At 44.8% G+C, this 144179-nt stretch overlaps 4 protein-coding genes across 4 annotated transcripts; 3 read left to right on the forward strand and 1 right to left on the reverse strand.

The window, feature by feature from the left end:
- Nucleotides 1-14757: 14757 nt before the first annotated feature.
- TMEM61 (transmembrane protein 61) lies at nt 14758-17851 on the forward strand. The gene is made up of 2 exons (XM_082003273.1): nt 14758-15249; nt 17535-17851. Exons 1-2 carry the CDS (start codon nt 14900-14902, stop codon nt 17818-17820), a joined length of 636 nt encoding a protein of 211 aa, XP_081859399.1. The 5' UTR covers nt 14758-14899; the 3' UTR covers nt 17821-17851.
- A 1580-nt stretch (nt 17852-19431) lies between these two features.
- BSND (barttin CLCNK type accessory subunit beta) lies at nt 19432-22442 on the forward strand (the record flags this gene model as incomplete). The annotated part of the gene is made up of 4 exons (XM_082003080.1): nt 19432-19608; nt 20684-20763; nt 21168-21413; nt 22175-22442. The coding sequence occupies 4 exons, from the start codon at nt 19432-19434 to the stop codon at nt 22440-22442; spliced, it is 771 nt and encodes a 256-aa protein (XP_081859206.1).
- Nucleotides 22443-26004: 3562 nt separating this feature from the next.
- PCSK9 (proprotein convertase subtilisin/kexin type 9) lies at nt 26005-30878 on the forward strand (the record flags this gene model as incomplete). Its single annotated transcript, XM_082002889.1, has 12 exons — nt 26005-26540; nt 26622-26810; nt 26958-27081; nt 27290-27423; nt 28060-28201; nt 28306-28502; nt 28653-28829; nt 29138-29315; nt 29561-29709; nt 29823-29979; nt 30236-30417; nt 30711-30878. Exons 1-12 carry the CDS (start codon nt 26187-26189, stop codon nt 30876-30878), a joined length of 2151 nt encoding a protein of 716 aa, XP_081859015.1. The 5' UTR covers nt 26005-26186.
- Nucleotides 30879-35937: 5059 nt separating this feature from the next.
- Nucleotides 35938-98025, reverse strand: USP24 (ubiquitin specific peptidase 24; the record flags this gene model as incomplete). Its single annotated transcript, XM_082003173.1, has 67 exons — nt 35938-36000; nt 36169-36279; nt 36616-36702; nt 37813-37888; nt 38476-38554; nt 40389-40455; nt 40732-40797; nt 41071-41184; nt 41701-41822; nt 42980-43082; nt 43427-43519; nt 44148-44264; nt 45764-45860; nt 46635-46748; nt 47163-47266; nt 47916-48011; nt 49290-49440; nt 49809-49950; nt 50603-50727; nt 51165-51385; nt 51784-51903; nt 52314-52455; nt 52662-52744; nt 52957-53055; nt 53257-53382; nt 53642-53761; nt 54215-54359; nt 55652-55769; nt 56072-56263; nt 56619-56680; nt 57534-57694; nt 58468-58538; nt 59071-59226; nt 59517-59676; nt 60618-60846; nt 61002-61097; nt 61866-61963; nt 64240-64395; nt 64679-64772; nt 64920-65005; nt 65648-65818; nt 65900-65998; nt 66411-66521; nt 66693-66759; nt 67387-67502; nt 67697-67750; nt 67905-68045; nt 68926-69002; nt 69257-69368; nt 69865-69996; nt 70738-70887; nt 71584-71691; nt 73465-73695; nt 73797-73892; nt 74350-74457; nt 75653-75756; nt 76296-76410; nt 77777-77935; nt 78682-78756; nt 79705-79770; nt 81313-81378; nt 81960-81995; nt 82871-82993; nt 83480-83623; nt 84385-84452; nt 85415-85580; nt 97717-98025. The coding sequence occupies 67 exons, from the start codon at nt 98023-98025 to the stop codon at nt 35938-35940; spliced, it is 7866 nt and encodes a 2621-aa protein (XP_081859299.1).
- Between the last annotated feature and the right edge of the window lie 46154 nt (nt 98026-144179).

Consider the following 144179-nt stretch of genomic DNA (forward strand, 5'->3'; position numbering starts at 1 on the left):
AATAATTATTCTTGATCTGACTGTGATCGAGAGCAGGGCTTATTGGATAACAGCATAATTTATTCATAAGGGGATATTTATACCTCCAGTGTAAATCCTGTTTTGAAATTATTTCTGTGAAGACCCTTTGAAAGTGTTTATAATGTTTTCCGTGTTCTGCTTGTTTTTGTAAGGCCCTAGGCAGCTAGAAAGGAATAGGTGAGCTCAGAGATTGTGATGTGAAACCGTGCTTTAAAAGAGAGGAGCGAATCACCATTAACGTTATGGTGAAATTGCAGGTGTACCTAGCGATGCCAAGCATAGAAAATACAGGAATCAGAAGGGGATGAGGGAAGGGGAGAGAGATGTTTTTAATGCTGATGTTTTTTCAATTTTAGTTATTTTAGGTGTGAGCGAAACATCATCCAACAATCAATGTAGGCTTAGGAAAGCATCGTCTTCAAATCTGGTTTGAAAAGCTAAGATTCCCTCAGTATTTTCAGTAAGACTAAAATCCATGGCCTCTTCAATTAAATTATCATTTTAAGTGTGTTTAAGCTGGTAGTGCTTCTTAAAAAAGCAGTCCTCTTCCCTTCCTCTCCTCCTTCTCCTGCCATCCCGTCCGCCCACTCACGCTGTTCTGGGCACGCTGTGCAGTACAAATGCTTCTGCTGTCACTCAGTAGAACAGGTTGAGGAACTGATCTGACTGAAGAATTGGACTGGGTTTTAGATCAATTTTTTTTCTGCTTGGATCATCTCTCTGGTGGAGGTGCAGGGAGCAGAGCAGGGGCCTCTCATTGACCGTGCCCGAGTTACCCATCGCCTTGGTGAGAGCTCATCGCAGATCGCCCTGCCGACACTGCACAGGACTCTCTTCATGACCAAGCAGGATTTAGCAATAACTGTGCAAAGACTTTTGGATGAAGAAAGAATGAAAAGATGCAGCTGTTTGTCTAAGGAGACAGCTAAATGGGACAAGATAATAATGTGCAGGGCATTTGAGCTGCAGACAAAAGTAGGTTGAAAACTTCTGTCACCATTAGAAAAGTATCAAGAGGCATTCAGAGGAACCAAAGGCAGGCATTGAAAAGCGTTAGAAAGACACTTTTTCATGCAAGCTTTCATAGCCCTGGTACTGACTGCCACTGAGCTGCTGTTGAGTGGTACCAGGGTGTCAAAAGGACGGGTGTTTTAATAGTAATAGTTATGAAAACTGATCAAGAATTTTGAGAAGGCTGCAAGCCTTCTTCGTTCAATAAACAAACCAGCCTACGGTTGCTGGGGGTTAGGAGTATGTTTCCCTAACCTCTTACCGTGGGGTTTCCTGCACCTTTGTTTGGCACAGATCTGATACTGTCAGGAATGGGAGGTGGTTTCAGAGAGTTGGAGGGAGGTAGCGTTCAAACTGCTGTGTGAGAAGCTCCCTCTACTGAGAAAACCAAAGTATATTCGGTTGCCTTGAAGGAAAAGCCCGTTCGAGGACGTAGGCTGGAGCGGGGCTTTCTGCGTGACACTGGCGGGTTGGCACAAGTTGTTCTGGGTACGGGCTGAACGAATCTCGAGAGCTTTCGCACATCCAGTCATTGAAAAAAAAAGTCAAATTTCAGCTTGAAGGAAAAAATACAGGAGAATATTATCAGCTGTTTTATAGACTGATGATATCAAAACAACTGCCCGAATATTCCAGAGGGATGACACATACTTACGTATTACCTCTGAAAGAAAAAAGTCACTTCGTGGCACAGCAAGATTTAAAGTCAGCCTGGTCTGGGGAGTGGTCTGTGCCTTTCTCGGAGGAGCAGGGCTGTACCGGGAAGGAGAAGCACATACCCCACCTAATGCCTGACAGCCACGTGCTAGGATTAGGGTAAATTTCTGAGGAATGTGAGGAAGGGTGGCCAAACACTGCTAAATCCTTTCGATAGTGTAAACTTAAATGGAAAATAGCTGCTGTTATGGTCCTACTTGTCTAAAGATCAGGGACTTAGGAACTGGAGTGGCTCCATGTGACCTTTCTCTATCTGGAGGCATATTTGCGAGGCCCAGGAGATGTCAAAAGACAGCAGAGACATTTCTACTGATGTTTGATTCATCAAGCCTGCATGCTGTACCTTAGAAAACCTTCTCTTTAGACGGTGTATGGGAAGAATGTGGTTTATCTTCTGTTGCTCAACTGCCTGTCTTCCAGATGATTTTTGAAAGGTTTTTATCACTAGAACATCCATTATCCAGGAGCCCCTTCTCAGGTTTCACAACTATTTTGTGTGAAGGAGTAGGGATGCATGATAACCTGAGGAGGAGGAGGGCAGAAGGATTAGCACAACACAGAGATTAGCTGTGGTGGCTGTTGGAAAATCGATCAAAAAGGGACAATGGGATTATAGTTACTTTAGAAACAGCCAGGTAGCATTCAGGGAAAGTGAAACACCACCTGAAGGCTTAGACAAGGATCTTCAGGATGATTAGGCTATTTTAGGTGTAGGTGGACCTAATCTAATGTGGAAGGACTTGTTTAACATCTGTGATGGGGAAGGGTCTCCAGGTGGCTGTAGCCCAGCCTGCTCAGCACTCCTAGTCCTCAGGGTGACTTTGCTCTTTCTGCCTTGCCTTACCCTTGACCTTCCAAGGCTGCACTCACCCTCTTTGCACTGGGAAGGGTTTCACCCAGAGAAGGAATAACTCTGGTGCTGCAAGGCAGGACAAGGAACCAAGGCTGTACCCTACATGCTTGCCTACTGGCCGTGTTGTGTGGCTCCACTCCTCCAGCAATGAGGAGGAGTGCAAATTAGTGCAAATGGCTGGTGGAACCCCAGTTGTCATCCTGGGAGGAAGCAGATGTAGGGTGTGAAGTGAAATCTGGAATATTAACAATGGCAAAATGGGGCCCATCCTTCGGTGGCTGTGCGCTGCGTCGGGAGGCAAGGTCAGCTGCCGGTCAGCACATTCACAGAGCTGCTGAAAAAAACCCACACCGCAGAACGTGCGAGAGCTTTCGTGTATTCCCTCTGACGTGTATTAAATCCAGCTTTACAACCGCCTGTGAAAAGACACGCTGTCTGGGATTTATAAAAAGAATCACTTGTCAAAACAGAGATCTGGGCTGGGAAAGGAATTCAGCCCTCCCTTCATTGTCACTGGGGCCGATGTCCTCGGCACCAAAAATGAAACGGCTGTGGCAATCTAGCTAGCACGATGAGCCGGTTGCTGAAGGACCTGGTGTTCCAGCACCAAAACTACAAACTGAGGGAGGCCGCATTCCTCGTGAGTGAGCAGCGGAGGAAAGCGAGCTCACGAGCAACCACCAGTTGGCTTCATGGCCCCTCCGGGCATGAAGATGGCTGAGAGTGAGGAGGGGCAGCAGTTGGAGAAGTGGTGGTGGTCCCCTGTCTCCTTCCATTGGTGCGATCCTGGAGACACCGACTGTGCTGGGCATCAGAAGGGAGCTGCAGTCACTGAAAGGCAATAAATATGTTATTTCAGGCTCACGATACAATGGACATGTGTGCCAGTGGCCTCCGAGATGCCCAGGGTGAACTTTGTCATGAAAAAGTGAAGGCAGTTGTGAACCACGGCTGGTGATGAGCGTCTCCAGGGTACCCTCTCCCATCACTTGCCTCCGGCCTCCTCTTGCCTGGAGTGGCAAATGCTGTGGGAACACGCAAAAAGCATTTGTGGCGAATGTGACGGTGAAGGCTTGCCAATGTCACCGGAGGAAAACACTGGAAGTTATTTTTCTGTGCAGGCCACATTTTTCTCCCGTTTTCAGCTCCCAGGAAATCTGCATGTGTGTTTAGCCTCCTGGTACCAGATGTACTTGTGGGCCCTTTTCCTCCAAATAAAGCTAAGACTTTTGCTGCCTTGGCCGTTGCCATTCTCCTCCTGGTGCTGTCACTCTGTCACCTGTCTGCTTTCATTTATTTCAACATTTTAAAGATTTCATGGGCCCATTCCCAGATGACGTAAACTGATAAAACTCCCAGCCATGCTCCAAAAACATCAGTGTAACTGTAGACTCTAGCCCTTTGAGATTGCTTACCTATGCCAAAGAAAAATAGAAAAGCTGTAAGCAAAGGAAAAAAGGAAAAGAATGGCTGAAAAAAAACCCCCAGTTAAAAACGTTGGTTATATAAGAACGGTATAGCTATTATAGTTACCTAGCATATCCTTTTCATAAGTGAAGCAAAAGCAGCCAGATAAGTTAATAATTAAGGGTGACAAAAATATACCATTGTTCCAATAATAAGGAACTGTATTAGTCTTGCTGAAGATAAATGGAGGCGTATTTAACATGGCTCAGCGCTGTGCTGATATCTATGCCCCTTTTTCACTAGAAAACCCAGTACAAAATCAGATCAAAAGCTGATTGCCAGTATCCGTTAAGCCATTTTTCTTCCCTCCGAGTTGCTCGCCTCATTTCGACGGCAGATGCGCCTCGGTGGCAATCCACGATGGGCAGCCACTCCCGCATGTGTGGAGCTGAGCAGAAGGAAGCTGGAGGCTTTGAGAAGAGGTTCCTGCCCCTTTCTATCAAGAGCGACATGGAGGTACAGAACAATTTCAGACTGCGGACTGAATAAATAGACCGGTCCTCACCCCTGCAAATAAGTGGTTGGGAAAGGTCTCTGCACGGGAAGGTGACAAGGGTGTGATTGCTCAGTCTCCTTTAATACAAGAGATTCCTGTAAAATTCAGTTTGGCAGTCTTGATCATAGCAATACCTCGTAAAACAACACAGCAATTCTAATACCTCCTGACATGCTCAAAACCCAATTTTTTCATACCTCTAGTGAGCGCAGAAATGCGATGGCCGTGCAACTGTGCCGATGGGGAGCAGTGGCCTTTCCATACCCACACGCAGAAATCCTGTGACTCCCAAAATAGATCTGAGAATGGATAAACACACGGATCCTGTCTCCAGCGCACGTTAACACCTAGGTGTGCTTCTCAAGCCTCACGTACTGAGCTGGAGACTCACACAGCTGCTTTCTGTCTCCTGCCCTCTCCACCCTCAGCGAGGCCTATTTTGTTTGTTTTTTTTTCACAAAATGCTTAAGAAAAAGCATTGGGAGATCAGTCAGCAATAAACCACTGTCATCCCAGAGCGGTTAATTACCATTATCTCTAGTATCTGCCAAGAGCCTGTATTAAGCTCTGAACCTTCATTGCGTGGAGGTGTCCGTTCACATCCCGGCGGATGCAGATTATAGGGCCGGGATGAGCCCTCCCTCCTGCTGGAAGTGGCACAGTGAACCACCAAGGGAGGAGAGTTTCATCCCTCTGCGAGGCAAGGAGTCACCTGCCAACAAGAGTTGACAGTTTTCTGGCACAGGAGTATTTACACCTCAGGAGAAGTGAAACTATACTCTTTCAAATACGGTGAGTAGCCAGACTAGCTCCTAGATAGAGAAAGGACCTGATGCGTTTTGGGGAGAAAGATTAACTCACCTGCTGTAACTTTTGCAGGATTTCGACATTGTCTCCAGTTACGTAGAAACTCAGGTAAGAAGATGTAAATGTTCCAGGTTAAAAGCAAGCACGGTGTGCAGGCAGAAATAACAGCTTGTACTAGGTCAGCAGACAATATTGCAGACAGGCTTTGAAGAAAGCAGACGAGCTGTTGGGCACAGCGGTATGGCCAGAGCAACATCGCTACCGCTGGAAGGAAGGGAGTGACATTTGCTGTCTGAAACGGAGACGGCATGGCGTGAAGAAAAGAGAAGGAAGCTGAAGACCACCCACCTCCTAAGCCGGTGTAAGAAGTGCGGCAGCTTTCCCACGTGCCTCACCACCTATAGCCCTCAGACACCAGGTGCTGCCCCACATACTCTGACCTGCAGAAAGGCTTTTGTGCCTGAAAGCCTCTTTGGTTTTTTTTCCAGCTAGATATCCCTTAGACCAATAAAAAGTGCTCCCTCTCCTTTCAGACATACATTGTGTAGCTCCTCAGGCCGTTGTGCCCACAGTAAAAGTTTTGCAGGGTTTGCTGGCAGCATAATATCCCTCGGCAACCTCCCAGCACAGCGCACTGATGTACCTGCTTGTACTTGCCCACAAGCGCTCATGGGCAGCCCGATGCCAGGTCAGGAGGTGAGATAATGGAGAGGGCCACTGGGAAAGGTAAACCAGTTGTGCAGCCTCTGGGACGGCTGTGTGTTGGACATCGAGGGCTTCCTTGTGGCTCCACGTGATGGGAACAAGGAGAGCTAGACGTCTGCTCTATCCTTTTTCTAAAAATCATAATTAATGCTGCTTTTAAGCTTCTCTTTTGCATTTCTGTGCTGGGGGAAAAAAAAAAAAGAAAAAGCCCATTACCCTGGAGACCACCGTAATAGCTGAGTGCAGCGAAGACATGAAGACTGCGCAGGGTCTCAGGGATGTCAGGGTAGCTGGCGTTCATCCCGTGTGTAATGCTGAGTTCACTGGAAAGCAGATTTAGCAATTATGTCTTTGATTATAAGTGCTTGCTACTTTTTTGACCACCAGGATCCGTAATCAAGGATACGCAGGAACTCGATCCTCAGATATTCAATGTGTGGGGTAAAGCTGACTGCTGCCGTGTTTCGGCAGCCGGCGCAGATCCTCGATAGCTCCCTCTGCTCAGGTGTGATGGCTGCACTCACGATCGGCATCAAGTTTGACTTAGGAGCCCACAAGGCTGAAAACTGATGTTTTTTCACTGCGAGTCAAATGGCAACTCATGCTCTAGAAGAGCTGCAACATCTGCAGCATGTAAAACACGCTGGGCGGTGGGTTACGCGCGCGTTAGCACAACGGTTGCACCTCTTCCCAGAAAAAGGAGCTCAGACTTGAAATGCGCAGAGCCTGTGGAGCCTCCCTAAGGCAAAAATCTCCAGGAGCTGAAGAAAAGTTTCGCCTGACTAAAGATCAAGCAGAGGCATCAGGATTTAACTCTTTCCTTTCCCCTCCCCTTTTTAAGCAAATTTCAAATCCTTTGCAGATTTTGGTGGAAAGCTCCTAGGAAGCTCTTCGTGTCCCCGTTTACAACACAGAAATTTCTCTTGCAGGAAGCCCACGGCTTTATCATACCCATTTTTCTACACAACATCCTCAGACAGAAGTGGCACGTCAGCCTTGGTGCTCCTGTACTTGTGGTCCCAAATGAAGAGCAGAAGGAATTTAAGATCATTGCTCATCTGTAAAGGTCTCTGTGGATGAGGGTATCAGTACTTCTCCGCTTCCAGGACTTCCCACCACAGCCACATTCCTTAGCACGGTGCAGCTTTACAAACTGCTAGTTAGGACACTGTTACGGTCAGGTTAGCACACTTCTAAGACATTTAAAACATTCAGAAGTTTTTGGCTTGCTAGATGATAGACATGGCTAGTGCAGAAACCATTTCAGAAACTGATAATTAAACAAGGACTCATGTCCGTTGCCTGGACATGGGCCGGTAATGTGCGCTCGCAGCCCAGAAGGCCAAATGTATCTTGGGCTGCACTCAAAGCCGCGTGGCCAGCAGGTCGAGGGAGGGGGTTCTGCTCCTCTACTCCACTCTGGTGAGACCCTCCCTGCAGTTCTGCGTCCAGCTCCGGAGCCCTCAGTGCAGGAAAGACACGGACCTGTTGGAGAGGGTCCAGAGGAGGCCACAGAAATGATCAGAAGGATGAAACAGCTCTGCTGTGAGGACAGGCTGAGACAGTCGGAGTTGTTCAGCCTGGAGAAGAGAAGGCTCCAGGGAGACCTCATTGCAGCCTGCCAGTACTGCAAGGGGTCTTATAAGAAAGACAGGACAGACATTTAGCAGGGCCTGTTGCGATAGGACAAGGAATAATGGTTTTAAACTAAAAGAGGGCAGATTTAGACTAGATGTAGGAAGAAATTTTTCACAATGAGGGTGGTGAAGCACTGGCACAGGTTGTCCAGAGAGGTGGTAGATGCCCCATACCTGGAAACATTCCAGGTCAGGTTGGACGGGGCTCTGAGCAACCTGGTCTGATTGAAGGTGTCCCTGCTCATAATAAGATATTTTGTGTACAAAATGGGCTTTTGCCATCAGTAAAGTCTTGGGGCAAAAAAATAGCTGTTCACAGAAAGTACATGTTGGTGAACCTGGCCACAACAAACACCACTTTGTGGTCATGGGGAACATCACCTTTCACATCCAAATGCTGGGCTTTTTCTGCTGGAGAGCAAGAATGAGTAGTTCCAAACCCTCCAGCAGAACCACGAAATGGGCAGCTGCAGGTTCAAGCCAAAATAAGCCTAAGGACACTGGTGAGAATTGCATCATTTGAAGATGTAGGACAAATATTTTCAATACCTAGCTATACTTGCTGGATTAGGTAGGAGTGCCCGAGCCGGTATATCAACTAACACAACTAATTAGGCATTTTAAGAAGATGCAAATTAAGGCAAAGATAAACAGCAGGATGTTTGTCCCATGCTTTACATGTGCCGGGTGCAGGAACTCCTTCCCACCCGCACATCCTCACGGCTGCGTGCTGTGGCAGCTTGGCAGGGTGCACCCACCTCTGCTGTGCCCAATGGCCCGTGCTAAGGGGCAACACGAGGCATGCCAGGCCCTTGGGAACGGCTTCTCTAGACAACGTGGGCACCTTCTGCCCGCAGAGACACGTCAGCACCACCCCGAGCGGTGCTTGCCGGGGGCAGCTGCGCACAGGGAGAGGGGCCTGGGTGCCAAATCATCCGTGGAGACCTGTGACCTGGCCCAGGTTGAGGGCCCTGGCAGGGAGCCTGGGCTCCTCTCTGGGCTTGGTGCCCTGGTGCACCCAAAGTCACTCTTGACCTGGTGCTCTGATATCAACCACCTTGTTGCCATGGGGCAGAAAGTGCGTGCCTGTGCGCATGCGCACACACAGGGGTATTGAAAAGGCTAACTTATTTAGCCTGATTATCCAGTGAAATGCACTATTTTACATGTGAGTTGCTGCAGCAGCAAAATATGGTGAACGGTGAATCAAAAAGCAGCACTTTTCCATGCCAGCAGCGTTGATCAGGCACAGCATCCTTACCTGGGGGAGGCAATTACTGGAACAATCTCTCTTTCTCCCTTCCTCCTTTGTTCCTGTTCTTGCAGGGGCTGTAACTGTCTTTTAATATCTTCTTGTTTTCCCCACTGCGGTTTCACCGTGCACGGGATGTTTTACATACTTTGCGCAGATATTCTATCTTTATTATGGAGAAGCCCTTTGCCCGTGCCCCGTGACGTGTTGCAGCACCTTGTCCACCAGCAGGAAAGTTCTCAGAGAAGGAAAATGAAGTTTGGCCAAGGTGCTGCTGAGCAGACAGAGGTGCTGGCACCACTCAGCACTTACAGCCTCTACTTTGTTGTGAAATACTTGCCATAGGAGTGTGGCTGCCTGTAGGCCAGCTCCCTGGGGAAGACAGAAGATCGTAGATGATTATGGGGCTGGAGGACCAAACGGCCAGAGCAACGTGTGGGCACTGAGCCACCTGACTCTCTGCAGCCCTGTGCTAGGGAGAGCACACAGAGCCATGCGCAAACGCTGCCTTTAAGTTCTTCAGAAGCCATTTGACAATCAAATTTCTGGTAAATAAAATATTCGAGCAGGTAATGAGCAGACGTAGATGTCTCATTGTCCTTTAATAAGGGAGCTGGTGATTCACAGTGCCTACATCACTCACGGGTGGTAATGTGAGTGCTCAGCACCGGTGTATCTGCGGCAGAGGAGTCCAGATGTTGACTCCTAGGACCCCTGGGGCCAAACTCTGCCCTGCCAAGGAGTGAGGATCACAGTGTTCGGAGGACACCTGGGATTTGTTGTCAGGGATTGCACCCTGGCGTTTGAGGACCTTGCTGTATCCCAGCCTGGGGGGGTGAGGCCACACCGGGGTGCTGGCCCCGGGGACCCCTGCCCCATGCTCCTCTCTGATGGAGCCCCGACCTGCTATGGGGCCGGCCCCGTGTGAACCAGCCCTCCTTGTGCCTCAGTTTGCCATCCGTGAAACTCCACAGTGTCTGCAGGCGAAAGGGGCTGCACACCCACACATTGTCAGCGAGGCTGAGTGGCTACCAAGCACGTACGAAGTGGGTAATGAATTACACGACGGGGCTTCGCATCCGTCCCTGCAGCCTGCGCAGATAAACCCTGAGCTGTTTGTGAACCGGCAAGGCGAGGAGCTGCGAGCGCAGGTGTGTCCACAGAAGTGTCTGCCCGCGATGCTCTGCCGTAGCTCAAGAGCCCCGAATGGATCCGTGGGAGGGCACAGCGGTAGCACAGCGGGGTATTCCACAAGCTGAGGCTGGGGATGGGCCGTACGCCCGGCAGCACCCGAATTCACGCACACTCCCTCGTCACACAGGTGGAGGTAGATTTTATTACCTAAACCCCGGTGTCCTCCTGAGTGCTGCAGGGTGAAAAGATCCGGCTGGGGCGGGGGAAAGGGGCAACACTGGCATTTGACAGAGAGGTGAGGACGGCTGAAGGGGGCACAAAGCTAGCTTGTGGCACAGACCCCGCTGTGCTGCGGCCGCAGGGCAGCGCTGTCCCACCCGTGGGGCTCCTCTCGTGGGCTCTCGCCAGGCCCCCGGCACGGCTTTTGCCGGGGTCCTGCTCTTCTTTCCCCCGCCCGGGTCCGGGCTGCGGCCGGGCCGCTCCGCGTCCCGACGGGACGGGACCGATGGGCGCCTCGCCCCGCCCCCGGCCCCGCCTCTGGCCCCGCCCCCGGCCCGGCGGGCCGCGCGCCCCGGGCGCCGCCGCTCCGCAGCGGGGCTGGTGGCGGCGGGTGAGTACGGCGGCGGGCCCGGGGCGGGGTGAGGGGGGCGCGGGCACCCCCCACCGCCGCTTGTGGCTTTGCCAGAGGGGAGAGGCGGCGGGGGGCACCGGGGGTGCCACCGGGCGACAGCCACCTCTCTAGAGGGGACGGTCGTGCTCGGGCACCGCCGCCGTCGGGGCGCGGCGGGGGGCACGGGGGCTGGGGGCTGCATGGGCTGCGCCCCGCGACGGCTCCCCGCCACCTGACCCTGCGCCTGGGAGGCTGTCAGCGCCAGGGCTGCTTGGATGCTCCTTCAAAAGCTTGGTTATTACTACGGTTTGGGTGGGTACCAAACCCCTAACGGGAAATAATAATACAAATACTAATACTAATACTAATACTAATACTAATACTAATACTAATAGCAGCGAATTCAGGCTGAGGCAGGAAAGAATCTCCCTAACGACAGGCGCTCGCACTCCGGCGCGCCTCCCCGGCGTCCCTCTTGGCACATCCGTGCACGGTTAAGGGTCTCCAGCCCGCACGGCGGAAGGCCAGGCTGTAAGCACCGTGGGGGGACGGGGTGTGGAGGTGGATTCCAGCTTGGTGGCGGTGGGAGAGATTCAAAACTCTTTTTGTTTCGTGTGTCGCCGGAAAAGAGTGTTTTTCTGAGTAATGCTTAGTAGACCCTGTGAATCACCATCTGCATAACTTTATATGGGGGATGCTATTCTCAGCATCTCGCTGGAACTATGTAAACTATTACCGTTCGTATCTGTTTGTCCATGCAACGTGCAAATCTGTTTCCCCAGAAAGACTATTTCAGAGCAGGTCAAAGGAGGAGATGGAGCAAAACAAAATGTCAGGGCGGCTCGGCGGGTGGAGACGGGCGTCCGGGAGCCGGCAGTTGCTGTCTTCGGAGGGGCAGCCCCTCCGTGGAAGCCTGTGCTGGAAATGCTCAGCGGGAGATCCGGTGTGCAGGATGCTGAGTGCCCCGGGAGCAGAGCCGGGAGCCGGCTCGGGGAGCAGGGCCTTGGTCCTGCCACAGCATCACACCGGGCTTCCCGCCCCTGCTCCTTCGGCCTCTTCTTCCAGCGGTTGGTGAGCTGAGAAAAATGTTGCGGGTCTTTTAAAGAGGCTCAGGAGAGCCATGCCAGCCCCAGACGGGGTTTGGCGAGGGGACGGTGCGACGGCAACGTCACCCAGCGCGGAGGAGCCGCCCCCGCACACGCGCTGCGGGAGCACGTGCTGGTAGGCTGGAGGAGCTTTTAGCGTTGCTCCCCGCGCTGCGCTGGTTTTGTCAAGAGAGAAGAGTTTATTCTCTTGAGCTGTCAATCCATCACCTCCCAGAGGCTCTCCGCCTTCCCTCCACATCCACCTCCCACTCGCTGCCAGCGCTCCCAGATGTGCGCCGCACCGGGGCTGCAAAATTCCCCGTGCCTGGACAGGGGAATCGCAGCATCTCCCAAACCTCACCAGAGGAATCGCAGCATCTCCCGAACCTCACGAGGCTGACCCCAAAATGAGGAGAGTGTTGGCTGCAGGAGCTGAACATTTCAACTCTCGGTGCTGTTTCAATCCAGGCTTTTGGGTTGGAGCGACCTGTCATTTCCACGCAGTTGAGCTTTGCTGTAGGGATTTTTGGGTTGTCGGTTGGTTTTTTTTTTCAAATAACATTGGCTGAAAATTCTCCAGGTAAACGTGATGCTCTCAAAGGGAGCTGGATTCACGGGTCAGTAGAGTCCTTGTGCTCTCCTGAGCATCTACTGCTGCCAGGTAGCGTGAGCCTGTGCTCGGTGGCGAGTTGGAGGATGCTGATCTCTAATAGCATCTAAGAGCATCTCTAACCGGTCTGTAACAGTCCTTTCTCCGTCTCAGCTCAGCCAAGCCCCTGCTATTCAGGAGGGAGCGTCTAAACACGTCCCCTTGTTACAGGAGGAAGCTCTGCCTCCTCCCAGCCCAGAAACACCACCTCCTTCCCGGCGGGTGACAGCGGCTGCTGGTGGGGACCACCAGCTACCGCTAGCCTGGGAGGCGATTCGGGCTTACGACCGCAGGACGAGAGCCGGAGCGTGTTGTCAGGGCTCCCAGTCTGGCAGCTTTCCTGCAGGTTTTCCTAAATCGCGCTTCTCATCAGATTTCTTCATTAAAGGTAGATTAGATCAGGTGGTGTTTCTTTCACTACGAAGTAATTTGGCTTTCCATTTAGTGGGCCCATCTGATAAATAATGGCTTGAAGTAACATAATTCCACCCGCCTGCCCTTGATCACACTGAGTCTGTGCTGGACTTGAGCTCCTTCCTTAGCTCTGGCTTGGCACGTCTGGCTCACGGTCTGAGCCCCTGCTGTAGGAGGAGAGCCCTGCCTGCAGGAATGGAGACCAAAGCCACCAGATTATCTTCATTTTACTGACATACAGGCAAAGTGATGAAGGCAGAGGTGGGGGCTGAGCGTGGGTCACCCAGCTCTCCATCCACCTCTGCGCTTGAGCCCCATCTCTGTCCTGGACAGCCCCCAGCGTGCAGGCTCTCCCCTGGCACTGCCACCACGAGAAGTCCTTGCGGAGGAGTCACCTAAGACTGAACCTAAGGGGGTGCTGGTGCTTAATTCCCACATGGTCCAAAGCCTTTTGTCCATCAAGAAGTGGGAGCTGAACCTGCATCTTCTTGCTGGGCAGTGAGCAAGGCCAGAGGGAACGTGGTGGGACCTCTCTGTCTCCCCAGTTGCTGGTGCTGTTTGGTTAGTTGGTGGTGGCTGGGGGTCCCCAAGCCGAAAGCAGGTGCTTCTTGTTTGCTGGAGAAAGCACGGAGGAGTGAGAGCCCCAGAGACCAGAAGGCAGCTCCCCTCCCCACATTTTCTTGGGCTGGGGAAGGATGGTTGCTCTCAGCGTGTGACATTGAGCTGAGAAGTGCCACCCAGCAGGAACATGTGGCACTGCCTCATCTCTTTGGTTGTCAAGCCAACCCCAAACGACCCTGACAGGGACGGTGAAGGTGGTGATAACACCTCTGGGATCGATCATGCCGGGGAGCTGAGAAAGTGTGCACTGCAGCTGACCCAGGGAAGCAAGATTTGATGTGCAAAAGCTCGTTTGGATGAAGATTGAACAGGCTCCTCCAGTTTCAGGGTATTTACTCACCTTCAAAATAAACTGAAGCCCCTCTGAGATTCTGGAGTGTCTTGAAATGGGACATCATGGCTGAGTCAGCAAGAGCCTCATAGATCTCTGTGGCCTGTTGCTTCAACGCCCCTGACCAGCACAGCAGAAACACCTACTTCATTGGTAGGTCATACCCTCTTGGAGGGTTTAGCTTGTATCCAGCTCATTCCTGACTTTTAATGGAGATACGGAGTGATTCCTGTGCCCATTCTTGCTCCGAGCTTGGTCGTGGTGGGGACACGGCTATCGTGGGCTCCATCAATCACGGGAGAGCTCTTGGGGCTCCCTGCTTGCTCAGCATCTCAGGAGCCATCCCTAGATGAGGTACCCTGGGTTGCCAGCATCTGAGGGTTGATTTTTCCCTGAAAGAGCATCTCTGTGACTTTCAGAGATGGTACTTGGCCCTTTTCCCTGAGAAAGCAAGAGGCAGTGCAGCCCCGAATCCTCTGGGCTGTGGGCTTTCAAGCTGTGATGCCAGGCACCTACTGTCACCGCAGGACTGATTTTACCTCCAGTTTCAGAGGAGGAAACGTGCACTGATAATTAGGAAACGATGACATCTTAAATTTATGTCCCTCTCCCTAACCTCTTCCATAAGCCTTGCTTTGATCGGGAACCTAGCTGGTGTTCCTCTGAGCTTGGGAGGAAGCCTGGAATGAAACCCAAAGACAAGAGCTGTGCAAGTCCCTAGAGCCGCCTCCGTAGCTCCCCTGGCTGGGGTTTCCATCCTGCCTCCGTGGGAGTGCTGGGTCATTTCTTGAAAATGAGGATGTTTTTGTGAGGCTGTTGGGACATTTATGGGTCCAAACTGGCGGCTGACTTTGCTCTGCACAAGGGCTTCCCATCTGAGATGGTGGAAATGCCCCTTCTGATGGTCAACAACAAGTAGCTGAAGACCGTGCAACCCCCAGAAGAGGTCCTAGCTCAGTACTTTTCTCCTCTGGTATGTCTTCTGTGACCTTGTTCCTCTCCAACCCGGTCCCTTTCTTCTCTTGCAGGACGTGGGCTCGCTCATGCCCTGTCTTGCTCTTCTCCCCTCCTAAAACCTCCTTCTGAAGGATGGCAGCCGCCTCTTTCCGCTACGGCATGACCATCACCGGGGCCGTGCTGCTGGTGACGGGGACGCTGTGCTTTGCCTGGTGGAGCGACGGGGAGGTGGGCGCCCCGGCCAGCAGCGGGGCTCGCGTCCTGCCGCCCCGGGAGGCCCAGGCGGTTCCCAGCTCCTCCTCCAGCGCCCTGCTCCGCTCCGTCAGCTTCTTCTGCTGCGGCATCGGCGGCATCCTCCTCCTCTTTGGGCTCCTCTGGTCCGTGAAAGCCAACGCCAGGGTGGTCTCCCGCCGCTACCAGTACCGTTTCCCCAGGGACCTGCAGTACTTCACCGCGGAGCCTCTGGAGAAGTGGCACTGCAGGTGGGTGCTGCGTTCCCGTGCGGCGCTTGGGTTGGAGGAAGCCGAGGGTGGGTTTGACTGTCCCGGCGTGTCCGCGTGCCCCGGCCCGCTCTCGGGCTTGCTCGCGGGTGCGCTCAGGTGAGCAGTAACGCCGCCGCGCTGCCGGACGCTGCTCGGAGCCCGTTCCGTGCTGTCCTCCTGCTCCCTGAGCAGAAGCTCTTGCTCATTAGTGTCAAGCCCAGCCCGAGCCCCCACGCCCGCCGTGCCCGTGCTGGCTGCTCCGGCTCAGCCACAGACCGCTCTCCTTGCCCCGCGGGGCCGTCGCCGGCCGAGGCAGACATCTCCTCAGCAGAGCCACCGGGCAGAAGACCACATGGGTTTTCCGGCAGAGCGCCTGGATTTGGGGGTCGTCCAGACCTCCAGCTGTTGAAACCTTCCCTGGTGCCGCAGGTCTGCAGTGCTCTGTAAGGGTGATGGGGTTTGCGCCATCTTTAATGGAAGCAAAATCTAAGGGAGTTAAGAAAAAAAAGAAGGAAAATAATCCTCGGCTTGGTATTGAGATGGGAGTGCAGGTGGAGGGTCCCTCTATGAAGCCCATTTTGGGGTGTGGGAAGACCCCTCATCCCCCCCCAAACACCGCTGCTGCTTGTGGGGTCCCCAGGCTCTTCCTATGTGAGCCTGAGATTCGTTCCCACTTCTTGATTTAGAAGTTTTTTGATCAAAAGTTGTTTTTTTTCCAGAGACGGCTGTGGAAGCCGAGCCAGCCGGCCCTTCCCAGTGCTGGTTTATGGGGTCACAGCAAAGAACTTGGCTCCAGCATAAATCGGGCTCTGGGGAAAAGCAGCACTAAAAGAAACTCTTAAGAACACAAAGCCATAAAAATTCAGTCGGGGCGGGAGGCACGTTCCTGGTTCTCTGGGGGTTTTGGTGCCCGTCTGAATATCTGGGGGTGAGATCACAAGCTGGTCTGGGCGGTCTGGGGGGGATTCCTCCTCCCGGGGAGGGCCCTGCTGCGTCCCCCATGGGGAATGTCCCCTTCCCTGAGCTCCCGGCTGCCGTGCTGGACGGGAAGGCATTGCCCCAGCGTTGCTCCTGCTGCAGCAGCTCGCGCAGCCCCAGCTGCGCTGGCAGTCGCACGGCAAAGCCCTCCAAAGCAGAAAACGCCGCGCCGCAGAGCGTTGGCAGCGTGACATCCTCTGCCGGGAGAAACCGCCCTCGCCGCGTTTCCGAGGCGGCGTCCCTTTGCAAGCTGAGGCTGTTTGGCAAAAGCCACGGCACGGGTGCGCGGGGCGGTAGGTCCGGGACAGGGGGCTGCTGAGTTTGGGATGGAGGCATCCCTGCAGAGCATTGCAGCTCTCCCTTTGGGCCGGCTGCGCCCTTCCGATGCCCGCAGACCCCCTCGTGGGGTTTTCATCTGCAAAAGCAAGCGGACGGTGAGTTGCTTTCGAAGCATCCTCGTCTTTGGGGCTGCACCGTTTCGTAGGGTGCCGAGCGGGGCCGCGCGCAGGGCGAAGGTTGGGCGGGGGTTTTGCCTGTACACAAGCCGTGTTTGCTCAGCAAAGCGCTGCTGGAAGCGGCTCCGGGCTTGGCCGGCGCGTGGAGGGCGCTGGCGGGCACGAGGGTGAGGCGCGACCGCACTCCGGGATGCCCGGCGCTCGCCCGGCTGCGTGTGCCAAACCGCTCCCTCGGCTGCCGGCAGCCTCTGTGCTTTGGGGGGTGACTTTGGGGTGAGGCAGGGGACGCGGATGCTCTCCGGCCCCCGCGAAGCAGCGCAGCGCAGAACGAAGGGGCAGGTGTCGCGAGAGCCGGCACCTCCGCTGCTTTGTGCTCAGCCACACCTGCAGTTGTAGCTGTTAACACCGGAGGCGGCAGCTCTTCGAGGCTGCCTTGCCAGGCTGCCCTTCCCCTGGGGTGAGGGGATAAACAACTCATGGGGAGGTGGGCTTTGTTGCAAGGCCTGATGGATGGTGCCCTTCGTCCCGCGTGGCTCCCCACCCTCCTGGTACCGGGAAGCAGCTGATGCCATCTTCCTGTGACCCCAGGCACGCAAAACCTGCCCGTGTGCCGTCCCCAGCACGCGCGCGTCCACCATGCTCAGGGGTGCTCCGGCCGATGGGGTTGGTGGGTGCTGGGATGCTCCAGCCAATGGGGCGCAGGGACACCGTGGTTGATGGGTGCTGGGATGCTCCAGTTGACAGGCACTGGGATGCTCCAGTCGATGGGGCACTGGGACGCTGTGGTGGTTGGGTGCTGGGATGCTCCGGCTGACGGGGTGCGCTGCTGTGTTTCTTCTTCTTCCCTCGCAGTACCTGGGACGCCAGCGCCATCCCCACCTACGAAGAAGCCCTGACCTGCAGACCTGCCTACGGTGCCCCAGCCTACATCCAGCCCCTGGGGAGGAAGGAGGAGCTCACGCCGCCCCTGTACCACTGCCTGGAGGAGGACGAGAGCTGGCAGGGCGGCCGCCGGCGCAGCTCCTCCGACAGCGCCTTGTTCCGCCCCAGCCTGTCCTGGCTGGAGACCCAGCACCCCGAGGAGCCGCAGGCAACGCCTCCCCCCAGCTACGAAAACATCAGCATCCGGGGCGTCTGAGCTGGCGGCGGTGGGGGGCCGGGACTCTGCGGGTGGCTGCCCGGTCCCTGGGCTTTAAACTGAGCCCCTGCCTTTGCCAGCCTGGGCGAGGAGGGGGAAGGCGGAGGGGTCAGTGTCTCTTTGCGAGCGATCAGTGCAGGGCTGTCAGGATTGTGGGTCCTGTGGGCGATGGGTTCGGAGCGGCGGGGGTAACTGGCATGTTTGAAAGCCTTCGTATTTTTAATAAAACCACTGCTGGTTGCAGATGCTTTGCATTCCCTGCCCTGCCCAACCCTGGGGAGCTCGTATCAGGCCAGGGGTTGCCCACTCAAAGCAAGAGCTGTATAATAAAAACTGCAGCAAAGAATGAGGGATCTGGCTGTAGAAAAACCAGCTCTGTGCCGCCCCGTTCGCTCCTCTGCCTTTCCAGTGCCCCTTCCAGCCGTATCTCCATCCCTTCCACCTTGCTTTCCCTGCATACCCGCTCCCACGCCTCACTTCATTGGGTTTAGAGAAGTTCAGTGGCTCGTGCCTGTGTTCCGGGCATCCAAGCACGCTTGGCATTTCAGGCAGTATCCTATAAAAAGACACCCTGAGCGGCTCATCCCCCTCCCTGCCCACCACGGGCGGGTTTGCAGCCTTGCCCAGAGGAAATGCCAACTTCATCGGGGGCTGCTGCTCGTTGCTCCATCCCACCGAAATAATGGGCTGCCCTGGGCTCCCTGCAGACCTGCAGGGCTGCAGAGTGGCTGCAGAGCCACAGCCAAATAGAACATATTATCTATAATATAATATATTATTTTTCATAAGCCAGGTACCCACTTTCCCACACAGGCAGACAAGCAAGGGAACAAACCGAAAGCTGATTAAAGCCACCGCTACCGTCTGGCTGTCGGATGTGCGGTAGGAAGGGGACACCTTTTAACACCCCTGCTCCACCTCCGGCAAACACAGGGCACACAGATGCGATGTCCCCACTCTCCTGGGTGGACCGACCCTGCTCCGTCCTTCCCCAGCTTTAGCTCCCCCTTCGCAGCCCGGTTGCTGCCCCACCGGTGGTTCCTCAGCACCCAGCCGGAGCGAGGCGGGGGCTATTCCCAACCTGCTGGCCTCCAAAAAGACCCCAGAGCGCTCCCTCCTCCTCTGCCGCAGATCCGCAGCCCTTGAAAACGTGCTGCGCCCCGGCGTCCCCTTTTTTTGTGGCTCTGCCAGCTCTGATTGATGGCCAGGTCCAGCTCCAGCCCCCAGGGCTGGGCAAGCCCCGTCGGGACCATCCGCTCTCGAGGTCCCCAACTCTGCCACCGTGCCCCCCTCTCCCTCCCTGTCCCTTCCCCAGACGTGGGGTCCGGCCGTGCCTGCCTGCAGGGAAGGTTACCCGGACACGTGCCGGGTGGCTTCACTGGCGCGTGAACGGCGGGTCGGTGTTTGCATTCATTACAAACCCGTTAAAAACTGGCTGGCTCAGCCCTGGGCAGGACCAGGCTCAACGTGCCGCGGATCCGCAGCCCCTGGCAGCCTCCGGAGAGAGGAGCCACTCCTTGCCTTACCCCGCAGGTGTGCTCAGTGGGCAGCAGCCGCAGGTAAACCGGCTTCCCGGCACCTCTCCTCCCCTGCCTCTCCCACCTGGTGCCCATGGCCGAGGAGAAGACCTTTCGTTACGGGTTCATCATGCTGGGTTTCTTCCTGGTGATGACGGGGATGTTCATCATGAGCGTGGAAAAGCCCCAGATCTACATCACCTTCTGTGCCCTGGGCGTCCTACTCGTGGCCGTGGGCATCACCTGGAGCATGTGCCAGTGCTACCCGAAGGTAGGGTCCGTCCCGCTGCCCTACCCTTGGGGGGCTCGAGGGTTCAGCTGGGTTTGGGGGGCTTCGGCTGCTGTGGACGTATAGCCCCCGCCCGTGCCTCAGTTTCCCCATCTGTGGGGCGGGGCAGCTGCAGGTCCCAGGGGAAAGCCGGCTGGGGCAATCTGGAAGGCAAAGTGTTGGTTTGGGGGGCTCACGCCCTGCTGCACCTCCCTGCTGATGCCTGCAGGATGCGGCCCCGCTCCCTCGTCCCCCTGTGCCTCCCCTCCTGGGAGTAAGCCCAAGGAGATCAGCTCATGTTCATCTCTCCCATGCACCCCCCCCAGACCAGCCTCTTCTCGGCACCCACAAGGGCCGGGGGCTCAGCGGGCTCCCCAGACTTCGAAGAAGGGGCTGTCGTGGCCATGGAGTGCGGAGGGGCCGCCCCCCCCCGAGCACAGCACCTCTCCTTGGCAGAGGGCACCGCCGGCGCGGCAGGGCGGCCGCGCGTCCCTGCCCCGGGAAACGGAGCTGGCAGAAAAGGCCTTTTTTCCAAGGAGAGGGTGGCTGTGGCGCTGATCTCGGTGGCGCAGGATAGCCCGTTGACAGCTTGGCTGCACCCCAAAATGTGGGGTGGTGCGTGGGACCCCAGGACCCGGGACCAGCTGGGACCCCTGAGACTGGCTGGGTCCCTTGGGACTGGGGTGAAGCTGACCCCAGCTCCCCCCAAAGCCAAGCTCAGCCCCAGTGAGGAGGGAGATGTGGCTTTGTCACTGTGCTCGCGGCTCAAGGACGGGGCACCCTCCGTGTTGTCCCTGGCCACTGACCTCCCCTGTGGGCCCTGGGACCCCCCCTGTGCTTGGGGACACGCACGACCACCCTGGGGATAAGGTGCTGAGAGTGGGGTGTGCTGGGTTCATTCAATCCCTTATTGATTTCCCCCAAAACACCCTTTTCCAAGCAAGGCATCCAAATGTGCTGGGAAAGGGCCAAAACCCCAGCTGACGGAACACCCCAGCCATTTTGGCACTAGGGAGGGCGAGGGTCCCCGCCGTGCCCAGCGCAGCCCCCCGGGCTCTGCGTTTCTTTCCCCCCTCAGATAACGTTCATCCCCGTGGACCTCGAGGCCGAGCGGTTCCTGGACCACAAACCCACCGTGCTGCCGGAGACGGACACCCGGTAGGTCCCAGCGGCCGTTTTTCCCTCCGGCGGGGGTTTTCATCCGTACCCGCGGTTATCTGCCTGCCCCGGGGACAAGGGCAGTGTCTGAGCTCCCTGGCACGGGGACAACTACACCTACTGCGGCACAAAACGACAAGCAGGGGCCGGGTGGGGGAGGCAAGGGCTGGCTGAGCCCCCCTGGGGCCGGGGCCGGAGCGATGCCGGAAGGTGCGAAGCATCGGCTGCGTTCCTGCGGGCACCCCCCTGCGAGGACCCGCTGGCTCCGCTGCGGCGTGGGCAGTGATGTGGCCTCGGCGGCCTCTGAAGCACCCGACGGAGCCCTGCGTGCACGTCCGCCAGCATCTCCCGGCTCCGTGGGGGTCCAGGACCTGCTCAGCACCCCGTTCCTCCTTCGCCCCCAGCTTGCAGGCACCCTGCCCCAGCCAAGAGGCCACCGGCACCTACGAGAAAAGCCTGCTGTCCTACGAGCAGATCCAGAGGCAGGCGGTGGGCTCGGCCCCGCTCCCACCCCCAGCACAGCCCAGAGCCCGCAGCTGCTCCCAGCCGGCCGTGCAGGCCAAGGCAGAGGTCCACCGGGAGCTGGGGGGTGCTGGAGGAGACCCCCCCCGGCAGCCGGCGCCGCGGCTGGAAGCGGCAGCGAGCTGCTGGTACGTGAGGCCCGCGGGGTCGGGGTGGCACCGGCGGGACGCGGGGTGAAACGGGGGGGTGGGTCGGACCCCCGGCGCAGGGGGCGGGCGAGGAGGCAGCGGGGTCTTTGCTGCGCGCACAGCACCAACCACCGGAGCCCCCAGCCCCGAGCACAGGCGGTGTCTCAGCCCATGGGGTGTCTCAGTACCAAATTATTTACCAGGGTGAAATCAGGAGGAAATCTGGACCGCCTTTGGCTGTGATTCGCATTTTGCTTTTATTTCATGTTATAAACACAAACGATGTCCCTCACCAGAATAAATCCCAAGTTCCTGGTCAGATTTCGGTAGAAATGAGACGCTCAGTACGTGGTCCTCAAACCAGACTCCATGTATGATGCCCACGCATTGTCCAGGAGATCCCCAAAGCGCTTTGCAGGAGAGGGGGGTCACCGTGCAGCCTCGGGGCGTAGGACTCTGCCACCCCCTTCGCCAAAATGCAGCCACGGCTGGGCCGGGGCGCTCTGCTTGCTCCCCGGGATGCGGGCACAGCGCGCGAGGGCAGCCGCTACTTTGGCCCATGGGCAGGAGAGGGAACCCGGCAGGGACTGGGGGCTGAGATCGGGCCCTCCCGGGGTGCCCCAGCCACCCAGCCAGGGGACTGGTGGTGCTGGGGTGCTGGTGGAGCAACACTGAGCCCAGCAGCCGCCGGCTGTGGGGGAAATCCCAGCTCCAGCCCAGCTGCGTTTACAGTAACCCCTCAGCCCTCTCTGTTCCCACAGCCCCCCCGGGCCAGCCCAGGGCGACGCGCCGCTGGCATCCCTCCTGGAGGACATGGAGACACCGTCGCTGGAGGGCTCCGTGCCTGGTAGCCCCGTGCCACGGGGCCGGCCCCTGCCATCCACCCCGTCCAGCTCCCCGGCGGGGGGAGAGCACCCCGGTTCGCCCCGCAAAGGCACCAGGGAGGAGGACGACCTCTATTATGGGCTCCAAGAGGGGCCAGACGGTCTCCTTGAAGACAGCGACTGCCTTTTTGAGCCTGAAGACTGATTTCCTGGAGAGGACAGCCACTTGGCATGGACCCGACTCATGGAGGGGACACGAATATCGCAGCCTGGAAGAGAGAGGCTGGGGCTGCCCCCCGAAAGCGCAGCGCCTGCAGCGTGGAGGAGCCCCCAGGCTCCTGCCCGTCCCCCGTGCCGTGCCGCGCCCCTCGCGCCCACCCAGCCGCGCAGGAGGCTGCCATCCCACAAAACCCAAAGGGAGACCATCGCCTCCCGAATTTCCGCAGCAGAGGGGACAAGGCCCATCTTGCCGGAGCCCTTTGGGTGGGCGCAGATCAGGGCGAATGCTGCGCCGGGCAGGGTCCGGGCTCGGTACCGCGCTTAGGAAGGGAAAAGAAGATTAGCTTTGCTGCTTGAAACAGGATCAGCGTTTCGGTAGGTAAGGATGTATTCACCCCAGGGAGGCTTTATGAGGCAGAGATGTCCACGAAGCTTCTTCCCCATTTATCAAAGCCCCCTTGGAATTAAAATGAGATTTTTTAATCTAATCTCCCCTGAGACTCCGGCAGCGGGCAGCCTTCATGTCTCCAGGTCAGGAGAGGGGTGATGGGGGGGACAGACCGTGCTGTCCCCCTTCTCCCGCACGAGGAGCAGCGCCGGTGGGGGCACAGGGAGGAGGACTTGGCTGAGCCGAAACACCGGTGACGGCTGTGGCTTCCCGAGGGCCGCTGGAGGCCGTGGCTTCGGGCAATGTTTTCTCTCTCTGCTGGGTCGGTGTCAACAGCCATGGCGCTGCGGGTGCCCTTGCATGCCGGCGCCTGCCGTCCCCAAACCCCCTCTGAATAACGAGCGCTGGCTGCAAGTCACGCTGGTGGAGCTCAGCCCGCTTCGTCCCCACAACGGGAGCAACACGACGGCTTTGGAGCAGCCCATTTGCAACAGGTAGCCACAACCTCCGCCTGCCCTCCGGCTGTGCGGGGCCGTGGGGATCTGCGTGGCTGAGCCTCCTCAGGGCAGCTGGGTTTGGATCAAAGCAGGTCCAACAATATGGGGATGCTGGGATTCCCTCGCCCCGTTTTGGGAAAGCCAGGCTGGATGCTGCCTGTGCCCAGCATGGCCCCAGGAGGCTTGGGAGCACGTATCTGCTGGCAGAGCAGCTCTTCAGCAAACTTATGCGGGTTGACAAGCCCAAAAGCGGGGGGAAAGCCGTCCTCTGGCAGCCTGGAAACGACGCTCCCTGCGCTCCGCAGCCGCCCAGGGAGCGCGTTGCTGGTACAGGCCAGAGTGGTGCGAGAAATGGCTCTACCGCGGGGGGCTTTGTGGCAGCCCTCCCAGCGTTGCCGTGCCCTTTGCTCGCCCCGGCGTCACCGCAAGGGCAGAAGGGCAGGCAGCGCCGCGTGCACTCGGGGCGTTTGCGGCCAGTGGCGCTGTCAGAAGGGTGGGGGACAAAGACGCCGGTGTTTGCTAAATATTGCTGGCGGGATTGCGAGCGGCCGTCCAAGAGGAAGCATTACCCAACTGTTTACCCTTGCTCGACTCCTACCCATCCTTCCTGGCCGGGGGGAGCGTGGTAGCCGCGGGGACGCCATTCGGATGGGGGCACCTCTCGCTGGGCAGGACGTGGCGCTGCGTCGCCAGCTTGTATTAAGCACAGGACTGTGGTAGAGACCCAAAAGCTTTCGCCCGTCTCACATCCCGGGTCTCACTACCACTTCTGGCCAGAGAAACTTAATTTTCAAAAGCATTTTCATGGGCAGGGACAGAGGGGAGGGCTGAGACGGGGGGCCGAAGCCTGGTCCCCCTCCCCAGGGGCCCCTTGCGCAGCCGTACTGGGGTCCCCACATCCCTGGGCGAAGCACCCTTGCCGTGCCACGGGGCACGGGGGCTGCCACAGCCGAAGGGTGCAGCTCCCCCACGCCGGCTGAGGTTAAACATTGTGAGAAACGGGACATTCCTGCATGAAATTAAGAGCTCCGCCAGGCCCGAGGCTCGGCTCTCGGGGGGACGCAGCACCCGGCTGCTGCTCCACGCGTTTCACCCCCACCCGCCGGAACCCGGCGTCTGTGGGACGCCCACGTCCCGGAGAGACGCGGCTGGGACCGTCCCCACGGCAGGGAGCGGATCGGGGAGGGAGAGCGGGGTCGCGCTGCTGCTCGCGCAGCCCACGCGGGGCGGGTCCGGCGCGTGGCCTTGTCGACACGCGGGGCGGTTGCTGCAGCAGCGCACCAGTGGTGTAGTGGTATCATGCAAGATTCCCATTCTTGCGACCCGGGTTCGATTCCCGGCTGGTGCAAACACAACGACGCAGCTGTCGGGGCTCTGCGCCTTCTAAGTAACCAAATCGCGCTATACTTGCCCTAAAAATCAAAAGTGCAAGTGCCTTTTTTCCCCCCCGCCCCGAGGTTTGCCGCTGCTGCAGCCCCAAACGGGACGCGGGGGGTCCTATCACCCTGCCCAGCACCGCTCCGCGGCTCCCCCGGGGTTGGAGGGCAGCAGGGGATTTAGGGGCCCTTTCCCCCTTGTCGGGGTCTTCTGTTGCCTTTTCTGCTCTCTTCCCTCCCCGTCCCCGCCAAAAGAGCCCCCCCCCACCTTGCACAGGCACAGCCGGAGGGCACCGCTGCTCTCAGGAGCAGCAGGGATTGCTGCTAGAGGCTCTCCAGGGAACCAGGATGGGAAACAGACCGCTTCTCTACAAGGTGCAAGTTTTTTTCGCTATTTCTGAGTATTTTTTAATGAAAAAACCCCTATCTTTCTGCAGATATCCACCCCTTCTGGAGAGCTCCAGGCTGCGCATCCCTCACGCTCCCCATACGGGCATTGGGCTTGGGTGTTCCTGCCAAGACCTCCCTCTGTTGCTCAGCACAATGGGGGTGCTTGTGGGGCTGGGGGGTTTTCGCCACCCCCTCCTCTGAAGGCTCCCCCCATCCTTCCCTTGGACAGGGCTTGTCCCCTCTGCAAAAAGGAAGTGAGTGACACTGCAGGGAGAGGGAGACTGTACCCCCTGAAAAGGGGTCCCCCAGTGCTCAGCTGCCCCAAAAGTGTCCTGAAGCACCAGCTCCATGTTGCAGGAGGCCTTAGCAGCACCTGATGAAGCTGAGCCGAAAATCAGGAGCCAGACTTGTCCCCGTGAGGAGCCTGGTGGATGCTGGACCCTGGCAATGTCAGCTCGCCGTGGCAGAGAGTGGGTGGCAAGTGGGGTCCGGCGTCCCGCCAGTTACCCAAACCAGAGTGCAGGCACTCGCTCGAGGTCTCATGAAAAGTTGAATATATAAATCCATATAAAACATATGCATCCGTGTAAAGCATACACATCATCATGAAACATACACAGCCATACAAATCATACACAGCCATATAAAATGCATACACCCCTATAAAACACAGACGCTCTGAGGAGCTTATACATAGCCAGTGAAAAGAAAAACTAAAAAAATTCCCCGTTTCCCGCAAAAGCAGGGAGCAGGGCAGGGTTTGCTGAAGGTCGCCGGAGATGGCGGGCGGGGAGAGGCGGAAGGCAGCGGTGAGAGCAGCGGGGAAGCACCAGCCGCATCCCGGAAAAACGGTATGTGCGATGTGCGACGACTGTGTAAAAAATGCCTGAACAGGATTAGAGGCTTTCACGGGAATTCGCCTCCGAAGCAAGCCGGGCAGAGGCCCCTGGAAGCCTTCCGCCCCTTCTGGAAACAGCGCTTGCCGGGGCCCCAGAGGTGCGCGGCTCCCTCGGAGGGGGCTCCCGCCCGCTGGGGAGCTTCCCGCCCCGCCGGCGCCCCTTCGCGCCGCGACCCCGTTAATGGTTAACCCGCCCGGGTGGGCCGATGGGGCCGGCACCGGTAGCGTGATCCCCGCCCCGCCGCGCCGGGTGCGCTCCGGCTCCCGGCTCTGCGGGCGCGCAGCGGCTCCGCGCTCCGGGCCGCGCCGTGCCGAGGCGGCTCCTCGGCGGCTCCGCGCCGCTCCGCGCTGCCCACCGCGGGCGCGGGCCGGCATGGCCCCGCAGGCGCTGGCGCTGCTGCTGGCGCTGCTGCTGGCGCGGGCGGCGGCGGAGCCGGCGGAGGAGCTGGTGCTGGCTCTGGGGGCGGCCGAGGAGGGGGCAGCCGCCGTCGGGGCCGCCCCATCGGGGCCCGCCGCCTTCCATCGCGCCGCCAAGGTGAGAGGAGCGGGGGGGGCCTGGTGGGGGCGGTCACGCGTGCGTGTGCGTTCCCCAGACCCAATACTGTCGTCCCCGCAGGCGTCCTGGCGGCTGCCCGGGCGCTACGTGGTCGTGCTGGGGGTGGGCGGCGGCGAGGCCGAGGTGCGAGGCGCGGCGCGGCGGCTACAGGCCCGGGCGGCTCGGCGGGGCTACCTGATCGAGCTGCTGCACGTCTTCCACCTCCTGCCCGCCTTCCTGGTGAAGATGAGCAGCGACGTCCTGGACACGGTACGGGGCGCGGAGGAAGGGTCCCCGGGCGGCAGGCCGCAGCGGGGGGCAGCAGCGGAGGCGGGCACTGGTGTGGGGCGGCAGCCCCAGCCCCGGGGGGAAGAAGAGCTTTGCTGCGATGCCAGGCGCTGTGCGTCCTCCCCGCAGGCGCTGAAGCTGCCACATGTGGAGTACGTCGAGGAGGACGCCTACGTCTTTGCTCAGAGCATCCCCTGGAACCTGGGCAGGATCGTGCCACCGCAGCCCAGCTCAGGCGCTTATAGCCCTCCCAGTAAGCTCTGGGGCGTGGGGGGAGGCCCATGGGGGTTCGGAGAAGGGTTGGTGATCCCGTCCCCTCTCCTGATCTCAGGGGAATGGGGATATCCCCCTGCCCTGTGGTGCTGTGGGGCCGGGGCTCCTGTCCCCATTTTGGGAGCATCCCAGGTGGCCTGGGCTGACCGTGGTGGTCGTTGCCTTTCCCCTGGTCGTGTCCCTGGTAGATAAAGGTGACCGGGTGGAGATTTACCTGCTGGACACCAGCGTGCAGAGCCCCCATCGGGAGATCGAGGGCAGGGTGCTTGTGACCGACTTCGAGAGCGTCCCTGAGGAGGATGGCACCCGCTTCCACAGGCAGGTGAGCCCCGAGGTGCCACATGCTGCAGCCTGGCAAGAGCGTCCCCCTGCACCCACCAAACCCTGACTGGGCTCAGGGGGCTTCCCAGGGCAGGAGAGCCACTGGGCTTGTGGCAAAATGCTGGGCAGGACGGGCAGCAGCGGGTGCTGTGGTCCTGGGGGGGATGTTGGGACCCTCAGCGTGGTCAGTTTGGGGCTGTGGCTGAGTGGGGCAGGGCTCCTTTCTGGGGAAAGCAGGTGGGGGGGGGGGCGCGTGGGTGCATGTCAAGGTGTTTTTGCGAGAGGGAATTGAGGCCCACCCCACACCCGGGGCGGGGAAGGCTGCTGGCATCCTGCGGTGGGTGCTAGCGCTGCTTTGCACGGCTTGGGTTGCTGCATGCATAGAGGAGCCCGGTGCTAGCACAGCTCCGGGGAAGGCTGGCTGCATCCCCCCTCCTTTCTGCCAGCTTTTCTCCTTCTGCATGGGATGATTCTTTTATCTTCCCCCAACCCTGAAATATTTTTAAAGATTTATTCTGTGGTGGGATTTAGCTGGCGCAGAGCACAAGGGGTGGGGTGGGATGGGTAGGACGCCGTGGGCTTGCAAACCTGCTTTGATGCAATGGGCCGGGGCGTAACACTGTGGTGCCTGCGCCAGGCCAGCAAGTGTGACAGCCATGGGACCCACGTGGCCGGGGTGCTGAGCGGGCGCGACGCCGGCGTGGCCACGAGCGCCAACATCCGCAGCCTCCGCGTGCTGAACTGCCAGGGGAAGGGCACCGTCAGCGGGACCCTCATCGGTGAGCCACCCCATGTCCCGGAGAGGAGCACGCTCCCTCCCAGAGCCCCCCGCCTCGTCCCCCTCCTGTGATAGTTGCCTATCCCATGTCTTGTCCCCATCCAGGCCTGGAGTTTATCAAGGCGGCGCTGGAGGCTCAGCCCTACGCGCCGCTGGTGGTGGTGCTGCCCTTCGCCGGCGCCTACAGCCGTGTGCTGAATGCCGGCTGTCGGCGGATGGCACAGATGGGGGTGGTGGTGGTGGTGGCTGCCGGTAACTACAAGGACGATGCCTGCCTGAACTCGCCAGCGGCCGAGCCGGAGGTATGGCCTGGGGGGGCTCCCTGAGGTGTGGGGATGTGCGGGGACACGCTGCCACCTCCCTAAGCTCATCTGCTCCAGCGCCAAGATGGCTGAGCTGGGGCTGGGGCTGCACATCCCATCCCGCGTCCCCCTCCGTCACCCTCCTGGCAGGTCATCACGGTCGGCGCCACCAACAGTGAGGACCAGCCTGCCTCCATCGGCACCCTGGGCACCAACTTTGGCCGCTGCGTGGACCTGTTCGCCCCCGGGGATGATGTCATCGGTGCCTCCAGTGACTGCAGCACGTGCTTCACAGCGCAGAGCGGGACGTCGCAGGCGGCCGCGCATGTGGCAGGCGAGTTGGGCTGCAGGCTGGCGGGCAGGGCTGGCTCTCCGCTTGCCCCAAGCGGTGCTGGCGCTGGGCACGTGTCCCTGCAGGCGCAGGGCATCGGGGCTGCCTCTGCTGGGGATGTTTTTGCATGCCGCAGTTTTGGCACATTTGGGCGCTGCAGCCTGCACTGAGCTCCCGCTTCGCGTGCATGCTGATGATGGGCTGCAGCAATTCCTTCTCACGTCTCTCTGGAGCTGCGCTGCGTGGGGAAGTCATGCGTAGGCAGCTGCGTGGCCCCCGGTTCTCACCGCAGCCTCCTGGGCTCTCGGCAGGCATCGCTGCCACGCTGCTCAGTGCCGAGCCGCAGCTGAGCCTCGCCGAGCTCCGGCAGCGCCTCCTGCACTTTGCCACCAAGAACGCCATGGACGTGGCCTGGTTCCCTGAGGAGCAGCGACTCCAGACACCCAACAGCGTGGCTGGACTGCCCCCGCGGCTGGGAGCAGGTGAAGTCCTGGCAGAGCTCTGCCCTTACCGGGGAAAGAAGTGCCTGGGTGAGAGCACGGCCTGTCAGCAGGGCACGTTCCTCCCTGAGCTGTGCCGGGGACGTCTGAGCTCGAGCGCGGCTGTTTGCACGCAGAGGGTAGCGGGGAGACCTGCCAGCCCTCGCTGGCAGCCCGGTCTGTGCCGTGGGCTCTGGGTGCCGCTGTGGGTGTCCAGCCCGCCGCTGACGCCATCCGCCCCATTGCAGACGAGCAGCTGTACTGCCGGTCGGTGTGGTCGGCGCGCTCGGGGCTCGCCCGGCACGCCACGGCCGTGGCTCGCTGCGCCAGTGCCGAGGAGATGGTCAGCTGCTCCAGCTTCTTGCGCAGCGGCAGGCGGCTGGGGGAGCACGTGGAGGTGAGCAGAGCGTGCGGAGACAGAAGCGCTGCCCCTGGGGTGCCCGCTGGCCTCGGAGGGGTGTCCCCAGGGCCCCGAGCACCCCCGGTGACACTGTGCTGCCCTGGCTGCAGGACAAAGACGGGCAGAAGCAGTGTGTGGCCCACAACGCTTTCCAGGGCCGGGGCGTCTACGCCATCGCCAGGTGCTGCACGTGGCCCAGGGCCGACTGCCGGATCAATGCCAGCTCCTTGGCGGCCGGCTGCTCCCCGCGGGACCACGTGCTGACCGGTAACGCCCGACACGGAGGGTTACAGACCCTTGAGCCAGCACCCTGATGGCCAAGGGTGTTTCTTCCAGAAAAGCTCCGGGACCTGGGGGTAAAAGGGTGGGTGTGAGTGCTGGGCTGACAGGGAAGGGGGAGTCGTGCTGTGTGTGTGGAGGCGGGGAAGGCTCGGGGCTCAGCAGGGACATCCCTTAGCGCCTGCGTGTGTGCTGGGATGCTGCCGCGGTCACCTCGCACCGACAGCCCCTCTCCCCTCGGCAGGGTGTGGTTTCCACTCCCCCACCGCAGCGCTGGGTGATGGTGGCAGACCCGTCCCGGGGCTGGGGAGCGGGCCCAGCCGCTGCGCCGGCAGGACAGAGGTGATGGCGCACGCCTTGTGCTGCCCCGCCACCGGCCTCGAGTGCTGGGTGAAGGAGCACGCGTCCCCAGGCTCTGCGGAGCAGGTAGGGATGGCGCACGCTCCTCCACCACGGTGGTGTCCTCGCCTCTGCTCATCCCTCCGCGACCCTGCTGGGGCGTCGGGTTGGCTTCGGCACCTCACTGCGACCGTAGCCCCAGCCCCAGCCTTCACTGGAGTCCCCGGTCGCCCACGTGCAATGGGACACCCCCCCTGGCCGGCGTCCAGCAACTCAGTGTGACACTGGCCACAGCACCCTGAGCCCTGGGGACTCTTGGGGACCGGCGGACCCCTGCCGCTTTGCTGCCCTGTGGAGGGTGACCTCTTCTCCCCCATTAGGTGATGGTGTCCTGTGACGACGGGTGGACGCTGACAGGTTGCAGCACCCATTCCCTGAGCCCCGGCACCATGGGAGCCTACGCCGTGGACGATACCTGCGTGGCAGCCACCGTCCCGGGCAGCAGTGCGGCCGTGGCCATCGCCATTTGCTGCCGGAGCCGACAGTAGGGATGGGCTGAGCCGGAGACGCGGCTGCCCTGGCCTGGTGTGCCCGGCGTAGCAGGGATGGGTGCCTTGCTGGACCGCCGCGTTGCCAGCTTGGTACCTTCCTGGGGCTGAGCTGCCGCTCCTGGCATTGCCCACGCTCCGACATGAAGCTGCTGCTGACCTCCACGCATGGGCTGCTGAGATGGTGGGGTACAAGCTCCTCGCCCTCTCGCACACAGCGGGGCTGAGACCCAGGGCGGCTCTGGAAGAGCCCTCCAAGCAGCCGGAGCCCTGCCTCATCACAGGAGTCATCACGGCAGCCTCGCCCCACCGCGCCTTTCTAGAAATACCCCGACTGCGTGAGCCGCCTCGAGGCTGTTGTTCATCTTGTCACCCAGCGTATGTCGCACCACCACCTTTTAAAAAAAAACCAACAAACCCAACATTGTGGTGAGGATTGCTCCTTCCTTAGTTGCTCATTTAGATGTTAGCTAATATTGCTTAGCACCTGGAAAAAACATAGTTAGCCATTTTTGGATAGTTTCATAATTGCCTACTCATGTACCTAAGAGACTTTACTTTTTAGTCAAGTGTAAGGGCTCTAGTTTAAAGAGTCTGCTTGTTTAATTAGTTTTTAATTTGCATTTGTTGTGCTTTGTTAGTGTTTTTTTTGTTGTTAAGTCAAAGTTAATGATCTGCTGGTGTTACATTTAAACGGCTTTAAACAGTTTCCCTTTCAGAGCTTCCCAAGACACATAGAACTGGCTGTAGTTCCTTTTTAAAAAAAACAAAGAAGGAAAAGCTTTCATAGGACCTTGGTTTTTACATTTGTACCTTAAATATTTATTTGAAATTTTATAAATAAATATTTTATAAATGTCTTTTTAAAATAAAATTAATAGACCAGTACTCAGTAGATACGATCCATCATCTGACTTGATGTGCATCCCCACAGGGAACCCGTCTGGAGCGGGGAGCTGGCACCCATCCAGCAGGGATGCTGCTCCCCTAAACGAGCTCTGCTTCGTTAGCGAGCCAGCCACAGGCCACCCTGCCTCCAGTATGAGGTGTCCCTGGCTGACCGCTGGCACCCTCCGCTCGCCCAGAGCTGGCCTGAGCTCTGGGGCAGAGCGCAGGGGCCGAGCCTTGTCCCATGTGCACGCAAGAACAGGAGTTTGTTTATAAAACAGTGGGGTAGGACAAGAGCTTCCAGTTGCAGAAAGAACCTGTCATCCCGCTTTGGGGAACGTGCCCTTGTGGTTTTTGTTGCTGTTGCTAGTAACGCTGGGCTTCACTCGGTAAGCGTTGACGACCCAGAAGATCCAGCATAGATCTCAGAGATGCACAGCAGCAGAGAAAGGCTGAGAAGTACCAAGAGCCACCAAAGCTGGGTCTTGGCAACCTCCTGGTATTACAATGTAAAATTTGTGTGGTGTTACCTGAGGACAGGTGAAAAAAATGAAACTTGATGCCACAAGCACCAGGTTAACCTTCCGCTGCTCTGGGTTGGGTGTTTTTCCCCATGAAAAAGCCCCTTACAGATCCATTACTCTAGCTTTAATCAGCAAGAGAAGACAGAGGCCCAGCAGGAAGCATCACTTTGAAAGGTTTAAACTATTTCTAACTTGTTAGCTGAAGACGGCAAAAGCCCAACCCTAATCTAAACATGTAATTACATAACATGTAATTGCAGCCCATAATTTTATCAGCTCTAATCTGAGTTTCCAACAAAGAGAGGAGGAAAAAAAAAAAGGATGTAAGCCTAAGAGCTCCTGCATGGCTTTGACACAGCTGGTGATTTCTCAGCAGACTTACTAGGTTGTAACCTCTCAAAACACGCATCAGATACTTCACCTCTGCTGACTCCCACACGAGAGGGGACAATCCTGCTGCCTGCTCACCTGCCGGCTGCCAGCAGAAGGTGTGAGCATGTTCCATGCACAATAAGGCAGATACAGCTTTCATGGCTTAGCTGAAGCATGGATAAGCCTGGTGGAAGGAAACAACATTAAAAGATTAGCCCTTGCTTAGGATCTTGTATGCAGGTAGGCAGAAAAGCCTCTCTTGTTCAGGAGAGAGCAGCGTTGATACCAGGTACGCTGCGGACAGTCCCGTCAGCGCAATACCCAGTCCGTGCTCCCAGGACTGGCACTGCCGGTGGAGAGCACAGGCTGGGTCATGCTTGAAATGTAAAAGCCTTTGTCCCCAGAGTGCAGGGCAAAGGCACCTGTGGGGAAGGCAGAGCTGGGGCACCAGCTCAGTGAGCAGGGCAATACCCGCGCCGTGGCACTGCTGCGTGTCCAGCTTTCTGCGCCTCGCACCAACAGAAAAGGCAGTATTAATTCGAGTCCAGATCGCCTGCGGATCTTGCTATCTGACACAGAAAAGCCAGTCTAATCCATGACTGCAAGCGCAGCCAGAGTAAATCATTCTGCTAAGAAGGTCAGGAGAAGAAACTGCACGCAGATACAAATCCGACAGTGCAGCAGAACGTGCCATGGCGTAAGGACATACGACGGCGCAGCTCTGGGGGCCACAGAGCTGCTTTGATTTACTCTGGACAGGAGCCAAAATGGCAATCAGGGCAACCTCTCAGAGCTTATCATCTGCAGGACTGGCCTAAGAAGTTTCAAGATAAGAAGATCAACAAGACAACAGCGTAACAGTGTATGCGCAGTCTAAAGATTACACTAGTTTTCTGTGAAAGGAATAACTTTATTCCATTGACCAGGAATCCCAAAACTGTTCATCAAGACTGCCTATTTTTCCAGTGCCAAATGTCTACGTATTAATTGGACAGTATCTCCCCGAATGCTCACAGGCAGGCTGCGGCTGCTGCTCACTGAACATTTTGTAAGCTGTATAAAAACATTTTCATCCAAAAAGATTGGCAGTAAAAATTACAACATAGAAATGCATCACAATTTACACAAAAACTAGTTTTGTTGAACTCTATTTTCCAAAAAATAATCTTCAGCAGGTTCAAATGACAGCAGCTGGAAACAAAAATAATTGACCGAGTATCATCTTATTGCAAATTATAACCATTGACTTTGTACAAGCATGAGCAAAACCATGAAAAAGTTTGTATTGGTTTCAAGTATACAGTGGTGATGAGCCATCCTGATGCAATTCTCTTATCCATACTTCTCTGGGCCTGCGGCAATCGAGGACGTTGTTTCCATAGGAAATAACAGGAACCTGAAGTGACAAGTGGTGCCAACCCATAGGAACACTACCAGCTTCTTCCATCACTATCACCGCTGTGTACTGACTTCTTGTGATGATTTATGACCCACGAACAAAGTATTAGGGATGGGGGAAGGAAGAAGGGGTATCCGTAACAAATGGTTTATTCAAAATTAATTTAAAACATCACATTTAAAATGTCCCAGCACATTATCAGAAACATTTATAAAATGCTAACTCTGCCATGTGTCTATGAAGACATTGTTTGGAAAAGAAAGTGAGAGATTCACTACAATGTCACCCTTACTTCTTTGCACACGCTATTTATGACAACGGCTCTTAACCCGCAATAAGTTATAAAGCTGTACAGCTGAAATCGGAGCGGGTGTTTACTTCCAACAGTGAAATGACTGGTTAATTTCAATATTAGTGCACAAGAGTGAAAAGCTGTCTGCTGCTTCTTGTTTCAGCAACAGTATGTAAAAAGAAAAAAAAAAAGGCACTTTTTGGCTGGTTGTGCCTTTAACTTGGCAAATTTATCTATTTTGGAGGTACCCAGGCACTCCTTAAGATGTCCCCCATTTCTGTGCATGTTTGTTTATATAATTCTTTAAAGTAAGGCAGAATCCATAAATAAAGGCAAAAAGCAGCGCAGAAAATGTGACAAACGTAAAATGTACAAAAGATGAAGAGTTGGCACAAAAGAAGCTAGTTATCCAGAGCCAGAAATCACTGAACTGCACTTGACACGGAAAACAAAACTGTGCTCAAATCATCCCAACTGGTTCCCAGTTGTTTAAGAGCAAATCAAGAGCTGTGATATTTTAAATGTTGCCTGGTCAAGTGAAAATACAAAGCAAGCCAAGTCATTCTTTCCCCGTGTTAGAATTGCTATAAAATCTGCACAACAGTGTCCCCAGCTCACTGAAAGAATTATTCATCATATACAACCAATACCAACTTTCTCAGTAATTTCAAAGCATAAGTGATTGCAGATCACATGATTGAGACTACATTTTATTCAATATGTCTCCAAAAGTTAAAAAATTTAATGAGTAAAACTGCAACAGAATTCCATCTTAAAGTGCTTTTTTTCTTTTAAACTACTCATTAATTTTTTTTTTAAATCCACCAACATCCTTTAATAATGAACACCTGCATACCTAGAGAACAAAGCTTTTCTTTTATTGCCCTTCCCAGTTGTCTGTGGTTTTTGGAAGGGTACCAGAAAAGATGACCCATTCCAGAGCTCGTTGACCAAACCATTCTGTAAGGAATCACTCTCCTTACAGAGCAATCTTGCTGATCCTTCTCATAAAGAGCTTTACAAATTAGCAGGGAGACATATTAAATACAGAAGTCCTTATGTAAACCCATTCTTTAACTAATATTTTACAATGAAATGTAAGTCATCACAGATCTTTACAGAAATTTGAATATTCCTATTCAATAATATCAGAAAGATTAAAAATTTGCCCTCCATACATAAGGGCAGTCTCTTTTCCTGTATAAAAACCAAAAGAATTTTTTTGCAGCATCACAGAAAAGCAACAGTTTTACATTCACTCATTTAATGTTCACATAAAAATTCAACCACTATCGTTTGTGTATTTGATAAAATCTTCTTGACAAACTGTTCTCGGTGTCTGGACTGTCATAAGCTACTGCAAGTGAAGATGCAGTTTTCTAGAGCTTTTATTGATCTGACCCTTCGTGGCTAAAAAATGCTTTTAGCTTTCAGGGAAACAACCTCCTCCGGCATTGCCTCTGATCCTATAAAGCCACTTCTCTTCCAGACTCTTCCAATGGCATAAGCAATGGGACTCCAGTTTCAGTAGGTACTAGGCATCAAATGTTTGAGTTGATCTGTTCTTGCGTTCATAGGTATCCTCTATGGGTCAACATCATCAAGGTCACTTTTAGGCTCACCAATCATCATAGGAGACTCTGAGCCCTTTCAATACACACAAGGGATGGGAAGAGAAAGATATGGCACGTTATTTTTCTAAGGCACACAATTATAGTCTCTACATTCAGCAATGGTTCTGACCTGGGCCCCAGGAACAAGCTGTCTAACAGGGCAACGCAACAGAAGATAAACATGCCCTTATTTTATTGTTACCTGCTGCAGATGTCTCTCTCCATTCTCGTTGGCTGGGCTACTTTCTGACCCATTACTGCTTCCAGATTGATCTTTCTCATTCAGCAAGGCTGTGGCATAGGCCAGCGTGTCCTGAGTTGGGAACAGTCCAAGAGAGTGTCAGGGGCCATAGTGATACCTTCATCTCATAATCATCATCACCATCTTTTTTTTTTTTAAAGTGGATTCTGAAACAATATAGCTGCTGTAGCGAGGTAGTTGAGTCACCACAGGTAATTGTGAGGTATTGACTAGTATCATTTAAGGGTTAGTTTTTTCAGGAATAACCACAGGGGCTGGGCTTCTAAAGGAAGAATGGTCTTAAGTGTACTGGAATATGCAAGTTGCCAAAACCAAAGACTCTAACTGAAAAGCAAAAAAAGGAAATAATACAAGTTCAACATTGTCTCCCAAGACTGTGACACATACCTGTGCTGAAATAGTGCGCTGGAAGGTTTTTGCAGTTGATGTTTCATTGGATACGTTACTCTGTGGAGCCCAATAATGTTCAGACATCTGCACAAAGAGCCAAGAAAGCCATAAAATTGCCATGAGTTTTATAAAATTGTCATATGAGTTTTACACGTGTAAAGCCTCATTTACTTATGATGGAAGGTGAACTAACAAGTCTGGAACAAGCTTCCTGAATCCTTTGGCGATGAGCTGGAGATCTGGGGCATAGATAAGCATTCACTTTTAATGCAGCCAGAACAGTCAAGACAGACTACTGCCCCTCAGCTGAAAACTAGCAACCAAGTCCCTTTATTTGGTAACCGTACATGCATGCAAGTTACTAGAAACCAGCTGGAGAGTGGTGGGTTCAGGGTTTACATGAGCCAGTACAAAGTAAAAATGGGTACAGCAGGATTATCCAGATCTGTCAGTTCACTTGCATCAAGAGAAGAGTGGCAACAAGTTGTGCCAGCTGTACTGCAAGCACCCGACTAATTCTGCTTCCAGTACTAGTTTATGCATCTGACATCTGCCTGGCAGCAGCTGTCAGGACATAAAAGCAGCCTAGAGCTGAGACACTACCGTGTTGTACATGCAGTGCTGTGACACCAAGCATGGCCCTGCTTGACTGTAGGCAAACCTGGGCCAATTCTGCTGAGCTTTAAGTTTCCAAAGTGTCCTTTTAGAGATACGTTGGCCAACCTATGTTAACTTTAGAGGGAGGAACAAAAACTACATGTGTCAGGGGAAAAAGCTGCATCTGTCAAGCAGCTATGTTTTGTGCAAAGCTACAAAGATTCTGTAAGGAACCCACTCATTTACGCATTCTCTCACATCAACACAGGCAAAGGAAAACTTTTTTAAAAAACATTTTCACCTCCTAATGTGAATACAGCATCACTGAAAGCTTCCCACACAGCAAAGAATGATAATCATAACTATTTGCACTTGGTTGTACTCACTGCATACACATCTATGCCTGAAACATGTGAGGGCCTACTGACATCCTTGCATGCATCAGATTTAGCTGCATCCAAACCGTCCTTGTAAAAAATGAAGTAGCTTGTATTTTGTCTTAAAAGTCATCTCAGAGAGCCATATAGAGGATGGAGATTTCATAACTCTCACTGTAAACAAAGTGGCAGTCTTTCCATAGAGTTACGGCCAAACTACCTTTTTCTGTAGCCACTGCACAGCCCAACTCCAGTGGTGGGAATTCTCCTTGAAGTAATCTTTTGCAGTAGGGCACCTTCGAAATTGAAATTATATTCATTAGTCACGAACGAATGAATTCTGGCAAACTAAAAAAAAAAAAAAAAAAAATCCAAAGACTTCTCTTTCTTTGTGCCACTGCCCCCTGTACACACTGTTATCATTGCAAAATCTGACCTAAACTGTACAGCCCTGTTATTAACTGAATTAGCAAGAGCAATAATGCCTAGTAAAGTTTACCTGAAGTAGTCTACTACACAGATTCATGTATTTCAGAGCTATGCTTTATCGGGACGTATGCCAAGTTCCAAACAAAGACAATTTAGGAATCACAATATTTCAAAAATCTGTGACAGTTCCCTTATGTTTATCTTGGTCTTACTCCTAGGCTCCCGCTCTACAGAATGTAGCTGACCTTTGCCTTTATAAACAGCAATTATCAGTTGTTATAATGAGAAATCCATCTCAGGTACTGATCAGTAAAGATTTCACTTCATACTGACACACGTACTATCAAGACCTTTGAGCACCACTTATAGCGATAACAAAAGTTAAAGTAACAAAAGATAAAGCCGATCAAAAGTAGAAAGAGCAGCAGCCTTAACTGAAGTCCATATTACTCACTTCTGAGCCAAAGTAACAAGGAACTTGACACACTGGTAACAACGGCTGCTGTCCACATGGTTGCTGTGGTGCATCAAGGCTGTGGGGAGAAACATGTGGATTAAAAAAAGCACAGTTCAGTTTTCTGTGCACCAGCCAGTCTGAAAACATAACAAAGATGAAGCTAAAAATTTAACTTAGGTGGAAGTTATTTCTACAGATGTTAGGATGAATATTTGTGTTAAACACACTGTTGTATTGCTGGCAGTTTTGAGTATTTCCACAACTTTATTGGATTAAAAATAGATCAAAGTGAAAATGCAGTAATTATTTCAAACGTGGTACCTGAATTTTAAACACTCCTCTCCTAATGCAGTTATTCTACCCCTATAATCCAGTCTATGTTAGATCATCACTAGGGTTACATCTATCTGAAGGGGAAAAAGATGTCTGAAACCCCCATAAACGGACCAGATCACCAGCTTCCACCTAGATCAAAACCTGCAAAGTGAGAAGAATGTTGAAACCTTCACACAAACAAGCATAGCAAAATTCAACAGCCACAAATCTCTTCTATGGAACACTGGGGAAAAACTCCAGGCCATTCCTACCAGGAATTTTTCTATAACGTGAATTCCCACATCTTCTAACAAAACTCTTTGACTGAGGAGAAGCACAAAGATTTCCATGGAGCTGCCACGATGAGATTTGTTACTCAAAAGTTGCTCTGTCCGTCAGTCAGCAAAGGACACTGTAGTGAAACTTTTAAAGTAGGCAAACAATTGCAAGGGAACTGCAAATTGCCAGTTTTTCTACTTGCTGTGTGAAAGCACAACAGATGACTAAAATTACAGAACTGGTGTCCTGCAAGTTATGCACAAACACCCTCTTGAGGGCCACAGAAAACTATTTTTTGCTGATTTCCTTTCTTGGAGTAAAACTAGCCAATGTGACTGATAGGTCACAGTCCACATGCAGTTGAGACTGGATGCTGTTCAGTGCTGTTGCAAGGAAGCTCCAAGGAAAAACTACAACTTTCACTCCCAAAAGTCTCAGCAGTTCTTGCAAAATACATATGATTTAATAATGTTACACAAAAAGCCTTCAACATAAAAATCCAATTGAATAATTGCACCTCTCCTCTGTAGAGGAAAAAAGGTCATGTATTGCCCAAGTTACAGAACAGAATTGGTCCAAATGGGACCAATTTACACAGAAATAAAATAACCACTTCGCTATTCTCTTAGTGCTGCACATTATCTTCTCTTCTATCAGTCATACATGGAAACTGCTAAACAGAAGCACACTGAAGTATAAGAGAGAAGTAAAGAACAAAGCTAAATATTCCTTCTCACTAAAACAGAATTCAAAACCAACTTAAGGTGAAAGCCACAATCTGAAGCAGCTCCTCATCCAAACAGCTCTGAAAGAGACGACCACACTGCACTAACTGATCAGAGGTGCTCTTTGAGCACCATGTCGCTACCCCACATTCCTCTTGCACACAAAGCATCTTCTCCTGATTCATAGGAAGTAAGCTTTCATTGCTTCTGGGGCTCTTCCATTGCTTTTGAATGCTTTGGTAACTTCACTTTACTGAAGTTTCTGTACCAAATGTAGAGACAACACTTTATATGAGCAGCAACAAATGGGAGCCAACTGTCAGATTATGAGGCTATCCTGCAGTTAATAGTATTACCATCCTTCCACGCTGAAACAGTTTCTTTTTATGGTAATTAGGATGCTGACAAAACAAAAAGATTGTCAATTTCTTGAGATAAGAGATATATGTTAATTTTTAAGGTTACAGTATTCATGGAGCTACTCTGTTATGTTAATCCAAGGTACTAGATTAGAAACTAAGAGATGATATGAACCATCATCAACATAAGGGTCAGTAGGAGACAAGAGTGTTCATCCACTGGCTTACTTGCCTATTAATCCATTTTCAGTTTCAAAGGCAAATTTGATGCGCTCTACTTGTAATGGGTCTTCAATAACCTGTTAGGAAAGAAAAATATTAATAAAGTAAGTTGTGTGTGATACCTGTATCTATTCTACAAAATGGTTTTAACCACTTCAACATGAAAAACAAGTAAGGCTTGTGAGGTTTCCTATAGCACCAGATTATCAAGACAGCAATTTAAAAAGTAACTAAACCTCCAAACTGAAGGATTAAAAGATACGTGGATGTTGAAATTACCAATGCAGTCTTGACTTGTTTCGTTACTCATGGATACAAAATCTATCCTGCACAAGCCTTTACCCTTTACCTACCAGTATCTCATGGAGTAACTGGAATATGTTTTTCAGTTCATGAGGTGGAGCAGTTTCCAGCTGAGTCTGCATGTTAGAAATATAAAGTTACTTACATAGTAAAATATGCTGATGATGCAAAGAATTACAAGACAGCTTTACAGATTTTTGAAAAGTCATTGTTTTCAACACTAAAAGCTTAAAAAAACCCCACTCCAAACCCACCAACCCCCATCCCCCAAATCCAATGAACTGTACTGATTGTTCTGCAGATCCCAGCGTCATAATGCATAAGACACAGTATGACCAAAGCCTAGAAGAAACACTTATGCAAAAAGCTTATCTTGATTATCTTCATACCTTGATGAAGTGTAGCACAGTAAAGGAAAAGTGCTCATTACAATAGCAGCAGTACACCACCATCTCAATGAGAACCGACAGAGATCCAGTTAGCTCTCGTAATGCATACATCACCTAACGGAAAGGTGCAAACAATTTTAGACACAGCCATATAATTATTTCTAAGAGATGGATTAAATTTATTATAGAATGTTAGTCTTTTCCAGTAAGGATGCCATTTTTTTTCTCCCAACATGGCCCAGTGAGATGAACTCCCTGCCTCAAAGCACTCCATTCAACTCTTGCTGCCCATCTCCAAGGGTCTGGTCCCATTAAGTCAGAGCAATTCAAGTTAGCACCTCCAGATGACATATGGTAACTGATGGCATGCGCACTTGCAAAATGCGTTCACCTGTCTTTGCTAACTTTGTAAACTCTTTAACCAGACCCCTAAGCTTAGAGATATACAGGAAAGTAAGAAGGTGTCAAGAAGAAAGCGAAGATGACTTCTTGTTTAGGCTCAAAATAACCACCACATACTCCCCAGCTAGCTACTTTTTAATATTCAGTGTTTTTCAGGTAAGGATACTTTAAAGAAGTAACATCAGATCAGCTTTTAGGTTCAAGTAGGGCAGAATTTAGAACAGATACCTCCATTAAGTAAGGTTTTCCCTCAGACAGGAATAACAAAGCTTCTATTTCTTCATGGAGCGTCAAAAGCGGACCTGAAGCAGTGATGCTTAGAGGTGGACGCTGCTTAAAGAGACCAGGAGCTGTAACAGCAAACAAAACCAATCCACTAATAAATCAGATTGTTATACACACCCTGAAGACACTGCTACTCATTTGGCACCATGCCATCTCTAATGACATTCATCTCAACTAGCTTATAGCTCGAATGGTACCACTCCAAGTAACAGTATCTCTTGCACGCTGAAGTGTCATTTACATTGGTGACAATCTAGGGAAATGAACTACAAGGCCAAAGCAAAATGTTTGTATTTACTATCAGTACTTTGAGCTTTAGTTTCATTCCCAATCACTGTTGCACATTCATCACATTCAGAACGTTTATCATCCTTCTTCTACTTTACGTTTTTTTCGACTGCCTCCAGCTCCAGGAACTTTTAACTCTTTTAAAGAATAACTTGATTTCTCTCTAAAGATAAGTTTCCTGAAGAAGGAATTTAAAGTTAAGATCTCAGCTCATTCCTTTATCATCTTTATTTCATAGAATCACAGAAACCAGGTTGGAAGGGACCTCAAGGATCATCTGGTCCAACCTTTCATGGCAAAAGCACTGTCTAGACAAGATGGCCCAGCACCCTGTCCAGCCAAGTCTTAACTGTCCAATGTTGCGGAATCCGGCACTTCCCTGAGGAGATTATTCCAATGGCTGATTGTTCTCACTGTGAAAAATTTTCCTCTTGTGTCCAATCGAAATCTCCCCAGGAGTAACTTGTACCTGTTATGCCCCATTGGATATCTCGGTCTCTTGTAAGAAATATCTAGGAGAGTATTTCATCACTTGTTATTCAGTAGCTCTAAATACTCCCCTTCGGCTTAGCAAAAGTATAAGAACTCCAAGCAAAATACAGCCTGTTAGGCTGCAAATCTCTCCCAGCCAACAATGACACAGCTTGATTTACTCACATGAGGAAAGACCTTTTAGGCATATGGGTGATGGTGGAAGGCATAATAATGTTAACATCAAGATTCCCACACACCCTCTCCCCCGCGTGCCTGCAATACTATTTGTTTGCCACAGCTTCTCAGTACATTTACAGCAAAACAAAGAGTAATCAAACGTATGCTAATAATTACTGCCTTAAATTCAAAGTGATTGTATTTCTCCTCACTGATATTAAGTTACTCCCAGCCAAAGCAACTGAAATGCAAAGCCACCGAAATGTAAAAATGCAATTCTTACCAATGTTTCTTTGTGAGGAGACGTCAGAGTGCAAAACAAGTAGTGCTACAGTATTGTGAAGATATCCAAACTCACGTGCTTGTGCCGAACTCCACCTGCGATTCTGCTTGAGCCAAAAGAGATTTAATTAACTTTTGATTGGTTGATTTAGTCAACTTCTGCTAAGTCACAACAAAGCAATGTCCTTAACAGTCCACCACTGTGTTCTAATACTTTGAAGTTGGTGAAAATTTTGCAATTAGCAGAAGCATGACACTCACCTCTGCCAACAGAGCTATTTTCATGTTAACTGCACACAGGTAGACGAAGAGTTGCATGAAGTTTACAGAATAATCGAGGGAGTAGTCCATTCGACGACATGAGAAGTATTTATCCATAATTTAAACATTGTAAAAACACGGGGATGGACAAACTACAGCACAAAAACACATGCTATGTAAGCTCTACCTGATTACTTTGCCGGTTGGGACCAAGGAGAAAGTTGATCATGTGCCTCAAAGCAGAGTGTCTGAGAAGAAGACTGCTAGCCCTTATACCCTGCTGTTTAGACAACAATGAAAAGTTACATTCCTGTGTGGGTAAACAATTAATGCTCTAAGCAACAAAAGTAAAATGTATAAGCTAAACACTGCATTTCCTACACTGAAAGTCATACATATCAATAAGCTACATCTCTAAAACCTGTCTTATTATATACAGTATATAAACCAGACCAGAATCAGCATAGGCAAAGCAAGTGTCATATACAAAACAAAACAATAGGGGAATAGAGAGAAACCATCCTGGGGTGAACAGCGCAGTCCAGTCAGTTATTCTGTTTCCTATTAAGACAAAAGTCCTGACCACTGATTTTTTTAATCTTTTTTCTAAAATTTTTTTTAAAAGAACAGCCAAAACCACCCCCCCCAAAACAGAAACCCAACATACAGACCTTGGAAATGACATCTTCAATAGGTATACTTTGCCTATACATTTTTGTGTAAGTTTATCCCAATCCAGTGTTCAAAGCCATTTACTTTTCGAAAATAGGAAAAAAAAAAGGAATACTCTAATAGAAGTTCTGGAAGAGTTTCACTGCGCTGCTTAAACCTCCTATGCATATGGATGACTAGCTGTTTTACTATTGCCCTGCAAAATTAAAATAACATGAAAAAACATAGTTTCTTACCTTCTGTACAAAGTTGTTGAATAGCAAAAAGTACTGAGCACAGTTTTTACAGTTTTCAGGTACATCTTTATCCAGTAGAGCAAGTAGCACCTCCAATAACTGATGTAGACTTTTTAACTGTAAATTCAAATTAATAATTGTTTTCAAACAGTCACCTACTGCTTAAAAAACAAGTGATACATATCAGAGTTAAGGTATGGTTAACAAAATCCAAGTATGGTCAGATACACTTGCTGTGATGAATATGAATAGCTAACAAAGGATTGCAGCCTTTCCATTTTTAGTTTTTCTGAATGAATGCTCCATATATTAAACAGGAAAGTAATGAAAGCATTGGCATGTAGGTAACTTGCTTAAAGAGGTGGAACTCAGCAGTTACATAAGTTTGCAGTATTTTTAAAGCAATTCAAATTACTCCTCAGAGTGAACTAGTGTTCAAATATCATTACAGTAATGCAGCAGTCATTACAGTAATGCAAAACAAATCAGATTAGAAGTAAACTGTCACTCAAGGTCTTATGTTAGCATACAATCACACTCAACTATGCAAAAAGCAATGTTAGCGTTTAGTTTGCAAAGCACACTAAGGGTATAAATACACTGGTATATAATTAATTACACCTCAGTTAACAGATAGCAATTAACAGCCAAGAGGAAGTAACCAAAAACTGATACATCAAACTGTATTGTAAATGGTCCTCTCCCCACTACTGCACTCGGCTTGTAGGACCTCATAGCAATCTTTCCTAAAAGCTCTAAATAAGACAAACTTTCTGAACAGAAGCCTATACAAGTGTAGTGCCTTCCATCCATGACTGAATTAAAAAGGATAGACCCCAGAAACTGGATAGAAAAAACATTCTATTGCATCAAATATTAAAATTTGCTGTTAAGAAAATTTCAGACTAAACAAGACTTGGACATTTAAAAGTGTCCAAGGTCCCACTGACAACTTACAGGAATATGCCAGAATACAGATAAAACTTCTGTGTGAGTTCTCTTAATACAGATTATTTGGTTCAGGTATCCCAAGGGAAATAAGTGAGTCTCATACATTTTACAAATGACTCCTTTCCACAAATCTCTTGTTGGGTTTTCTAACAATATTAAGATCAGTCAAATGTAACAAAGCTGCACTTCCATTTAGGAAGTGCCAAGATTTTCTAATAGAAAAGGAAACTTTTGAACAATAACCATAGCTATGGTCTCTCTCTAGAACAAGATAGCTCAGTTACTACTGCTATAGGCTTCTGAGTGAGGAAGAAGAATCAGTTAAAAATTAAGGTGATTTCTGGAATGTCTCAGTTACAGAAAAAGAGAATAAATCTTAATAGTTTAGAAACAGTGTTTTCTTAATAGAATATGTGATGCCCATTTATAAGACAAGCTGAAGTCAAGCAGAATTGTTTATAACTAACATTTGGAACTTAAATTCTGAGAATTACAGCAGTGTGTTACCTCCTAGGGTAGGAGCAGACAAACATTAAACTGTTCAAGAAATTAAGAGCTACAAGCATGATGAAGACAACAGCCTTTCACCTTGTCATTTACAAATCACGCAGCATTGTCTGCAAACACAAGCAAAAGCCATTAGGTAGAGATAAGCAGACACTAACCTTCTCCTGATAAAGCAAGGCACTGTCGAGGGTTTTTTCAAGAATAGTGGCTACAGCAACTCGTACCTCTCTTACACTGCATTCCAGGAGGAAAGTCCTGGAAGATAAAAGGTGAAGCTGCAAAGAGAACTGGAATCAACGTGTACACACGGTTACTACGATTATGTGTGGTGTTTATTATTTTAAAAAGGGTTACAGTCCAGATACTTCTTGTATTGTACTTCTGTGGATCTGTTATAATTTACTTTCTTACACTCCTGCTTGTCACTAGTAGTAAGGCCTATAATATTACTCTGTATTTATTAATTCAAATAACAAAAGAGCTAGAACTAAAGGCTATCACAGGATCATGTCTTTCAATGCAATTTCAAAGATAAAATTTTCTTCACATTGACACATCTCTAAGTGTGTCAGTTCTCCAAGAATTTGTCTTAAGTGTTTTCAAAACACCTATTAGCTGATCTTGAGCTTGGCGAGAAAAATTCTTTCCAGTTTATCTGTGATCTTTGTCAGGCAAGTATTTAACTTATCTTACCCCAAACACTTTCATCACATTCTCCTTTCCCATCAGTTGCAGGAGTGACTAGACATAAACCTAAGCACATTCCAAGGCACTCCACTGAATTAAACATCTGCATCCTCCTCCATGTACACTGCACTATTTTATTAGATTTTCAGAATTACTCAGAAAGCTGTACAATCGGAGAAAATACTAGACAAAAAAAAAAAAGTGATTATCTAGAGTGTCTGTTTAAAGAATGTGCAGGGTCAACTCTTTGGGAATACATCAGTATAGGCCAGATCATGTTTTTAGGAAGCTTTATCCATACACGAGACACAAAACACCCAAGACAGAATTACCAGTACTTACTTTACAACCTCCCTGCCCTCTGGCCCGACGAAATACTCAACTAACCACTGACAAGCATCAATGCTTTTGGAGAGCAGTGCATCTATGGTGGCAATCCATTCTTCTGTATCAGCCCTTTAACAAAATGGGGGCAACTGTCAGTAATGAAAAACACCTCCAAAATCTAAGCCATGTTTCTTGTTTGTCAAATAGAAAGAAGTTTTACTTTAACTGAACATACAGTAGATGGCTTAGACAAAAACGCTTAGAGGAGTATTTAACAACAATTTGCTGTCTTTAAATCCATTAAAGCCTCTTCATGCTCACACCACTACCACCGAAATAATGGACAGCCAGGAGAGGCAGCAAACTGTCATGTTATACATGACCCTCTGTTCTCCCTCAGATTTCTTTCCAGTGGCATTTCAATGCAAAGCAGAAATGTATTGTTACTCCAGTGAATGTCTATGCTACCTGCAAGGTGCTGTAGGTATGACAAGCATGAAAACCTCAGAATATACTGTTACAGTACTCAGAACAAGGCCTTACCTGAGTTTCTTCTTGGTTCGGAGATAGGTTTGGAAGAGGAATTGGACTGCCAGCTGTAAGCTCACCTTTGCCATGCATGGATAATAAGGATGCTTTACCTTAGTCTGAAAAACAAATTTGCTTCAGAGCAGAAGTATGCCCGCAGCACATATGCTTTGTCTTTAATACATTAACATGTTCTAGTCAAGTAATTTATTTCATTTGGAAAAAATGAAACAAAGCATTTTTCTGTGCTAAAAAAAAATCTCTAGTGCTGACTATGCTAGTTAACAAATATGCTAAAACAGGAACAAACCTGCTGTAAGGCCCAGTAGATCTGCAGATTCAAGAAATGTAGTAAATGCTGGTTTGTTTATTACTCCATTTAGAAAAACTTAATTAGTAAACTGTATTTCCAATGAAAGTCTATCAACTTTGAGGTGACTAATACCAACTTTTGGATTTTCCATACAGAGAGGAATTCCTGTCCCTCTAGAGCTCAGCTTGCATCATTAAAAATGTGTGTAATATTTCATAAATTTTACCATGGCATAATGATGTTTCTCCCACTACTAGAACAGGAGGCTGCAATCAGCTTTGAGACAGATGTTACCAGCGTGAAAAATTACTGGAGACAATGAATTGCTCAGCTGGAAAAGCAAAGTCACACCAACCATTCCCTCTCAGTTTTCCTGGTTGTGACCCAAAAAGCTTCTGTGGCCCTTTCTGCCCAACATATCCTTAGTACTCTAAGACTGAAAACTAGGTACTTACAGCATTCAGTGAAGCCAACGACAGAACAAAACTGAAGTAGTCACTACTGTATACATCTCTGTTTTTCATAAATTTCAAGTTTTCATCCCTCACCATCTGTAAAAGTAAAAGCAGGCAAAAACCGTACAATGTTGACAAAGTTCATTTCTCTAAAATTGCCTCTTTTATGTAAGTATGTGTGGTGTTTAAAAAAACAGTGTCAGACCCATTCTGCTCACACTCTGAATCACTGCTTCAGCAGAGGGGAAAATACATACAGGAGACTTAGAAGATTTGTATAAACCAGTGATTTTCTTCCAAGGATATTACAAAACACAAGACAACAGGTGACAGACTTAATCACTTGGCCATTAAGGGAAAAGAAAAAGGAAGAAGTTGTTAAGTTCTATTCTTTGCTGCTTTTAATAAAAACACCCAAGGGAACACCTTCGAAATCTGGAAGTCTTGCTTCACAAATTTACACGTACAGAGAAAGGAGCCATGCTGTAATTACAAGCTGCAGAGCTGCAGCCACAATAACGTAAATGCCAAGCCCCTCTTTTTCCAAGTGAGATTTTACTGAAAGACTCTCAAACTTGAGCCAAGTTCTGTTTATTGTAATAATAGAACCCCAGATACAAGAACAACTCAAGTGACTATTAATGCCTTGATACAGCCCACGTGGAGAGCCATACATAGCCTGCACAGCTTATTCTGACTGTGTATGTGATACAGGCTCTCTTGCACATGTGCACATCAGCAGCACAGTGTGTGTTCAGAAGACCATATATATGCAAGATTATAGCCTCTCCTCTATGGACCAGAGCTGGCCTGCAGCCTGAGACCTTCCTCTTACGACAGTTAACTAATACCCACTGCTCTGCCAATGCCACCACACCTTGTTCAACATCCTTGTTTTCCCCTTTGAGAACATATTCAGTATTACATAAGCTAACAGACATGAACAGAATTGAAGTTGGTTTTGGTTTCTTTTTTCCCTTTTTACACTCCTGTGAACTCAAAAACTAGAGGATGACTGTAATTTGCCATCTTCTCCATTCTTCCTCAAGCGTACTTCAAATGAAGCACCTTCTCTGCTCTCAGTTCTCCCTGCTTTCATGCTGACTGCTGCCATTATCTCATATTTGACTAATTTGCCTGTAGTTTCTTCAAAGCAAAGAATGAGTCAATTTTGTCAGAAGGGACAGCAAAATTTAAAATAATGTACCACCGAGCAGCTTGTTAAGAACTTTGTCAGAATCCAGAATTATTTTCTAGCTTTGCTTTCAAGAAGGGAACTACTTCAAGGCCACCTTCAAAGTTACTGTGTTCCTCTTACTACATGTTTAAATTTCCTATGAGTAGGATTTAGCTGCCGCTTTGAGAGTGCTCTACCTGATATATCCGCACAGGCATTTTCTCTACAAAGAGTCCCTTTTTTTCTCCTTTTCGAACCAGCTTAGTCAAGATGGAGAGGCGGTCACTGTTGGGCCTGTGGGGTCGAGGTGATGACTGGGGTGAAATTTCTGGCGAAGATGGAGCAGATCTGAAATATATACAAGCTCAAGGTGAATAATGAAATCCTATGACAAATCTACAGTTCAGGTTTTAGAATACCAGTACAGCCAGTATCATCTTAAGGCAAATTCAGATTACAGTCTAAATACTTCCTGAGGCTGTCAGCTTGAACTTCTTACTGCAACAGTGACAGCAGTATGGAAGAGGAAATTACAAAAACAAGAAAAGACTATTCAATAAGCAGCTTAAAACCTACCCCTCCACCACACAGAAACAAAACCAGTGCAAGGGTCAGTATACCCCTCTGTCAATCAGGAATTATTCATTTCCCAGTTCTGAAGACAGTGTCTAGACATCAACACCAGAGAAATCTTTACAGACACAAGAGGAACTTACAATGAGAGGTCCTCAGCTTCTTGACGCACAACACTCACTCGACTTTTCTTTGGTAAGACTGGAGAGTTCTGATCAGACACTCTCTGGTAAAACAGCATATAGGCATTCCAGTAGCGCCGACGCACATCAGGGTAAGGGTTAGCTGATGGGAGAAAAGAAATTTAATGAAGGCTTTTGAAGGCTTAGTACCTTCTTTCCTATAGGGAACTGACACTGGGTGTGCAAATAATATACACCGTGGCAGTATAAAAGTTATCTGTCAGATCAAAATATCAGTCTATGTTAGCGAATAACAAAAACCTGAATTCTAAAATATTTTTTCAAAAAGCATATATATTTTAAAAATATGATAATTATCAAACAAGGGAATATTGGTGGAAACGTATTTGGAATTAATTCCTTAAAGCATTGAAAAGTTTAACTATATGATGCTATAACATGTTCTATGCACAGTCATTTCCATTAGCCTAAAATAAGGCCTGTTTTGTGTTGTGGTTTTCTTTTTTTAAACTATTTTAACAATGTGCTGTTTTAATTTTGAATCTCCTCTGCTACAAAGAGGAGAACAAAAAAGTCTACAAAGTGCTGAACAACAGCGAATAAGGTTCAATTAATATTAGGCTGTATACAAGCTGTTATGTCCTTCAGTAAACAGAATACTTTATGAAAAAACTGCTTCTGAAGGATTATTAGACCAAGTTACACAAATTAGATATAATGGACTGAGCTCTACCTCTACTGAGAACCACTACAACATATAAAGCTACTGTAAGTCGATCTGTACTTCTGCTTACATTGGTCATAGACTTTAGGTCTATACTCTCCACCAAAACATTCATATTCCAAGGTCTCATCAGTTAAATCAAATTCTTCGACAACAGTGTCATTAAATTTATACCACTTTCCTTTTCCACATCCCCTGCGATCAAAACAGAACAGAAACAGAACAAGCAAAGTTACTTGATTGTCTAGTAAAAAACCAAACCAACCCAAGTACCCTAGAAATGACAACCCTGAACTCACATTTATTTTGACAGTAAACAGAATGCTTAGTTCAATCAATGTCAAAGTTACATTTTAAAAGAATATGCTTGATTAAAAATATAAGAAGCACATGACCTGCAACTAAGTGTCATAGGAAGCCCTCAAACTGCAATACAAGGTACATAAGAATTCCTGAGACTTTTATAGCATGGTGTCCTATATTATTGTTATTGTCTTAACACTCACAATGTTGGGTGTTAAGAAAGGGAAGAGTGCTTCTAATAGACCTCTGAATGGCTCACTATACCCTCCCAAAACATGTAGTCTTTAGACCGCTCCCAACACTACCACGCAAATCTTCTTGACCATTACCTCCTGTCCTTTATAAAGGAGTAGTAGTGCCCCGCATGTGCCTGGCCACTGTGTACAATCACACCAACAAGCTCATAGTTTTCTGTAGGGGCAACTTTCTTCCTTGGGGACCCTCCGCCTCCTTGATCTGCGTTTCTACCATTGTCCCCCACTTCCGAGGACGAGTCCTGGCGAGCCATTCCTGACACAGTGTAAGGTTCCATGTTCAGCATCCACGGAAACTGAAGAAATATTTCAGATTAACTGAGAGACTACATTGTGTACGTGCTTAGTGTAATTTTATGAGAATTGTATTAATACTTCCCACACTGGGAACACCAAAGGGAAACATGGTACTTCAAATTTTTTATCCTCATGACACACAAGTTAATAAAATGTCTTTACAGAGGTTTTTGCTCTTGCTTTCTGAAAGGACCCTGAGAATGTTGCAGACAAGGAAAGCTCTAAGGAAAAATATTTATTTTCTGTAGCATGATCATGTTGTAAGTGTACCATGCACTCAAAAATCCCTGTGTCAAAACGTGGGGAAAAGAAGGAAGAATGAATAGGAAGAGTGAGAGTCCACTCCACGAAGGAGTTGTGGTAGGAGGCGAGGTACCATACAGAAAAGTTTTCTTACCCTTATTTGTTCATCGTATTTAATAGAACGTCCACTCTCCCAGTCAAAGCCAAATCTCATCAGGTGAATCACCAACAGGCTAGGTAAGACCTTAATGCACGTGCGCTTCACTGTAGTTCTCTTAAAAAGAAAAGAGAATATCACCTCTGTCTATATACTTCAAGCATTCTATAGTATTCTTTTACAGATGCCCAATTCCAACCATCTTGAACTGATGTACAATACAGCCACAGGACACAGGATGAGTATAATACATACAGATAGAGTACTACTGGAGCTATTACAGTGTTTGTGCAGAGGGCTGGTATGTTACAGAACACGTTACCATCCTGTCATCCCTCTAAATGTTCAGTCCACAATATGAGTTGCAGGGAATGAAGAATGCTATCTGCATGGATTTAACCTCTTGATTATGTTTTCAATGTAGAAAGACTAAGCAGTATCTAAGCATGGCTTCTATGACCATGTAACACTTAAGACAATCCTATGCTACTGCCAAATCTTCTTTTGCATGCATTAAGAACCAATACCTTTTCTTTGCACTTTTCACAGTAGTATGCATTGCTTCCTTCCAGAACTTCTCCTCTAACGAACTGATCCAATGATATTTCCAGACTTTGACATGAAGTGACACCTAGGTTAAGAGCCATGAAGGCTTCCTCGCGCTCATACCTAAATTCAAGAAGAAAAACAGTCAAGGCATTGACAGAGTAGAACCTATCCAACTTGCATTAACAAGACGTGTTTAAGAAAGAACACTGCACTTGCCCCATAGCTACCAATAGCTATGATGCTCACAAAAGCAAATTTCTCTACTTTCTTGTGCTATTTTGACTTACATATTTTAATAGTTATGGGAGCACGTAACTTGGTATTACCTGTGAGGACAGTCCTTGCAGATCTTCTGATCAGAGAAGATACCTTGAAAAGTATTCTTAAATATTTGGTCTCTTCCTATTTTCTGTTGGAGGTGTAAAGTTAGACATCAGTTTGGATATATTGCAGAGTGAAAGACCAAGAAATCAATATGAATTTGAAACTTCTGAATACTATGTAGATTATAAAATAGGCCAAATGGTGCTCTGCCTTCTTTTCTGAAGAGCAAAGGAGAAAGACAGAAAAGGTACCAAGGAGATGCATATAAACAAGAAAAGAAATCCCTGAGGTTTTTACCTTGAGGTACTCATCCATTTGATCTATAAGACTCGTGAAGAACTCATAAGCATCCTGTTGCTCTCTAACGTAAAGTTCCTTATTCCACATCTTGAAAATCTATATAAAGTATAAATATATAAAGGTGCTTGCTACATACATGTATCACTAAAAGTTATTTTTTGAAATAGATTTGTTATTTTTACATGTTTTGACTTTTTGAAGTAGAACTTACTTATCTCTAGAAATTCTGCAATGAGAAAAGGCTGAATTACTTGTTAAGTAGGAAAGCTATATATTCTAAACAAAGAGATGTAATACCTTCCAAAAGTTCTCAGGTACATAATACTGTAGCTTGCTTTCCATCAAATGACCAAAAAGAGATTGAACTTGATAGAACACATTGTCATCTGGATTGTCTGTATCGTCATCAATGGAAAGCAAGGCCTGGAAGGAAATAAATAAGGTTATATTAAATTGGTTCCTGGAAAAACTATTACTCTAAGTTGTCACGACACACAGCACAACAACTTATAATTTATATATTTATTGTGTGTATATATTTATGTGCACACACATAAACACAGTTTTATTTTTATATTTTTAAACAATTCATTTAAACAATTCATCTGGTGCTAAGATGAACTTGCAGTTCAGGTGATGGTAATTCCAAAAAGAGGATTTTACTGGATGTTGAACCAATTACCTCTGGGAGACCAGGCTGCATATATAGCTGCTGGAAGACTGCATTCATGTAACAAGTAGCACCACCGTTCTTCAGTCCCACAAATCCTGAAATGGAGCGACTATCCACTGGTGGAAGATACTAGAATGACAAACACATTTTTTGTCCCCGTAAGTTATAAAAAGCATGAGACTCCAGCAACATGCTATAGCTTTTATAATCAGCTTTATATAAGCTGTAAAGAGCAATTTAATGTAAAACCAGGAACATAAATTATGAAAGACTGCAAGAGAGCTACATTTGGTCATTTATACATTTAACACTTTCCACGAAACTGCTAAAAATGGCCTAAAATGTATCTAAATAAAACTGGTGATATTTAGGAAATACTTCTTTCTTATCCAGATAATAACTGACAAAGATCACTGGAGTATTTGCTTCTGAGGAAGATCAAATGGGCATGCGTTTAGTCTTATCTGCTTTTTGTCATTTTAAATTGAAGACCATGGAAATTTCATGAATGGAGCAGTTAAGTAGATCATACACAGTACTCCAAACCATGCCAATACAAATCAAAAAAGGCTTCTTGCTTACATCAAACTCCTTGGTAAGTGCAGGGTCACACTGGTGATGCATAGAAAGTAGCTCTTTTGTAATAAGCTGGAGGTTGGAGGGTGAGCTATCAGCCAGCATCACTAACACTTCATAAGCAGCTAATCGGCTATCTGCTGTACTGCACCTAAAAAGAAAACCACATTTGCGATCTGTTTTGTAGATGACAATTATTTCTAATTCCAGAAAGCTGTATTACTCAGAACAAGGGACAATCAATGTTCAAAAGGAACACCTTAAATGATAAAACACTCCTGAGAGACTGCAGAGTACTACTTTTTCTTTCTTGGGGAAGGGGAACAAGGAAGAACCAAATCAGAAGAGCAGCACCAGGAACACTCCTTTAAATAAGCCTCCGTTACTGACATGGAGATACCTGTTGTTAACGTGTGTTCAGTAGTAAGGAAAAGTAGGTGCTCTAAAAAGAAGACAGAGAATTGCTTGTACATCTGAGGACAGACAGATATCCTCTATTGCTGTAACACCGATGGAGACATAATGACTTATTTACAGGGAGACAAGCTTTGAAAGAGCTAGACCAGATAACTTACTTGCTACAGGATATGACTTTTAGGTCTAAACTGTTCTAGACCAGTACAAAACACTTCTACTTAGCTCTCTTCAGTGGGTCAAACACACTAGCCCTTTCTTCTACAAGCCAAAGAAAAGGCTTTATTTACTTTAAGCAAACAAAAGAGCATGTTAGAGACGAACTGCAATGGAGCAAAGCTGGAGCAAAGCACTAAGATGTAGCAAGTCCCATTCAGTTCAGGGGTTGCTAAACGCTCCACTGGAACCTTCTTTAGGGTTTGTGGAAAGGCAGTGCAGATATGCCCAATCCAACTCCAACTGGCCAGTAAGCAATCCAGCTGCAACAGCACAAGACTCCACACCAGCTAATTTACCCACCCGTTCAGATATTGTATGGCAATAACACAAGGCAGGCATGACAGGAAAGAGAAAGCCCATTCTTTTTTCTCCAGTTGATATATTCTGGGCTATTATCAGCTATCTCAGGTGCAAGTAGACTTGCTCAGCATTAGCTTTTTACAAAATGCAGTTCTTTTGAAGGGAAAGAGCAGAACTTTTGAGATTCTCATTTACAAGTTAATTTCCTGTTCATGCTCCAATTTAGCCAACTTCCCAAGTGATGATGAGCTAAAGGAATACTCTTTGGACTCATGAAATCAGCACTCAGTTGTGCTTGCAGTTCATCATTGATCTAACAAAAGCACAGACTACCAAAGACTTTGGGTCACACAAAAACTTAGAAAAATGCTATTTGAACACTTATGTACGAAGTGTAGAAATGCTCCCACATTGGTGTTAAATCCTTGTATCTGTAGCCCCAGTAGTGTGACATTTGCATTCCTAAGATCTAGGATAAAACCCAACATAAACAAAAAACCCAATTTTTACTTTGGATGAAAGTCTTGCTGACTGATTGCAGCACTGCCTGCTGGAGAATGGCTATTCAGAATAATCCTGGATGCTCGGAAGAGGAAATCATCCAACAATGGCTTAATCAAAGATGAACCTGTAACACAGTAAGCCACATCTACTGTTAAATACTTATGTTATCATTGCAAATGTCAAAAGGTGTTCCGCAACAGCAAAATCACTTAATAGCACCATATCAACAAAACCCATATTCGAATACTTTATCAAGTGTCAGAGGTACAACAATGGTACTGCCAAGATTACTCCTTACAGCTCTGTACCACTTCTACTGATGTACTATAATGTCCTCACACGTACCGTCTACTGATGAAGTCATCTGTTCATGCTATGCAGAATTCACATTAGTCTAGTCACTTCAGAGTAAAAGGGAATACTTACCAACCATTTCCTTTTCTGCCCCACAAAGTGAAAGGAGAGTCTTGATGAGCCTTAAGTGTCCTGCTAACAGGATGTTATCAGCTTCACTAGTCTCACACTCAGCTGTGCGGTTGGGTTCAAAATTGTCTAGCCAAGTGATCTCATCTTCTAACATAGCAGCTGGGCTTATCTTTAGTTGTTCCATTTCCGACGCTGCAAGAGAAAAAGAAAATACAGAAAAATTAACAGCTCTATAAATGTAGACTATAAATACAATGAATTTCAAACAGTTTGGTAACGGTCTAGTTTCCCCCATAATGTGTACAAAGTATACTTTCCACAAAGGAACTAATCTCCCTTTCCAAAAGGAGTGAGCTGCCTTGCTCTTACTGAACGCCAAGAACAGTCCATGCCAGGCATTAACACAGGACAGCCAGCACACAGGCAGGCCACATAGAGTTCATGGTGTAGTAACCCCTCTGTGAAGGCAATTCTACATCTTCTCTACAGATGACAGACATGCTTGGAAGCTGCAATCAGAATGACATGTGTGCCTGTACATACTTACATGTGAGGTCATCCAATAACTGACATCTCAGGTCAAAATACTCTGTACACTGGGACAAAAGCCTGAAACAGGTACAAACAGAAGAAATGTTTAATTTAAAACAGAAACTTTTTTCTAGTCAGTTGCTTTTAAGGCCTGTGTGCCCTGTCTGTCTAATCCAAAATAGCATAGCTACCTAGGTATGCTTCTGCATGCACACACTGCAGCTTTAAAACAAATTCCTTCCCAACACCTACTTCTGAGTGTTATGAATAACATTTAATCCAGCTTTCTTCTTTCACCTCATAACAATTTCAGTTATCAGACGATGATAAAACATGTTTTAACTTCCTGGTTACTCCTCTATTCAGATTCCTCTAGAAATTGTTGCTTAAAGTTACTGTTAAATTAAACCACCTTTGGCCAGCCAGGGACAAGTTCACAGGACTAACACCTACAGTCTTTACAGGTGTAATGGGTGACATAAGCAACAAGAAATCAGGTGAAGTCATGGGTCCAGACATCTCTGGAAAGGCTGGAGCCTTTAGGATTGGTTTCTCATCTGGATTTATGTGATACTATCAAATAAATTCAATGTTACTGTCATACATCCCATCACACAGGATTCCAGCTGGGTTCTGACTGCCATGACTACATCCTAGAAAGAGCAGGCCTATTTAGCAATTACCACCTCTCGAACTGGAAGTCAAATCAGGTGAACTGTAAGAATTCATAGAGAAAGAGTTGTACCTTGAGAATTCAGCTTTATTTCCCTTCAGTTTACATACTTCCAAAAATTATCCGGGGCTTGACAGGGATGTCTGCTTTTCGACAGACTTGCAAAGTGCTAATCCCTTGTGCCTCAGAGCTTCCACAGCACTACTCATTTAAAAATGTGATGTATTTGCTTCCTCAGTAAACACGCATCTTACTGACCTCTGGTTGATTCCTCTCATGATGCTGGTTGGTGACCAAAGAGGCAGCTGGGCACCGAGAACAACACTCAGGAGAAACTGGTTTGGCTTTTGTACATCTGGGTGAGCTGATGTGTCTGTCTGACTAAGGGTGTACAACTGGTCACAGGCAACACGACGAATCTGAAACAGTGTCATTGTCAAACACCAGCAGTTGCTCAAAGGTTGCAAAAAAATAGATTTCTAATAAAACAGAAGTGTAACGTAAAAAAAATATACATTTAAAAGCTTGTGTAAACCAGACTATGAGCTCTGCACCCACCAGCCAGGGTTTCTCCTTTATAGGGATTTAGCAATCCACTTTCATCCCTGAGCTAAAAGCTCTGATGCTTTATTAACCACAGATTATAAATTCAGGTAAGAGGGAAAAGATACAACGACTTCATGCAAAATATGAGATCCAATGAAATGAAGCAAGTGTGACTTGAAAATCTCTAGATTTTAGACTATCCAGAATAATCTTAAATCAGAACGAATGAATTTTAGGAGGGTTCTGACATTTGGAAGAATTTTTCCAAAGTTCAGAAGAGTCCATTAAATCTTACCCAAATCTTTTGAGACGAAAGTTACTTGGAACTTTCCCTAAAGTACCAGTTTTACAGAATTTGTCTCACCAAACACCAAAATGAGAGTATTTTCTTTAGACCAGCCATAGCACAGTCCTGTGCGCCTCATGGATTAAACAAGCCTAAAGAATGTAATACTTCAGCAATTTCTATCAACACATCACTAGATACTGGAATTACTAACAATTATACAAAGGTTATTCATTCAAATAGAAAAAACTGTGGGAATATTTGTAATGAACAATTTTATCTTCAGACCATATTAAATGATCAAAGTGTACACATTTCAGAAGTATAACATGTAAGAAGTTTTCACAGAAAGACACTCACCTCAGCACTTGGTGATCCAAGCAGAATGTCAACGATGAAATCGGCAACACAAGGCAAATTGTAAAAAGATCCTAGAACAGAAGAGTACCAGGCTATCTTGTTAAAAATAATAATTTAAAATAAGTCAGTACAGTCTTGCATTAAAATACCATAGGACCTAGAGGGCATCCCCCCATCAACAGTGACAAGCAGTAACGACTATTTGCCTATTTCCCCACCTCCTTCCCTCACCAGAGACTGGCACCTCATTGTAACAGCATTTTCCTTCACCTTCTACCTCCAGCAGTGTTTACACTTCCTGTACACACTAAACACTAGCTATGCAAACAATAGCACTTACAGAATTACATACTTCAAAGCCAGCGCAAATATTTATATACTGGCAGTAAGTCAGCTTTCCCAAAACATTTCACTAAGACACAGCACTACATGCCTTGTTTCATGCCACCTGTTCTTCAGTCCTGGAAAAACACACTTGTATTTTTTAAATGAAATTTTGTGTTTTTAACTTGAGCTGTCTCAGCTTACAAAGCTAGAAGTTTCTCATGTTTTTTTCGTACTCATCTGTCTCCAAATAGTGAGTAATCCAATTCTATTTCATACCCAGTTGCTGACTGCGTAGCTGAAGGCAGGTTACTAAGAGAGACAAGGCTTCTCCAGCGATCAGAGCATCTTTGGTGGATACGGACTGCTGTCTCACACAGATACCCGCGTGCAGCGCAGTTGGCTCTCCTTCGCTTCCTGTACTGCAATTACTTCCTGCATTATAAGAAATGAATGAGTGCTGTAATGCATTACAATTTTCAGATGTTTTCAGCTTCTCATCAGTTCTCTGCAATTTAAAAAACTTCAAATGCCCTGTCTCCAAAAGCCACATGAATGTACAGCATTTTGCTCAGATTTGTATAATTCAATCGTACAACATCCTGAGTTGGAAGGGACCCAAGAAGATCATAGAGTCCAACTCCAATGAATTCAGCTTTAAGCTTCAAAAGTGTCCAATTAAGAATAAACCAAACACTTTTTTTAGATTTTTTTAGTTAACCCACCTGAGCTGCTAAGTCTGTTTCGAATCCCAGCAGGAAATAAAGTGTTGCTCTCTTTTATTGGCTGACTACTTCCCACGAGGTCCAGTCGTCCTGCAGCAGCAGCCCAAGAGAGTCGCATGAAGCAAGCCACTGTGGAAGTGAAATCATTCACCTCCATAGTCTGAAGGAACAAGAAACAGCAGTTACTTCTGTGATGTTCCACAGCCTTTGTTAATCATAGGGATAAGGAATGTATCTTCTGGATCATGTCAAATTGACATTTGGATTTGTTTTCCTCACTCTTCTCTAAGCAGGCTCAATGATACAAGAGCCTTTTTGTTCCCAAGGAGACATGTTGCTCTCTTAATAGGAGGTAGTTAGTTTTCAAATTCTCCGCTAGGGTAGACACCCTTTTCACTTATCTGGAGTTAGGCATGCTGATTTCAATCATATTGATCTGTTTGGGAAGCACTGCCAAAGAACCTAACATAGCATATCCATTAGCTATGAAGTTTCGTTTAATGGGACTCAACTTTCAAATGGGTTGAGTTCTTGTCAGATTAAATTGTTTTAGTAAATAGCCACTCTCAGATTAATTACACTGACATGCCTATAAACAGGAAAATAGCATTTTCTTAAAGTATTAAAACTAAAAATTTCCTTCTTCCCAGGGTACCATCAAGCAAATTTAATTTTTAATGAGCTATTTGAAACAAAAAACTTGCCCAAAAATTTCTAATTCAAAGAAACATGGACTATAAGCCACAAGTTGAAGCAGGAACTTTCTCCTTTCTATTCACAGAAAATTTACAAGAATAAGATCTTAGAGTTAAGCGTGACTGAAAATAAATCGTAAGTAAGATTCCTGTATAGATCTATTTCTGGTAAGCACTTTTGGGGTACTGCTTGTCTTTGTACTGCCAAAATAATTTCTGAGACTATGTTAAAATTCAAATCAAGATCAGGATGAGAGACTGATGGTCAAGATTTTCAGAGGCTTTTAAATGAAGCCTGGGCAGGAACCTGTATAAAAGGTAGACTTTTGATTAAAAATCCACAAGTTAAAGCTGTCACTGGAGACGACACAGCTACATCACCATAAATCATCAAAGACTTCCTTACTTGTATGGCAACTCTTGCTGCTGGTATGATTTCTTCTACCCTAATGGAGGATCTATCAGACACAGAGAGCTGTCGGTAGGATGACTTCTCAGGTGTTCCACAAATGGACATCTGCCTACTTGCTTGTCGGCTGACATTACGGAAGGGGCGTGAAGACAATGCTTCTACCCCATCTTTAATGAAATCCTCATCCAGTAAGGTAGGCATTGTCTGGCCAACGAGCAAGAACCTACATTCACAGAGAAAAAACATCAGGCTTATTTTTGAATGTTCACAGCAAACGAATGAAATAGAACTCAAAGTATTAATTAATCTTAAATATTACAAGCTGCACTCTCAAAGCCAAGGAAGAGGCACTTTCTCTAATGAAAGGCAACTACATACCTTGCAAGTTGCAGACAGATGGAATAGACTCCCTGTCTTGTTTCATAGTCTACTTCTGATGGGATGGAATCTCTCTGCATCACATTCACCACCAAACTTAAAAACAAATCAGTAAGACTCCGTTTGAAAATGTTTTACGTTAGGAGAGAGCAGCAATTAATTTATCTCTATCCTTCCCTCCTCCTATTCAGTCAGCTGAGTGCCAGTTAAAACTGCCAAACTGGCATCTCTGGAGACTAACATCCCCATTTTTCTCTCCTACACCTACAGATGGAAACTTTCTGCTCCTGCTGGAAAATACTTCAGGATCTACGGGCCAGGGTGGTGGTGGATAGAATTACTGAGAGCAACATATACTTGATAAACCTGACATAAGCACAAGCAGAATTGCCAGGTTTTCCAAAGCACTCACACTGTGCCTCAACTTTATCTGAAAGGTCTGAATTCTGGAGGCTGTAAAATTTAAAGCATGATCTATGGTTTGACTGCTTAAAATGTCCACTAGTATCTATACAGGACATAGCATAATGTATACACTTGCAAATTTGAACTGAACACTTAAATGCTAACTATCCAAATATCAACTACCTTAGTTTTTAAAAGCTACACTTCACAAGCTTATCTGTACCTAACTTTATTTTGGGATTTAACAACAACATGTATTCTGTTACGTTACTATGGCAGTTACAAGTAGCTTTTCAGACACTGGATAATGAAAAAAAACTGCTTTGGGTTGATTTTTTTTCTTCTCTGAAAAAGAAGCTGACAGGTGTACTAGTGTGCTATAGTGTGGAAATCGGAAATCACACAGAACCGCTCACTAAATGAAGTGTTATAAATTGAGTCAAAATTTTGAAATCTAACCTCAAACCTCCTGCTCTGAGGAAGTTTTCACAGAATGACTTGGCACAGTTTCTTGCCATTTCATCGTCTGCAGTTGGCATCAACTTGGAGCTCAGTACCTAAAATAAATGAATAAATAAGCATCCATACCTGCCCCCGCTTAGTTTTCTTTATCTGCTGAAGGTTAAAAGTATAACAGGAAAAAAATCCACTGCAAATGAAGCAATTAACATTACACTTACATGAAGCTGTAGTCAGTAAAGAGAAATCACATTAAAAATATTCAGGACAACTATGGCTATTACAGATATTTATTCTGTATCAGAGGGCTTTTTTTTCTCATTGCAGCTTACTTGTTAAAGGAAATGATAATGTCCATACTCTAGTACATGAAATGTTTCCTTCAGGCTCAGCTGGTGCTCCTGAAGAGCCCAAATCCTTCTCCCTTCTGGATTTTCAGTTGACAGTATTCCATAAAACACCCTACGGAGGGCTTACTTATTGATTCATGCCTTCTGAAACATAACTGTAATTGCTATTATTGTTGTTTTCTTCTAAAAAAACAGCAATATTTTTTCAATAAAACAGCACTAAACTTCACAGAATGCAATTATGCTCAGAAACATGGCCATAAGGAAGTCTGCGGTCTCTGCAGGTCAGATCTCATGTACATTTATAATCAGTTTAACTTCGTTTTATATAAAGAAAAAACAACACAACACCCAAACAGGCAGAAAAACCCCGGCCCTTCCCAAAACCCCAGAAAACTCCCAGAAGTTATCTCCTTTCTTGAAAAGTCTCTTTGGCATGTACAGCCAACAATGCTGCACATGGGAAAACAAAACACATCTTTTCCAGGTTCACAGGTCAGAAGAATGGTTTACAGAGTTCCAACACTGCATGATATAACCCTGAACATCTGCAACATTTAATTTTCATCTCTTTTATATGCTCTGCAAGTTTCCGGTGCAGAGTTTTTCAGAAAGCAGTTCAGACTGGTTCCCGTATTTTCAACAGAACACCAGTTAAAAAAACCCCACATCATCCTTTCCCTGACAGAAATCATCTTCCAACTGGTTTGACTGGACTTGAGGAACGAGTCCACTCACATAACCTACGTATCTAATCCAATTTACTATTTCTCATCCCTTGCCAGTAAAGCAAGCCATTTATTACTTACTTTTATTATTTTCTCTAGCACAGAAGCAGCAGATAACTGTCTTGTCATACTGTAATATAACCTGCCAGTTCAACAAGATATCCTTGCTGTGATATGCTAAACCATTTGCTTTCAGTTGTAGAACTTGTCTACATATTTCAAAAACACCATCAAATACCTTTCATTCCAGCTGTACAGAAAAGGGGGAATCCTAATGCTGCAGTGTGATGACAGTGTAGAAGACAAAGAGCTAACATTAGACTGCAGAAACCCAAAAGGAAAGCAACTACAAGATAATTCCTACAGTAATCTTGGCACACACCAGGAATGAAAGAGAATAATTTTGACCACTGTTTTTGAAGCTGCTGGCAACCAGTCCTCCAAGTTGTTTAAACCATATTTATAATGAGTCCTTATAAACGGTGGGACCTACGAGTAGAACTAAAATTTGTCCAGCTTCCTAGACTGTGCAGATTAGTGTCCTAACGACAACACCAGCTGAACTCTCTTAACTCTTTAAAATACATGCACTGAACTTTTGGAAAGAACCTTTTTACAGGGTCCAATACAGTGTTTGGCTAAAGGATATAGTCAGGAGAATACTTAGGGGTAAAAAAAAATTGTATGGATTCCATACACTTTACATGCACAGCTAAAACAGGCCAGAAGCTTCTGGGTAAAAGCCCTGCACATTTGGATAATGAAAATTCTTCACAGTGGAATGCTTCTCAAAAATATTCCTCCTCAGCATTTACAGACAGAATATGGTAGACTTTTATAGGAGGGAAGTTAGCATTCTTTTTCTTTCAAACTAAATTGAACAAACTCAATCAAACTTAAAAATTAGCGGGAGCTGTTGTTTAAAAAGCCACGGGTTTTTTTTGTTAATGCATACTCAAAGTCACACACTCAGAGTTTCTGGAGATTCAAGCAGGAATTTTACGTAAACAGTAAGGCCTTTGATGTTTCTTTGCTCCTCTCCACTTCAGAATATTCCTTCCACCTTGCAAATCACAAAAAGAGGGGCCTGGCTTCACAGTAAAGTCTCTAAACAGGAAGTTTTTACCCCTTTTGTTCTATGTAGAATTTATCACATACACAAAACCAGACTATGACATGATATTTGCATTTTGCGTAACGCCCCTGTCATGGTGGACTCCTGCTCAGGAAACTTAGAACTCCTTAAACCTTAGTGCTTAGAAACACAAGTTGAAAGAAGTACATTTCTTTTCTTACCTCTAAATTGTAGAGCACTCTGAAGGTGGACATGCCTGGAGCAAAAGATCTGAAAAGACTTTCTAGTATTGAACTAGCACTGGGCTGATGTTGGTGTTTTGAAGACAAGGATGGTGATTTTGAAGACTGAGAACTTGATTCTGATAGCAGTGTTTTCTAGGAAGAGTAAGCCACAGAAGAAATATTTTGAGACTATCACATTTTGTTGTGATTGGCAATACATTCCCTATAATCTCTGTACTAACCCCCTTGCCTCCAGATGCTTGGAAATAAGTCAATAATCCTTAACAAGAGCATTATTTTGCAATTGTTTCAAACCCTTCCCAGATTATAATCTGACAGGGAATTTAAGAAACCTGGTAGTTTTCTAACTAGTAGTAATAACAAACAAAATCCTGTTTGTTAAGATCACCAAGATTAGTTATTATTTAATCCCTACCTTCCTCCCCAGGGAATCAAGCTGATCAAGAGCCTCCTGAATAGCTGGGTCAGTGGGAATCAAGAGCAGAAGCTTCCTCACTCGCAGTGTTATCCTGAAAAGTTATCAGAAGTTACTTGTGCAAAATAGGGCTCAGCTCACTGTGGCCTGGTGGATGCCTACACACTGCAAAGTAAGTAGCTATTTAAACTTTGCAGCAGGAGCATTTCTTCAATATTTAATAACCATTTAGTTTGCTTACCTTGGCTCCTCCAGATTGGCAAGCTGGTAAAGCATATCGAACACATTACACACGAGAGCCATGACTACTCCAGGGAGGGATTTCTCCTGAGAATTAAGCAGAAATACAAAGGTCTTTTTCTCCCCTCTCTGTTGCAAATAATTTAAGAGAGCTCTTCACTGAAAAAACTGACCCAGATGCCAACCTGGCCCATAGAAATCCCAGCTACTTTCTACACTGAGACAACATTTGAATTTTTACATTACCCCGTTTCCCTTTTAACAATAAATTTTTGAAGTCAACTGTTAGGTAGGGCTGACATGCAAAGCAGACCAGGAGTGGTCGGAGCACATGAGTTGAAGATTCTTAGTTTATTTTCATACTGCAGCTCTATTAATAGTGGAAATCTGGAAATCTCTCCCCCTGACAAATATACCATCTCAAAATTAAATCAGATAGGTCTTGTTTAAAAGACCCTGTAGATATTCATAAACATCAAGCAGGCTACAACAGGTGACAGAATGCAGATCATAAAGTCCAATCTCCATGCATAAGGCAATTGCGTGTTTAAACGCTTTGTTTCAATTGCAGTTGGAAAGCAAAATCAGATTACAGAAGAGTAGATACTCAAACTGATGTGAACGGCTTATGTCTCATCTTACTGTATCTCTTCTACCCCAGCTGTGTCTCCCCCAACTACCTTCTTCCAGGAAAAATCTGAGGGAAGGTTTCAGGCTATTACACTGTACCTGTTCCATTGCATAGGATGAACTAAACACACTGCCGCTGTTGCTGGAACTGGTTGAGGAATCTGCAGAGCTCCCTGATGGAGTCCCACTTCCTGATGTTTTTACTGTAAGGACTTGCTCATCAGAGAAGCCCAGTTGGTGGAGCAGTTTCTGATCTTTGTTTACGGTTAGCTGCAAGAAAATATGAAATTGAGTCTCTTTTCCAGAACTAAATGGTAAATAAAGAGTAAGTGTTTTTTGTAGTTAACATACCAGGCTGTCATTGGCAAATATCTGTATATTATCCACAGGTGAATTCAACATCTTTGATATCTTCCACCTGACACTCCCTACAGTTTCATTGCTATGAGCCTGTAAAATTAAACGACACTGGTTCAGTAAGTCTGCTCAGGCAGTAAATTCTAAGAGAAAAAAAAAAAAAAAAGAAAAATCTTCCATTAAAGTCTTCTTGCTCCTCTGCATTGGGTGGTAAAAGTATTGTCCACAAAAGAGACTGACGAGGTAGGACAGCAGCAGCAAAGCTCCATCACTAATAGTAAGCAAACAACTTCTTTCTCCCACCCCAGAATGATGCTCAAAATACATTTAGTCTACAGACACTTCCATTACAGTAGCCTTACACACACTTTTAACATTTTCAAATAGAGTTTTCAAGTTGACTGGAGTCCTTAAAACCAGCTTACTTGTTCAGTCCAGGCATCAAAAAGCCCAAGAGTAGCTATGTGATCAACACCGGTTGCACAGGCAACCTATGCACACATACCTCTATGGTGAAGGTATCTTTGGTAGACTCATACGTAACATTAAGTGTTAAAAGATGTCCATGGAAAGAGGCACCATGAGGTAGAATAGTTCGGGGAACAGAGTAAAGGTCCTACAGGAAGAGAATGATGACAATAAATACTACCCTTGAAAACAAAGACATTGCTATGATGGTATATAACAAAGTTACTAGAGTTGCATAGATTTAAATAACTTTTACTATTTTTAATGATGTTGGAAGTTGTGTTCTTAGCCTTGCCTGGTAAGAAACTACATATCTTACCTCTATTGTTATCACATAACGCTCTGCCAACAGCAGCAGTCTCTCAATTATTACAAGTTTAGTTGACCTAGAGATAAACATTGAAAACAAGAGTAACTTGTCTCAGAGATTAATCTTCAACACCCACGGGTAACTACCATGCATTAGCTGTTTTCAAATACAACTCCTTAAACTTGGAGTTAATTCAGTCAAAATTAACTAGGAAAACAGGCCAAGAAGATTGCATTATACTACTTGAGCTGTAGCCAGCTTCAGAAGAAGCTTCATGTTTCTAAAGGTCACCGCACTTGCATATTTAGACTACACACATTTAGGTATGCGTAAATTAAGGTAGAGAATGAAAAATCATCCTTTTCTCTCCCAATTAAAAAATAAAAACAAACCCCACTGCCCCCAAAATACTACATGACTAATAGGCTGGTAACAGTCTGCGGGTTTTTTGTGGCTTTTTTTGTTTGTTTGGTTTTGGCTTTTAGGGGGTTGGTGAGGGTTTTTGTTTTTAAGAAAAAACAACCCACAGGTTTTTCAAAGTCTCTTTGGAACTCAAATTGCATTGTAATTGGAATACTCAGTTGAGAAACCACCAGACTATACAACTACCAATATTAAGAATTTTAATTAGCACTCAATCATGTGGGAAGCAGCTGGAAGCAAATGTCTACTGCCATATTTATTCTTTTAAAGGCAGGCCTACCTGTAAGGAGACTGAACTGATGTTGCTACTGTAGGCATAGCAGTTGCTGTAAGCATTTTTGTAGCTCTTGTAACAGCATGCGTTAATGTTGGACCACCGAGTGCAGAGCTGGCTGCCTAGAATACAAAGCAGAGCGTTAAGTGCTGGTTTACATGGACAATTAGTAGGTTCCAGAGAGCTAAGAGGACAAGAAATACTTGTGGAAAAAAATTTTTTCTTTAATAGGATTATCATAGTCAATTATTCCAATTCTAAGATACAAAACTGAAAAAGGATGTTGATACAAGAACAATTAAAATTTGTCCTTTACCTCTAACCGTGTGTAGCAATCAGCAATGAATTTCTTGTGCAGTGATACTGAATCCTAAAGATAAAATGTACAAGTGAATTAGAACTTAAACCAAAATCATGGGAATTACTCACGAACTGACAGAGCACAACAAATTACACATTTTAACATGCGAAGTATCAAGACACGATGAATGTCAAAGCACTTCCATGTACAAATACATGCCTACCTTTTTCAACCTAGGAGTTAGATTAATATAGCTGTAATTTATTATCAATTGAATAGCTTCATTGGCAATTTCTTCATCAGGTGACTCCATTGCAATCTTCCAAATGAAATCCATTCCTATTAATTCCAGTTTTTCTACACTCTACACAAGAACGAACAATAGTAAAACATTACTGGATTTCTTACACAACAGTGAGTTGAAACACAGGAACAAAACCGTCTTCCATCTGTCAGATAAGCACCTTTTGACTGAACCTTAAAAATTTTCTTTTCCAACACACTGCCAAGCTTTGGCACAGTGCAAAGAGAAATCAATACCTGCGGATTTGTATATTTATACTAGAAAAAATTTAATTTGTTTACAGGTGGATAAACAAGTTCCAAAGAACATTCTCAGTCAAGCCAACTGAAAAATTAAAAACTTCAAAAGCATGGAGAAATTTAATCAGGCACGGAATTTGTTTCACAAAGGTCAACATGGTAAATAACCACATAATAAACCATCACAAAACCTACTACGATACTTGGCAAAAAATTATGCATTTGAAGTAAGGTAACTTTCTGTGATAAAGATCTAAAATGCCTATGGAAAACTACTTAACATATAACCATTAATTTAACAAAAATATTGAAGGACCATAGAGTTAAAAAATTATTATAAGTTAGATTTTGAATATAAGCCTAAATCTCTTGTAAAGAAAAAGAGAAGTTATTTCCCTGCTAGGGAGAAGCAAAAAATGCACACTGGAATTCATGATTTTTGATAAAAAAGTAGTCCACTCATTTCCTCTGGCAAAGTTTTAGAAGCTACATACCAGCTTCCAGCTACCTATTGCTGAATTTTAACTGTCATAGTTGTGGAGTTTTAGCTTCAGAATTTAACAATGTTAAGGCTAGAAGGACGAACTGCATATTAATACAAACACAACCATGTCAAAGAGCTAAAGAATCCTCATCTCACCTCCTCCCATCCCCAAGATGCCACAGGTAGTATACAAGAATGAACTTGCCAGAACACTCACCAACTGAGTTCCTTGCCTCTTTAGTCGATGGTCACACAGGTTCACGTTTTCAAAGAAAGTCTTAAATAAACTAAAACCTGAAAGTGAAAAAAGGTGCAAGCTGTTTATTCAGGTCAGGCTAAGTTTCTATGCTTTTTTTGAAAAAATGAAGGTATCAAATACAGGAGATGACCTTTTCCTTCTACTACTGTTAAAACTGAAAATGACAAAAAAAGATCCCTTTATTATATTTATTCACAGAACTGTGTGGATATTTAATTTGAAGGCTTAGGAACTAAATTTCTGGTATATATTTCAAAAACAAGCCTGTTGACCAAAATCATTTTCTTACCATTCATAGTAATTTCATATGACTCCAGTTTAAGAATTTTCTCTTTGAAGAGCTGTTGCTGTACATCACTCTCTAGATCATGCTGTCCTTTTGTAAACCACTCAAAGCACATCTGTGAATGAAAGGTAGATGTATTTTTACCTCATTGCCATGGCAAATATTTTAGTTTTATACAGCAATGGCAAACTATGTCAGACACTACAAGTAACTCATCTTACAGAAGTTTTATCTACAGCAAGATGTTCAAAATCTAATCTCCTAGTAACCAGCAGCATTAGGGTACTTCATCTTCACAGTCATCTTCCACCGGAAGAATGTCTCTTATGACTCTGCAAACTTCCATGTACCCCTTTTCAAACAAGCATCTGTAAAGCTGCAACTAGTCTCCTGGACAACATTCCTCCTTCAGTCAAATTCAATGTTAAAAGAGCATCCTAGTTGTAAGTGAACATGTAATAGTGGCTCCACTAGCTTACACAAGGCATATAAATGCATTATTCGTTTGTGTTTACTACTTATGTTTCACATGTCTCAAATACACATGCTATTCATGACCCATTACAATTCCCTCAGCAACGACAGACACCAACTTCTCAAGTTTTTCTTACCTCTCGATCTAACTCACAAACATCCTGTCCGGTTACAAGGCATTCCCAGATCTCCCTGGCACGATTCCAGCCCAAATAAAGGGTGGCTTCTTGCAGAAAAAATGCCAAAAATTTTAGATGTGCCTCCAAATACTGTGAAGGAGGAAACAAAAACTCAAGCTTAAGACTTTCCTTTCTGAAACAAGAACTCTGAGCATTCTTTTTATTTTCTGCAAACTTAGTTGTCAAGTAACAGTATACTTCGCAAAGCCTAGAAAACATAAATTGTTTCTGCAGTGAGATTTATTTCTATTTTATACAATTTTTAACATTACTTCTTTTGATTAGCTTCCTAAAAAAGGAATACTGAAGTCCCCTTGGATTTGCTGTTACTGTCCTCATACTGATGTTATTTGACACTAGTTATTAAGTCACAACTAGTGTGGAAAAAGTAATTATCAAAACCTTAGCAACAAACTGTTACAAGCTATCTGTGTGTGTGGCTTCCATGTCCTAACTAGTAAATCTGTTTAGGGTTTCAGGAGTAGTTGAACTGAAGCTGCTGGAGAGGCTGGAAGCTGCACAAGCTTGGAGACAGGAGGTCCTGGGTGGGGAGACGTAGCTCTCGACCAGTTAAAGACTTTGCTATGAAACTTGTAGATTGTGATGTTTGCCCACCCTTGCTCTCTAATATAATAACAAGGCTACAACAAACCCTAAGAGATTAAGTGTCAGAACTATAAATAAAAACTATTGTAATTATTCACCAGAGAGAACATAAATGCCAGTGAATTCCAAAAATTAAATATCACCTAATCTTACACAACTTGGTCAGTGATACAGTACATCATGTTTTCAAAAACCTAAGGTAGTAAGAAATTCAAGGCTCAGTACCTCCCGGTAGGTGTATCGGCCATCCACTAATGTTGCTCCAACAAGCCCTCCTGGACCTGCCACAGATGCAGCCAAACGGTGGCATGATATTAAGCTTCCTGTCACCAACTTCACTATTTCAAAGTTTTTCTTTAAATCTTGAATAATGCTCTTGGCAAAAAAAAAAAAACCAAAAAAAACCACCAAAAACATACAAAACAAAAAAACCAACAAAAAACAAAACAAAAACCCCAAAAAACAACACATTGAGAAAAGTTTTTTAAGAAAATACATGAACAGGCACATGCACACAGCAGTCTGCTCTTCTGCAGACATGTATCTCTTAACAGGAGTAATATTCCCCCCCCCCACCAGTCAGCTGTATCCGTTCTAAGTATCCAAAGCCCCCTGACTTTAGTGTTTTATACACATGCTGCAGATTGCAAAGTCCCACACCTCCACTAAGCCACTGTATAACACATGTGACCTGCTGGTATTTTACTCTGTTTTCCAAGAGTCAATGTCAATTCAATTACAAAGCAGCTGGTCTAAACATTAGCCATTGTTCATTTCTTAACAGAGACATGCTTGTTAATTATTCTACAAAAAGCTGAGAATAAAACAAATTAGTCCTGAAACAGCAAACAGATCTATACATATATATACATGCACACACAAATGGACAGCACACAACACAGCATCTCTCCTTGAACAGTTCATGCTACATCACTAAACTGTACTTGTTAAAGTTTTTTTTTTTTTTAGTTTATTCCCCCCCCTTCTAAATTCAAACTTCCATGTTCTATAGAAGCAGAGCCACATAGACATAACAAAGGCTTCAAAAATAATCTCAGCATATATTCTTACCTTGTCTTGTTTTTGGTAAGTTTGCTTAATAAATGAACGTGTGATTTCATGGAGCTGACGTAATGCTGGCACCACCCACACAAATTGAGGATTATTGTGCTGGGACGACTAGTAGCAGGAAAGGTAAAAACAATTACACATGTGTACGTGCTCAACAACAGATTAACTTTCTTCTTAGACTCCTAGAAGCCTAATGATTTCTATTAATGCTGTTGTTTCAAAACAACAGCTACTGCTCTGAAGGCTTCAGTTACTTGTTCCTGGTCCCTTTCCAAACACACTCAAGGTGCCCTCCTTCACTTTCTGCAAGAAGTCCTTTGACACACACATATGCCGTTTTGCTATCTTTATTATTAAGCCCAAAGTACCACCTCCATGGAAAACATGCAAATTAAGTAGACAAAAAGAACTCAGTTGCGCCAGGGAGAGATGATAGCCACCACCTTCCTCAATTATGGGAGATGAAGCAGGCCTGTTAGGGCATAAAAGGGCAAATCCAGTCAAATGATGTTACTTATCGCTAAAGCAAGAATAATAGAAGAAAGAACCTGAAATACTACTGATGGTTAAGAGATGAGAAGAAATTTCTGATTGGTGCTGCAAGCAGCCCTCTGATAGGAAGCAAAGGATACTTAAGCTGCATTTTGAAAGAAATCCTACAAAGAATAACCCTCCTACCTCATTGTTAGAACTGCTCATCACTTTTCTGGGAGGCTTCATTTTCTGTAAAGTTTGACCACACAAACCAGTACTGAGGTTGCTTGTTCAGAGAAGTGATGTCTGGTTTAAATACTGACAACAACCAATACCACCTACATGCTTAGAGAGATTAATGTAACCTGCACATAACAGAGCTCTCTACTGAAGATCCCCTCATGTATTTGAGAATGCTGCCTTAGTAGTACATTCCCTCCCAGTTCATGTCTTTGTTTCCCCTAATGAAGGGAAATAAGAAAATGATGTATTTTTAAACATCTGCTGTATGGTTACCCCAATACCTTCAAGCCTACCATGACAGCTTTCCTTTAGTGTTCCCCACTGCAGCACCTCTGTTAAGGCCCTTGCCAGAATGTAATTAAAAAGAATGCAAGAACAGGAAGGGACAAGAGAAGATCCAAAAGAAGAGACTGCAAGTTTTACAGGGATTGAGAACTCAGGAGTTTGAAATCCGTATTCATAAACACACAGACAAAAAAGTGTGATCAGTATCAAGAAGCAACATACTATGCCTCCTAAACAACTAAAATCCTCCACAGATGCAGCAACACAGACAAAACTTAATTTACCATGAAATAAATGAATGAAAAAAAGTACAAGCCTTTTTCTTTATTTACAGTATACTTCAGACTGGGAAAAAAAAGACAACAGGAGCATTCCTGCAGACCTCAAGAAAAACTGCCTGCTATGTGAACAGTGCAGGATAAAGTATATGCAGTCTTTTAAGCCATGCACATCTCTGCTGCTGCCAGGAAACATCTTAGCACAGGCAGCTGCAGGAACGGCTTCTTTATGTTAGATGAAAAGAGTTTAAGTATTTTATTAAAATACAAAACTACTCTGATTTAAATAACAATTTGCATTCTGAGACTTAACGGCCATGCCAGAACACATGCTTAACTCAAAACTAATCTAGGCTTTCACATGAAAGGGACAGTTAAAATACTGACATACCTTTATAGTGGTTCCATTTGCAAATTCTAACCTTGGGCCCATCCTGGTAGTTTCCCATAAACTGATCACTCCTTGTGCTGAAAATTTGCTTAAAACAAAGGCAAGAGACTTACTATGAGTCTCATGGTCAACAAACTGGCTCACACAAAGCCTACCCCTTGTGGACTCCCCAAGGTAAGAACTTACAGATGGGACACGCAATTTGTGCACCTTGAAAGAAAGGGCAACATCAAGGCTAGATAACATTTCATTTTGGAAAAGATAAAATAATAAACCAACCCTCTTAATATCCTCTATGCATTTGATGATGTAGCTTCTTTTAATTGCCTCTTTCACTGCATAGGCATCACTGAGGATTGTCAGATGTTCCTCCAAGGCCTGCTGAATAAGACTACATGGTAATGTTGGAAGATGAGCCAGCTCCCAAAGTACCTCCAGCACCTAGAAGAAGAAGTTCAAGATTAGTCAGGACCTAAGAAGTACAGAGACTAGCAACCCTACATTTAGTAAAGAAATAAAACAAGCCAAAAACATTCACATGCCTTTCCAGTGGTTGTCTCCACCCGTGCTTCTCGACCGATGCGCCCTATCAGGCTCAACAGCTTCTGTCGCACTCTATCACTCTCTGTCTCCCAGCTCTGTACAACAGAGAAATAACGTTCACTATTAAAGCAGCAAGCACTGTCAGCCTGTTAAGTCTCAAGTGTACACAAAAATGTAATTCACAATTGTTTACTGCAGGAAAATCGAAATACAAACAAGTATGTTTCCACCACACATATTTCCTTACTTTTGTTACTGGGAGTTACAGTACTAACTTGCCCAACTCTTTTTCAAATATAAACTACAATAATAAAGTCTCACTTTACATACCTTAGCACTGTTTATATAATTTAAATCTAAGTCAATTAGCAATACAGTAGCAGATCAGGCTTTTTGGTTAACAAAAAAATCGGTATTAAAAGTGTTATTTTTATAGCCAATTTTATATTTATAGAGAAAATACAAATGTATTCAAGGCATTTGCCTTTTGGTAGGCTGGATGCACAAGTACAATTTTCTTCCTCAGGAATGTAAATTCACATGAAAACTTACCTTTTGGATTAGAACAAATAAATGATTGAGCTGATCAGAGCTAAACTTCACAGCAGCTGCAGCAATTATGGTATGTATGTTTTCAATCACAGTGGAGGATTGTCCTGACTGAAAAGAGGAAGGAAAACACAAGAAGGCAGGTCTTTATCCCAAATGAGACAGAGAAAAAACTTCATGTAAGCATTATCCTACTTTTCATACTAATAAGAAAGAATAACAGCTTTTGACATGTTAGAAACACAGGTAAAAATAATGTCTCTGCTCCTCAGTTCACTGGCAGAGAGGTCTTTGGAAGCAATTCTAAAGCAGGAAAGAACAAGTTAGTCTGCCATTATGGCAGCTTCAAGATGCTGCCAGGGCACATACTGCTGTAAGGTGCGGTGCCAGCAAGACAAATATCACCATTTTTATTGCCTGGTTAAGTCCACGTGTGGGGTGCTCCATCTCTGACACTCTTTAATGCTTTACTCAAAAAGTGAGCAATACAAAATCTCCTCCCACACTGATGGGAGCACCATGGCAACAACAGCCAGAAGGGGGTGGAAGTATTGAATTTTATTACAGAATAAAAGTGAGTGAGCTAGAATCATACTTTCAGCTCTACTAAGCATGCAAGACTTGCTACCATGCCTGCACATACTGTGGATCTGACAGCGTCCAATGAGTTTAGTCTAAAACTTCAACATTTGGACAGAGAAGAAAACCATTTCCTGCAGTGGAAGATTATGTTTCTGGTCAAAATTTCCAAATGTCATTTGCATTAAGCAGTCAAACCACCTTTCCTACACAGCAATAAGCTGAATATGCTTAAAGTGAATGTGAAAAGATGACTTGTCAGTAAATTATGTGTATGTACGGGAAGTTAAAATGGGAATTCATACAGTTTGAGCCCACACTCTTTAAAGTCACACGGTGAGCTGCATTCAAATTTATACCTCCAGCCATGAAAATTAATATCCTTAGGCATGGTCCTTGGTCTAGACAAACACTCTATCACCTATTTCAGACGGACAACCTCTTATTCCAAGTCAAATATTTTTGCAGCCCCTTAACACTTGTTGCAAAGAACTGAACTTCATCTTAAGATTTAACAGCTGTGTTACAAGAAATTGCCAGAACACTTGATTTTAAGTGGTGAAGGAAGAAACAGAAGAAAGCCTTTGCATTAATTACACTGTTAAAATCTCAACATCTTCACTTTGCAATAAGGAGATGTCTATATTATAAACCAAAAAATCCCAACACTAGAATGTCTGCTTTTGTAAGACAGTCTAAAAGCACCTGCCTAATCTTGGTTGCTTACCTGAATTCTCCAAATTTTAGTGAGCTCATCTAAAGATAATTTACTGCCCAGCAGTTCAATAATTCCCTTTATACGATCACAGTATTGCGCTTGGTCTATATTACCTATGAAACAAAGACAGGTAATTAAATTAATATATACTATATTAATCATATTTATATCAATATTAGATACATTAAATGCATAAGAAAAAATAAGTTCTTTTAAAATGAACAAGAACAAAGTTACCTTCATCTGGTAAACCAATTCTTTCCTTACTGTTGCAGACAAATCTATCAGTTCAAAGAAAAAGAAAAGGCCCCTTCCGTTTTTATTTTGTTTTATTTCATACATCTGATGGCAGTTCACATCTATAGGACCTTAATACTTGGAAAAAACCCAAAACCTCTTTTCTAGGGGCTAACAATATAAAAAGATAAAAACCCCAGATACAGCAGAAGACATCTGCATAGGTGTCAAATACAGGACTAGATGATAGTAGCAGAATTTGCAGGGTTTTCCTTAATCCATTTTGAAGACGACGAAAACCTTGAACTCCTTTGTTAATAGTGTACCATTAAAATGTATTGAAAAAGAGACAGACACAATTTTTAAATTTAAGACATTCAGAGCACATGCCAAAAGTCTTTGTGAAAGTGCTTACCTTCTAGAGCAATCGACAGGACAGAATTTTCTACTAGCCAATTTAGTAATCTGTCTGTATCTATTGCATTCTTCACTGACTTCGATACAGTGCTATCTTCTATTAATTTCGTTACCTAGAAATTGCAAAATGTGAGATTCTAACAATGATTCCCACATGCATTATACATGGACACAATGAAATCTATCCAAAAGGCTTACTGGGAAGCTTAAGTGTGAATCTTGAAATAACTTGAGCACAGGAGGTGTGTGTTTGTTGGGTTTTTTTTATTTTTTGTTTGTTTGGTTTTGGTCATTTGGGGGGGGGGGGCGGCTTTGGGTGTTTGTTCTTTTTTTTTTTTGGTAGTGGTTTGGGTTGGTTGTTTGTTTTGTGGTTTGTTTTGTTTGTTTTTGTTTGTTAATAAGCTGTTTAAAGGCAAATTCCTAACCAGAAACACCTCCTTGTTATCAGTCTCTGATGCAGTAGATTCCTACTCCCAGTGAGACACAGAAAAGCTAGCCTGTGCTGCCGGGTATATTTCTACAGATATACCAGAAGCAGGTTATGTCAAGCTTCTGCTTGTTACACTCAAATCGGTGTCCTATTTTTTTCATGCAATACGGAACTGATACAGGCTCCTCACTGTAGGGAGAAAGAGCACATTTCCTGCTAAAGCTTTCAAAAGCAGCACTTTTATAACTTCACCAAGGATACATGGCATTTGTGATTAAGTACCAAACAGCAATGAGGCTTAAAATCTCAATTTTCCCATAAAGACAGAAACAAAAAGCACAAAAGATGGACTCAAACACGTTACAATGTCTGCATATGGGAAAAAAGCCTTTTTTTTTGGGATACTTAAATTGTACGAGTTCTGGAAGGAAGAGATGAATGAACAACTCGATACTTAAACCACAACTCCCACGAAAAGCAATCTGTTTTCTTCTTCTACTTATATCTAAGATTGTAGCACAAAGAGCCCTGGTCCACAAACTTCAGCTTCTCGGTGCTACCACAGTGTCCACATACAACCATAACAAAACAATCAGATCATTACATTATGTAATGATCTGATATAACTGGACTGAGACACCAATCTAGGATTAAGTCCCATTTGGTCTTTTTTTCCTCAATAAGAGAAGGAGAGAAATGGGCTATCCCATAGGATGCTCGGCATTATCACAGAGTGAATATTCAATGAATAGCGTAGACCTGTGCTTATAAATCAATTTGAAATTGCAGTTCTTAGAAAAGGTTCAAACTATGTCTAAGTTGTTTTTTAATTGGGAAGCTACGGTCCTTGCAGTGGCTACTAATATTACAGACAATTCTTGTCATAACTTGTTTTGGTATTTATTATGAACTAAGCTTTTGGTAAGGCAACATAATTTGTCAGGAAATATTATGCCATCTCTTTAAGGTTGTGGTTTCAATGACTTACTAACAACCCATCCCCCCTACACACATGCACATGTACACATACACACAAAAAGCAAACCTACTTCTTTGAGGGAATTCATTTTTGCACTGAAGTGAGGAGATTTTAACATGCGCAACAGAATATCCAGCCGTAAGTCATCTACCGCAGTTACCAAATCAGGTTGGAAGCGCATACACAGCAGTTTGATACCAGACAAGAGCTCAGGGATACTGACTAGTCTCTGTTTAAAAAAAAAAAAAAAAAGACAAATAGAAGTATTGCTATTTTTGCTATTGTTTCAGACTTCAATGATTCACAAAGAGTAGGTTTAGTCATCCAATACAGAGAGTTTAATCTATGCAATGCAGTATCATGTACCTCTGAAAGACAACAAAACCTTTGGTTAAAGTGGACTCTCCTGCTACTACAGGTTTGGTACACTAAATTGCTCCTCTGTAGTTACACAACCTACGCATACTTTCGAGTTTACAATTAACAATTTAAGTCTACGTAAAAAGTCAATACTCAGAAATTTAGTAGAACTAAATGCCAAACTCAGGGCAGTACAGGAAGTAGTCACAAGTTACACGGACATTTTATCAACAATTATCAAATTCTCAGAGGAAAACAGCTATTGCAACAGTCATATGCACACAAGTTATAAGAATTTAACAGACTGCAAGATAGTAAGCATCTTCAAGTCAGTTAGAGAAGTGAGCATTCCGTACACTTCAGAAGTGGACAAACAAAACCATGTTTAATAGCAACAGCAGCAAAATATTTTAAAAAGTGTCATGGCATCAGATATCTACTGAAAAGGGTATTGGATGGAATTGGGTAAATGTACTTTGTTCTATGCCATTCAGTCAGAATTCAGAACAGGCTGTATTTTTTCCAGTGAAAATAAAGCTATTGTTCTAGTCTACGTTGCCAGCATTTAAGACATACAGTAATCTCTTCCTAAAAATTAAATACATTAAACATTACCTTGTCTTTCAAGTCCTTCTCTTCTACATTCTGTACATATTTAATCATTTTATGAATGATTGGATCCAGCATGGGCTAAAGAATGTGAGAAAAGGTATGACAATCATTTTATGTTTCCTGAAATCAGTTACATTACTCAGAATATCTGGCTGCAGCAAAGTGAAATACATAGTTGAAAGCTCACAATTAGCTTAGACAAAGCAACGCCTACAATATTCATAAAACTATCCTCCTAGGTATGTCCAATAAAAAGCTGCAATTAGAGTAAGAAGCCATTTCAGATCACCATAAGACAGGTTTTTTTTTTTTTTTAAACACACACACACAAAACGCCCCCAGATCTTTCAAAATACATCAGTTATTAGATGCACGTGCCCCTCTGACCCCCAGTGGCTTCTAAACTTCCTCCTCTTCAAATAAAGACTTTGTCACTTATTGATAGTTTTTGTTAGTGAGTGTAAGTGTGAAGCCTGGGGTATAATTGCATGTACAAATACATCACGGTGATTTTTTTTTTCCTGTACCACAATTTTTTCCAGCATAAAATCCATGTGCTTGGTCTCAGCCAGAAAGTTAAATCTAAAACAAAATCCGTCCATCAAGCTAGGTTCTTTTCCTACATGCTTTACACTAATGAAGCTTAATAATGGCAGTGGCAGAGCTTCTCACTGTTGCAGATGTAGATAAGTGACTACAGATCACTGCGTTTAGAAAATGAATCTGAGCATTGTTTGAGCCCTCTATCCATCACCCTCAGGATGCTCAAAATGATTCTCGCACTTTATGCAAAGTGAGTTTTGAAGGCTTTTCGAATTAGTCACCAGCCTCACACCAACACAGTTGTAAACTCATTTTCATCCTACAATAAAAAGAACCGGTTCTCATGTAGTTGTCTTTCTGATACCGTACTGCTCAAGATCTACTTTAACACAGAGAGCTCCATCTAAACTTCAGCAAGCTACTACAGTCACATTTCAAGGCTTTACTATTTGCTGAAAAGAATTCATAACAAAGGCATTTTACCTGTACTACAGAAGAGTTAAGATACTCCGCACAAACTCCAAATGGTTGAACTAATGCAGAGATTGCCTGAAAGAAATACAGCAAGTATTTAGGTGCACATAGAGAGATCTTTTCAGAGCTAGTGATCTATGCCTTAAAAGGCAAATGAAGGTGAATAAGTATTATTTATCTCATATGATAATTTCCAGTCATCTCCTACAAATTGACTTCGGTGTGCAACTCCTTTGCAACAATACATGGTTTAGGAAAGAGATTTACTCTACAGCATACAGTATGTGTTACACATTTTTGCCTGAGATAAAAAATGTCTTCCCAGTTTTCACTAGTCTTGGTCCTCTCATCATTCTGCTGAGTCTTCTCTGTCTAATCCTGTTTGAGTCACAGAAGCAAACAGACGGAAAGGAATGCATTTTGGTTGCTCTCTACAGAAGTAAGAGGTGTGAATGCAAGGCTTAAGGTTAAATCCATAATGCAAATTTCTTCCTCAAAGCATTAAGTGGGAGAAAGCTTTTGTAAATGTGTCATATACATGTCAAGATCTCTTCAATGCATGATTTTAATCTTATTTAATTTATACATAAACTATATACCTATACTACCCATACTATATTTGGGATTATATACCCGAACTGTTCTATGATTCTATGATTTTCAAGTGATATCTATCATCATTAAATGTATAAAAACATCTGTTTGCCAATAAATAATGTCAAAATTGATTTCTTCTCACATGGGATCAAGAATTGTGAAATTGAGTGTGCACCACTGCAATCAAAGGCCTAAATTAAGTGATTCTGAATCAGATTTCTTTCCTAAGCAAGCAGTTAGTCGTTAAACAAAGTCAAAGTTTCTATTGCACTATGAGGATTTAAATTAAGTTTTGTTATTCCGTCATGCTCATATATGAGCCTCTCTCTTTATAAAGTAGCAAATAACAATACCCCAAGAAAAGAAGTTGAATTCTTTCCAAATGGCATTTCACTGAAAGCAGACTGGTTTTATACTGAGGGACAAGATTCTAGATGACATGGTTTTCCCTTAGCCTCCTTGTTCTTCAAAGCTTGACAGATTATGAAGTCTCCCGAGTATAAATTAGGAAGCTAAAACTAAACAAGTTAGGCTTTGTCACCAAAAATAGTTAGAACTGTCGAACCAGTCAGGTTTTAGTCAAAGGCTTTGAAAAGTTGCTTAGGATTAGACAGTGTCTGTCTTCCTAAGGATTTTTTTTTCTTAAACAATGATTTCTGTAATAAATGACAGAAGTCCATTCACTTGCAGCTAAATGCAGCTACAGTTGAAGTAAACTGAAAACCAGGGACATACTTGTGAATTTACAGTGAAACTAGATGTCTAACTGGAAGGCTGAATGTTAGCCAGAAAGGTATGCTAACCCTTCCTCTTTTCTGTGATGTCTGAAAAGCTCTTCAGTCAGGATTCTTATGCACCACCTCATTTGACCTCCAGTCTGGCAGCACTTCTCCAAGGCTCTGTGAGAATGTTGATCTAGTCCCAAAGCAAAGGGAAGAGCATGGCCAAAACGGACACTACTGGTCCTACATGAAGTGCGCAGTGGAATGGGAGAAGTCTCGTGACAGAAGATGAACTTACCCCAAGTTCGATATCTTCTGAATTGAGTTTGGACTGAATTGCTGAAAATCCACCCAGCTCTGCAAACTGAAATAAAATAATCAGTATTATATCTTTTAGTATAAAAATCTTACAGTATTTTATCTTTTAAATAAGGTATCATAGAAAATGTTCTATTGAGAGTTCCTGGGATGCCCACAAGTATCCTTTACCGTGGAACATCACATTCAACATAAGCTTTACGTTTTCATGGGAATTCAGGGGCACACTGGGGAATATAATTATACCTGGTACCAGATTAAGCATCAAGCTAGAAACTGTCTCAAGTAAAAAAGTATATAAGGAAGAAAGCTAGACCACAGAGCAACAGTTGACTGGGAAACAGCACTGCAGCCTAAGCTGAGCTCTGGACTTCCTCTACTCATAGCCATCATGTTAGGGCAAAGATGCTCACGGGAGAAGGCAGCAACTCAAGATTTATTTAGCAAAGCCCCTTCCTGATATGTAGGAGGGATTAAAATCTTAAACTATTTTTTTTGGTTGTCATCACAAAAATGCAGAGTGGAAAAATAAATTGGGGGGGGGCACGGAGGGGAGAAGAAATTATCTCTGAAGCCCAATGAATTCAAGTGAAAAATAAGAATTCTGCTTGGTTTACATTTACCTACCCTGTTTACTAGATCCACCAGCCACCCATGAGGTTCCTTGAACAATTAAAATATTAACAAATTAGTAGCTGCAATAATCAATGCTAAACATTTCTATTCTGAAACAGAGATTTGGAAAGACACATTCAGCCCACTAACCCATACCCCAAATGCATGCACTATTATTTCAAAGAAAACAGCAATTTATTTGTAACAGCTCCTTTACTAAGCATGTGTAGTTGGAGCTTCTCATTAGCATCATCCTTTTTTGGACCCCGCTTTACATCACTGACCATGAGCTGTGGCAACAGTACACACTGTAGCTGCTGACTCACAAGCGACTATATTTATAGCACATTAGCAGCGTGGAACATTACTAAAGAACCTTTCCCAAAGCAGCAGATATACAATTTTCTTTCTACGGCCACAAACTTGTTACCTGAAGGAAAGAGTAACACTACCAAGGCTCCTTTTTAGACACACACATCTGGAAGAATTGCGACAAGACAGTGCAAACCTCAAATACTGCCTCCTTGGCAGCGTGTCTGACTTGAAGATATCCCATCCTTGGCTGTCAGAAAAGCATTCATTCTCTGCTAGAACTGTACACTTTGAATTATTCTGGTCATTTCACACTCAACAGCCAAACAGATGTCAGTCCTTAGATACAGCAGATTGACCCATCTGATTGTCGTGGTACTTTAGACATGAAAGTACACCAGTTTCTAAATCCAGCCTCTAACGGAGAGCTGGGACAATTTGAGAGGACAAATTCATTTCTACAGACCAATATATACTGAAGATCTATTTGCTCTAATTCTTGGTGACGCATTTAAGCTTTCTTGTGTTATAAACACCTACTAATCAAACAATCTTTCCTGAAACAAACACATCTACCCTAAAAATAGGTTTTAGGACATGGCCATGCTCACCTTCTGAAAAGTGGATATGGGCGAGACAGCATGCATGTTCCCCTCCCCGAAGACTTCTGCCCAGTTTCTCTGGCATACCTTCATTCGATTCTTGAAATGATACTCATTGTCGGGGTTAAATGCCTTGAAAGAAAAGCCCATGGCAATGAACAGCATTGCTTATGCCAGTCTCAAAACTTATCTTGATAATGTCTGACACTTCCAGTTGAGCATTCTCCTGGTTGACAGTTAAACTTTTTTTTTTGCTAGATCTTTAACAGAAGACCCCTGCTCCTGCCTCTCAGTTCTCACTGTATGAAAACATTCTGAAGCTTCCATTCTGTACAGACAATATCCAGTAGTCATGTGAGCCAGGTATCTGTACAAAGGGGGAGATGAACTCAAACTACCCGTTTTAAAAAAAATAAACAGTGAGGTGACAGATGTGATTTTTTTTTTTTTGAGCATGTTAGTTTTCAAAAGTTTTGACCAGCACTCACCCCTTTATGAATTGCATACTAGATGTTAAAAATCTGCAGCAAGCAAAATATGGTTAGAAAAAGCAGCAGCAGCATAAATATGAAATGCCAAATACCCAAATATCAGAAACCACAGGAAAGAGTCAAATACCATTGTAAGTACACCGAGCAGGCCCACAGGAATGGGATCTTGTTTTACTCTTTCTGCAACCAGGTCCACTAGCAGCATAAGCATGTTGTATATTCCTTCATGGATTTCAGTTCCCCATTTGTGAACAGCACTTGATGTCAACAGCTAAAAAAAAAAAAAAATTTAAAGTTTGAGCACAATCACAAAATAGGAGAAATTTATCAACCCCTGAGACTGTTTTCACAGCAAATGTTTCCTTAGAGTGTCCTAAAAGCTGTCTGGTGTGTTTTCCAGAAGCTCTTCCTGTACTAATGGCTTAAGAGTTAATTAAATTTGTAATTTGCTGAAGAACACCTTAAATCAGTTTATGACAGAAAATAAAATGAGGCAAAATGTTTTCCATATCCACACAATAGTAAAGACTGTAACCTTTGCAAAAAACAACTAAATTGGTGTGGGGAGCTCTGTAGAGAAAATTCACAATAACCCAGAGTGGCACATAAGGCATTAAGCACCAAGGGGAAAAAGACAAATTCTAAATAGATCATGCAAAGAGGTAAGAAAGAATATAGCAACCCTCCAAGAATAGAGTATAAGGAAACCCGATTCTGAACTTGCCATTAATGACTCTATCCAAGCGTCTTTAAACCTGTCTTCAGGTTCCACTAATTACAACACAGCTCTTCATTTAAGAAAAAAAGGCAGGGGAGAACTATGTGCCAAAATGGGCCACAGCTGCAGAACTGGGACTTTGTATGATTTTAATCTAAGCCTATTTATGATTTTTATCTAGGAAAATAATCTATGATTTTAATCTAAGAACGTACTCAACAGTTACCATAGTTTCTGAAGTCTGGATTACAAGACACCATTTCCACCATGAACAACGCAAAGAAACATTGAATTGCTCTACTGTACGTACATACCTTTTTAAATGCTTCAGGCATGCATCTGTCCATAAATCTCTTGCAATTCTCATCAGAATCAGAAAGACCTTTACAGAAAGGAGAGTGTTTTTTTAAAGTATTAAAAAAAAAAACCCACAACTTTAAGATTACCTCAGGGAGCTCATTGCAAGTTTTGGGAACACCAACCAAAACCAGCAGTAATGAATGTGCTACTGTTCGTTCATAACTAGCATGCTTTTTCAGCCACAAAAAAGCATGAGTCAAGAGAACTTGCCTTTCGGACATAAGTTTCCCAATGTTCCATCTTTTACAACCTCTTCAAGCATTATTAGCACCAAAAGTATTTCTCTCTTCAAAGTTTATAACTTACGCTAACTTCAGATCATTTCTGATGCTTCACAGCCTCCACCCAAACCCAAATTTAAGTATGCTCTTTTAACACAGGTTGGAAACAAAGAAGCAAACCAGAACCACCTAACAACTTCTATTCTTCCAACAGATTGTAACCTCCTTTTAGTTTGCCATCAGGCATGATGAAAAAATTATCTTGCACTCTTATTATATACCAGTTGTTGGGCATGATGCCTCCATAACACTCTTAACCCCAGTCAAAGTACTGAATGCAGAAAAGTCAAATTCAGGTCTACAGCGTAAGTATTTCACCAGGCAAAACCAACCAGTTATACAAGCCTGGTACAGCATGGATGTAGATGACTTTTTATGAATGGAAAATAACCAGCACAATGAAAAAAAAGAGTCAGTAATTCATCTCTGAAAAACAGTAATTCCTACAATCATTAGAACATAAAGAAACGTGCTCCACTTTTTAAAAAAGCTTAAGTAAACATATTACTTTGGAGGGAAAAAAAGAGACTGGCTTTCTTTTTACAGCATTGGGTAGAATAGTTCACTTTCACAGAGATGTGATCATTCTGCAGTGTGCTAAGTGAACAACTGCAAGGTTAATATGAAAGACATAACTGCCCACCATACTGTGTATGAAATCCTTTGAACAGATAATCTTTATAGGTGTAGGAAGAGAACTTACCCAGTCTTGCTAGATAGGTGGATGCAATTAGGCACTTGCCTAGAGATTCTTCCCGCTTATAGGGTATGGACCAGTGATCTGTTAAAACTCTGCTCTCCAGTTCATACAAGTTAGTCGTTGGAAACTCAATACCTTCACCAGAGCAATTCCCATTTTCATCATTTTTCTGTGAATAGAAAGGGAGTTCAAGTGAAACAATTTTTATCTCTCTCTCCTAGATGCTTTAAAGGATTTAGTAGCTTCAGAAAAAACAGCTGTGCTTATAACAAGCATGTCAAAATCTCAACAACCCTGAGGCTACTTGTGTTTTTCAAAGTAGAACTTAATATTTCAACTTGAATTGAAGGGATTACATACCTTTATGTATTTCGTGTATGTGATAACTACTATGTTTACATAACTAATTGCTAACTAATTGCCTATTTAAGTGGTAAATCTTGTTCTTTAGCATATCAGATCCCGAAGCCAAGTGGTAAGTACCTCCAATCCCTGTGAGACTGTAGAGTACAAACCTTGATCTTCAGAGATCTGCATATTAATCCTCTGTTCAACAACTGCTGTGGAATATGGAATAGTTTATTCTAAGGGAGGCCAATTTCATCATCCTTTCACCCCATCACATTAAGAAACACAAAACTTACGTGTCTAACTAATCCAGTACATCAGGATTTTTTTTTTTTGTTAGGTAGTTATCTGAAGAAAAATTTACACCTCAAATGTAGTTGTCCAATAAGGAAGCTACAATTGTCCGCCTGAAGTCAAAATGAATTACTGGAAAATGTTTTGGAAGGTAAGCAGGGAAAAAGCAAGCAGATGTGTCTGCAGCTAAGCTTTACGGGTTTCCTTGCTAGTGCCACTAACAGCAACTATTTCTGTGTACAGGCAGAACACAGAATTAGCCCCATGTTCTTTGCTAAGTGCCATATGAGGTAACTGCCTCAGCAGCGCCAAATGAAAGAGTAGACAAGTTATTCATTTATTTTCTTTTGTTTATTTTTTAACCTCACATAGACACTAGCTACCCAATGTGTCAAAGAGTTCACATGGACTAACTTTCCCTGCCTTCACAAGAGCAGACAACTCAAGTAGGAGAAAGGACAGAATGTCTGGATCAGGCCTGGCGGCAACCAGGAGCAACTGTCAGAGGGAAGAAAATGCAAGCACAGTGATGGTAACAAGATCCCCCCTGAGAGAGAAGCCAGGGACATATAGGGAGGAAGGAGAAGCAGGAAAGACTTTCAAGAGAAAAAAAAAAGACAGTGTCAGGAAAATGAACGGAACAAATACAACGGAATAAACAAAAAGAAAGAACTGAAATCAGGAGGACATGGTATACAAAGAATTATATCAATGTATGCAGGTAAGTGTGCTTCCAGCTCTCGCACTGCACCTATTTGCAGGATTAGAGCTGTTTATTAAAAAGTAAATGTGTCATATTCACTTTCATAATGATTCAAAAATATTAAGCCAAGGAAACAGCAATTGTATACAGCTTGGCCTTTAAAGCTCACTGGTGCAGGTGATGATAGCACACAGTGGCTAGCTAGACTTACTAACAGGTTCTGGAAAACAGCAGTAAAGTTTATAGGAATGGAACACAAAGAGTGCTCAGAAAAAAACCACCAAATATGTCAGTGTTTGGGAAGTAAGGTGCCACCTTTCCCCAACCCTCTACTGAACACTTAGTCCTAAGTTTGTCATTATGGTAAGTTGTACTTTAACAGACCTGAATATCAACATCTGAAACTGTAGTCATCTGATCCAGTACTGTGCAAGGAAGTTTCATGTAATTCACATCTAGCAAATTATGCCCTGTTTAAATACTTCAAATTTTAAGAAGAGATGTTTCAAGGTCTAAATGAAAAGACAAAACACTGAAAACATTTAAAAGCACAAGTTTCTAGGGAATACCCTGTTGTACTGACTAAATAAAAACAGTTAAGTTTACAGCTTTTGGAAAGGACACCCATCCAGAACACAAATCCATTTCCTGTAGGAAATAAATGTGCAGTTATAAAAAAAGCCCTTGCAGTAACAGTACGGGATACAATGATTAGTCTAATAAAGGTAGGCTGGGTATAATATAAACACCCAACTGCTAAGTGTTTTAAGCTCAGCCTAGACTTGTAGCAGAGGAAAGCAACATTCCAACAAATGATTACAGTAACTGAGCTACAGTTGCTCCATTCCCTAGAGGAAAGTGTCCACATTAAATAAAACTAGTGTTAGCAATGAGTAGTTTAAGAGGTACAGTCTAATAGTGCAGACCTTCAACTGTTACTGAAAAACTCCACCTGTTGTTCTGCTTCCCCATCTGCATCTAAGCAATGTTGCTCTTTATTTACCTCTTTCCACACAAGTGATTGCCAGTGTCTGTAATAGGGAAATTCATAAGGAAAGAGTGAAATACCACATGTTCTTCACTGTACATCACAAATAAGGGCATTATCATAAATTGCTCTAAGGACACATCTGGCCTATTGCTGGATTGAGTCTACCAACAATGTAGCGAAAGGATGTGTGGTTTTTTTTTTTTTTTTAACAGAAGAAATAACCACCAGTGCAGTACTGGGGATATAGCCCTAATAACAATGGGAACTATTTGCATTGAAGGAGCACATCTTTGCCACATTCAACTAATTAGAGACAACAAGTCTTCTTGCTTGTCAGTTTTCTGCTACAAAAACCCTGCCCAGGAACTACCAAGTTTATTTATTAATTTTAGAACGTATCACATACAAGTTTCACAGCTACTGTGAAACCTGCAACAGTCTCAAATAAATGCCCAGGTAGTTTAAAACTCAAATTCCCCTTCAAACCATTAATAAATTTAATACCCTGCATTTTTTGGAGATTACTGCTACATTCAGTTTATATTACTGCAGACTGAGTCTTGCTTCTTACAACATACCTAGGATGACTAACAGTCTCTTTAAAGACTTATTGCTGCTCTTTCACAACTAGTGTCCTTCTGTACAAGAAAACTCCCCCAAACCCAACTTTTAAATCAATTTGTGTACGGCTCTTTAAAGTGAGGGGTTTATTAAGAGCAGCTAGCAGCTGCGGTAGCAAGGTGCAATGTCAGCTCAGTTCTTGTGTCATGTGAAGCCGGCTCACTAACCAACACAGGCTGAAGATCCTACTTGCTCTGTTGACATTCACAGCTGCAACACATCACAGCTCTGAACAGGTAGCCACAATTAACACTTTATAAATGAGGAGCTAGGAATTGTCACTACAGACTCTACTGACATGGGTCCACAGGTGAAATAAAAGCTTTTATGCTATACCTGAAAATAAATTGTACACAAGGCCACGTAAGCCTCCCAAAAAGTGGTTTTCTGGGTCTCTTTTTTAGGAAATTACATACATTTTTTTATTTTAGTATATATATAGAGAAACTCCCTCCCTTCAAACAGATGACTTAAGAATGGTGTCTGCTAGTTGATGATGACCTAAATCAGGACTATGCAATTCTGGCTGAACAGACTTAATACTTGACTGGCACCTGACATGTTAAGGATTTGCTCCAACAACAGCAACAGTAAAAAGCAAAGAAACTATTCCTGGCAGCCAACAGGCAATCCAAAGATAAACTGTTTAAACGTCTGTAAGAATCATCTATTTTCTGAGAAATCATGGTGCATATCACACATCCTGTAACTATTTTCCCTTCTGCAGCCAAACCTGGAGACCAAAAAACATTTGCTGGCAAACCTTTAACATAATTTTTCATGCCTTCTGATAACCTCCTACAACAGAAGAGCCCTGAAGATCCCCCCCATTCTAACAGCATTACTTGAATTTTTCGGCTTACTTTCAAGGTGTGAAAATGCAGCTATATCCACACATACAGGAGGAGAAATACCCTCTGAAGAGCAGTCTCAAGCACTGATTCAAGGTTCTCATCCTGGGGACCTGGCACCTCCCAGAGTTGTTTGCCAGGTTGAATAAACAAAAATTGTTAAATATCTGATCAATAAAGCATTGTGTAAGTCTGTAGTATAAAACCTTCCATGGAAGATTAACACAGAACAAAGATTAGCTCTCACACAAGAAGTGAAATATAAATTAACTTTAATTGCCAAAAGGTCACAGTTCAAAACTTCAAAGTGTATTCCTGCTATATTCTGCTAATTAACTCATCAAACACTGTTTAACTAAAGCCACTGACATTTACCACACCGGTCACTTTAGATAAAATAACAAGGCATTTAAGAAAGTGTTTTGATGCTAACTGGCAATTTTAGTAATGAAATTACAGTCAAATTATAATTTAAACTTGTTAATATGATTTTGATAGGTGGCTACCAACAGAATTTATTATCACCAGAGCTAAGTCACATCATATGCTCTTGAATCTGAACAGAACCCCAAAGCCATGCTTCTTTCAACAAGCAACAGGATCAGACTTTTTTGATGCTTCACTGTACTGTTATAAACAACAACTGTATTATGTTACTATGTACCTACAAACAGGACCAAATCTAACTGCTCTGAAAAGCAGTAATAAAAAAAATGCTTAAAGCCACAAATTCTAGCTCCACCTTTCAGTTTTCAAATCAGACATACTAAGCAATAATGAGGAAATCAATTTTTCAGTGCTTCAGCTTCCCCAGCTGTAAAGGGTCAACGGTGATACTTCCCTCTGCCACAGCACACTGAGGCACCATTCACTGGCATTTGCAAAGCACTGCAAGATGCTCAGGTGGAGGCAATGTAACCGAAATACATCAAATACCCATAAAAACGGACAGAGCACCTCTCCGATCTATTATGTCCATCAATTTGTGGGAGAAGCTATGAATCCTGCAGTCATGATTTGACAGTCCCTTTATCTGCCAGACCACTGATTAAAGCAGCTTTTACTTTCACACCTGGATGTCAGTTCTTTTTTCTTTTAATTAACTCCTAAAAGGAGGATATTCTGTTACCTAGAACTGGATCACAGGGGTAAGAATTAAAAGGCTTTCAAATAAATCAGCGCTACCACCTTGCACTTACACTTGAACACACTAAGCAGGACGTATTGAATGTTTAAAAAAAATTGTTACATTTTCATACCTAGAACCTACTTGCTTTTTATAAACTGGCACACCAGGAGCTTAAAGAACTTCTTTAAACTCATGTTAAGTGGCAGATGTTGGAACAAAATTGAAGAGTATTTCCCTGTTGCCTGTTCTTGCCATCAGATTAAACTCATTCAACCCACATTGCTAAGAGCAAGCTTGGTATCCTTTTATGATTATGATGACATTAATAAGCCTCAGAAAATGGTGTCATATACAGAATTCCCACATTATGTTTCTTATTTGGCAGTAAGAAAACCCACTGTGATTTCCTAAACATTTTACTGACGAACACACATTTATTTGCGATGTACAGTGACAATTTTCAAGTGTTTTAAGACTTAAACAGATATAGCATCTTGCCCTTGCATTTTCATCCACAAGAAAATATCTGTATGTAAAATTTCTGAATACAGTGATAGTTGGGAGTGCTTTTTGCTATTTATGTTCTGCTAAAAAAAGTAAGCTTGTTGGGGAGATATATAGATATTTTATTCTTTTTGCTTAATAGAAATTAAGCTCTTTAGTTCAAATTTTTACTATGCACTACTTTACACAAGCAGATGCAGTCTTGTCATAAGAAAAAATACTAGTATTTCATCATGTTAATATAAAAGAATGATACCAGTCTATCACTAAAGGAAAATAAACCCTATGTCACAGACTCCACCTAACTGAAGCTGAACTCTCACCTCACCATAAATACCTCCTAAGAAAATTCTGATTTATTTAGTGGATGTTCTTACAGAAAGTTTTGGACACTGACCTTAACTGAGAGTAGTCTAAGCGCATTATCAAGAATGCATGGTTAAACTAAACCCTTCTTAGTAGCTGTAAGGGATTATAACAAACCAACCACAAAAACCCTATGGCTTCCCCCCTCCCAATCTCTTAAAACTAAGAGCTGTATAAGACTGGAAATAAGAACAGAATATGAGTTTAAAGAGAAAAAATTCAGCAAAGCTAGAAATCAACTAGGATTTTCTAAAAACATTGCTTGTACTGGTTTCCCTGATTTCCAGGATGATGGTGTGATGTTACTAAGCAATATTCCCCAGTGTACTTGCCTAGTTGTTCAGAGATAAACACAGTACTAAGCATTGCAGCAAAACAAAATAATTGAGGCTCTGTAAAACTCACATTTGAATTAAAAGATCCATTTAACTTAAAAAAAAAAAAAGATTATCTTTGCCCTTCTATACTACTATTACCATAGTACTCAGTGAAATCTGAGGCAGACAGATTCTATAACCGCTTTTGGCAATGTATTTTAAAGTTTGATAACTAGTTGTAGGTGAGGGAAAGGTCATGGAAAACACTGTTAAGAATGCCATTCATAAGGAACCAAGGAAAACACACTTATCTTGCATGTGTTTTCAGTACTGTCTGTGGATATATTTTAACAACTTACTCCATTAGTGTAACTACAAACAGCCAGACTCTGAGTTGATACCATTATTCCTCCCAACACTTGAACTTTCATAAGCACAAAACCCCATGCTTATTTCCAAATAACTCAAAATAACTTTGTGTGATATCAGATAAACATTGTGCTTTCATACAATAAAACAATGAATCACAAATGCTTAGCACTTCAGTACTTAAAATTAAGTCAATACTTCTCTATTCATGCCTGGTGTTTTGGCAAAGGGAAATGGAATTGCTGCAGAAACACTAGATAAAGTATTTATTATAACATTTTACTGACCAAAGGTCAGGCTCTGGAAGGGAGAATTAATTCAATAACACTGCTAAAAACTCAACTATACTTCTGTTCTATGGATTAATACTAATGTATAGTGAGACAGAAATTAGAACTGACAAAGCAGCTGATGTAAGAATTTGAATTCAGGTTCTACAATGTATCATTACAAAATTGTCATTAATTAATATGAAAAATCACACGAGGCATCAGAACAAGAGAAGTCAGAACGGCTGTAACGTAGTGACTGGGAAGATCAGGTGGTAACAAACATTGAGCACATTGGCTTTTTGAAATTTATTTTAATTTCGCCCATGAAGCATAACTGAAACATACATACCAAAGACTATTCCTATGGCAGCACAAATAAATGTTTTTTTTCAAAATGAGAACTTACAAAAGAAACAGGCACTTCCTTTCCATCTTTGCCCTCCTCGTACAAAGAGCTACTGTTCCTTAATCCAAAAGCAATCCAAATGATTTGCTGGAATTAACTTCTAACACTGGCTAATTTGTTTTTATTCTCATTCTTCCTCAGTATTTCACTTCCTTATTAAACAGCTGCCAAAAAATAGCACTGTAAACTGGGAAGATGACCAGAAAATGCCTCCAGAGAACATTATATCAAAGACACTTCCTGCCCAGCTGAGAACTCGGCTACACGGAGTTGTCTCCTACCTCCAGTGACCCCACAGGCATCACCTTCACTGACGAACCAGTAATTAGAAAGTGCTAGTCTCAATCCAAAGATGACTCCAACAATCACATTACATGAGTTTATAAACTATTCAAAACAAAGCCTACGTTTAAAATTAACCAACTGCACCTCTCTATTACCCCTATTTTCCTTAAATTCATGTAGCCTCTCCAACAGACTGTGTTATATCAATGTCGTGGTTTAATCAGGGTATTTTTTTTTTTCCCCAAAATCCAAGAAAGCATTAACATAACCAGAATCTAAATACAAGTCCTACACAGGGCCACTAATTTTTGAAAACAGTGATGCCAAATACCAGGAGTGCTAAAATATTAATTCCATTTGACATTCTGATGGCATCCAGCCAGGGACTCAATGCCAGAATCCACCACAGAGCTTTATTTGATTGCTTAATTGTTTTACAAGGCCAATTCCTACACAAGACACACTGTAAAACTTCCACATGAGAATGCCAGAAATACTCACTTTTGCAAAGCTCAAGACTACTTACAAAACAGGAGACTGACTTTAAATTTATAAAATTGTAGCGTGAAATTAATCTCATTCGCTTGAAGGCTAAATACCTTTTTGGTCTTTAAATAAATACAGCTCCTTCCACTCAAGGATCAAAGAACTTCATGAGCCTGATGTCCACGGTACTCCTAATAAAGCACACACCATTATCCTCATTTTACACACTAAAAGCTAAAACAGAGGTTAAGTTACACACCCACCGTGACGCAGCACATCTGTGGCAGAACTGCTTTCAGTACAGAGCTCTACTAATGAGCAGAGAGAGAGTTTTGAACATAGTAGTTCTGCAGCATGACTAGTGAGAATGTTCCTGGCACTGTTACCACAGTCGCTGGCCGGTTTCTTTTACAAAACCCCCTTCTCTTGAAATCAAACAGCACCTTAAAAGCAATCTTGGACAAGTTTTATTATAAACCTTATCTAGCAAGATCTGGCGTATAGGACCTTTTCATCCAGTTCAACTAAAAAGAAAAAAAAATCAAAAGCGCACATGCTAAAGGAGACAGGAATAGCTACAAGGTAATATAACCCGTTAATCACAATTTACCCAAAAGGTCATAGTAATGACTCTCTGCGGCTGTTTAAAAACAAATCAAGATTACGTTAGTAAAGGTTATACAAACCTTTGTTATATGTTCAATACTTTTAGAATAAGTGGGTTCCTACCCCTTACTGCAATTTTAGGTTCTCTGGTCACAATCCCCACGTTCATTTGGCCCGCTCTTCTCCCTGCCATTCCTCTCCAACTCGTGGAAGTCAGCACTTATGGCAATTCATGGACCCGCTGACAGACATTGTCACCACATTCATTTAGATTCTTATTTTAAATTATAAGGATTTAGCAGCAGTTCATAAAACAGCTTATCTGTCAGTCATATGAAAAGATGAGCATACCAGCCCTCCACCCCCCGGCACCGTAATCTGCCTAAGAATCACACCGTAAAAATCTGCCTAAGGAATAAACACAGAAATCCCAGATTCCTGCCAAAATGCACTTAGATTTACTTAAACCAAAAGACATAAACAGAGAAGTTACATCGAACAGGCAAAGTTACCTCTTGTAAAAGCAGGTGATCTCAATCTATCAAAGTGGTTTGGCATTACACAGGGCAAAACGTCAAACCGATTGTAAACCTAAAGTTGAACTTCCTGATATTTCAGGAAGACTGCACAAACAAATGTGAAGCCACCTTTGTATTTCCAAATTTGCTGCCCTTTTTCTTTTAAAGGGTTAAGCATGGCCGTGCTAACAGCATCAACTCCAGAGGCACAGCACATCTATTAACAAAACTGAATCAATTGTATGCTCTTTGTAAGACATTAGCCTGCTGAAACTGAAGTTTCAGCCCTTGTGAAAATAAATTTATGTATGTTTTCATCTCAGGTCTCACAAATAAGGCACAGAGCACGTGTCGAGCCAGCTCATAGCAGCTGTCTTGCTTCTGGGCCAGTTACTCCAAATTCAGGCTTCTATAGCACTTCCAGGCACCCCTGAAGACGAACAGTCTGGACCACTGACACTTGTCTTACTATTTTACCTAAAGAAAATGTATTTTTAGTAGTATGATATGTACCTGGTTGCTGTGCTATTCAGGCAAGCCTTTCTTTGATCAACGTGCTTACTGAACAGAACAGATTCTAACGTTATGCAATAGAAACCAAATCAGCATATGCAAACATAATGAATTCATTACTGATTAGGGAAAATATAAAGTGTTTAATCATTCATAAACCTATTTTTATATGTATGGTAAACTGTATTTACGTTCTTTTTTTGGCTGAGTACAAAGTACAGACCTGTTACACGTCTTGGAGAATGACTAAAGATTTCTTGTTACTGATAAATTATAAAAAAAAATCTAATCCTAACTTCCGTTCATGAACATTACTAGACCAGAAAATTTTATTTAGGGGAAAATTTCTAACAATTGTGCTCTTTTGATTTAGATGTTCATGTCCATTGATGATATATAAAAATACAAAAATCAAACAAATAAGTCTAACACACCACTACCTTCTCACTAAATAAAAGTTAAAACTGGTATTATGATGAAAAAGGAGGAATACACACTCTAAGAGATGTTAGAAAGAGAGATGATACTGAGAGGAAGAGAAACAGAAATAACATCTGAATTCCAAGATAGTAGGGGGTACAATATGTTTCAACATAATATATGTGACTACAATGAGTAATATAGCTATTTGTGCAATGGCTTTCTGTACAGCTTCACATGTCATGAGCTCGTGCTGAACGCAAAACTACTTACTGATTAACCACCTAAATAATAGCTGTAGTTTATTAAATGTAGTTCTAGACTGCATTTGAAGAATAAAAAGAACAAGAACGACTCATATATATTTTTCCCACCCTTTTATGAAATATATGTCAAAAGCTGCTAGGTTCTACTGCAATACTAGACAAATAAGCACAGGCAACAATTCCAAGTCTCAAGATTTTTATAGGTATAACTCTTATATTACAAAAAACCTGTTTTGCATACATGTGCAGGAGTCAACAGATGCTCATTTGCAAGTGAATCCAGTTACTAAACTGAGACCTGAATTTATATACAGTTTCATGTAGCAAGATACTTCAATCCTTCTGAAATACCTACTTCATGGATTTGCAGTCATTTGCCTATATTGAAATATTTTGGTTTCCCTCCGGTAGGTTAACAAGAATACAAGTCAAAGCAAACAAGAACAGAAGCGGCAAAGGAAACTGAAGTGTAAGTTTGATCAGACATACAAGCTGAAATAATGGGGGAAAAAAATCCTCTTAGTCAGAGTTGCCAGTGTCATTTGTGATAGGAACAGGAGGGGAAAAAAAGTGCTTCTCTGAAGTTTACACTGACAGCTTCTCTTGAAATATGACACTGACAACCCAGATTGTCCCAAACATAACTATATCTGATAGGAAAACTCACCCTCTTGATGGCTACAAAGATCTGAATGCAAACAAGCAGACCTCTAATTCACTCCCAATGCTTCAAAGCACAGGTTAGAAATCAGTTCCCTGTTGCTTCCATCATGAAGTTAAACAGCAACTCCTCTTCGGCACAGCACACATGCCGTCCCACAGATCACCTTACTCCACAAGCATACATTATCAGCTTATAGGAGCTAAGGATCTAACCCAGTTAATTCAGTGAACAGGATCACACATCTTTATTCTCCAAGACTGGACTTCAGTATATCGAGGCTATAGATACGGATGATCTGTGCAAGTTAGCTATGTACAAGATATGTGCATGTATTCTTCATATATTTATAGATACATATACACACATACACAGAAGGATACCACTTCTGGCACAGGAAATCCTCAGGATACTGTTCACCGAAGCCTGAGAGGGTACATGAGTTTCCCTGCCTTTATTCATGTGCTTAGGCATCTACTATTGGCCACTTCTTGAGACAGAGACTACGCAAGGTGGCCCTTTGGTACTGCACAGCAGGGCTGTTCTGTTCTCCTCCCCACGGGTTCCATAGCCTGGGCACTATTAATTAGGTCTTTTCACATGAGCACTCTGCGAAGTTTTGGAAAAAAGACCTGGAAGAGTAGAGCGCTTTACAGGTAAGCACTACAAGACTGTTCCTGGCAGCAGGGAAAGCACCATGAGCGTATCTGCTGTCTGAGGAGTTCAGAGTTCCTGAAGAGGACGGAAGAGAAAAGAGAAAGAGGCAGACAAGGAGGAAGGAGAGAACTAGGAAAGGCTGGCATTCTCCAGCACTTCTACCTTAGAACACAGCTGTAATTTAAGTTACAAGTTAAAGCCTTTGTTTTGAAAATATCTGAACTCACTGCTTTTCTATTTCTGAATTTATGCTTAGCTTACCCAAATAAAACTGTATACAAAGTAAGACCCAGATTGCACTTTCCTGTACCTTGTGCAAACAGTTTGAAAATATGAGACAGTCATCAGTCACTCGGATTATGCAAGAAGGCACAAGAGGAGGAGAAAAAAAAAAATCCTACGGTAGCCACACATTCCTGGAATGCCAAGGCAAAGCCTGGGTGCTCTTCACCTTTCAGCGATCGCGACGAGCAGCCCCGGTGCGCACGCCCCGGCCCGCAGGGCAGCAAGCCGGCCAGGCTGTCGGAAGAAAAGCCCCCGGCCCGCGGGGACTCCCCTGCGCGCTCCCTCCCGCTGAACCCACGTTCCGGGGCAACCGCCTGCCCGCCGGCACGCCCCGCAGCAGGGAGGCTCCGCGGGAGCTTCCACCGGCCCCGCGGGCAGGCCGGCGCTGACAGGAGGCCGGCGCCGGGGCAGCCCGCCCGGGGCAGGCCGCAGCTCACCTCGGTCTCCACCACTTCGTGGTAGGCGGGCGGCGGGTCGAAGCCGCCTCCACCACCGCCGCCTCCGTCCCCGTCGCCGCCGCGGGGGCCCTGCCCGCCGGCGGGGGAGCCGTGCCCGCCCGGCGGGCCCTGACCGCTTTCCATGGGCTCGTAGCCGCCGTAGTGGAGGCCGGGCCGCTCGTTGGTGAGCAGCGCCACGGCCTCGTTGATGTCGTTCTTGGCCAAGCGCAGGGCCTTGCGGATGGCGGCCGCGTCCGAGAAGCCCATGCAGAGCAGTGTGGTCATGTGCTGCTCCTCCTCGCTCTCCATGGCCGCGCCGGGCCGGGGGAGAGGAGGGGGCCGCGAACCAAGGGGCGCCGGGCTCAGGCGCTGCCCGCCCCGCGCGCCGCCATGTTGACGGGAGCGCCTCTCCCCTCAGCGGCCGCCGCGGCGGCCGCCCCCGCCCCCCCGCGCGCGCCTTCACACACGCGCCCCCTCCGCCCCGCCCTCAGCCCGGAAGCGGGGACCGAAGCCCGGCTGGGGAGCGCACACCGGGCTCGTGTCACGTGAGGAGGGAGGCAGCAGTGCGGTGGGGTGGGGCGGGAGGAGCAGCCCGGACATCAATGGACTGCCAGGGGAGGGGGGTGGGAGGAGCGGCTGTCGCCACAGCAACGGGAGCGGGCGGGCGTGGCCGGGGAGGGTCACGTGAGGGGGAGCGGCGTTGCCAGGGGAACGGGACCCCGACTTGGAGGGTCGGGCCGCGTTGCGGCCTGGCGCTGCCTCAGCGGCCGGGCCGGCCTTGTGCGGCGGAGCCCGCCTAGCGGGACCCGGGCTACCAGGTGCAGGCTGCACAGCTGGTCTCCTGCCCGCTGCCGGTAGTTCCTCCTTTATTTACAGCTCGTACTAGTGAATTAAGCCCTGCAGAGGCCCGGCCGGCGGGGCGGTGGCTGGGCTTTCACAGCGGAACACAACAGGCCCGGGGATCGGGAGGGCTGAGGGGGAGCTAGGCAAGGCGGGAAAGCGGGCAGGGGCCGGTGCACCAGGTGCGTGTCTCTGGGGAGGGAGGGAGCTGCTCAGGCAGGCGGTGTGCAGGTATCCTTCTCTGAGGCGATGAGGGCCGGTTTTAAGGCGAAACGAAGCCCTGGCCCCTGCCGACAGCTCCTGCGCTTGTGGGTAGCAGCTGGATAGCGAGTCCTGGGGCGGAAGAGGTGAGCAGAGGCCTGTTGGGCCTGCCCGAGGGGAGGACGCGGTTCGCAGGAGTACACGGAGAAGTCACTGCCTGGCTGCAGGCTGAGCACGCTATCGTCGCTGCCAGCTTCCAGATTATTTCTCTGTAGAAACGTGTTCTTTAAGCATATGATGTAGCAAGCAGAGATGCAAATCCATACAAAATGAAGCAGGGGGCAATCAGGAGGGGGGAAAAAAAAAAAAAGAAAAACACTGCTGATGCCCAAAGCAGAAAATCAGTTGTTTGTATTTCTTAAAACACATTTAGCGAACTCTGGTATGGCATGAAAGTCAGTAGATCTGGGTCTCTTGGCAATCTCCCAGGCAAAACTTATCACCTGGTTTTAACAATGTCTTGTCTATGTCCAGAGAAGAGGAGGAAGGAGGAAACAGGTGAACAAATTGTCAAGATCAGTGCTGATGTCTGCATATATACATTTGTCTTTGGAGGCTCGTGTTTTCTGGCAAGCTATTTTGTGTTAACAGTGGCTGATACAACAGAAAGCACTGGGGTTAGGAATCTAGAAACAGCTGTCAAATCTTAGGTACAAATCGTATTCAGTGTAGAGGAAACTTTGGAGTGTAGGGAACACCAACAAGTGTCTAACCTACATGGACTTTCAGAGCTCAGTGTCTGTCTCTGCTCCTCAGTTTGTAGAAAGAGACAAACTGATGGATCAGTCTGGACTGGCATTGGACTGGCAATGTTTCAGATTCGTTTTTAGATTGCAATATGCCACCAGTGGTCTCATATTCCTTGTATACTGACCCAAAAGGTAATCACGACTCCTTCATCTTGCTCATTAATCTCTGATTTTTTCCTGTAGGCTGACATTCAATGGAATGGAGGTAATGTGCATATGACACTGAACTTCAGCTGCTGGATCTAAGGAAGTTCTTTCAATTGTACTGATCTCCAGTTATAAAAGAAACTGTTATGGCTCAAGATTGGCAGGCTTCAGAAAAATTCCAGCATTTCAAATGCATTCAACTAACGCACTGAATATTGACTCACTGCTTGCTCACATGACCAACATTTAAATTAGCCTTTTTCATTTTTGAAGCATATTGTAAATAATGGTTTAATCCTTCCAGCCTGATGAAGTCATTTGGCATAATTTTTCCCTACTAATGGAAGAAAAGTTTGTAGGAAAAAGTAATATCTTTTATTAGATGTCATTATTGCTTTCAGATTTATTTCAAGGAAGTGCTTCTGTAAATTGGCGCTGAGCTAGCTAATGAAAACATACCAAAAATAATGGAGGAACTGATTGTAATCCCAGGTGACTAAGAAAGAAGAGAATGCTTTACCCTTAAGTTACCTATACTCTATAGTCCAGCTGTCCTGAAGGAAGTTTGAAGGGAATTTAAGTTTACCAATATGTAAGGGTAACACTTGGATGCAGCAGCTCAACATAACTAACAGTGAGGTGTGCTGGTCCTAAAATTAGTTTTAACGGACTTTGCTGACAGCATCTCTCTTGAGACTATGTAAAGGACAAGATTGTGCATTCTAGTTTAGTGAAGGAATGGATGCATCTTTTTCTAGAAGTTATTCAGCCTGGAAGTCCCAGTTGGCAAATGTTTTTCATGCATTATCACTTCAAGAAAAGTTGCAAGGAGAAGCACAGCAAACTTGTGTAACTGAGAACAAGAAAAGCTGCGAGTAAGTCTTTCCTGATGGGGCACCAGAAGGCGCAAGGAGACAAGGCAAAGAAAGAAATTGAAGGGGGGAGCAAAAATCCCCAAGGTCTGCCTTTGGATAACTTGGACTTTGTCCTTGTGTAGTTGCCAGTTGGTGTGACACGTGTTTACTAGTTATTTGATCATGTTACTTCATGGAAGGTAGTTACTTTCTACAGAATGCATCATATGTGTATCCTGAAGCATGCCTGGACACCAGGAACCCCTATGTTACAGAAAAGAGACATTTTGGAATAGAAACTACTGTTTTGGTAAGTGGTCATACTGTGACAATGAACCTGGCTTTTTGGGTTGACCATGGTGTTGCCAGGTAGCCTAAAAACAGAGTTTGATGGAGAATTGCAGTGACTTCTGCAGAGAGGCTACAGTAGGAGTGTTCAGTTAATTTGTGTTTTTAACTGAAAATGCTTTTATACCTTTCTTCATAAACCTGTTTTAAAGCCAGTCCTGTGTTTACAGCTCTCCCACTATTTAAACAGCAAATGCAGCGTTTTCCCTCGAAGAGAAACAGCTGTATTATTCTGGTGGAACATACACATGCAGCGGAACTAAGAGGTGACTCCCTGGCTTGTTGAACTTGGAGGTTTCCCTTGTTATTTACAGCTGTTGGGGAATTCCAACCAAAATCCCAGATGTAATTGGCAAACATCCTTTGCCACTCTGATTTTGTTTCCCTCTTTGTTGTACCTTCCCAACCAGGATTGTTACATATATGCTTAGAGACACTGATAGAAGGGAATGTGAAGTTCATGTTGCCAAGAAATCTTTAATTTCATGTGTATGTTTTACTCAGGATAAAAGAGCATCTTTCTCATATTTTGTTAGAAGTACCATACAAATATATTACCAAGGGAAGATTAATACAAACTAAAACTTCCTGTTCATAAATGTTTTATAAATAATGACTAAATATGGGAAATCAGGACAAAATTTAATTACAGGGCTCCACCACTATATGGTACCTAAGCACACGAGTTGTATGAAAACTGGAGTTACAGTAGCTAGAAGAAATTCCTTTGCAGTTGTTGCATGAATGAGGAATGTCTGTGAGTCTGTATGAAACCCAACTCCTTCGTTTGGAAGGGAAGAACACTCTTTTTCTCACTGATGTTAATGGTTTGGGATTAGGCATGTAATATAGTTGGATCTCATGATGATAAGAAGAGGTTTCTGTCCTATCTGCAAGATGAACAGAAACACTTTCTCCGGGCTGCAGGGTAAACATTTTTTTGTAAGCTTGAAAAGAGGCAGCAAAGCAAATGGCATTGTCTTGCAGGAAATCTCATCACCCAGTGGAAACAAGAAGGTAACCTGCTGGTGAGAAATATTCTGTCTCTGTACCCCTAAACATACCAAGCACTGACAAGAGGAACGTGTTTACAAAGGTTTCCCTAATCTTATGGTTTGGATGGGCAAGGCACTCCTTGGTTTTTAGTGTAGCTGGCTGTTGGGGCAAAGGAACTCTTTACTACCTGGAGAAGGAGTATCTGAGATATCGTAGAAACCAGCTTTTGTATAGTGTTGCGAAGAATTAATTTAGGTTTTCTGGAATGACTTTATCTTTCCTTCCTTCCTTTTATTCCTTGTCCCACCCAGTCTCTTGCAGTTCCTGTTCTGCTTTATTTATAGCTAAATGTAATAGGTGGGATGTAAGAAAGTGCCTTGGGGACCAGATAGTGCAAATCCCCCTGAATTATTGAAAATCAGATTTCTTTTATGTAGATATTGATGAATCTTGTTTGGTTGCCTTTAGCAGAGAGGTAAAAAGCATTTGTGTTGTGAAGAACTACGTAAACCCCCTGAAAAGTACAGTTGCAATGGGCAGATAGCAAAATGCACAAAACAAAGATTTTAGCAGACACAAGAAGTGTGTGAGTCTATTCATGAGCACCAGCTGACAGATTCATGCAATATACTTTTAGACTTTGTCTATGCTAGGAGTTTTTGCTTCCTTCACAGCTTTTGGCCAGCTAGAGAGGAGATTTGTACTGGGGTAACTGCCAAGGCAAAGCCTGCTGTCAGCAGCGATTTACAAAGAGGCAGTTTACCTTGGTTTCAAGCTGCGGCTCATGTACACTAGTAATCATAATTATAATATTTAGCTCTAATAAAGTGCTTTTAAGACAGGTATATAACAAGCCTTATAGGGGAGATGGAGGGGTATCATTAGCTCCTCAACATGTATTAATTTTTACAATTGCTACAAACTGTAGTGGGGCTGAAGGGGAAAGAAGAAAGCTGAACCGATCTCGTGGTGTTGATGCGCCTCCTCCAGCAAGTCTATGCCCATTGTTATTCTAGTGTCCAAAGGGAATAGGAGCTGAACCATGACCATTTCTTCTGCAGCAGAAGCTGAGTACCCACTGGTGTCCTGAATACAAAAATGAAGTTTCATACTGTTTCCCTTGAATGGAAGCAGCATGACGTGAGTGTGAAAAGAGTGGAACAGTATGCTAGGGGAAACAGGACTGAAAGGAGAGAACAGCTGACTCCAGGGGCTGAGCAGATCTGGCCCCTCTGCTTCACCGTATGGGTTTGTTTTCAGCTCTTCAACTCAGACCGTCTCATGGGTCTCAAAACACATCTCCACAGCTCTGGCATGGAAAATTAAACAATTGCAAGGGGGTTGTTCATTCTTCCTGAAACAAGCTTCACAAGCTGTGGAAAATGAAAGCTAAGGTTGAACTTTAAAACAAGCTGAAAGCAGTAACCTGCAGAAATGCAGAGTGAAGACATTCAGTAGAATCAGATTTGGAACAGAGCCCTGAAAAAACCTGCAGTTATGACTAATCCATCTTTATGTGTGTGGTTGTAGGTAAACACTTCTTTTAAAGATCATTTCTCTCCCCATGTTGGTTGCAGTTCTTTACTGTGTTGACATGTGACTTCAGTATCAGATGAACTGCAATGACAGAATTAGTTCTGATGCTGGAGTGGCCCTGGCTGAGCTGCTGGCGAAGGAGCGGAACAATACAAACAGCGTATTCGGTGTCAAGCTGCAGCAACACCCTGAGAGACGCACCCAGAGGCAGGCTCACTCTATCTGTCGGCCAAGTTAGCTGAGGAAACTTCATGTAATAGCAGACTGTAGAGCTTGGTTTGTGCAGGGACAAACTCATGCAGTGACATTTCAGAAGCGAACCAATCTGAAATGGAAACTCCTGGTGTTCTTGTTACACTGAACAAGTCTGTGAGGCATCACACAGTTTTACAGGGTAGCCTTCGGGTGCTTTTATTTTGTTCTCAAATTGTCCATCTCGCTTGCTGATCCCTTCTCAGGGATCCCTCTGATCCTGTGATACTGAGCCACTGAAGTTAACACTGCTGTAGGAGGGGAGATGTGGTATGACACTCTGTGTTTGAGTGTCATGGCTGTTGTGGTACCAATCCAGCGTTCACAGTCTTTGCATTCATAATCAGTAGAGCTGTGAATAGGAGTATGACTTCAACGCAAACAAGCAAGAGACCGTGGAGGGGAACAGCATGGACACTCTGTTTAGGCAGGTAGGAAACAGTACGGTGCATCCAGTGCTGACGGGATATGCTCAACTTATGGACCACATTAGTCTAGCTAAGACTGATGGCAGTGCAGTGTGGTGACAGGGCTTGTAGTAATACGCAGTACTCTGAGGGTGAAGGCTGTTTTCTGTAGTGCGTGTGTATCTGATATCCAGGAACAAAAGCAGTTGGCATTTCCCTGGTGTAGGCTGAAATGTGGTGGTGCAATGTGAAAGAGCAACAGGGAACTCCTTGCTCGCTTTTTGCCTTGTGTAGATTCCTTTTGAATTAGGTTTTGACCTTTAAAGCAAGACCTGCTTCTTCAGTTTCTCGTTGTCTAAATTCTGCATTGAAGCTTGAGAAACAAGTCTGTGAAGTTGGAAGATTTTTAAAGCTCTAATTAGTGAAGCACAGAATAGGTAGAAAGGAGTCTGCTGAGGGAGAGAATCACCAGATGGAGGCCATTTTACAGATTTGGTGCCTTTTATTTTTTATTTTACTCTGTTCCATGGCAACACAGGCCTGTGTGGTGCTGGGCAGAAACAAAAAAATGGTTTATATTAAAGACTTGCCCACAACTCCTCTCCTGCTCTTAAGAGCCACCTCTGCCTCCTGATCAAAACACAACCTTGTTTTCCCTCAGGGATGTGGAAACCTGAAGTCATGTTCCTTCTGCTGGGTTTTTATACTTGAGCACTGCAGCTGCTTGGCACCAGCAGCCCCATGCAGGAGTTTGGATGTGGGAGAGATAAAAAGCACTATCCTGAATAAAAATCTGGGGGTGTTTAGGCAGAGGGAATGTGATGGAAGAACACACTTTCCCTTTTTGAATTTCTTTAACATTGCCATTGCCTCAATTGTATTGCACAGGATTTCTTAATTTCTCATTTGGGCAGATTCTGCCATTTTATGCAGATAATTAAGTGTAGACCGAAGGGCAACTGAAATGGAAACTTGTCTCTGGGGTGGGAGGCAGCAGCTGTTCTGTGCCAGGGGAAGGCCTCGGTGCTGTGCTCAGGGATCTGAAGGTGGGACTACAGGGGAGATGAAAGCACGTGATTATTTTTGGTTCAAAAACAAGGCTTAAGTTTTCAGAAATAACAAGAAGTTCTTCAAGGCTGTGAGAGCCTCAAGCCTTCGATTTCTCCTGCCTCATCTGCCTGCTGGCACGCACAGCCATGTTGTCCCTTTCACAATGCATTTGATCTGTCAGTGACTCATTTGAAGACTCACTATCTTCACCAGCAAGGTGCTTCAGGGCTGAGTCACACCCGTGTATCAGCTCTGTTACTGTACCCTGTTATCAGCTACTGCTTTCACTCCTAGAGTGCTCCCAGCCTTTGATCTGTTACCATACTGCAGCAACAACTTCCCTTGTTTTTTAATGCTGCGTTACATTGTGCAGGGCCGTCATCACTCCACAAAGGCTGCAATCTCTGCTGCTTGTGCACTGCTCTCACAGGTATAGCCATACTTTTTCTCTAAAGCAGTAAGTAAACTCTTGTTCTTCTCAATCCTCAAATAATCATAGTGGAAATCACCTTACTACAAGATGGCAATTTACATCAGACACTACATCGAGGTATAATGGTACGGTTAATTCTTCCCTTCCTTCTCCCCGTTGCATTTGCCTTGCTGCTACTTTTAAAAAAACTATGGGGCAGGGGCCGTTTACTCCATCCATACAGCACACAGTGCTGTGGGCTCTGGTCTGTAAATCCGAGTGTTACTGAGCAGTGATGAATCCTGTCCTCCAGTAGGAAGTCCCCTTTTGCTGGCCAGGCAGGATCTGTCAAACCTAGAGTCCTCAGTGGAAAGAAGGGTGCTCTGTCTGCAGCAGGACTGAAAACACTTCTGGAGTTTTACAGGTTTTTTATGGTGATAAATGGGCAAAAGCAGAGACAACACAATCATTTAAAACTTACTTGCTTAAAATCAGTTAAATTCCTAGCAGTGTTGGAAGCAAGCCATCTTAGCTGGTTCTGCTGGAGATAGTGCTTATTAAATGACCTAGCAAAGCATTCCTGACTTGTAGGATTTGGGGCAGAAACTCTGGCATCAGACATACATGCCATCTCACAGCCTACAGAGCAGTCAGGCCCTGTTGTCATGCTGCGGATCAGTGATCCAATTCATTTAATCTGTACACTCAAGGGTGGGCCTTGGCTAGGCTATGGGGTGGAGATGTTTGCTACACTCGGTCACGCGATACAGGGGAGGCGGTGGCTACGGTGTTTGTCTCCTAATGGGGTCCAGCCAAGTGGCACAGCCCAGGTCTGCAAGACATCCCTAACACCAGGAGTCCTGACCACAGTATGCTGATCCTAACGTGATTTAATAGTGACGCATCACTTTCCTTCCACTGGCCAGGCTGGACTTGTTTTATTTATGCCTTAAAACCTCTCCTTTCCCTCACTGTGATCTGTGCAAAGCTGTTGGCAAGTTAAAAAGCTCTGCCTGGTGTGTGGGCAGGGGAAGGGCCACAGCCTGGTGTGGAAAACGTGTGAATGGGGTCTAGGCTTGTGGGGAGAATGAGGTGGGGACCAGAGGTGCCAGTTGTGTGCTCAGTTCATATGACTTGCCCAGCCTGTTTCACAGACTTGTAACTCCTGATCCTTGCCTATGTTTCAGGCCTGCCCTACAGTCACTAATTGTCAGTGTCCTGGGGCTTCTTCCAGTTTTTAATTGTCCCTATTATAGTATGATGGATGCTGGAAATAAGGATACATTGGAGAAGGGTGGTAGTGTTCTCACTGCTGCCGTTGTTGTTGCTAGGACTGCCATTAAAGCTGCTTATGGCATTTGCCCTCATGTGAAATGTGTAGGTGAGCTATTTATAAATTTGCAGAGAGATCCTACATCTCTAGCCCCTGCTCTGATTTAAGGGTAATCCCCACCAGGAGGGGAGAATCTGTCCAGGACTGCAAAGGAGGTTAGTGGAAGAGTTGAAAATAATCCACTACTTCTGAGCCTCAGCATTGTCTTTGCTGTAGGGCGGATTTACAGGGGCAGGAGTGGGAGTGGAGAAGCAGCATACTGTTTTCCCATTAGCTCTGCCTGTTACAGCATGGTGTCCCATCTTCAGGCTGGAGAGAGGCACTTTTCCTGCTGCACAGCCCCCTCTCCTGTCTTCCCCTCCCTCTACACAGCAGATGCATGGACCTCTGTCCTGGGCTGCATTCAGCCTCAACCTTTGCTTGCTTTTACTCTTTTCTGTCTGGAGCAGATTCAGCCTGGTGTGCAGGGGGGAATGGCGCTTTTTCTGGAGCAATCTAGTCCCAGGCACACAGGAGGTGTTCTCTGTACTTCTCAAATATTCTTCTGAAAGTAGATACAGCAACTAGCTTTCATTATTCCTCCCCTGAAAGGTGCAAATTACCTCACTCTTTAAAGCATGCAGTTTCTTGAACAGCAAGATTAATACAGCTGGATTTCTGGTATATCTGATTGTCTTTTACCCTTCCACATGTGGATTTGCTCATGACTGCTAACAGGCAAGCTTCTCAGCATGTCCTCAGTGGGAACATGATTCTTCTGCCTGACTCCCAGTTTTTATGAAGCTGAGGGAAATTATCTACCTTTGAGGCCTGCACCTCAGTGCCCAGCTTCTTTAGGGCTGACCAAAGGGCTCAAGTAGGATTAGACAGACACAGATGCACCCCAAACAAAAAGCATGCGCCTAACTGCCATAAGAAACAAGGCTAATGCTACATAGTTGGGTTGAGGAAATGAGACTCTCGCTTCTTTCCCTGATAGCTCCTGGCATGCTGGCTGTATCTGCAGGATGCACTCCCCTCTCTTGGTCCTAGGTGGGCTCTGGATCTGGGCTGAGAAACCTGCTGTTCCTGAGTGTCTGGGTGGCCAAAGAATGATTGCTGGAGCCTTGTGGGGAAATCTGATATGTGCTGTGATTTATAAACTCGGTCAGAGTTACAGACTTTGTAGGTGATTCCAACATCCCCTCCAGGACCTCACGAGATGGTTTATGTGGAGCTTCAGCACTGCATGAAATCAACTGCAGCAAAAATAACTTATAAGTGATTTTATCATTGTATGCAAGGAAGCAATGTAAGAAACTGCAGAAATCTACTAACTGGATTCTTGAACACATGGTGCAAGACTTCCATTCTTGTAAATAAGAGTTTTATGTAGATGTTGGAAAATCGTAATTATGACATAAACATTTCAGAGAATTTACACTTAATGGAGTTTTGGGAGCAATCTGGGAACAGAGACTTGTTTGAAAGAGATGTCTCTGAACTGATCTCAGAGCCTGTCCCTGGCTGCTGCTTCAGTGATTTAGTGTGAAGCTGAGCACTGGACTTTCTCAGAACAGGTACTTCAACAAGTGGGATGTAATGGTTTCGCATTGGCACATTTCTGCTACATGTTGTGCTTGTTGCTACCCTTTTGTGGGTTATTTTGTACGGGCAGTGTCTGACATTGTAGTCAACCTTTTTTATATCCTGGGGGACCTCATTAATCTGCACCATCTCCTTTTTGGATTACTGAAATTTCATGTTACAGCAAGACAGGGAGGGGCTAGGAAAAGTTAGAGATTGCATTCTTTTGTCTTTTATCAAAATAATTCTTGTCAGCAAGAAAACACAATATGACTTGGAAGTGTGTGTACTAACTGTGCATACTCTTGAAGGAGCAACGGATGGTAATAGTGCTTGGGTCAGAATGCCCCAGAACGGTGAGTGTCCTGGGGCTGCACATGTTGATGGATATCTCCCCTTTCATCTAAATGTGCATGGAGCCACAAAGCTAATTCTAAAAAGAGAGAATAAGGTACTGTTATCCCAAATGTTTCACCTTTCTTACCTGTCTTACTTGAGGGGTCACCTCCCCTCTCTGTGCACCTCCTGTGTGGATTGCAAATCGCCCCGTGTGCCTGCAGCTCTGTTTCTACTCCATCCCAGTACCGCCTGCTCTGCGCCATCACTATCTGGCTCGCCTAGGCATAGTCTAAACACCCACAAAGGGAGTGGGAGAGCTGAGTTTTCTGCATCATAGGGGAGTTTGTACACACCTCCCAGAGACTGCCTGAAACCACCAGCTGCTGGGGAAGGGAGGCTGAGGGAGGCCTTGGGGCACTCTCGCTGGGAAGCAAAGGGGTAGAGCAGGGCAGTTACCCACATGAGAAAGCCTCTGGGCTCTGCTCTCAGCACACTTTTGCTGAGGAGACATCTGTGTTTTAGGAACCCACTGTCCTGGGGCATAGGACACCCACTGAGCGCTCTGCTCAGCTGGTACTCTTTCTTATGCTTTTAAAAGGAAAAAAAAAACTTCTGATCCACAGGACCCCACAGCAGGGAGTGCCTGCCCTTGAAGAGCTCTGGGTGTGAAGAAGCCTGATGGCACATAGTGTTCAGAGTCAGGGGCATTCAAATGATGTCTCTGCTTGCTTGCCTTTGCCAGTTCCCACTCCAGGAAATACATTTTTATGCCTAATGCTTATGAGGGGGGGCCAAGGTGCCTCATTTGGGTTTCTGAATCCTGCTGGGGCTTGTAGGTGCAGTGACATATTGAGTTAACAGGGAGCTGGTTACTTGACCAGCTCCTGTTGTTCTGTGACAGCTAAAACACAGCATTAGGTAGAAAAGCAAATGCTGGCTAGCAGAGCTTGGCTGACATCTGCCCCATAGTGCTGTGGAGCATGGGGCAGCCACAGCCCCAAAGCACTGGTGTTTCTCTGCACTGCTCCAACTGACAGCATGTCTGATGTGCGTTTGGTGAGCCGGAGGGAAGCCCCATGCCCATTTATTGAGCTTGCCTTTTCTTCTGGAGCTCATGGGTTTCCTCAGGCTGTGTGCTATACCTGGCAGTCTTGGCCTGTGGACCACCAGAAGTCAGATTATGGTGGGAGGAGTTGGGTTGCGAGGAAGGGAAACCTATCTATGAAAAAAATTCAGCACAGATTTGCCATGACAGGAAGAAATGGCTTTTACCTCGCTGGATCTCCCCTGCCTCTGCTCTTCCATCCCTCCTTCCAGGGGAGGGTGCATGCATCCCCTCTGTGGTTGCTGAGGTTTGTGACATCTTTTTTTGGGAGTCTGCCATTCAGTGAACGCTCACGTATATTAAGGATCTGCTGGCTGTGCTGTGATTTCCTTACTCCCATGCCTGTGGGAAACGAGCCATCTGAAAGTGGAAAGTTCCTGACTTAGTGCCCAGCCTCACCACTGCTTTCCGCGGCCTTGCAAGCTCACGGCTAGCGGTGAGCTGTGCTCTGCTGGTACCGCCTGGCTGGGTTGGTGCCGGGGAAAGGCACTCTCTGAGCCGAACTGAGTTCACTCCAAATCTCCACTTGGTGTTTTTATAGTGATTCACACCTTTCTGAGGTCAGGCCTTTGAACCCAAAATGGAAAGGGAAAGGTAGAATAACAGCCAAAGGATTTTTTTTTTGCTTTCCAACGCAGCAAGCCAGGTTTTGAAGACAGGCTCGGATTCCTGCTGGCCAGCTGCATGAAAGACAGTGTCCATGCGGCAGCCTCCTTGCTGAGTGATTAGCTTGTGCAGGTCTGGCTGTGGGTGGCCAGCCTGGGCAAGTCCACAGGTAGCCACGGGGAAGTCCGGGGCGGCAGCGTGCGCGTTCCCCTAGACAGTTCGTTCTGCAGTTCTCACGCTTCAGCTTGACCAAAACCATCCCCTGGCCTTATAGCTACAGGCAAGATCAAAATGACTTAGAGCAACTGTTATTTATCCACTCACATTAGTCACTCACGTCATTAGAAGATAGGGAAACGTGCATTTTGCGCCGGCCGCGGCAGGCTGTGGCGCTGCCAGCAGGGGGCACTGTTGGACAGGCTACCGCCTTCCGGCCCCGGCGCGGCGGCCGTCTCTCCCTCCGCTGTGCTTCGGCTCGATCGCCCCGCGCCCCCAGCCCAGCCCCCCCCTGCCACCACCCCGTGCTAAGCGCCGTGTCCTTGGCACGCCTTGCTCTGGCACTGGTTTCTTTAGAGCTGTTCCCGGCTATTCGTTTTCCTCGGGCCGTGTTATCGCACAAGGTCACCGTGTTGCAGCGTCTTGCTTTTCGTCCTCTCTTCCCCGGGGGCAGGTAGCCAACACACCGGTTTGCTGGGAGCATGTCAAGGACCTGCGTGGAGCTGCAGGACTGGGCGTGCTCAGGACCAAGAGACATAAGACAGATGCAACCTGCCCTAAAATTTGGAAGCACTAGGAGTAGAGAATTGGGTTTGGGCCTGTTTGGGAGATTAAGTTCAGTCTCGGTTCAGACCACTCTGGTTCCTCATGTTAAAAAATGTCCTATAATTCTATTCTCTGCAATAAAAGTGAAGTGTAAGGTTCATTGCTTTTGAAGTTAGTGCCTTGATGGTTTGTGCAATAAGACAGACATGTCATTACTTGCTTGAAATAAAAAAAAAAAGTTGTCAGGTTGCTTTTTCAGATGGAAAGAGGCATTCTTTAAGGAGCCTGAGCAGGTGGGCATGTGAGTGATGCGGGTTCCTGCAGGTTTCTTTTTGAGAAGAGCAGGTTGGATAACTTGTGTGTAAAAAGGGTCTCCCCTCAGGGCTGATCGCTTAGCCTGGAATTGAGGCAAGGCAGAGAGGCAGTGTCCATCGCTGCCTGCGAGAGGTTCCTCTTGGTATCCCACCCCAGGGACAGCAGCTTGGCTGTGCGGGCTCTCATATAGGCAGCTTTGGGGATGGGGAAATGGAGGATAGACTTGTGAGCCTTGTCTGGGGACTGTTCACTCCTGGTGGCAAAAATGGATTTTGCTCCTTAAAAAGAGAGGGCTTCCTTAGGTCCAGATTGAAATGGACAAAAATCACTCTTGACTGATTCTCTGTGGTTAAACCCATGGTTCGCGCTTTTCCTGGGGCCTACTTGGGCACTGGCTGTCCCTGGATGCAATGTCTCTAGACTCTTTGAGTCACTTAGTAAAGTGATGGGGAATTGGGCCCTGCCCCGGGCAGCACAGAGACATTTTGCAGGGCTTCGTTGTGAATGTAAAACTGCTTCATCTGTGAGAAGTTTTGGAATGGCGAAACTCCTCTGTTTTAGGATCCTCCATGGCATGAGGTATGTTCTGATTTGCAGCGTTGCCTGAAGATCAGGACAGGGTTGTTATCATCTACTGTTATGTCTTTCACTGCTAACACACAGATTTAGAGGAAACACAGATTTGTACTTCTGCTCATGAACTCGAGTTGCCTTGAGTTCAAAGAGCTTAGTCCAGCTGAGAATCTGGTCCATCTTGTACACACAGGGCTTTGTTTTATGTAATGATATTTTTGCAAACATCTTTGCCGAGTGCTAATAGTGCACCAGAGAGAAGTTCATGCTTGTGCTTTGGTGAGAGCTAGTGTGCTGAAGAGCTCCGTGCATTGTGCTTAGACCAACAAATGGGGCGTCAAACACCTCTGTGATGGGGAATGATTTTTAGGTGGCAGTTTCCTTGTTGTTCAGGAGATGATGTGCCTGCAGCAGTTACTGTAGGAGAATTTAGCTGGTCAGCTCAGGAGTGCTTTTATATTTGAAGTGTTTAAAAAAGGGGATGGTGATTTTAGAAGTGAAGAGTAAAAATGGTCTGGCAGTCAAGCAATGTTTAAGGATGAATGTAGTGTAGGCAGTGTTCCCTTGTAATATGTCAGGAGGCGGGAGGCAGCAGTCTGTGTTAATTATGCTTACGGTTAGCAGCCAATGCCTGTGCTTCAGCTGGGACTAACTGTGCTGATTATGATTGATTTGAATTCCAGAGGAGTCTCAGTGTGTCTTCTCAAAGGGGTAGATAAGTATGCTGAGATGATAATAATGCATTAAAGTTTTATACTCTTTATGGTGCTTTGTCCCCTGAGATGGTAGAAGTATTTCTGTAATCCAGAATGTGTTGGAATATTCCTGGAACATTTCTTTCCTAAAGAGTATTCTCATTCAGAAGACTGCTTGAGCTCGCTGGGAATGAAACTTTCCTGCAGAGCCCCAGATTTCATGTAGATGTATCAGCCTGGGAATTGATGGAAAGAAAAGGAAGGTGCTGAAACTCGTAAGAGAAAACTCCCCACTCCCCTCCATCCCACATTACTTCCTGAAGTGGCTGAAGAGTTTGACAGGGGAGGTTCTCACAGAGACACTGAAGGGTCTTCATGTTACCGAGGTTTAGGCATGTGTTGGAAAGGTAGTTTCCTCCTGTAGCTGAAGAAGAAAGAGATGTTCTGACATGAGCATGGGGGGTTGACATTTGAGTGCCATGTCATACCCAGATGGTATCCCACCACAAATGGGATCTGTGGCAACAGTGGATGTGCTTGCATTTTTGATGCATTATCTAGAGCAGATGAGATGGCTTTATCTTCTTACTTGTGCTGCAGGGGGCCAGCAAAGTCCTGATCTAACACAGAGCCTGCAACAGCAAAAGGTAAACCTGTGAATTTCTCTTGGCTCATCACTTCTGCATTACGTAGCTCTGGCTGTTTTGACCCAGTATTAGCAGTCCTAGAGCTGGGTTTCATATTTCAGGGTATGATGGTTCGGACTGCTCCATTTTGAATCCTTTTCTACAAAGTCTTTTTTATCTCACTGGCTCTTTGATTGTCTACATTGCTGAGTAGAGTATTAAAACTAAGAGTCAGAAGCGGTCTGAATACACTCTCCTGCCCCTGCCCCTGCAACCTCTCTGGTATAGCAGGGTAGACCAGGAGCAAGGATGTGGTTTTGCCAGTGGAAAGCTGGGATCTGAATCTAGTTTTTAGAGCCACTGATTTCGTTATGGATTGAATCACCCCTTTATCCTGGTTCGATCATATACCTGCTGATAGGTTTGGTCTGGTGATAAACTTCTGTGGAAGGTCTGCTTGGAGTTAGCAACCATGCTGTGGAAGACAGGCCCCCCCCCCCGCTTTTTTTTTTTAAGGAACACTTTTTGTCTGAATTTACTTTTGCAAATATCTTTATAAACATGCATAATAATATAGAGAGAAGGAGAGACCAGGGCCTCATGGCTGGGATCTGGGGCAGAGGAGTAGGAGGACACCAGCGATCTGCTTTCATGGAGTGAGCACGTGGAAGCCACTCGCTCGTGTGCCTCGGTTTCTCCCTTTGCAAACAGGGGGACTTGGTAACAACTGCCTTGCAAGATGACTCCCACAGTGTGGCATTGGCATCTCTCTGTAACATGGGGCCCCAGCAGAATAGCTCTTGCAGTAAGATATGATTTAAATTATTTAGGGTGTTGTCATGTGATCAGAACTGATTGAGTTCCTGTGGCTTAACAAGTTGCCATCTGTTATCATCCCTGTTATGAATTATGCATTAGTTTAAATCCAGGCTTAAACCAAAGGAGTTCAAGCAAAGTCCTCACCCCAATGATACCATAAAACTGTCTTTAAGGCTGTTAGTACTGGATCCAAAACGCTGCAGCCACATGAGAGAGCGTGCTGGTCCAGTACAAGCTCTCTTTGCTGGTTCAAACCATCCTGGCATGTTCCCTTGGTAGTGGCAGGCTTTATGCTGGGCCAGGTGTCACCTGTGCTCCTGGTGTAGGCTCATAAAATGCGTGAAAACTCCATTGCCTGTGTCCTGTCTGAGTAGACAGAAATGAGACTGTGAGCCCACACCGGGGCCAGAGATCCGAGGCTGAAGCAGGCCCAGTGACCACATGCTGAGTTGCTGACTAACTCTATCTGAGGCTTCGCGAAACTGTTGGCTCTGGAAGTGCTGTGAGCCCCACTGTAAGACCTGACAGTATACATGTGTGTGGTGGTGTCAGAGTGGCCATTTGCAGTAAAACACTTCAAGCCCAACTCAGACATTCATCGCAGTCCTCTGGCCTGGAAGTGTCATGGTCAGAAAGTAGGCTCTGCCAGAACATTCCCATTTCTCAAGCTGATCTACTGGCGTCAGCTAGTCAGTGCACTTTCCCTGTGAAGAAGAGGTGCCTCAAGCCGCTCCAGCTCCGTGTATGGGCTACTTCTCTCTTAGGACAAAGTGCTGTTGCTCCAGCTCAGGAAGCTCCTGCTGGCCAAGCTGTGAAGTTTCTCCCTTTTGGTTGTGTAGCTGCAGTGGTGAAAGCAATTAGAGCCTGCTGTCCTTCCAAGGATGCAATTGCCTGTTGTCCCATCATCTCTCAGGTCAAATTTACAGGCTGGGCTTTCTCTGCCTGTGATATACCAACACAAGGCAGCCAGCTTGGCAGCCCAAGGTGGTTGGGGCAGGCTTGGCTCTTACTGCAGTTCTGGGGCTGGCTGAATTTATACACGTTTGCTTGGCAGCAGTTTGGGTTAGTGACCTTGTTCTGATGCAGAGGCAGGTCGTTTATTACCATCCATTTGAGATCAGGGCCTATGAAATAAACATTTCTCTCTGTGGGAACAGGCAGCAGAGATTACTGTAACTAAATCAAGACTTACTTGGCGAGTGTGCATATTAGGGAACGCAGAAAATTCATGGCATCCACAGAAGCCAAGTGTTTTCACATAGATTGTGTGGCTGTCTTGAGGAGGACCACTGGGATCTGTGAGCCAAACAGGATGGATAGGCAGGGAATGAATGTCTCCTGGCATCAGCAGTGGTTGCAATGATAATTCCTGTTTAGATTTTGGGTCATAAATCTGTTTGCAGCTGCAAGGACACTTCCAGTGGCTCCAGCTTTATCCCAGTGCTCAGAGATTTTTTTTTTACAGCTGGAGGGTGCTTGTTCCATCAGCTGGCACAAAAGCTGACTATGGCTCCCGGTTTCTGCCCTTGGGTATCTAAGAGCAAAATACTTTAACTTCAGAGGGAGTTACTCACACGATGTCCCTGCTAGAAATAGAACTATGTCCCTCCTCTTTAAAGCAGGGCCAGATTCTCTGTCTTCAGCTTGATGTGCAAAGCCCTTCCCCTGGGAGAGAGCCAGCCTGCTTTTTCTCTCAAATTCACAAGTGTCCATACCCCTTGCAATTTTACAGAGGGCTAAACAGTCTCTTCAACCAAGACAGGAATTCAGAGTCTTTCTTAACCTCCTTTGGAAAGAGAGAGGTGGATAGGAAAGCAATAGCAACACCGTTAAGATTTGTGTAAACTGAGTTGGTCAGATTGGACATCTTCTCCCACTTTTTGTCCTGATGCAGTCTGAAGATGAAGAAAAAGAATGGTGAAGCTCTGGATGCTGGGGCCATAGTGGATCAGGAAGAAAGGAATAACAAAGCAAAGGAGAAAGAGTTGGGATTTAGTGTGGACCACCAGGATGCGAGGAAAGTGAGACAAATTCTTGGACTAAGTCTTAAATTGCTCCAAACCACAGGGTATTGTGCTTGGGGGAGAGGCAGGGAGGTAATAGTTGTGCAATTTCATCCTCAACCATGCAAAGGCAAATTATTGGGCAAAGGAATTGTATTAGGTATATTGCAGTTGGAGACTAGTAGGGCATTTGATACAGGGTCTTACAAGATCTTGCCCTTCCTCCAAAATTGTTTGCTTGTCTTGAGTAGGAGCTCAATCAGGTGGATTAGTAGAAATGACAAATGATAGATGGCTCTGATCATGCAGAATTTGGACCAGTGTGACTGATAAAAGTTGTTGGTCCATCCGTTTTACTGAGGGCTTCTGTGCATTAGCAAAGCAGTAAAGAGCATTTTAATGAAAATTTTAGGTGCTATATTTTGCAAATATTACTGAGTACCTTGTACCTGAAGTCTGGCAAAAACTAGGAAGTTTGGTAATTTTGGTGGGATAAAAATAGTGAAAGCGATGGAACATTAGAGGGGGAAAAGAAGATTCTGAGATCTGAGAAAAACATCTGAAAGCAAAATTCTTCAGGAAGGAGGAACACTGAAAGCTTTAATGTGAGAGACAGCAAAGTGAGCACTGTATGGGCTTGAGTACTTGGCTGCGTGGGATAGACTAACAGCAAGGTAACCAAAGTCAGGTTATTGGACCAGACTGTAAACTGGGGTAAGCAGCATAGCTCTGTGGAAGTCTATAGAGCTTTGGCAGTTTACCCCTGCTGAAGATACAGTTGGGGTAGAATTTACTGCCAAGCAATACCAATCAGAGCTAGAAGTAAGAGGAGTGAGTTAAATGAATCTATTTCCCCCCACATATTAAAGAAGACAGTCTGCTTACCCTGGTCCATAGGAGAAAGAGAGAGGCTGTACAGGAGCCTGCCAAAATTGCAGAGGTGTGGGAGTATTACTGAGCAGTATGGGAGGAGTTGGCACACTTGAAAGGAAATGGAGTATGGCACTAAAGCCCCTTCCTTGGGAGCAAGACTGCTGGCTGGGGAGCAGTCTTGATGACCAAATCAGTCATCCTACCTCTGTATAATTGGTCTCTGTGGATTACGGCTAAGATTTCACTACAGGCAGGTTGTGAGATTTTACCCAATAGTCCCACAGAAGAAGGAATTACTCTGCCCTGTAGTAGATGTGAATATTGTCTAGCCCGACCAGTTGTGGCTCAATATGAGATTTTCTTTCAGAAAGCTGCCCACTCATGATCCAGGGAGTCCAGTTATGATGACTTTACCATTAATGCATAGTCCATACTCAGCTCCTATCCCTGGAGGGTTGCATGCAGGTCATTCACATACCGTGGCCAGTTCAGGAAGGAACCTGTGTGCCTCAACAGTATATTTCTCCATCCAACTTGCATCCAATAAAGCTCTGACCACCTCGCTGGAGAACAGGAATACTTTGTTCATTGTTCTCCCTGCTCCGGGTGAGTTTACACCTGCATCATCCACAACACTGTAAAACACAGTCAGCATTGTGAGAATGGAAGGGCTAAACCTGAAACAATCCTGCATCACTGCGCTTGGCTTGCTGCTTCTGGGACTGGAGATGAATGAAGGGTTTCCTTATCTAATTTCCACAGTTTTTATCAAATGCTGCCTGGGCCCTTCTCAACAGCCACCAGTGAAGAAATGGCAACTTACTACTACTCTTCAGTACATTTTGCTTGAGGTATGGCTTTTTATATTGCTTTATGTGGCATTTGGCAGTTTAGCCTTTTGGAGCATCTGCTGATAGCAGTGTGAAGCAGAGACTTAGGCATTACAGCATTTAAAATGATGGCTAGTCAAAGGATGTACAAAGCGGGTCAGACTATAACCTTTGCATTATAGACAGTAATGCTAATATGGCATGCTTTCAGTGTGAAAGCCATTCAGTTGAAATCTTCTGATCCAAGCAATTGGTAGTTCATAGCATGATCTTATACTGCAGCTTCAAACTTCTGTACTCATGGCCTTACCTACCACGTATTGAATTTTAGCTACAGCTAGTTGTCCTTTGGCCCATCTTGCGTGAACTGCAGGGACTAAGTTCACATGGTGGAAAGCAGATTTCTGTTCTTCTCTTCAGCCTCTCTGCAGCTCCATTCATTGGAGCAGTTATTCCTGGGTTACACCAGATTTGGTCTGACTACCTTTTGATCTGACAGTAGATCAGGGTGAAGAGGAGTGACTGATCAGTCCCCAGTCCATTTCGGGAGAAAACTGGGTGGTCAAAAGGTTACTTAGTTTTGTATCTTTGTTTACTCTTGTCTTTGTGATTTCATCCCATAAAAATAGCTCTGTGATTGTTAAAGGCTGTTCTTTTAGATAGTGGCATACAGCAGAAAAGGCAGAATGCCTTAAGCAAGGAGTAAGCAGGTAGGTTTCAAACACTCACTAAGCCTGGTCCTTCAGGCAACTCTTTAAGAGTTCTGTACCAACAGAAAAAGAGAGAAGAAAGGAGAAAGTGGAAAGGAGTGTTTATATTGAAAACTTTATTTAGTTCCAAAAGCCTGGAGCAAAGCATCAAAACACAGAGTGCCTTGTACAAGTTAAGACAGGGAATAGAATTTCCTTTTTATTACAGATGAGAAGTAGGTCTTGTTATAAAGGGTTTGGGTGACAAAGCTAAATGTACTTTAAATTTCTACTCCAGTCTATTTTTAATTATTCATGTGTAGATTCTTTTGTAGGGTTAATAAGGAACTTGCCAGAAGCCAGCCCGCAAATGCTTGAGTTGTAGTTTTCCAGCAGACATCCTGAAAAAAACACTGTCACAGGCAATCAGCATCCTTGGGGACGTGGCCTGTTAGCAGGGTGTTTACTAATTGGGATCATTCTGCAGCGGATAATTGTTTGTGACACCCATGCTGATTGGCCCCACAATATCTTCCCATCCTGCAAATGGTCCATGACAGTTTTGATGAATTTGAAGTTTGGAGTCTGAATAAATCTATGGAAGAAAAAAAAAATGCTTCCACTGGAAAATACATGTAGAAGAGCAGAGCTCTGCCCTGGGTCAGCCTCCAAGAATGGAGCCACATGAGCACACAGAAGGAGAGGCCAGTCCTTGGGTCTCATCAAACTTTCTATTTTTCCCTCTTGCATTTAATTAAGAGACTGGGGGAGAACCAGCCATGCCAAATTAAAAATGGGAGAGTTGGTTTAGCTTGCACGGGACAGGGGTGTCCTAATCAAGGACTTTTGGGCTTACTGGGAAACTGTAGATTTGTTGAAATATCCCTGGAATGAGTTCAGATGCAGGTCAGGCCTTCTTTCTGGCAGACAATAGCAAAAGTGATGCAGATGTCCCCAGGAAACAGGCAATTCTCTGGGCTTGGGAGCAGTATGTGTGGATTGCAAGCATCATTTTGCGGAGGAGCTGTAGAGATTTTTTTGTTTCTGGGGTCTGGACCAAAATGTATTTTGCATTTTTTGCTATATTTGACTGCTATATTGATATGTGCTTTATGGCCAGATCGAGGATCACAGGACTGTAGGAGCATTCTTGTCCAGAGCTTATTTGTCCTTCTGGCCCCAGAATAAATTGTATAGCCAGGATAAGCACTGTATAATGTATTTTCACTCATTTGACAGAAATGTGGCTGTTATGCCTTGTCTGGTTTGCATCTGTACTGCACCAAGGTGAGCTGGAGATGTAGTAGGTTTAGCCTTTGCAGTTAAGAGATCAGAGCCTCAGATGGGTTCTGTAAGCACCATGGAAGCGTGCAGCATTTGCCAGATTTCAGACTGAGGATGAATTTGCAGGGCTGATCTTAGGCCATGGATCAATGATATGATATTCTGGGCTTCCCTGCTCCTAAAAGGTCCTAAGTGGGAAGTGTTTTTTCTATACATATTTCAGGAAGACTCTAGCAAAATTAGTATTGGACACATACCACGTCTAAGAACTGCTGCAATTTTCATATCCTCTTTCTGGACCTTTTGATTGGGAAGTAAAGAATTAAAGAAACATTACTCTGTAATAAGCTTTGTCAAGCCAGGAAAGTTATTAGGGCTGTTAGGACAAACCTGTATTCATGTCCCGAAATCATAGGGCTAGTAATGGCTAAAGCATAGGAGACAAGGATTCAAAGATGTTCCAAGGCAACAGAGTTCATATTCCTGTTCAGAATAAAGGTCAATCATCCTCCTGAGCCAGAAACTATTTCTGGAGACAGAGCTCTCCTTCTGTAATAGTCTCGCTCCATTCCACAAGCAAATGAAGTTCCAGCTGCAAATTGGCATGGAAAATTACAAGAAGCCATCTAGAGCTGAGCTTTGGAAAAGGGGGACTCTTTATATCTTCTCTCCTTTCTTCCAGATCCTCCCTGCCCAGCCCAGTGAGAAGCGTCCCATGAAAGGCCAGTTCACTGGGCATTTTAATAGTGATCTCTGTAGAATTAACCGTAGCAAGCTGGGTGGTGGTATATGATATAATTGCAAAGCCCTCCTCCTGGTGGTCTTATCAAAATGCAAACAGTTCTCTGAAGATCTGTCTGGATGCTGAAGAATGATCTCAATAAACTCGTCACCCTGGGGCCTGTGAGTACACTGCATGCATTCAGTGCGAATTGACAGAGTTAGATGGCGGGAGAGAACCAGTGTCTTGTCTTTGAGGCAAAGCTGAAGGTGTTTCTCAGGAGATCAAAATCATAACATAGAGTAAAAGTGTCAAGGCACTGAATTGTGTAGCTTCATCATTTATGCAGATGTGTTATTCAGTTCCATATGGAATGATTAATGCAATGAGAACTCCACCTAGCACAGCAGGAGGCTGGGATGAATGAACGAAAATGCACAGGACTTGCAAAGGGACATATCCATTGCCACAGAAAGGCAGGTAGTGCGTATCAGGTGCTGGCCATTTGACACTCTATATTAAAGATTTCTCCAGGGAAATCTCTAATTAAAAAGGAGCTATATTCCCTAAAATAAAATTTTCAAGTATTTCTCAGCACCTTTGTTAGTCTTCTGTTATGTTGTGGTGAAGTCAGAAGACTTGCCCAAAGCCATACAGAGATTGAAAAAGTCCTGACTGGAAGCATCCAGGTGCACTTTACAGTTGCCCCTTGTATGTAGTGAATGGGGATAATTAACTGTTTCTAAAAATATGTTAAACCTTTCCCCAGTAGTAAAAGCCAGGATACTCTTCTGGTCATGCAGCATTCCACTGAAGCCAGCAGGATCATACAGGAGTGGTGTGGTCCAGCTTTCTGGCTCCTATCAGAGGATTATGGCTTAAATGGGATCAAGAACTCAGACTTTGAGTTGGAGCACTGGTTACAAGAGATGATAATTTTTATGACTCTTACCAGGGGCAACCTGTCTCCTCAAACCCAGCATCCTGCACATTAGCTTAACTCTGATAATCTTCTGGAGCTTTAGCAGATTCACAGGAAGGGGTGGACCTGGAAGGATTCCTGGAGGCTGTCAAGTAAGTATCCAGCGTTTCAATTGCAATGAGCTCCAGTGCATCTTCTCTAAATCTGTTTCAAGTTGGTTTTTTGGGGTCAGTGGAACACAGTATAAATCCTAGCTTGCTCAAGTCCTCAGGCAGAGAATTTGGGGAATACATATGGAAATACTTTTGTCTGGTGTTCTCTACTCTGCACCCCTCCCAAACAGAACATACATTTGTGTTGCAGTATGAAAGGGAAAAACCTCCAAGCCTGGAGTAACGTATACAATTCAATAATACATGAAATTCAAAGCCACACATTAATCACATTCATGTTTATCTTTCAGATTTAAAACCCTGCAGGTTGGCTGGCCTTTGTTCTGCTAAGTGGAAGGGGGCATTCCAGCCTCTCCGTGCAGAGTTCAAAAGCTGCCTCGGGTAACAAGTGCAATTGGCTTTATAGGCCTCATTGTATACTTCCTCCGGGGCAGGGTGAGAAGCTACTGCACAGGTTGGCCCCTTATCAGGCTGTTCAAAGGAAGAGAAGTTTGGATAGTAAAGGTTTGGCAGGTCACTGCGAGGGGCTGCTTGCAGGTTCAGGAGGCCAAGACTGGAAAAGTGATGATGCGGCAAGTCAGAATCCAGCTGCCTTGGCAGGTTTGGGCAGGAGGAGCAAGTTATACAACAACCTCTCCTTTCCTCCTGCCACATCCAGTTTCCAAGCCCCTTGTTTTCATTAGTGTTAGCTCATTTGCAGATTTTTGTGAACAGCATTTCATGTTGGAGTGCTTTTCTCTGATGTGCCCTTGTCTGTTGGATTATTATTAACTGTTCTTGGTGGTTACCTTTGTCTAGGATTCACTCACTCATCTGAGTGCTGCAGCTTCCTTGCCTCTGGCTGTTTAGACCCCCATTCTCCCCTCCTTTTTCAGTCTACTCAAAATGCTGTTGCAGTATGCCTTTTTCCTACCCCTTTCCCAGCCAGCCTGGCTTTCCAGGGCTCCACACAGGCAAATTAAGCCACAGGGAGCAAGGACTATTCTGCTGCCCTTTAGCAACCAGCTGCCGTATGAACCTGCATACTTGCTAATATCTACACTGGCCTTAGTTACAAACACCAGTGGGGTGCTGTGGCTAACCAGGGAATAAATTTATTTGCATCAGCGTTGTAGTCTTAGGTGATCCAATCATAGCAAGATGTGGCAGGAGTGATGGTTGTGCTGTGGCTGCAGATATATTGGAAGTAACTTCATGTAGACCAACCTGGGGCCTGGTAGCAGTCCAGCTGTGGTATTGTGGAGGTTAAGAAAGTAGCAAAATCCTCACCAGAAACCTGGTAAATGGCAATTAATCTACAATATTTTGGCCATCAGGCAGTTTAAAGTGCATCCACAGAGCTGTAATGACATGTCTTCCAGCTTCCAAATCCCAGTGTGTCACCTCAGGTAAGACCTGAACTTCAGATGTTATGGCTGAATGGGGGAGATGCCATGAGCATCCCAAAGTGCTTATAAACATCCCAGAAAACAGGATATGGGACAGACTTTTTAGAAGTAAACACACCAGGTGACTCAGTGAGACTACGCATCACCAGCAAATGAGCCTGAACTTTGAAGTTAAATGGTCTAAATTCCAGAGAGTTCTAAAGGTTTTACATAGTGAAATGCCAAATTCTGCAGGCATATCAGAGGTATAGTGTTGGATTAAAAGCTGTATATATAGTGATGACCTCTTGCTGGTGGGTCATCCAAGGACATTTTCTGTGGTAAACTCAGCTTCTTATGGTGCAAATCCTTAATAGCCATCAAAGTGGTAGAAGAGTTTGATCCTGTGAGGTCCTCTCCAAAACCTAAGCAGGAGAATAAAGAGGTCTTTTAACAGGGAGTGGCATTCAAATGCCTGTTAAGATCAAGTGATAAATTCATCACTCTCACTTGCAAAATTGTGGGCTGACAGACTAAGCCCACCACCCAATGAGAAAGGCAGGATGGCCTGAAAGACCTTCATATGTGATAGAAATATAGAGGTGCAGCAGAGGGCATAATTTTACTGTGCTGTCAGTTGGAGAGAGAATATTTTATGCAACAGCACTGAATTTAACTTGCAGTTATAAACTATATACTGTTCTTATAGGGCCACACTGGGGTTTAATGAAGCAAATGGCAAAGCTCCCACTGACAGGGTTTGGCCCTCAGCAACTTCAGCTCTGGAAGTTATTCTGTTATGTATTATATGTAGAAAGAGGGAAGTTTCCAACCTATCAAGCTTTGATGTAAACAACTTTTCCTATTTATGTCAAAAGGATGAAGTGTGTTCTGTAAGCAGCGTAGAAAAATTTCCAAAAGGCTAGATTATTGAATAGTACCTTGGAGTTCTAGTGAAAGACCATGCAAGTGACTTTCTAAACGTACTCCCTATGCTTCTGCACTATCTAAATATATAGCAAAAAGTGAAGCAGGCTTTTCAAAGGCATTAGGCACACCACACCCATTTTAAGGGCTATGTTAAGTTGAAATCAGTATAAACCCAGGTCTCTAACTTAGACAATCCCCGGTGTTTCATAGTTAAAGATTGCCATAAAGAGCAGTGTTAGTTAGGAAGCAGTGAAAGATCTCAGAGAGGTTCTGTTCACTTAAAAAGGAACAGGACTCAGCTCAGCTTTTGATCTAAAGGGTTTGACACAGAAGCAAGTATCTGTCAGCTGCCCAGTAATAACCTGCTGTTGGTATATTCTGACCCTGTGACAATCCACAGTAAATGGAAAAAAATTAGACTTAGTGTTTTTCTTTTTAACTTATGAGAAAGCTACCCCATATTTGGAAAAAAAAGGTCCCTCAGGCATATAAGCGTGCATGTGGACTGAGAAAAGCTGGTGTGTGGTAGTTTGTTACATTGCAATCACTCATTTCTGCATCAGAGCTCTGTGATACAGCAATTTCCATTTTTTCTAACTTCTCTTGTCTTTTTACTGCTTCCATTCAATTGCCATTTTCCCTAACAGGAAGGAGGAGAGATTTCTGTCACGGCATTCATAGGCTGATACTGATGCCCATATACCAGTTCTTCTTTCTGTTTTCGTGACTGATGGAGTTAAGTTGTATCCCATTGCCTAAAGGAACAAGACCCATGGTGGTGGTTTGCTGCTGGTTCTCTCATCTTGGAATAACATGATGCAAACTGCAGCTTTTGCTTACATCTGTAAGGGTTCGATGGATGCTCATTCAACCACTGGAGGCTCCTGTCCTGTAGGATGGGTTATACCTGGAAGATGTCTTTATGATCAGCCAAACTAATCCAACTTCTGAAAACCTGGCAGGCACCCTCTGGTTCAGACTGTGGAAAACACTCATGCACAAATGATGGGAATGTCCAGTTCTTTCATATCTATTTTGCTTATAAAAATGTCATTTATTCATGTAAGGAAGGTGTCAATTTTGAAGTGAGACCTGTGCAAACAAAATCCCGTTTGTGATGTTGCAGAAGCTGTAGTGACTTCTGAGCAAGCCCAGGAGGGATAAAGTGTTTCCAGAGCCTGGGAAGAGCAGAGGTGGCTCAAATGCCTATGGAGAGAAGGGACTTGGTCCTCCTGCCTCTGGTGCTGGACATTGGAGTGCCTACTAAATCTTCCAGTAGGTGGAGTGGGACCTGCTGGTGGTGCTGCACATGCCTTTTGTCTCCTGCAAAGCCTAGTTAGGTTCAGAGGTTCTCTGTGGAGAACCACCTGCCTGGCGAGATCCGTGGAAAGCTCACATGGCAGCGTGTCTTGAATGCAGGTGTATTCAGGGTGGCTGCAGACACTGTCCACTGTGAGCATTAGTTCTCTATGCTAGCAGTAACTAGCTATTGGATGAAAAGGCAGCCGGAGCTGGCACATTTGGTTCAAAGTTTATAATTAGTGGACTGTGGAGTACAGTTCCCATCACAGGAGGGGCAAACTCAGAAAATATAATTTTTTCTGTCCAAGGTGTGGGAAAATGAGACTCCTTCGACATTCTATGAGGAGAGATCGGTGGCCTTTTGCTTTACAGCAGGACAGAGGTGACTTATACCTTCTAGAAAGCTGTGTAGGCCTTGCTTGTGTCAGGCTCAGCTCCCTAGCTTCATGACAGTGCTCTGGCAGAGCAGAAGATTGGTTCCAATATGCCCAATTGTTAAAAATATAGTTAGAAATACTCTTTGAGACAGCCTGAGGTTAATGTGGGGCAACAGGTTGTATCTAAAAGGACTTTTTTCTCAGAAAGCAGTGTCTCATGAAAGACTTGCAGTCTTTCTTCATATGGTGGCAAAAAAATGTTTTAGCCACACTGCAGGCAGCCAGATAGTTCGTAAAAAGATTCAGTAACTTAACATGATCTTACTTGTACAGAACTTGCTGTTCTTTGATCCAACTAACTCAATCCAGGAGGGCTTTAAAAGGAGAAAAATAAAGTGTTTCTAATTAAAAATTCAAAAAAAGTTTTCAAGAGAAAAAACAACAGAAGAACATCAATTGTAGAATTATTTAATTTAAAAAGTTTCCTAATTCTCCCCATGTTTCGACATGAAAGGTGGATCTGTGTCCAGCTTGTTAAGTGGAATCGCTTGGCTACTGGCCCACACACATGGGTAGCAAGCCAATTTCTGCCCTACCTCCTCACTGCACCGCTGATGTACTGCAGCATGGCAGGAGACAGATGTACGTGAGCAGGAACACTGCAAAATTGGCAGAGTCAGCAGTTGATTGGATGCCATTTTTACAGCTGTTGGATGTTTGAATTTGGGAAAGGAAAGCCAACTCGTGATTTTAAGACAAGGATAATTCCAGTCCTTTAGTGCCTCAAAAGGCATGTGACCGGGAGCGACAAAGTCTTTAAGATTTTGCAACTTTTGTGCATGCTTTCCCCTGTCAACTTCTTAAGGTGACAAATTAGGAGGAAGGCTTTTTTGTCATTAAATCTTTGGGGGCAAGAGCATGTATGATATTTTTAAAGTAGGTCAGGGCAAAGCTTACTTGATCTCAAGTTTCACTGCAATTTTGATCATTCTCTCTGGCATCTGGTGCCCATTTATAAGGTACAAAATAAGGAATCACTTAAAAGCATGCGCAAGCAAATGTGAAATTTATGCTAAAACAATGCACTTGGGGATTTTAATACAATAATTGACCCCTTCCTTGTTTGTCTGTCTAATGCTCACTTTGTTCTCTCTAGATCTCACAAGATATTGAATTTACTGGCTAGAGAAGGGCTGCAGACTAGAGAAAACAGAACAATTTGCTGAGAAAGCAGAAGAAGAGGTTAGTGGAAAAATCTTGTTTTCTCTGGGCAAATAGTACTTATTCTCCTTGTGATCAACACCAGATACTCTCCGGCAGTGGTTTCTTGTTTTTCACACCGAAAGAGTTCTTCTAACCAGAACTGTTGTGTTTTACTGGTTTTACCGATTTGATAAAAAATTTCAGAGCGCCATACAATCCATTTGAGATAGCAGCAGATCAGTACTGAAAACCTTCCACCTCACAAATTCCCAGCTACCAAAGAGATTTACAGACAGTGGTGACAGCCCTAAACTCTCTTTTTCTTGTTCTGCACATTTGTCATGCTGGAGGCTTTTTATTTTCTGCAGGTAGATCTTAAATTTGTAATGTAAAAGAAAGCTGGTGAATGTTTTGTGGCTGGCAGGCTGGGAGGGAGAAACAATGCATGTCTGACTTCCGGGTGAATTGCTGTGCCCAGTACAAAACAAACGGTCAGTACTGAAAATTCCCCCTGTGCTTCTCTGCGACATGGACACTGTGAAACCTGCATAGCGCCACCATGTTTTGAAGTGCTTGTCTTTGGACCAGAGTATGCAACTTTTTCTGGAAACTAAGAATTTAGTGCTCTCTGCATGTCTGGTCCCATGCCTCAGTGCCGGGAGAGAGCTGCTGGGGTACTTCACTGAACTGTTCTGAAAGTGGAAACTGGGGCAAGAGCCACAGTTTCAGTGGCGTTTTCTCAGTGGTGTCTCCTTGTCTACATCTGTTGCTTGTGTCCAGTCATCCCAAATTCTTCCAGCCAGATCTCCCTGTTCTGTGTGAGACTACATCAATCAACAAATGCAATGATTTCAGTATTTCCTATTCTAGCTCTTGGACTAATGCTTAGGTCTCTGGCCTCTGATTTAATTCCTTGTTTCTCAGATGCCAAGCAGTTATTTGGATCCTATAACCAGTCTTTCCTTATGCTGGCAGAACCGGTTACCAGCATGGCCTCATTCCTATCGGTAAGCATGCTTTATGTAGCCTCTTTGTTTCTCAGCCTTAGTTTTACCTGTCCCCAGGAGCAAGTGTTCAGCAGAGGAAGGATTGAACAGCCAGGCCCCGATGCAGGACATTCATTTATCTTGCTTGGAAATCCCGAGCTTTGAGGTCTGATAATTAAGTGTTTCATTAAATCTGACGCTGCGGTGGAGCCTGGAAAAGTACGTGCTGTGTGTTAGAGCACTTTCACATGCCGGAGTGCAGGCCTTTCTGCTAGAAACAGCCACTGGGGGAGAGTTGTGGCTGCTGCGTCGGATAAAACCTTTGTCTGAAAGGATCCAGCGGGTCTCCAAGCGAGGAAGAGGTGCAGCTGATGGCAGCATGTCCCAACAACAGGCTAAGCTGTGCACAGGCTGCACCACCTGCGTCCTCTTCCCCAGGAATCTCCTGGGCGGAAGCAGAACGGGCTGAGAATAGCTGTCCTTGGGGAAGGAGGAGACAGAAGAGGATATTGAGGAGGGTCAGAAAGTCCCAGGAAGCTGGAAGACTGTCAGAGGGAAAGACATGACTGAAAGGGTCTCAAAGACATTAAATGTGGGGAGGAGATTTTCTCTACATCTTTAGATGAATTGGAAGGTGTTTGAGCATGGCTGGTTCCCTGTCAGCTCCTTATCACCGTATTCAGGCATCTCTCCAGAGGCTATCAGGAAAAAGAGGTTTCTTGGCGAATCATTTGCACTGAGTAGTTCTGCTCGGACACCATAGGTGCAAGGCACTCTTTGGTCCTGTGGGTTGATGCAATTATACTGATGTATGTCACATCTCCATTCAAAACTGTTTTTGTCCTCAGAGACACTGCTCATCATGATCAAAACAGTCATATTTTAGGAAGAACAAAATGAGAATTGGCAAACAGTTCCCATAAATGGAGTTAATCTTAGAAAAAGACTTATGCCCCCGGTGTGTCTCACTGCTGTCAGATTTTGCTGTAGTCAGTCGTGTCAGCTTTGCTTTGGCCAGTCTGATTTTCCTAAGTGCTGGCTGGGTCTATGGGTTTTACCTGTACAGGGAAGAAAACCCTTGTATTATGCTGAGAACTCCCTGCTTAGATGGCTGTGCATGGACAGAAGATGTATACAGTCACAGTTAGATAAATGGTATGCTGCGGTTGGAAGAAAACACTGTGGAGCATTTCTTTTACACCGGTGGGAATGACCTGTGGTCTCTGCTTTTCTATTCAGCCTGCTGTTTATTGCTCACAAACAATGGAAATAGTTCACATTTAAAGCGTTTGCTCATCTTAAAACCAAGACCCAATCAAAAAGGAACTCTTTGAAAGAAGTTTGCAGCAATAATTTACTTCACTATAATACGAACAAGCTTGAACTGAAACTTTTATGACCTATGACTTGTCAGATTTTTCTTCACAGACCTTACCCTTTAGCACATTTTTCATGATAATACAAGTCAATCTGTTTATTATTTTCAATTTTAAAAAGTAAAAAAATATTGCATCCTCATGAAAATTGCTTCGTTGTTGGGCTGAGTGGTCAGTGTAATATATCATTGTTTGATCTGGCAGAACCATCTATTTATAAGCTAGTACGTGTCAAACTATTTTTTTGGCAAAACTGGGAAGACACCTGGTTTAGTTTAGATTCCTTGCTATGTAATTCCAAACATCGCTCAGTCCTCTTGGATTGAAAACGCAGGCTAGGATCCAGACTTAAGAGTGCTGCTGTCATTCACAAGATGCTCAAGGGCCTCTGCTCTCAAGGTTCATGAGATCATAAATTCTTTTTTAATTTTTCTTTTTTCATAGTTCAAGTCTAGGCACAAACCCAAAGGAGGGTACATATTAAATGTAAGTGAGGTGCAGTCGGTCCTGTTCACTGTTTCAGAGAGAGTTGCCTGTCTGACCAACAGAGGTAGCAAAAAGGCAGTTAATGAAAGTTTCCTGATGAGATGGAGAGGAGAGTGGGGGTTGCCTCTGCAGAGCTGTCATGGAAGTTGGGAAGCCAGCACAACCCTGGGCCTTGTTTGGGAATGGGAATAAGAACCACTGTATTTCTGCAGTTAAGTAAGTTTAAGGGAACTCATGTTTGACTTGCTGTTGAAAGGCACTATTCAATAACAGTGCAATAATGCCTTTACAGAGGTGTCTTTGTAGTTTACTAGTTCCTTCTTGTTAGAGCTGATATACGACCTACTGTATCAGTACTATATTTTAATACAGCTCCCCTTTTGAATTAGCTGGATCATGCTGTTAGACAAGATTCAAGATGTACATGTCACTGTTGCTTGGTTGTAGAGTTCAAGAGCTTATATTGAGGGATTCATGTTAATTTCAACTATAATTGTTTACAGGTCTCATAAAGGGCATGGGGATCATCATTGTCAAGTGATTGGTATGATGAGAGTTGCAGTAAGCCATACTGTGTGCATGTTCAGCACTTACTTACATAAATGTAAGGTGAGAAAGAAGACAAGGTGAGAGTGAGAGAAAGAGAGGAGTATGAGATAGGAAAAAGAAAAATGTAGATCCTGACCATACGCTGTGTTCCTGGTTAAACCAGTGAACCTGGTCCTTTCTGTCCAGTAACATCATACCATTGCATCATTACCAAGTTCAGCCTTTAGCAGGCTTTGTTTTTCCTCTTCTCTTTTAACCGAGAAGGGGCCCTTTGCAAGAAGCTGTCCAGTTGTCTAAATAGGTTCCAGCTCCTCTTGGTTATTTTCTCTTCATCCTCCTGGTGAGGGAGATAGGTGGTCTAGAAAACAGAGTCCAAGTGAAATGGTTCATGCCCAGAGCAGCTAAGCAAAACTATGCTTTGAGGCCAACTTACTTTTAATAATTTATGTTGTAATGTAAGCCAATGCAGTAGTTTAAGACAAATTTATTTTAAGCCTTAAAGGGCAAAGGACTTGTATATTTAACCACAGGCAAAGTTTGACTTAAGTACACTGAAGTCAGCAATGACTCTTACCTCAGTGACCTCCTATCTCCTACTAGGCAAAGTTTTTCTGTTTCTGCAGCCTGTGTTTAGACACTCCTCAGTAATACAACCTTGACAGTGCTCTGGGAAGAAGAAATGGAGGTTGGTTGTGCGTGGATGAGTGGTTATTAGTGGCAGCTGAACACTTACCAATGTAGTGAGCAACACTGTGTCGCCATTTCAAACCTGTGTTAGGTACTCAATTGTACACTGAATGAAGAGTTAGGCACCCAAAACCAGCTTTGACATCAGCATCTTGCTGAGAGGGCTGTGAAAGGCTGCCAAGAGAAATATCAAAGAGAAAAGGGTGTCTGAAATATTTCCTCTCACGTAATTTCAGGTTACTCAAAGTACCTGCAGGCTGGGTTTAACCAACTTTATGAGATTGTGCTTCACAGCCCAAAGCTGTCTGGTGCACGGTGGTGCTGTGTCGCTCCATTGGACAGGCTTTCTGTTAAAATACAGCCAGGTGGAGTCACAGTAGTGACGACCTTCTCTGTAACAGACCTTGAGTTACAACACTTCGCGAAGTGGAAGAAGTACGCTTTAGGCCTTCTTTAGACCAGAGGGTTTCCCATCCACCTCTTTCCATTTTATACTGGAAGATAACTTGGGGTGAGGGAAGGGGATTCTCCAGCTTTACCATTGAAGCTGCCAGGGCCAGAGGGAGCATTACTCTAGCCACAGAAAATATTCCCTTGTTTTCCAGTGGTCCCTAAAACTGTACATATTTCACTGGGTGTCTCCTTAATGCAAAATTCAAAAACTGTCTAGTTACATGGGGTTTGTGTCTTATCGTCTTGGATTCTGATATCTGAAATCCATCCAGCTTGCACTGTAGGTACCTAAGTGGTTTGCTGGGCCTGGCCCTAAATATTTCTTCTGCTCAAAATAGGAATTATCACCTTCCTATTAATGGAGCATCTTCTCTGATACGGCCATTCCTTTTCTTAGTTGTCTAATACCAATTCCAGGCTATTTAAATGAATGGAAGCTACCTGGATATGCATGACAAATACCTTCATTTAAAACCAGGCAGTAACTGTGCCAGCCCAGACTCTGATGGTTTCTGGCTCTGAAAAGACAGATAAACCGAGAACCTAGAGAAGGTAAAATAAAACATTATTATCAGGAGTCAGTAAAGGGACTACATTTTCTGCTTTTGCATTAGAGATTCTTTCCTGTAACTCTTGCAGAAGCAATGGGACAGGCTATCCCCCACTATATCATTTCTTTGATCACATATTGGGTTTGAGTTGTTATCCAGTGAGAGAAAGCAGGATGTTGTGGATTGGAAGCATTTCATACTGAGTCTGTGCAGACTGAGAATTTGGTCCTGGAGACAGTGAGACATTTTCATTTTTGTTTTTCCTATGCTAGTAGATTACTGTAGAAGCAGTACTCTTCAGCTTCTTAAAAAAGAAGAAAAATTGTGAACATCTTTTACAGCTTTTAAATGTAATATCTAATTTTTAAACAATTCTGTCTCTGTGTCCAGAGCCTGGGACAATTGCAGATGTTAGTAGACTCCTTAATAACAACATTCCTTAATAAATGTGAACACCTTGAGCTTTTGTTGGACCGTTACCAGGCTGTCCTTGAAGGATGTGAATGTCCTTCAGTTTCCTGTAAGGGGATGGCATTTTATTTCTTGTTTGCCAGTTTTCAGGATCCCAAGATATTTTATTATATGAACTTTGGGTTTTTGAAACACTGTGTCACCTTTACCACTGTAGGGCTTTGTTGAAAACTTAGTATTTCTTGGACATAATGTGCCAGCACTTACCCAACAGTTAGAGAGCAGAGATTCATAGTAATATGATTATGACTCAAAGTACTTGCATCAGGCTTAAGAATGTCTTTTTACTCGCCTTTCTTCTACTCCTCTAACACTTATCACTTCTCTGCTTCCTATTGTACCTATTCATTACAACTAATGAGGTCAGTCTTTTATATTTGTCCTTAATATCACAAGGGTAAAGAGGATGCAGGCCATTGGAACAACTAAATTGTTTTGTCTTCCATATGCAATATGGAGTCCAAACATGGGATCCTTGCTGCTCTTGAATGCTTGTTAGCTGAGCCCTGATAATGAATGCTACTTCCAGTTCTGTACATATCATAGTAAAAAGTATGGCCTGTTCCAGTGGTGGAGGCATAGATTTGTTTTATGAGTGTGTTACTGCAAGCTAGTAGATTCTGATTTTTATTTGGTGGTAATCTTGATCAATAACAGCTAAATCATTTACAGAAGAAAAATAAATGCGAAGAAAATGTCACATTTATATTCCAGCTGTGCAAAGGGATCGTGGGTTTCCCCCCATTGTCTCCTCCCAGAGCGTGTCAGCAGTAGGAATTCATAGTAATAAAAGCCAGACTTATTTCCAATGCAGGTGTTTCTAGAGTGATTGTAATCTTTCTGATGAACTGCATCTGCAGGAGATCTGATCATTACAAGCAAGGCAGAAGTTATGAAGGAAGGTGCCCCTAAAGCAGTGAACTGGCAATTAAAATAATATTGTAGGCTCTGAGACGTGGAATTCCATGGGGAGTTTAGAAATACAGTAAAGATAGGTCTGAAGATGTCATTATGCCACCAAAATCTTTGAAGCCTGCAGCAGCATAATGGACTGGCAAAGGCAAAGGAACCCAATGCAATTACGTAGTGCTGAAATCCAGCTTTTGGAGATGAAGCTGCATTACTAAGGTCAGGGGCCCTTATCAAACTCAGTCCCAGCAGACTGCCCTAAGTCATCTAGGAAATGGCTGAAGAAAAGTAAAGTGCTGATCAGTGAAAATAGCATTTTACTGCTTGTGAAAGTCCGTAGGACGACAGCCTTGAAGGCTGGGGTCTGATTTCCTCATGCAGAGCAGCAACATAAGGTTTGGTACATTACAAACTGAGTGGTCTCACACTGTATTTGGAATAACAAGATTTAATTGAGATGGAAATTGATTAACAGTTGCTAATCAAGGCCACATTTTTTCCTAGCCTCTCAGTTGGGGCATGTGAAACATTTGTGAATGATCGTCATTCCAAGCTGGTTTTAGTGAGAGCAGGATAAATTTACACATGTAAAATATATATGCTGTAACCTGCCTGGATGTTTTCATAGTCTTTATGGCCACAGTCTGAGTAGAGTTGTCACAAAAGGGTGGCACTGGGAAAGGCAGAGTGGACCTCAGTGTCCTCATGGCAACACTGTTCCCTTCTGCTCACCCTTCCTGCCGCTGGCAGATCTTAGTCCAGATCTTTCTTGGTTGCCTGGGACTGAGATTTCTTTCCCATGATGCTCATGACTACTCTCAGCCCTCCAGTCATAACAGGATATCGTCCCTACAGCAAACTTTTGAGGTGAGAAGTTATTTCCATACAATCAGATGCAAAAATAGATTATTATACAGAACATGCGTCAGGATTTGAATCCTTGAGTGCCACTCCAAAACCCTATTTTTGAGAAAATCTATCCTGCATCCTGCTTTGTGGTGTGTGGCACAAACACATGGATGTGTGGCACAAACAATTAAACTGTCCCTTCTCAACTAAAGGCATGGCAGTCCTTTGGTTTTCCCATCATTACTTGTTGAGAGCCAAATGAAAGGAAACCTTCAGTGTCATACAGCCATGACCTAAAGTCAAAAGGCTGCCTAAGTTGTTACTGGAGGAGATCCAGTTGTAGAAAGAAAAATTCTTGCCAAATCAGCTAGAGAAAGTTGACTGAAGTATGTTTGAACAGACAGATTGTTCAGCCATCTATGCAGCTGGCTCAATAGAGGAAACGGTTATTCCTGGGTAATTGGAAGCAACTATGTGTATGTATGTATGTAAAAAAAAAAAAAATGTTGGACAATCTTTCTAGTTGTCACCATTTCTCTCAGTGAGAAGTCTGAATTCCAAGGGTAGTAGGGGGAGAACTCAAACCTAGAAATTCAGTGTCAGTGCCCTGCCATCCCACCTCCCCCAGTAATCCCCTGTTTCATCACAGGAGTACATGGCTCTGGATATTGCTGAGCACTTTTTACATGCAGTGGGAGATGGTGTTTCAGATGCACTAACCAGCTGTCCCATTCTGTCCTGCCTTAACAAACGATAACAGATTTCCTTTGCTTCATCATATATCGAGAAACATGGAAAGCCATTTGGTTTGGTGAACCTGGTTGCTAAATCCACAGATGGGTTTTCATCAACAGCTAAATATCAATGCAGAAACATGGCATGTACTTGTTAGCAAAACATTTTAAATGCCCCATTCTGCATTAATTTACATTCTGGGACCAAATTTTGTATTTGTTTTGGGATACCACAAGAAGAAAATCTGTTCCCTTCAAAGCACTTACCCTTCCCTGCTAACCTGTCTCTGTTGGGCTAACGTCAGGACACAGCTGCCCAGGACCTGGCCTTATAGTCGTAACCAAAGGGTTACCACGGAGCCCCAAGCACTTGTTCTTCCAACTCACCCTGCACTCCCCACCCTCCAGGATTTATGGTCATCTAGTCACATGTTAAAAAGATTATTGGAAAAATATGTAAATGAAAGTTAATAAGTATAGCAGAGTGGTGTAAAAGCAGACTTATTAGCAACAGGATGCAAGGCCCTGCACATGCTACATTTCTGTTGCTGGAAACATCATCAAAGAGCTTTCCAAGGCTGCAAGTCCCAGATGGATTTTACGTCTTTATGCACCAGCCCTGAGCCAAAGCTGAATTCACAGGTGAAGTTGACACCACAGCACATGGGGAAGTGCCTGGGTTGCATGTCTATCCCTCACTGGGGCTGTGGTTCTGGCTCCCAGGAGAACAGGAGGTCTTCTCAGAAAGGTGGTTTTGGGGAGAACTGTAAAAAAAAAAAAAAAAAAAAGGACAGATTGGCTTCTGCATTGGGAATTTAATGAGGCTTTGTCCTTTAGGCTGAAAATACACATCACAGCTACCAGCTATTCCCTTCCCAGGCCCATTGGAGCTTCTCTCCCTCTAAAGGCTACACGTCTTTTTGCCAGCAGCCCACAGAGCAGTGCTTTAACCTTCTTCTTTTCTCCCATTGCTGGCAAAGAAGTTTGAGACTTAAATAGCGAAACACCAGTGCCACAAAACATCTGCTTTCAGCACCCACATGTCTTACGGCTAAGATTTCTGTGGCAGCTAGCGGCAGCGGCAACCAGTCTGGGCAGCAGACTAGAAAGAATAGAACCCCATTTTCCCCAGGGTATCTGCCTTCCCTGTTGCAGGCTCTGCTCTCCTGAGAGCGCAGTCCTCCTGCTGTGTAACTGATGGTGACATTTTACACACCCAATACCCCAGGGGGAGAACCAGAGCCAAGTCTGTGGGTATTACTCACCTTTTCAGGAAAAGGTCTAGATTGCAAAAAGTTGGCAATTAGTATTATTTAAGTATCAATTAGGTATGCTTGAACTATACTCTGCAGAGCCCCTCTTGAATTCCATAACAGAGTGTGTCAGCGTACCAGGCTGGATCCCATTCTGTAGCCTGGAGGTGTAGCCAGAGTCCACTAAATTCCCTGCCTGTAATGGCATTTGATTTCTGATTGCCCAAACAACAGGGATCCCTTTTGCATCATGAGCAGAGCGTCTGGGGCTGCTGCAAGAGTCAGCTCTGCACTGCTCTATCTGCTGGGAAGACAACGCAGCATGCCAGTGGGCCTGGTGCCCACATCCACGCTGCGCGCAAGCGCGCCAGGGATTCTGCTGTACACATTTGTCTACTCGATCGGGAACCAGATGGGCATATTCAAGTCACCTTAAATCTGGTCTTTGGAAACCTCAAGCTGAGGCAGCCTTTAAAAAAAATAAGCCCTCAAACAATAACAACAAAACCAGCATGTGACTAAAAGCTGGAATGAGGCACTGCCAGGATTTCTCTTGGCAACCCGTCATTCTAAGAATCTGCTTCTTGCCACAGTTGTGCAAGGCACATTATTGAACATTTCCTGACTATTTGCCCAGGATGCTATAAATGCTGTCCAAATAGCAGGGTCTCGCCTGCCGCTTTGATACATCTGGCTAAATTGCATTAAGCAGCACGCCAGAGGCTGATGGAGTCCCCACAGGACGTGCTCCGTCTGTCAGGCTCTCCAAAGAGCCCGGGTGATGAATGATAGCGCTAACATTAAACAGCTTGCCTGTGATGTTTTTCAAGTGTCCCTCCCCAACAGCTCGCCTGCTGCCCTGTCTTCTAGGAGATAACCCAGCACAACAGAACATTACCTCATTAAGAAAGCTAGCTCTAATTAAAAACAGACGGGGCATCACCTCCCTTATATTAACTTGAAGGGTCCACCCTGCCATTTAAATTCCTCTTTGGAAGATTAATATCCATACACATTGCGAAGAGTGATGTTCTTACAAGTAGTCAGTTCTGAGCAAATGTTAGACATGATGAAAGTGAGCATCAACAATAAAAATTGTAATCACAGGGCCTTCAGGTATTCATGCCATCCTCTGGAGGGTGTATGTGTGTGTGAGGTGTGTGTGTGAGAGAGAAATCTCCATCCCTAGCTTAGAAGAAATGGACAGACATAATTTTGTCCAAACCCCATGTTGCTACCATCCAGATGCATTGTTTAGGCCCAAGTTCTGTACTGCTGCAATATACCTGCCTATACCCAAAGAAACAGCACAGCAGCTGAGGTATATCAAGAACAATTCACAGGACACCCATGACAGAGCCTTCTACAAACATCCTGTCACATCATCTCCTCCGTTCCTCCCACTACTCTGAGGTTCAGGATAAAGAAAGGCCAGGTAAGAGCTGGATTTGGCTGGCCCCTGAATGAATGGAAAAGAAGGGGGAAAATGAATCATATCCATGAACTCACAGCTCAGTTTTCATGACACTAGGGTTTTTTCTTCCCTGATGACTCTCTGGTTTATTTTAAACCAAAGGTTTTAAGTTCAAAAATGACTTAATTTGGAATAATTTGAAGCAAGCCAGTAGCATCACTTAAGTCACTTACTACTTATTTTGCCTTTTATTCCTACAGAATGTTTGGCTCAGAGTGCTGCCATGATTTGTGCAGAATTCCCATTGCAGGAGTGGCCTGACACAATGGAAGCACTTTTAACTTCAGGATTTTACTGCCACCACCTGACTGACAAATCTAAGGCCCCCAGGCAATGAGCACTGCCAGCAACAGCAGCTCAGGCTTCAGAGAGCCCATTCCACACTGCCCCTCAGGTATGTCAATACAAGCAGCTGTCTGCTGGTGAAACAAAATCTGTTTTTATCATGTGGATTGGTTTCCTGGGATGGTTTGTCACTCAGCCACCCCCAGCAGTGGTACTGGCCTAAGTCTGGCACGTGAGATAAAGTAAAAAAAAGCCACCATCAACCACCCTGGAAGCAGCAGTAAGTATAACCTGCATCTGATCTGTGGGGCACTGTTTTCATCAGAGCAATAGAAGAAAAAATAACTTTCCTATAGTCTTGGCTGTTCACCTCTAACCTCAGAGCACCAGAGCTCACTGCTTTCCCTTCCAGAGGCCTCAAGTTCAACCTCTATTACTGAGAGCTTGCCTAGGAGCCCCTTGTTTGGATGGTGTGTTCAGTTCATATTAAACTGGTCAGTAGCCAAGATATAAGAGTACCTATGGATTCACATTTCTTTCAGGGAGCCCAGAAGTCCAGAAGCATGATGGTTATAGCCAATATGCTGACAATAGCCTATTTTAAGAATATGTACTAACCTTATTGGGTGCCGTCTGCTCGACTGAATGGGAGTTTCCCAGTTACTCAACAATTATCTTAAGTTACAAAGATTTGTGTACTAAACAGCCTTTTTTTTTTTTTTCATTGATAAGATGATCCTTGAAGCCATTAAAAGCCTGCTTAGCAGCCCACTGTACAGGAAAACCTTTACAACACAAAAGATGCATTTTAAGTTGTCAAGCATCATGTAAACAGCCAAATGCAGTTGTCTCTGGGTGGAAAAGCCAAAGATGTTTGTCTGGGGAAGTGAGACATGATAGAAAAAAGAAATACTTGTTTAGATATTTATGGATACAGCCTAGACTTTATATTTGCAGTGCGTTGTTTCAGTACAGACTTTTACTGAGCCAACCTTCCATATCCCTCTCGTGTTTCAGACGTCCTTTGAAGCATCTCCTCCTGAAGACTTAACTAGACTTAGTCTGTGGCCTGAAGAAATGGCTGTCTGAAATGCAGATGGCATGGGCAATAATATCAGGTCATGGTGCTGCTTGCACTTTGGCAATATTTTGTGAAGAGTCCTAAAAAAACCACCTAACAACTTGGTCAAAGTGGGGCCACATTGCTGCTTAATTAGCAGGTGTCTTGGACAAAACATCTAGAACCACTCAGTATAATCTGTAATTTCATCACACATTTAGTGGAAACAGGTATCCTGGAAGAAGGCTACTCATCTGCTGTGCATGTCTTTCCCCTAGCAAATGTTTGGCTCAGAACCTGAGCAAGGGAATTGAGATTTGAAACTGAAATGCTAGACTTAATGCTCACCTTAATGTGCATGTAGGGACCTAAGAATGGATTTTGTGGGGAAGAGCCAATTTGGAACCTTGCCCAAATCTTAGTCCCCAGTGTCAAGGCTAAACAAAGATCAGGTGCAATCAAAAAAAAAAAAAAAAAGAAAAGGTGGTTTCTTATTTCTGTGTTCTCCAGTTTCTGGTTCCACCCAGTGTTCAAAGTGAGATTGTCAAGCACTCCAAGAACATCTGTTTTCTAGCATGACCCAAAGTATCAGGAAGACATGTAATTGTACCAAGAAAACCTGTTATCAGGAGATCATCAGGCTAGTTATAGAAGGTCATCTGGAGAGGGCAGGAAGCCTTAGCAAAGCTGGCAGACTTTTGAGGTGCTTCTGTCAGTACTTACAGCACAATTTCACTGGGTTGTCAGAACCATAACTGACTCTAACTCCTCCATTTATGGTGGTGTTCAAACTTGCAGACAAATTCTTTTAATTCATTAAGAATTCTCTCTGTTGTGTGATCCAGAACTCTTCATGATGCTTTAAAGTGTTACAGGTTTAAAAAACAAAACAAACCCAGGCAATAAATGACTTTTTCAGTTTGCTTCTGAATAATCTGCAATAGTCATAAAATCAAAGAGGAAATAATAAAATCCAATATTCACACATGTTAATAACTAAGTGGAAATGGCTTTAAAAACCTCTCAACTTCAGTCTGTGCTGCATCCTGCTTAGTCGTTTCTTAAGGGATCCCTTAAGGGATATTAAATGGCAAAAGTTCTGGTAGAGCAGAGAGCAGGGTAGAATTCTGTACTTCATTGGTAAGACCCACAGCTCCATCCTAAAACTGACTGGTGCCATATTCTCACACACTTGCACACAAGCAGATAACTGCAAATTAAACTGCTTGCAGCCATGAAAATCACTAAAGGAGAGAGTAGAACTTGCTGATCTTGGAGTGTTCGAGCAGATCAGTTTATTTGGCACTACAAGTATCACATTACACAGCTGTCCCTCAGAAATACATGCATCTAGTTTCCAAATTCACCTTGTGTTACTAGTAAGCTGTTGCTCTTTTCCATTCTGCCCATCATAACCTTTGTAGCCATGATACGGTGATTCTTAAAACATCCTACTTCCTTCCTTCCTGGAACTAGGTCATCTTCCACCATTCTATTATTTTACATGCCCAAATTTGATGAAAGCTTTTGATTACGACATTGTTTCTTTCCTTCATCAATTCCTCTAGTAGATAGTAATTTTTTTTCTCAGCAACTTAATACAGTACCAAAGGACATTCCTTCAGTATACCATTTGCCAAGCTGATTGCTTGCAACTCTGTTCAGTTGCTGGTACACTTGCCCCAGAGTACTTAATGTATAAGAAGTCTATAACTCTTGAATTCTGACTCTGTTTAGATCTAGTGTAATGGATTGGATCATTAAACTGTTCTCCCCTCAGGGAAGCCTGGCATGTGGTTCTACACACACTACACACTTAAAGGTTGTGGAGTCTTTTACAGTTAACCTACAGCCTAGTTTTCTTTCCAGAAAACTGTGCAGTAGAACTGACCCCATAAACTGTACCAACACTATACAATGGATTTGCAGTCTCAAAACAGTTTTCAGAAGGGCTAGTGCAGCCACAGGTCAGGAGTACCTTATCTGCAGATTACCTTCCTGTTGAAGATGACAATACAGGATCATCTTATTGCAGTAGTCTTCAAGAAGTTGGTGTGGTATCTTAGTATGTCCTTGCTGTGCACAAAGGGGTGCAATGAGAAGTAGAAGGATGAAACAACGCAAATGTTGGCTGACAAATGTTTCCTGACAACAAGACAAGGAGGATGCATGATTCTACAAAGAGGAGGCTAGCAAGTCATGGCAGGTGGTAGGTCATCTCATTTAGATCTGTCCTGACAAATGCAGATGTTGGGCATATCTAACTTTGTAATGCACCAGGAGACAGTGTTTTTATAGCCCTAGTTACTTCACTCATCAAGGTAATTGGTTTCAGCTGAAAACAGCTACACTCCCTCATGCCTGCCTCTTGGCAGACCAAGCAGACACCTGCACTAACTAACCAGGGCTTATTAAAAAAAAAAAATATTTTTTTTAATGCTTGTGTTAATACATTAGGCTTCTAAGCAAGATCCAAACTTTCAGGAATTCTATATTAGCAAGACCTCCGAAAGTTCTGTTTCTCCATAAATGAGTAAGCTCTCACCTGAGCCTCTGGCATCTTGGGGCAGTGCCTGTTGCATTTAATGGGAGCACACAAACACTTGTGCCTTGGCCTGCAATGCTGCATGAAGGTGTGTTGTTTACTTCAGGGCTGCCTGCATGTGACAGGCAAACTCCTGTACTTCTACATTACACTAATGCAGAAACTGCTCCACCCCACTTAAGAAGGTTTGTTTGAGTGTAGTCAGAGATTTGTGTTAATTTCTTTTACTGTAAGCTGAGGCCTTTAAATAACATAAGACTTGCAAACAGAGCTAAGCAGAGAATGTTTCTCTCATTCTCTAAAAACTGGGAATCTCAAGCTTTTTCCCTGCTGAGAGTCATTACAAAACCAGAAACAGCTCACAATAGACTAAACTTATTCCCCTGGGATGTGGTAAAGCCCATCTTCCATCCTGGCCAGGCCTCACTCAGGATATTCTGAGTTGTCTTGGCATTAAGTAACAGATGCATTTCTGAAGAGTTTTAACTAAGACATTTTCCAGCAGAAGACATGTCAAAATGGTCCTAACCAGACCTTACAGAGTCAATCAGTCATATGGTTTGGGAGGTTCAATGGTTAATTCCAACTTCTAGTTCTGTTGCAGGCAGGATTTGACACAGCTGGGACTGGTTAAATAAGAAACTTAAGACTTGCGATGACACTATTGCAGGCCTAACCATTAGCCTGGGCTAATGACAACAGATCTCTCTCCTCTCAGCACCAAAGGTAACAATCAAAATAGTCTTGGATGTGTCTTGCTCATTTGCAGATCTAGGATGTTTCAGGCTGTACTGCACAAATCCCCTAGCACAGACTCAGCTGTGATCCTTACTTGCAGCAAGTAAAAAGGGCGCACTCTTAACCTCAGTTTCTCACTGATGCTTAGACTCCCTATTTTAACGCTAACCTTTCAATTCCCACAATTCCCTTCCAAAGGGAAAGGACTAATCCCCCACAAGCCATACAGAACATGAGCACAACACTAACCTTCAGATAGAAGAATTTATTTGCCTAAGAAAGCTTTTCCAGAGAATGAACTAGTTCCTGACTGTAGAATTAGAGTTTAGCGATATAAACTCACTTTGGGGTCTGTAGTACAGGATATGAACATGAATGAAACATTAAAAATATGAGTTGAGAATAAAAGCTCTCCCTAAATCTCCCTTATTGTATAAGCTGCTATGAATTAAAGCTCTTTCAGGCGGATTTTTAGTCATCAACATAATTATTTAGGAACATTTTCCAGACCAGTATTTTTTACAAGTATTTTAACAACCTGCAAATCAGGAAACTGTAAATCAGAGAAATGAACTGAAATCAGCAATCACAAGGCAGGAGGCCCCTGGCTTAGACTGTGACAGCATGCCGTGAATAGCGGCAGCTCTGTTCCCTTGCTTGCAAACACTGGGAATGATTGCTAGAGATAGGCGTGAGCTAAAAGCCACCAGAGCCCAGGACTTGACAACGCTGAGAGAGTTTGACTCGAGTGCTGTGGGCCAGAACACACTCAGATCCTGTTTGTGCTGTGAAAGATGGAGCATAGCAACGCCCTGGGTTTGGATTCTCTCCTTCCTTCTCTCCAAGCAGGAAAAACCTAGAACCAAAAGCCCTTTGCAGGCACCTTCTTCCTTTCCCCTGAATGAATCAGTTCTGCTTCACTTTCATACACCAAGCTTGAGGTAATAGGTTTATAAGCCTCTGGAAGAGCAAACCTTAAGTTTAGTGCCAAAGAAATATAGCTGTGTGCTTTCTAGAGGTGCACTCCATCATCAGCCTGGGTCAGCCTCACCTCAGAGCAGAATACAGAACCCTATTTCACAGTGTAAGTATGGTCTTAGTTTCTCTGGAAAGGTCTTTTGTAGCCAAGTGAGGCAGTTTATTCAAAAGTATTGAATAGTGGAAGACTCTAATTCAGCCTTTGCAAATATGGTTGAGTGGCAGCCCTTGGATTCAGTGGTCAGCAACCTGTAAGGCAGGTGTCTAGTCTTTTGATAAAGGATTCATGTGCCAGAAACCAAAATCACATCTGTCCTGTGCTTATGGCATGGCAGAAAAGTGAACCAGTGAAGCCCCTGCTCTGTTTCTGTCTGGGGGTGAAGTGTTGTGATTAGTGGCTTTCCTAGGAGCAAGTGACAGCATATAGAAGTTTAAAGGTGTGATCTCTCATCTTGCTGTAAGAGGCTGAGAGACCACAATACACGCCTCTAAAATCTTCTACCATTGAGAACATGACAATTACTGTTGGCTAAAAGATGTCACAGCTCCGAGATCTCTACTCCAAGACATTCAATACCTCTTACAACCAAAGCATGGATTTTCAAAGCCATTTGTGCAGATACCCAGGTATCTGGAAGTTAGGGCGTTGCACGTTAAAGCCTGCTGTCATCTCCTGAGAGCCTGCCTGCAACCTTCTGGGCTTTAGTTGCAATATCTGTAGAGAAACTAGAGACTGCTTTGGTCAAGCCTGAGAGGTGGCCAAAGAGCCACCTTAGAGCTTCAGAAAGTTAGTGGAGCTTATTTAGGGTAAGAC

This window comes from Phaethon aethereus (assembly GCF_964289735.1).
Source record: "Phaethon aethereus genome assembly, chromosome: 8".
Classification (NCBI taxonomy): Eukaryota; Metazoa; Chordata; class Aves; order Phaethontiformes; family Phaethontidae; genus Phaethon; species Phaethon aethereus.

Bases quoted from the DNA above. Each gene is read 5' to 3' on its own strand.
- TMEM61 (XM_082003273.1), top strand. From the start codon at position 14,900: ATGGCAGCCGCCTCTTTCCGCTACGGCATGACCATCACCGGGGCCGTG. The intron at 15,250-17,534 runs GTGGGTGCTGCG...CTTCCCTCGCAG, and splicing joins CTGGAGAAGTGGCACTGCAG to TACCTGGGACGCCAGCGCCA.